This window comes from Parasteatoda tepidariorum, chromosome 7 (genome assembly GCF_982258835.1).
Source record: "Parasteatoda tepidariorum strain Cologne lab strain chromosome 7, Ptep-v5.0, whole genome shotgun sequence".
In the NCBI taxonomy this organism is placed as follows: Eukaryota; Metazoa; Arthropoda; class Arachnida; order Araneae; family Theridiidae; genus Parasteatoda; species Parasteatoda tepidariorum.
Window position 1 is genome coordinate 18660502 of NC_141761.1, and position 140427 is coordinate 18800928.

At 30.1% G+C, this 140427-nt stretch overlaps 3 protein-coding genes across 4 annotated transcripts; 1 reads left to right on the top strand and 2 right to left on the bottom strand.

Annotated features, from left to right (window-relative positions):
• Positions 1–22453: 22453 nt before the first annotated feature.
• LOC107440599 (uncharacterized) lies at positions 22454–41152 on the bottom strand. Its single transcript, XM_087167438.1, has 6 exons — positions 40738–41152; positions 39564–39610; positions 34451–35073; positions 30680–31122; positions 26206–26432; positions 22454–23762 (listed from the first exon to the last, which is right to left on the bottom strand). Exons 1-6 carry the CDS (start codon positions 40760–40762, stop codon positions 23496–23498), a joined length of 1632 nt encoding a protein of 543 aa, XP_087023564.1. The 5' UTR covers positions 40763–41152; the 3' UTR covers positions 22454–23495.
• Positions 41153–53045: 11893 nt separating this feature from the next.
• On the bottom strand, positions 53046–74623 carry LOC107440600 (hypoxanthine-guanine phosphoribosyltransferase). Its single transcript, XM_087167440.1, has 8 exons — positions 74437–74623; positions 74196–74302; positions 73331–73517; positions 69945–70010; positions 65398–65498; positions 64219–64265; positions 58844–58920; positions 53046–54780 (listed from the first exon to the last, which is right to left on the bottom strand). The coding sequence occupies exons 1-8, from the start codon at positions 74458–74460 to the stop codon at positions 54712–54714; spliced, it is 678 nt and encodes a 225-aa protein (XP_087023566.1). The 5' UTR covers positions 74461–74623; the 3' UTR covers positions 53046–54711.
• Positions 74624–82263: 7640 nt separating this feature from the next.
• LOC107440179 (NACHT and WD repeat domain-containing protein 2) lies at positions 82264–119224 on the top strand. 2 transcript variants are annotated; one of them, XM_087167441.1, is made up of 10 exons: positions 82264–82403; positions 94153–94256; positions 98746–98834; positions 101986–102102; positions 103301–103504; positions 105037–105181; positions 110323–110548; positions 112664–115562; positions 116320–116592; positions 118150–119224. In XM_087167441.1, the coding sequence occupies exons 1-10, from the start codon at positions 82369–82371 to the stop codon at positions 119104–119106; spliced, it is 5049 nt and encodes a 1682-aa protein (XP_087023567.1). In that variant the 5' UTR covers positions 82264–82368; the 3' UTR covers positions 119107–119224. The 2 variants fall into 2 exon arrangements, with proteins under 2 accessions (XP_087023567.1, XP_087023568.1); XM_087167442.1 differs by lacking the exon at positions 82264–82403 and adding an exon at positions 86817–87038.
• The last annotated feature ends 21203 nt before the right edge of the window (positions 119225–140427 follow it).

The following is a 140427-nucleotide window of genomic DNA, read 5'->3' on the forward strand; positions in this document are numbered from 1 at the left end:
GTCCAGTAAAATTTTTTTCAGAAATGTCAGTGTTTCCTAGCAACGAATATTTGATGAAACCTATCGCACAGTGAAGTTTTTCCGATTACACGAATGGCTAAGTTGGTATCATAATAGCCACTTGCTTATAGGGTAAACCAACCAGTGAAGGAACACTACCCAGTGAAGGAACATTTCATATATATTGATTACAAAATAAGAATTTGAAAGTTTTTCTTTAGATTGATTGGTAGCAATAGCTTACTGCCGAACAATAGGAAGTCATCTAGCAATGTTTTAGATTACTTGGTCAAATAGACTTCTCTGGGAAAATTTTTGAATTTATTATTATCTCTGCAACACCTTGTTTCTTTGAAAAAATTATAAGGTGATTGTTTGTATTTATATGTTTGAAGTGAAATTAATTGCATGTAATAGTTTTATTTTTCTCACCGTGAAAAAGAGAATTTAAATTATAGTTATTGAAGTTGCGTTTTATTTTCTTTTTTTTTGAAGCATCATAACATAATCAAGTACTGAGATAAGGGGGTGTTTATTCACTGGATCACCAAACGATGAAAAACTAGTGAAGGAATAAGTGTTGCTTTACTGGGTCTTTTTCTAAGTTAATGAAAATAAAAGATAAACTTTAATTTTCTTGTACCTTTAGTCATGTTCCACATCAAAAGTATGTTAAAAATACGAAAAACAACTTCTAACCAGTGAGGGAACGGGCATAGATTACCCAGTGAATGAACAGTATGTGCTAATAAGTTGACACTTTAATTTTCAATTCATGATTACAAAAAAAAGTTAACATTTTCCAAGTATTTATATGTTATAATTTCAAGAATAGGCTTGTTTTTAAATATTTGTATGGCTTATAAATTCATAAATAGCATTAAAAAATAACCAAAATTAAGTGTTCCTTTATTGGGTGTTCATTCACAGGTAAGAGCTGTTACTTCACTTGGTCTTCTTACTATTTGTTATTTGAACCTCCAAAACTTTAAAACAGTATTATGTAAGTTCTCTACAGTTTTTTTACATAATTTGCAATTAATAACAAATATGTTGACACTGTCATTTAACTAAAATTACGAATTTTGAAATTAATGATTTTTTAAAAGGCAAGCGAAGCTTAAGTGTTCCTTCGCTGGTTAGTTTACCCTATTAAAGTAGTACGAGATCTAAATGATGACAAGAAATTTTGGAAGAACTGAATATTTGATTAAAAAATGCTTCAAGGGAGACTTAATTAAATATAAATTAACATTGTCCGTATTATGCAAACAAATATACTAAGTGGTGTTCATTTTGGATTAAATTTTTACTAAAAAAAAAAAAAAAATAGAATTGACCATTGCATGTGTTCGCAATTGCATTTTTTATTATTCTAAGCAATATCATAATAAGGAGTAAATAATAAAGTAAAATAGACAGATACAAAAAAAAAAAACATTCGAAATTTGAAGTAGGATTTATTATGGATCCCGCGTAAAAACAGAGCTCTAAATAATGAAATAATTTTTCGGCTTTTAAGATATTTCTCGGAATAATCATACAAAATATGGTTATCAAAGCAATTTGAAAGGAATAATTATTAAGAAATAGTTTGTAAAGAAATATGAATAGAAAACTGGAGTGGGATCTAGAAATAGACCCATTTTAATAATCGCAATTTCTTAATGGATTAATGGACTTACTTTGCCGACCAAAGATTAAGACCAATTCAACTATACATTCTCTTGGAGTTTGGAATTGATATTTTATAAAGTTTTCCTTAAAAATTTAAATTAAGAAATTATAAAGAACAAGCAAAAATCTATTTAATCTTCTCTTTAAAATTAAGTAAATAGTTAAAAACTATTTTGTCTGTCTTTTGTGTTTGTAAAAAGATAGATAGATTTTAGAGAAGTCAATGGAATTTAACATTGAAACACATCATCTTTTTATTGATTTCAAGGCTGCTTTTGATAGTATCGACAGAAATTATCTTTTTGAAACAATGAATACTTTTAAAATACCTTGAAAACTCATTAAACTGACAAGACTTATACTGAAAGATACGAAATGTAAGAAAGTTTCTAGGGTCACTGTCAGAAAATCTTGACACATTCACAGGCGTTCGGCAGGGAGATTATCTCTCCTGTCTTCTTTTTAATATTGCACTTGAGAGAGTTAGTGGTGATTCAAACATCAATACCAGTGGTCACATTTTTACTAGATCAGTACAACTATACTTGCATATGCTGATGATGTTGATGTAATTGGTCGTTCCTTTCCTGCCCTGAAAGATTCATTTCTTGCCCTTGAGGTGGCTGCACGACAAATAGGCTTAGTCATAAACGTAGAGAAAACAAAATATATGTTATTCTCACGAAACAGAGTCCCATATCCCTATCTTGAAATAGATTCTTATAGATTTCAAACAGTAAAGAGTTTTACTTACTTGGGATCAATTATTACTATTGACGACAAAGTGACTCCTGAAATAAAAAACAGACTCCATCTGGCAAATAATTTTACAACGGTCGTTGAACAGCCGATCCAATTTTGGGTTTACGACTAGTAATGTTCAATTCCGTAGCCTTGTAATTTTTGAACCAATGCAGAAGACAAGGAAACTCCTGGATTAGTACCCCCAGAGGTATTGATTTGTTATGGGAACATGCAACTCGACAGATTTAGCGTGCATCAGTCACCATTTACTACACGGGGAGTCTTCGGTTGGCAGGGATCGAACTCTTGAACATGGGCCCAGTGCCCTACCAACCAGGCTATCCTGGCCCATTATCTGGCAAATAGGGCTGTCTATGGGCTGAGAAAATTTATTAAATCTAGGTTTCTTTCTAGAAAAACAAAGTTCCTAATCTACAAAACTCTTCTCCGGCCAGTCTTGACATACGCTTTTGAAGCTTGAACAATGACAAAACTGGAGGAAAATTGTATCGCACTATTTGAGAAAATGATTTTGCGGAGTATAGTTGGTGGTGTAAATGAAAGCGATAACTGGAGAAGAACATTTAACTTTGAACGGTACAAGTTTTAGAAGCAACCCGATATTATTCAATACATAAAAATAAATAGAATGAATTGGATGACCCACGTGATTCAAATGAGTAGGGACGTTAAAAAAGATACTGCTTTTTAGACCCACTGGAACAAGAAAGCGGAGAATGCCGCGGTTGAGATGGGCTGACTCAGTGGAGTCTGATTTTCTTGCAATTAATAAAATGAATTGGAAATATATTTTATGTATATATATATATAATATGATATTGCACTCCATATTTTCTTGTGATTCGTCGTTTGCACAAGCAATTGCCACAACCTATTTGCTGTCATTTATTTAAAACAATAAGTATTGTGCATCTAAAAAGAAAGTAAAATTCCCGACATCACCTATAAAAATTTTTATTTTTTAGTAATAGTCTGCTAAAATGTCGGAGTCTAACTAAATCCTTACAAATCAAATTTGTTTTTCAAAACCATAATATTGAGCAGCAAATAATTCGAAACCTGGCCTTTAATTAAGTAATGAATACCGTTGTTCGTTGAATCTTGATTTCGTACCCTTTTGCTTGTGTGAAGAGAAAAACCATTCCATAGATTTGCGATCTGTAATAAAATGAATCATTGAATCTTCAAAGCCGATAACAAAAAAGAATCTCGAAAGTTGTTGGATATTTTCATTGAACAGATTATAACACACTTATAATCTTACGAGTTTATGATAATGATTTAAGTATCATAAACATACTGAAATAAATTATTCTAATGGATTATATTAAACACAATATATTAACTAGAATATATTGAAGCACATATTATGTAAAATAAAAGAAAAAAATATGTTTAGATCAATGGACATTATGCTTAAATTAGTGAATAATGTGTTTAACGAAAACGAAAAATTATATTTTGTCCGACACGACTAAATTGTTCTGCCAATTTTCTATTAATTAAATATTTATTGTTAAATTAATACTTACTATATAAATTATGACTATATTAATTATTGTTATATTAATTTATAATCAAATGTTATATTATCAAAACATGATAAGTCAGTTCATAAATAATATATAATATCATTCGCAAATTAAAGTTTAATTAAGTTAGTTATTTACACTTCATAATTACAAATGATAAATAATATCAATAAAAAACTAATATTTGATTAAAAAATAATTTTTTTATGATTCAAATACACAAGATAGTACGAAATCTAACTGAAAGACGATGATTATTCTATTCTAAATAAAAAGTTATATATTAATATGATTATTATTATTAAATAAATATCGTTTGACTTTGAAGGTATGGTTAAAAATATGTTTAAGTAGTATTTAGTATTAATATATTTTTTACTCCAATAAGTAGTAGCATAGATTTCTGTCTCTTAATATGGCCATATTTCTTATAAACTGAGATATTTAAATAGATGCATAACCTTTATTTTGTAAAGACCTATCTACAAAAGTTTTTAAGTTACTACTTACCTACATATTCCAAATTAATAGTGGTATGACTATTTTTTAATAATATCAAGTAGTACGTACCGTTTGAATTTTGAAGATAGATCTCTAATATTAGATATATTTTCCAAATTTCATAGCAAATGTCTACCTTTACTGTAAATAAAAACTTTTTAAATTTGAAGACCTACCTTCATGTGATTGTTAAAGCGATTAAAAATTCATACTATTATAAATTGATCATTGTTCGTGCGAAATTTTAGAGTCGTCATTAATAATGTTAGCATGAGAGGCAAAAAAGTTTTTGTAATTTCAAAATATCCACACACTTTCTTCTTGTTTAAATTTCAGTCAGCTGCAAAAAATATTTTTGGTATTACAGCAGTGAAAGATTTGATTAATTTTGATTAATTCAATTCGCTAAATTATAATGTAAAAATATTTTATTTCGCATAATGAATTAAGTATCCTCTTTGCTATAATTAATAAACATAAAACATTATTATTCATAAAAACTTATTTAAAAAAAATTTGGAAATTAGTTAAAATATTTAAAAGTAATTAATTATTTAAAAACAACTTTCTCTCTAGAATAAAAAAATAATTTCTAGAACATAAAGAAAACTTTTTTCAATTTATGGAAGTAAATAAATAAACTATATTTCCTGTTAATGTATGTTTGCATGAATATATTTGTCTTTTTGATGCAGAGCAATATTTCATGAGTTCGTTTCTGCGTCCTTAATTTTAATAAAATATAACGTATGAAACTTTAAACTATCATCTTTAACAAAAAAAATTAATCCCGCATTAGTTAAATACTGATTTAAAAATGGAAACAACAGCAAAATATATATTACAAGTAAATATATATAATAATATATAATACAAGTAAATGAAATTAATTAATTTAAAGTAAAATTATTTAGTAAACAATATGAATAAACTGTGAAATTACTAAAAACACTACTCAAATGTTAAAAAAGTAGCCATTAAGAAATTTGATGATTACATACTAATTATTTTAACTCACAAGCCAAATATTGCATTAATCGATCATTTTTAACCATTAAATGTTTTTTATTCTTTACGGGGCAGGTACTATCCGCATGGACACAACACTTGTTGCACAAGTTGATAACCTTGATGAAGTACAAATTACGGGAAAATATTCGACGTATTCAACATCACAAAACTAAAAATGCTCTAGTGTTCTGCAGTTTTGTCTTTCTCACCTACTTTAGAAGTGATATAAGTCGATACGTCAAAAAAGTCCTTCTCACAAGATGGGGCTGTCAAACCAGGCCTTATGTCATAAACCTGCTAAAATTCCTGTCAATTTACCTCCACGTGGAGAGAAGTTGATAGTCGGGCCATTTGCCGGACCCAGTTTTTAATATGGTATGAAAAAATTATATTAAAAAACATTACAATACATAATGATTAATGAATAATGTAAATTATGAATAATCATGTATTTTTATACAAATTGTCATAGAACACCATCTTTAAAAAAAAAAAAAGATAAACACGTGTGAAACGCATAAAATACAGGATATTTCATTTCGTATTTATAACGATGGAAAATTGCTTAATTTAATAGGAAACATTTTATGCAAAATTATTTCATTCTAAATTGTAGAACACTTATTTTTTAACGATACCAAGAACATAAAAACTGAGGAAAGTAGGGCAACTTTAAATTGTTTAAAATAAGTGATAAGGATAATCAATTCAGAGTTATTTACTTAAATCAGAGTTACCTAATAAAATTTTAATTTTCTAAATAAAAGTGGATTAAAAAGAGCAGTTTATTTTTAGCGAATATTAATGGATATGACCTATATTATGTCCCGCTATATTAAAAAGAATTAAAAGGCGAGCGATATAAAATAAGTAAAAAAAGTGCAGTTTTTGTTTTTAAATTATTGTATTTTTGCACGCCATTTTGCCTAGACATTTTTTTTCCAATTTACAAACCATTCTTTCGTATATGCATGAATAATTGAAATATCCTATTTTTTTAATGAGCAGATTGATACTTTATGCATATAATTTTTGCTATTAAATACATTATTATTGTAATTTTTGGTAAAAAAAATGTTTATACATTTATCGTAACTAAATAATTGATTAACTCCAATTCAAAAATAGTCAACTGTATGAAAGAAAAATGAATCCAAGGAATACTAATTGCGTAACTCAACAAGAAAAAAATGAAAAGTAAATTTACTCGATAACTAAACTTGAATCACAATAACAGTTCAAATTAAAACTACATTTAGCTCTTTCGAGTATTTTTAAAAGATTTCGATTCAAATGTTGAAATTTATATCTGGCCACACCTCCTACTCTCTTATTTGTTTTTAATAATAATTATTTTTTTTACTCCTGACATCAGGTTAAACGCGAGCTTATAAAATAAAGATCTTTTGAGACACACATTTTTCTACAACAGTGAATAAATAGCCATTATTTAGAGCAGAAAAAAAAGCGCGAAAAAACAGGCACAATTTCAAGAACTTTCTAACAATTTAGATCTCAGAAAAAAAAATTCTGTTTAAATTCGTAAATGAAAATGATCCCTTCAGCCGAAGTCGAATTTCTATTCTGTTGCTGCATTTCTTTCGGCCTATAGGCTCGACTGCAGAGTGACAACCAAAGCAGCAGCAGCAGCTCTTACGATTTTCTAATATATACAGAGAAACGGTATTAACGTTACGTTCCCATATAAATAGGACATTTATTTCGAATGTTTATTTTCTAATTTTTCTATCACTTTAGATTGATAAATTGTTTAAACTGCAACACAACTGAAATTAAAAATAACTGGGAAATATCTTCCATTAAAAAAAGTTTTTTTTAAACATCCCTATTCTCCCACGGAAATTTTTTAACAATTCTAGACAGATATTAAAAGAAATCTTTAGTTATGCAAAATATTACATGAAATATTAAAAGAAAGTGAAGAAATTTTAATTAAATAATTTTAGACAAATATTTAAAAAAAAATCAAATTATATTTTGTTATTTGCGATTTCCGTTCTCTCCGTTCTCTAAATGATTAAAAATTTAAAATTGCTCATTTAAGACCGAATTGGCTATTGTAGAGAAACACTTAAAGATAAGGTAAAAGACAATTACGCAATTTCCAAGTTTGACATTTTTATGTTTCGTCTATTTATTTATTCATGTATGCATAGCTGCTAACTCTATTGGATTTTCTACTAGACAACTAAATCTTTGCAGTCCCTACTAGTTTCCTTGCCTATCCGTTTACATAGCCTTACATTATCATTATTATTATTATTATTATTTTTGGTAATGTTATATTAAAACATTTTCGGATTTAGATCAATTGATAAAAAAGAAATTCAACTAGCTCGTTACATAAAATTAATTTGGTTTTTAAAATTAATTTGGTTGAATTTTCAAAATAGTATCTACTGTATTGAACGATCTACAAACTTAAACTGATGTGCCTATAAGCAAGCGAATTTCTAAATTTTTAGTCTATAAATAGATTGGTTGAGAAATGAACGAATATATGTAACGCGCACTAGAGAAAATAACTCCCTAGTATTGGCCTCTCTTCTTGATCTCACGAAAACCTTTACTGTTATTCATACGTATGTTCACAAAGTCCTTCATCAATTTTTTTCTGTGGTTATCAACAGATGAAATCTTTAGTGGGAAAATAGCTTCCCACCGACATTTAAAAAATAATGAAGTTGGTGAATAGAATCTACCCACGGTCTTATAAAGAATTAATTTTAAAAAAAATTTAAAAAACATAAATTTTTACATTTTGGAAAAATTCCTGAAATAGGAAAAGTTTCTGGCAGAGAATTTTATTGAAATATATTTTTTACTTGCTTTCTTGAGATTTTAAATAAGTATTACAGCTAAATAATGATGTAAGATTTATATATGGCATTCGTCTTGAAGCTTTGCATTTTTTTAAATTTTTACAATTTTCACTTTTCTATTCAGAAATTTCAATTTTTAATTTAATAAAAAAAATGGCTTAACTTTCAATAAATAATTTTATAACTATTACTATTCAAAATTTTGAATTATACATCACATATATATAATAAAAGTATTTTATATTTAAGTTCATTTATTGTTAATTATGGAAAATATCGTATTCAGTTTAAATTCCCAGTTGCTTGTGCAACATAGTTTTTGTAATGTATTGACCATAAATATCACTGAAATTCCTAATGTCTAAATTATATTAGATATTACACTCTAGATTTAAATTATTATAATAATAGTTTTAAATGAAAGGCATGGAGTTGTGTCGCAAAAATGTACTGGATATTTTCCTTTTCATGTTGGCAGGTATGTATGTTATTCCCTGATGTGAAATCGGTCTTGGGTTCCTTGAACTCATTCAAAAAATACTCTTATTGATGATGCTGTTTTTCATCTCGATTTCTTTTGAAAATGTAAGGATATCAATAAATTCTGATTTCGAAATTTAAGCAATTTCTAGAGAGAGAAAAAAAATTCTGTTCTAAAGGGAGTCCCTATGCTCCCTAAATGAACTTTCGAAATAGTTGTTTTCGATCCGGGTAAGTATCTTCTAGGGCCTCTGTGTGAAATTATCGTCGATTGCCGATCAACCGAGTGACCTTATTAGTGAGCAACGACCTCTGTTATACTTTCCGGGATAGATCCCAAAAAGACACTTTCCTTTTCATAGCCCCCCCTTACTTACTTACTATCTGAGTGAAAAATATCTATCAGAATATTGACCCTATCACTTTCGAAAGAATTCTGAGGGAAAAAAAGCACATTTTTTATATTTAGCAACCCCTTCTGCGAAATGTTACGTACTTTTAACCGTTAAAAAAAGTAATGATTTCCGTCTAAACCTTTCACAAGTCCAAGGGCAAGAACTTCTGTCGGAAAAGGTTAACAGTCCGAGAGGCATAAAAAAGTAAGAAATCTTTAATAGATTTATATATTTTTGATACGTAGTTTATAAGGTGGAACAAAATTATTACTTGTAGTGAGCTGAGGGTTTATACGATAAAACTTGAAATGTATACACCATACTAAACGCCATAACACATAGGTTAAACGCATAGTTAACACCATACTAAATGTAAATGACAGAAGATTATTTTATCACCGCCGTTACACAGCTAACCATATCTTTGAGTTTACGACTGCCAATGTTTAACTCCGTAGCCTTGAAATTTGGAGCCTAATCTGGAAGACAAGGGAACTCCTGGATCAAATAATTGGAGAAATTCGTCTTCGTGGAAGACTTTTTGATGGAACTAATTCGCATTTACGTTACATGAAGAGGAAACCCACGAAAACCTCCCACGGTTTGCCTCACAAGACACGACAAGGGGACTCTGACCCATGATACTTCCACCACTGAGGATATATTTTACGGTCGGTGCGAGCTGAATGCGGAACTCGTATTGACCAGCCATCGCTAGGATTCGAACCCGGGTGACATCATTGGAAGGATAACGCTCTATCCCCTGATCCATCTCGTCTCTAGTAATGTTGGTTTTATTTTATTTTATAACCGTCGTTGAACAGCCGACCCAATTTCATGGGTTTACGACTACTAACGTTCAACTCCGTAGCCTTGTAATTTTGAACCCAATCCAGAAGACAAGGAAACTCCTGGATCAGTACCCCCAGAGGTTTTGATTTGTTGTGGGAACATGGAGGACTTTGAGACTCGACAGATTTAACGTGCATCAGTCACCATTTACTACACGGGGAGTCTTCGGCCGGCGAGGATCGAACCCACGACCTCTTGGATATGGACCCAGCGCCCTACCGACCAGGCTATTATATATGAACTTAGTAATATTGGTTGTAAATCAGTAACAAATATGGAAATAGAGTAGAAATAAAATGATGATCATAATTTTTATTGTCTTTGTTTATATACGTTTGTAACGCCCTCTAACGGCATTTTCAAGTTCTTGTTTCTTTGTGGTTTTTGCTACTTTTTGTATTTATTTCCATAATTAATATGCCTTTCATTATATTAAAAGACCCTACATAATGACTGAAGTTTGGGTTCTTTCCGGTCACTTTTAAATATTACATCAATATGGTGGAAAACAAATTTTATATCCGTCTGGATTCGAACTCTCATTTCACAAACGTCAGTCCAGTCAATGCCTTCTATAACTGAAAGCCTCCACACAGTTTTTTATAAGTAGTCCGATCAGACCACTATAAAGATAAACCAGTTTACGAAAGAGCCCTTTAATAGAAAATCTAGTAAAAATAAGAAAGAGGTAGCAAATATATGTCTGAATTTTTTTTTAAATTTCTGAATATGATTGGTTTGTCTTATTTACTTGTCTACCACTACAGTTCAATTCTCAAATATACATGATAAATTTCTCTCAGTCACTTTAAAATAGAATTTGGGTTCATGCGCACAACCGGTTCACTTTTTAAATAGTCTGCGCAGACTACCTATAAAAAACCGTGCGGTGGTTATCTGACGTAGGAGGTGATGATCCAGCGCCCTGCCAATCAGGCTTGCCCGACCAGTGCTTTCTATTACTATATTAATGTAACCGAAGAAAAATATATCAATAGTGAGGAGAAATTTTTTAATCGTAATTTGTTTAAATTATATTAAAGTCTATGTCCTCAGTTTGATATCCCTGACTAATCCATGGATGTGCTTCCTCAGTTCTTTTCAGATCGCTGCTCTTGCTTTTTTCATCTACCCTGCCCGATATGGGAAAAATTATCGATAAAGAGGCAAAAAATTAAATATATTTAGCAGATTGAGATTCGCTGTTTTGTAAACGCTATTTAATAATTTAATTACTCCAAATAAATTAGAAATTTAAACTAAGTAAGACGTATCGTTCGTTGTAATAAGACGTTGTAACTGCAAAAGAATCGTGATTTTTCCATCCAATAGTTTTCACTACGTTAAATTACTCGGTACAATAAAATATCTACAACTTTTACATAAAATACCTCGTGAGCTAATGTTCTCTCTTTCTTTAATTGTAATAAAGGCTACGCCCCCTGCTCACTATCGCTCACCAAACCTCGGAACTGCTTTCTCAGTTGTTTTCAAATCATTTCGCTCACTCATATCACCTATCATAAAATCAAAATAATATATATGAGTTAAAATATTTAAAATAAAATTACTATTACACGTAGGTTTTTAGATGCCAAAAATGGAAAATCAAAATTAAAAAAGTGGTATATCTCTTTCTATTTTCTTTTTTTTTATACTTTTATTTTTTTTTCCGGCATAAAATAAGTTATTAAACGCAATCTAAACGAAAAGAATATCAAACATTAAATAAATTTAAAATGAAATATAAAAATTCAAAAAAAAATGTAAATTAAAAATCATAAAATTAAAAATTAAATTTCCGCCTATAAGTTTCACATGATTAATACGTTTAAATTCTTAAATTTAACATAAAAGAAAATGAAATTTTAAATAACATATATTTGTTTAAAAATTAGAATCATAAAGATTTAAACTTTAATTGTAAACAATTATTCCTTGTAAATGAATAAAAAGTTCAAAAGCAGGAGGAAAAAAGATAGTCTGACATCACAGGCACGTCACAAGCGAAAAAGAAAGCGATGGTATTAGAAAGCAAAGAATTTTAATTCCTCTATGGCACTTAAAGGATCTTGAGGTTGCATCAGTGAACTTATTTATACCCTAAATATATGATCTCCAGTTTTTATACAAACTTTATGAAAATTTAAATAAAATATGAATTTCATTTCGTGCTTCCAAAGCTGCTTTCAACACACAGGCGTCCGTATTTTTTTTTTAACTTTTATATTTTACAACCGTCGTTGAACAGCCGACCCAATTTTTGGATTTACGACTACTAATGTTCAACTCCCGTAATCTTGTAATTTTGAACCCAATCCAGAAGACAAGGAAACTCCTGGATCAAGTGCTGGGAGAAATTTTGCCATCGTGGAAGACTTTTTGCGTAACATGGGGAGGAAGACCACGAAAACCTCTCACGGTTAACCTGATGGCAAAGAGACTCTAACCCATGAGCTGCCTACCACTGAGGAAATTTCACGTCAGCACTGTGGTCGGTGCAAGCCGGATGAGGATTCGCATCAACCAGCCATTGCTGGGAATCGAACCTGGTACACCTCACAGGGAGGCGAACACTCTATCCCCTGAGCCATCACGACTGACATCCGTCCGTATGACGAAAATTCGTCTCTTGTATCGACGAAAAATGACGAAAATATGACGAAAATTCGTCTCTTGTGCACATTATCTAAAAACTTTCTTTCCGAAGTGTATTTACTTAATAGATTAGTTTTAACGTTTTTTAGATAGTTTTACGTTGTGTTTACTTTAACATGCTGCCACTAGCATGCATTTTTGCCATAAAAAATAAAATTAACAATTTTAAACTTGGTTTTTTATTTTAATTACTTTTGCTATTAAAGAAACAATCTGAATAGAACAGTGAGGACTTGAATAAGTTGAAAAGTATACTTTTAGAACTTTAGTAACAATCAGTACATCTTAATAAGGGGATAATTTTCGGTCCATCTCTATTCATTAATTTTTCAATGAAAATATATATTTCCAAATCTTGACAATTCTCCGATCACCTTTTTATGAAATGTTCGCTCCTTCGAACTTTCTAGGTTGTGATGTAAAGTAACCTATTTTTCATTAATCTCTTCTCAACCCTTTCGTCATTGGAAAATAGTAAATATTGAATCATACCGTTAAAGTTACAGCTTTGCTGTTGCATAAGCGCTACTTTTTTTTTCAGGTTGATGGGCATTTATATTCTTACAGAGCTTTCACTTCCTGAATTTGGAACACAATTTACCTTGCAGGCTTTTTCTGCCCTTCGTGCCCAAAAGAATTGAATTATAGAAGTGTAGAGAAAATGTTTTGAAACGCTATTTAGAAAGATGCATAAAAAAAAGTAGGCAACAATTAAAAAGAAGGGGTTTTAGAATTTGCAACTGTCTAATTACACACCTAGTCGCGTAAATGAAAATGTATAACTATTTTATGATTCAATAAACTGGGAGTAATTGCAGTAAAAAGAAAAGAAATATTGATATTAAAGAATGAGGAAATCTTTGATTTTTATAGTAAAACAATAAAAGTGGAAAAAACCTAGCTAGTTATATAGAGTTCAAATAAAACTAATAATTCTGAGTTCTTTTTGCATAATGTATCTTGTTACTGGAAATCCCCATAAAATCCCTTTTTCGAACATACAATATGGCAATTTAAGCATACGTGTAAATTCTATTAGGTGGACCGGAAAGTAATGTTTCGGTGCATTTGATATTTGTTATCAAGATTTTATTTTTAAATAATAATGTATTCACCCTCGTTAGCAACAACTTCTCAATGCCGGATCGGAAATGAAATGAAATGAAATGGATCGAGAAAAAAATTAATTGGTTTTTAAGACTAACGAATATCTAATGCGCCGAAACGACATTACTTTCCGGTCCACCTAATACCTCCAGATGCGTTCTTAAAGTAGTTTAGATGTATATAGATATTTCTTCGCTTTTAGTTGCCTATTTACTGAAACAAATTTTATGTAATTTCATTATTTTAATTGATACGTAAATTTTATGCTACCAATGTTGTCATATCACTGTTTTATGAAATAAGTTATTCGCTCAATTTTTGCTACGTTTGTTTACTTATAAGTTCGGACACATACCGATTGATGAGATTAGAGTGTTCTAATTATTGACAGGGCTAAAATAAATTTCCCATATGTGTAACTGATGACTCTTTTCATACTTTTCTTTTCACCCATATTTATACTACTTGTTCTCTTATAGGTCTTACACTACCTGAACTTCTATGTGTTCTAAACTTACTTACGTGCCTCATAAATACTTCAGCACTTTTATTATCCCTTTTTTAATGCAAAAAAGTAAATAACAAATAAATAAACAAGAGACCAAAGACCAAATTGGAAGTCAACATTTCTTTTATGTGAAAATTTAATCGAATTTTAATAATTTTCAATAAATAACACTTTACACTACAGTTTTTGGACATCAAAGTTATGTATATATGCATATGTATATACTATACAACTTAATGTATAGTGCGGCTTTCAGGAGAACTCCTCCAAACACCCGTCTCGCGTCGTGGCGGTTACTGTGGTTACGAGGAAAGGTCACTTCGAATAGGTGTGTCTAGTGAATAGTTTGGTCTTAATCTTAACATAGGTCATCGTGCGTAAACCAATCGACGGCTTCTTTCCCTCATTTCACCCCCATTAAAAATGCGCTCTCGATTGTTACCATAACAGCAGACAGCCCCAGACTTTCAGTCTGGAGGAGTTCTCCTCAAAGCCGCCCTATTAGACAAAGCTGAAAAGAATGATCGACATTCAATAAGCGCTTTGTTTCGGTGAGTGCGATGTCTCAAAAAAAGTCATTAAACCGAATCAGAAGCTTGGAGAGTTGTTATCCGTTTAGAGGGGGCTAAGCACAAGCCGAAGTAGTAGAAGCCATTGCAGTTTCGCAAAGTGTGATTTCCAGGATTTATAATCGTTTTTTGGAGAGTGGAAATGTTGAAGATCAGGGCATGGGCGTAGATGTGCAACAACGCAAAATTGAAGACCGTTATTTAACGCTAACGGTCCGAAGATACCAAAATATGAATGCCACTCTTCTTCAATAGCACCTTCTCTCGGTTACTTGCACCACAGTTTCGACACAAACTGTCCGAGACCGCCTTCACTCTCTTGGTATGCATGCTCGTCGACCAATGAAGAGTGTCACGTTAACAACAAGGCACCGTCGCGTCCGCAGGGAGTGGACAACAGACCATGTGAAATAGAGGAGAAATGAATTTCGCAATATTCTTTTCTCTAACGAGTTCCGTTTTTCTGTTCATCCTGATAATAGGCATATTTTCATCTAGAGGGAACGTGGCACTGGAAAATATCCTGCGTTCGTGTACGAAAGTGTAAGATTTGGCGGTGGAGGAGTGATGGTCTATGCTGGCATCTCCATTGATGGGAGCACTGATCTCCATATCATTCGAAATGGAGCTCTGACCGGTCACCTATATAGAGACCCTTAGACCTATTGTAGTCCCTTACTCTATGGCAATAAGAGATGACTTCCTGTTAATGGACGACAATTGCAGGCTACACCGTGTTAACTTGGTGAATGATTTCCTTTTGAAGGAAAGATTCATGCTAATGAATTAGCCAGTGTGTTCTCTGGATAATCGAGCGTGTTTAGGACATTCTAGGCAGATGAGTTACTGGACGCCTACTGTCCCCACAAACTCCCCATGAACTGGAAAGAGCTCTTCAGGAGGAGTGAGACAGAATACCCCAGTCCCTTATTAATAATTTTATGCCACAAAGGTGTCCAACATTGATGGCCGTCCGGGGAAATCATACCCCCCACTAAAAACGATTTTCATTTAAAGAAACACCTTTTTCATTAGTTTTTTTTGTATGCACAAATTGTTTTCCTGTGAGTACGCACAAACAGGCATAGGCATTTTTGGGCATGAACTGACCTGAGTAAAAAAGATCTCCCGATTACAACAAACAAAATCTTCTGCACTATCATTCCATTCTTTTAGGCTATAAATCAACAAAATAGATTAAAAATTCACGATAGGATCAGAATTAAAGAAATGGAATGCTGAGGATTCCCAGCAGTTCATGGCGGGAAGCTGTTGCCCCATTCCAGCATCTGATTCCTTAGCAGAACATCACCTCATTGAATTTTTTTTCGAACTCCGGCTGCCCTTTTTATCGCTCCTCTAAAGTTTACAAGATATGCATCTGAGCCACCTGAATACGTTGATTTATTTAACCAGTCCTCAAAATAATTCTGTACAAAAATCTAATACCTATTCATGTTGCAATAGACCATACCTCTCCATGTTGCACAAAAGCAATCTTTGAAAAATTGACCACTTTCTTGACAAAGAACGTAGAAAAGAGAAGTCCAGCTCTTCGAATACGTAACTAACGTGGAGAACTGCTCGATGTGGTACGTTACCATTAAAACAACTTACAAGGTGAGCAAAGCATGTTGTGTTCTTAGATTCAGCGCATGCGCATTTGAAACAAAGTGACAGTCAGGAGGTACGTCACAAGTGAACCGGTTGTTGGACAACTATTTACGATAGCAACGCTCGAATGCAACATCTGGGGAGAGGACGGGTTTCATGTCTTGACCATCCATCTTCTCACTTACATACGAATGTACTACGATATTTTCCACTTTTTTAATATTTTTCTCATTTAATTGTCAAAAATATTTTTTTTAATTCCCACGATGCTTTCTTATACAGGGTTATTCATAATTCCCTCCGGGGTTTCGAAGCATTATAGTAAAAAAAACTAAGACGAATATGGCAAAAAAAAGAAAATATGAAATTATTCCGAAAGTATTCAAGTTTTAATTTAAGCAGTTGCCGGTAGATGGCAATAACATGTACCACTGAAACCAGTTGTAGTAAAGAAAAATGGCGTTTACAGGCTGAGGGAATTGTATCCAACCCTGTAGAACTATGTTTAATGTAGTTTTTATTTCCATATAGTTTTCTAACTTAAAAGTTTCCAATTAATTTGAAAATCAGGATAGAAATTAATGAACTTTCTTCTCCTATTACTCTCTACTCGCTAATGGTGAAAGTATGCAAAGTGTTTCCATATGTAGAGAGTTCTGCTCTACGCCACCTACAGCCCATTTCGATCTCCTATACATGTATGGTTGGGTACGCTTCCTCCCACCAACTGCCACGTTATTCTTTCTTTCCATGTCAAAATGTGTTAGCAGATTTAATAATAGATATGATATAAATGACATAATGTATTGTCAGAGAAATATTTTAATTAATAGTACAGTCCTGTTCGTGAATAGTACAGTACTGTTTATTGATAGTGTAAAAATGCATCAACCAACCCCAACCCCGGTAGTGATTGGAAGGAGAGAAGGGCGAGCTGTTTTTTTTTTTTTTTTTTCCCTTAATTCCGCACCTAACCTTGGTGTTGAGTTCGAGATTAGTTAGATAGTTTTGAGTTTCCTGTTCTGGCAACCTCTTCTTTCCTTTATATATTTTGAGCTTGGCCTTTATATATTTTGGCTTTGGAGGTAAATAAAGTTAAGTTTTCAGTTTGTTCTACGTGAACATTACTGGACTGGTTTACATTATGATTATGGAAGCTAGACTTCTTCCCTTATGTATATTCTTTGTTTCTTACACTCGACTTAGCATCTTGCATAGATTGTAAGTCGAATAATTACCAGATGGGTGGTCAAAATACTTCACTGACTGCTACATGTTTTAGAATATAGTATTTTGATACCTAGCTATTGTTTTGTTTCTCGTTTAAGAAACTGTTATTAAATTTTAATATCTTCATTTCCTTTAAACTTTCAATGTTGTGTTGAATTTTAAAGTAAAAATAAAAAGTTTAGTATAAAAATTGACGTTCCGCATAACGATTTCTGATCAATCAAAAAATAAACATTTTTTTGTTTTCGAACAACCTTGTAAGTATATCTTCTGTAGAATTGCGCAATTATTATTAATGTTATTTTTATCACCCAAAATGATTACCAAAAGTTTCAAATCTTAAGAGTAATATTGATTATATTCGCATTAGGCTGATCGTTCCGATTATGTTCGCGTTAAGCATTTCTGAGTGAATGACTTTTAAAAGTATCCATGCATTAAAGGAAAATAACTTGAAACGGTCTTTAATGCTACGTTTCAAAGTCATTTTTACGTTGTTTTTTTTTTCATCACCTAGTAAGCACTCTTTAGGAGCTTGTTTATATTGAAACTAATTTGTTTACTTAAACCAAGTTTTTCACATCAAGTTACCTCAATTTTTAGAGTGTGTTTTGAAACTATTTATCGATCAGAAATTTGTACGGAGATCAGAAACACGATAATAAACAAAAATCGTACATTGGGTATCCCAAAAAAGTATGTTAGATTTCTAAAATTGATTAAAGAAAAGTCTGATGTGTTGTGCTCGGGTAACCAAAGAATTTATTCTTAACATTTTTCAAAATTAATTACAAAGTTCATCTGCAAAATAGCGCTGCTAAATAGAAAAAATTATATAACAATATTTTCAAAATAACCACCCTAACGTAGAGCCAAAATCAACTCACGTCTCCCTTGATATCTAAAATTATCAATCTCTCCACACAAAAAAAAAATTATTTTTTATGCTGCATGACTGAAAGAAAGAAATTAAGGCAACCGCCGTGCTCCTAACGTTCTAGGGGAGTTAGGTTCCAACTCTATGTCACATTTTAAGGCTACGGTCAGTGTGCGGGTGGGTGACCACTTGGATCAATCTGCGTAGGGACCGAGGGTGTGCGGTATTGGTCCTCGTTAAACTGTTCTACCGTAAAGTATGGACTTCGCGTGCAGGTCGTGGGGCTACCGAAGCGGGGGCATCCCCTCTGCAGAGGATCAAAATTGTGATGGCATGTCTTCGGATCATCCTCAGGGGTGTTTCCCAGACCGTAGCCAAAAGCCCATCGTGCTGCTCTAGTGTGACGTAAATTAACTACAACAATGTCACATTTTAATTTTCATGATCACATTGTCACATTTTAATTTTCATGATTTAAAGTATGCAGGTTTTTAAAACATTTTAAAGAATGTTCTTTTACACGACAAACTACAAAATTTGAGCGAAATCGGTTAAATAGTTCGTTTAAAATCAAATTTTAAATATACGACTTTTTAAAAACTGATTTCTCAGGAAATGATTCATTTCGAACAAATTCTGAATTTTGCCATGTAAAAGTACATTATTTAAAATGATGTTAAGAATTGTATACCTTACAATTCAAAATTTTTTCGACTATTTTTAAATAAAATAATACCATGACCAATATTTGCATGGAATTATCTTTGGATGAATGAATTTTACGATTGTCTTCGAAAAAATTTTCAGTTCGCTTATAACGTTCTCGAGATACAGTAAAATACGCAAAAAGTAAACTCAAAAAGGCGTTAAAGGCAGCGAGCTTTGGACAGTTCCACTGTGGGCCAGAAGACCATGATCTTTGGTCAAAATTACATTTTCAACTAAAATATGTGCAGGCAGATTTAATATAGCCCAAATTAAGTATTCATAATCATTCCAAACATTATAATTTACTTTTTGGACCGACGAGAGTACAATGTAGTGAAAAATATGTTTTAATTTTTTTTTTTAAATGTAACTTTTAAATTTATATTTCAGAAATATATATAGGAATTTCACCTTACTGTTACATTTTTATCAGAGTAATTAGTCTGAAATTATAGTACAATTTTTCAATTTGTTGGATTAGTTAATACTCTTGACAAACTTATAGTTTATATCTTATCATTTGACATTTTACAATGTTTGCATCACGTTCGAAACTTAGTTCCAAAACGTTCCACGAGGTAATCAGCTAAACTTGTTGTCTCCTTTGATGTTTCTTCTCTCGAAAAAACCTGTCCCATTTTGCCCGTATTGCAAAGGTGGACTAAATATACCGAAAAACAAAAATTATGTTTTTCTTCATGTTTTCGCTTTATTTTGTAATATTACTTCGGAAATATAATTTGTTTTTCATTTTTAATATAAAATTACGAAAATTATATTTTCATTGCTATATTTAATTATTTAAACGTATATTTTTATTTTATTTTTGCTCACCATATTTCAGCCGCCATTTTCTTTTCTTTTGTATTTTTAGCGTATTTCAAAATTTCAACTATGAATTCAATTTACCTGCACATAAAAACCCCAAATTTTGAAACAAATTTTATCGAAATACTAATTTTGGCCACGAAACCTTGGATGCTGGTCAACTGTGCGCTCTCTTGACCAAACTATTGGGACATTTCCTAGATAACGGCTACACCATATATTTTGTAGGGTCAAAAGTCCGAATTCGTCAAAAAATGGTATGTTTGTTCAGAGAAAGTACGTTTTTGTGTCTCTTACTTCAAAGATCGCTTTCACTAATTTATTAGCATATTTGTGATCTCCCCATCGAACCATTAAATTGGGTAGTATAAGCTGAAGATCTTATCATTAGATCAAAAATTAAGGGTGGTTCGTTTTTTCTTTTTTGTGCACTAACATTTATTTAACTTACTGGATCCAATTTTCTTTCCTTCATTAAAAGTGCGTTTTTTTGCACCCATAAAAATACCTTTGTTCCAGATAAATGAGCCTTATTTTGTAATTCTAAAGAAATTGGAAGTTTTAACAGAAGCAACAATTGCACATACAATAATTGTTAAAATAAGCTTTTTTTTCATGTTACAATGGGTATATGTATATTTTGACATGTCCTTACAAAAAATAATTTACAAAATAATTAAGAAAAAGAATGATTTTTTGATATTTTAGAAATATTTGTTTTATCTCATTAACATCTTGTAACTATTTAGTTCTCATGATATTTTATTGAGTCGAATACGAAGTAAATTTTTTTAAAGAAAAGAAAAGAAATCTTAGTTACAAGTGTAAGTACTTCTTAAAAACTATTATCAAGAATTAATATAATGCTTTGGAATTTAAAAAAAAAGTAAGAACCTGAATGAAATTTAACAATTATTACAATGTAAGAAGATAAAACTTTTTTGATGAAACAATATTCTATTAAAAAATGTAGTACAATTTAAATATTTTATGTGTTACAGACACGTTCATGCAACAATAAAATATATTTATGATCTCATAATATCTTATTTTACAATAACATGTATAATAAACAGAGACGTATTTCAAATCCGTAAAATTAATTTTCAATAAATTTATTAAAACTTAAATGGTAAACTCTAAATTTATAAACAAACACATTTAATAAAATAACATCTTAATTTAAATGAAATTTTTTTTCATTTCAATATTTTTGAATATTTAGAGAACAACCAACATATTTCCTTAATGTTATATAGTTTTTAAATAATACTTTAAAATAAGATTAAAAGTGAATGCTGAAAATGCTTTTTTATACATATCCTACTACGAGACAGTAGTCGGCTTCATATTTCTCAACTTGTTTTCTAACATTTATTATTATTTAAAAAGTAGTACTATCAGCATACCTGCCAACATTGGAGAAATAAAATAATGGAGATTTTTTAGGGTACAAGTAAAGTTTTGATACATCACATATAATCATGTAAGTTAAAAAGAGACATTCAAAATTGGAAATAGTAATATAAGCACTAACATTTAGTGAAGTAAAAAATATGTAAAGAAATTTTAAGATTTTTTTCAAACAATTATTTATAATCAAACAATTTTACTTTATAACTGTCGTTGAACAGCTGATTCAATTTTGGGTTTACGAGTACTAATGTTCAACTCTGTAGCCTTGTAATTTTGAACGCAATCCAGGCAACTCCTGGATCAAGTATTGGAAGAAATTTGTCATGGAGGACTTTTTGATGGAACTAACCCAGATTTGAGTTACATGGAGAGAAAAACCTCCCACTGTTAGCCTGATGGCAAGGGGACTCTTTAACTGTTGATCCGCCTACCACTGAAGATATTTTACGTCAGCACTGAATTGGTGCAAGCTGGATGCGGAGTTCGTATAGACGAGTCATTGCCGAGATTCGAACCCGGTTCACCTTATAGGAAGACTAACGCTCTATCCCCTGAGCCATCACGACTTGACTTAAATTATTAACACTCAACATATTGCGGAACTGGCAATAGCACCATTTGTTGTGGAATGAGAGAAAGTGTTTTTGCCATAATTTTTTTTTTAAATATTCCTTTTAACAAATAGAGGTAACTTAAGAATATAAAGGTAAACAAGAGACTTGGAAGGTACGTATCAGCAATTTTCTCATTTTGTTTGCTTTTTAAAAAGGAAACTTAGATGAAAAATATTCTGCCATTCTGGAAGATTTCTTCGTCCAGATGTACTAGAAGTCTACGTTAATAAACAATGGAAATACTATGGAATAATGTTCAAGACACATGAAAATGAAAACTCAATTTTTATTATCACACATTATTGACTACAAAGGAACAAACTGTGTTACACAAAATTTGAAAGTAAACAATAACAAACTTCATATTAATGGTTTTTTGAAGATGAACAATACTCACTTTAAATGCTTAGAAAAATACTGTTACAATTTTTTAAAACGATGATCTATATTTTTTCGAACTTGGAATATAAAGCTCTTTACGTGCTTATATGCATACATCATAGGGGGGAAAAAAATAAAACCTGCTTCATAAATTCATGAGCACCATGCAGATAATAATCTCTGTTTTGTGTTTCGTCCAACTTTCAAAATACCAAAGCTAATTTTATTGAAAGTCAATTATCTGGATTACGTTTCTGAGGATTCACAACGGGGAAACTCATATAGAGAACTTAATTTATACTTTAAAAACTGTGGTATTCCTGAAATTAAAATAATTAACTCATAAAAATATCATTATAGATAACTAAACATTTGCGCAACAGATTCCAGGTTTTATCATCAAAGATTGTACAAGTTTATTCTTATTAGCTAGCTATACAATTTTAATTTAGCATCAAAAACTGAATTTTTCGAATACATTTTAGTATGACTTTGAAGTACAAAGTAGTAACACTTGCATCTCTGTATTAAAGATAATTTTTTTAACACTTTATTCAAAAACAATATTTATTTTGAAGAACTATCAATTTAATTAAAAGATTTTTTAACTGAGTGCTGTATTAATAAATAACAGCTGCAATATTTAAATTTACTAACTGATTATTAAATAATTAGTATGCATATAAAAAGGTAGAAATACATTTAGTTTATAGATATTAGTTTTCATTACATATATATATTCACTTACATCAATACTATTTTGACATCAAATGATCTCTTATCAGTAACTTCTACATAGGAATGAATGATAAAACAAGTGCAAAGGGTAGGAGTTTTCTTTTTAAAGTGAGTTCAACAATGTTAATGAGTAATGAACAAAATATACACAAGATGATATCAATGAAACATATGTACAAATCATATCAGATTTACTTTTGGACAGGAGGATATAAAGTAGTAGCAGAATATCCTAGACCGACTCCTCTCTGAGTGTGGGTGGTCACTCTGGCCATTTCATACTGCTGATCCAAATCTCTGAATAAATCAGCTTGCTTTTTCAGAACAGATTCTTTTTCTGATTCATCTACACCTCCCTCACACTTAATACCCATCAGTTTCCTAAATTTTGCAGTCATCCTTCCATCTTGATCCTGATCAAATGTCAGTTTATCCCAGACTGTATTTTTTGGTTGTTCCTAGATGATAGGAATAATAAAAGAAAATTATTACTGAACTGATAAAATTTATTAGTACAAGAACACAATTATTCTAAATTTCTCCTTTTATGTATGTTCTCTGAGTTAATCAAACAGCATTGTCCAGGGGTGATTGTGAGCTAGGTAATTTAAAAATTACATAAAATATATTTAAAATTTTACACAGACTTATACCATTTACACATACCTATGATGACCTGGAGAAGTAATTAAAATGTCAGTCTTTCTTGAGTTCATGATTATAATAACTATTTACTGATAAAAAATGAATATTAATCATGAATATAAGCTTGTTAAGTATCTGGCTCTCACTTACAAACAAATAAAATAAACTGTGTTTTTAAGTTCCACCTTTGAGAATTTGATTTCCAGAAACTTCTGTGATCAATGATTTTTTTAAACGTCTGGACCTTCGATCTCCAGAAACTTCCTGATCACTGTTAGTGAAAAATCCGGAGTACAATCAGCCCTGATTGTCTGCAGTTAAATCTATTATAATGCATGATTTATTAATAATAATATGCAAAATTATAAATTTTCAAGTCAATATTTCTGATTTCTTACCAAAATTACAACATAAACATATGAATTTCTCCATTACCATATGATAATCATTAAGTTCCAAAACTATGTTTGACAAAAGATTTTGTTATTGACTTAGAGTACACTTAGTTATATTAATAAGTTACTTAGTTGAAGTAAAAAAGGACATAGAACTATAAAGTTGAAATTAGATTAAAAACTATATACCTTGTTTGGACAACTTTTTTTTTTTAAAACTAATTGATCCCTAATTTACACAAATTGATAGACAATATTTACAAAAAAGCCTTAAGAAATGTCTAAGCCTTAAGCAACAAGTCAAGATGAACATCAAAATCTTTTATCTTCATAGCAATTTTTTTTTCTTAACTATTTATAAAATTTTTGATGTTTATGTGTTATCACTAAGTGTAAAGTCAGTTTAAAACATGGGGGTACAGTATATAAACATGAAGCTTTACTAGGTGCTCACATAAGTTTCAAATGGTTTCACTTATAAATATAAATAAGTTCTACGCTATTTATTTCAATAAGTTGAGAAAAAAGTTTTTTTTTAAAAAAATGCAAAATAATATTTTAAACCCAAATTGAAATAACTAAACCATTCAAAAGCATCTCAGTATTTCATTTATAATAAACAAATCAAAAATATCCTTTATGGTTCTTTAAATATGCTGACATAATAAATAAAAAAAAGGAACAGAATACTTTATATGATACATTTTATTTTAATTCTGTGAAATACTGATTTTTCCTTAACTTGTCAGTAAGATAAAAATATGTTTCAGCATAATTTAATAACTATCATTGTTTTACTGTATATATTTTATAACATTGTTAATTAAATTTTATATAAACATTTCTCTTTTTATTCCATAAATCATTTGAATCAATATAAATTTTAATGGTAATTACTTAAATCAATATTTTATATTAATAATAATTAAAAAAATAATGGAATGATGAAAAAGAACAAAAATAAGTTTCATATAAAACAAAGGTAAGTTTTAGTACTAACGGTTTAATTAAGTACAAATGACTTTCTTTTTAATTTATTTAAACATAGAGCTTTAACTTTAAAACAGTATCAGAATGCAGTATCAGGAATTAAGTTTAACAATATCAAGAGAGCCCTCAAATTTCTGATTAAAAAAAATATAGTCTTTGTCTTGATTTATCATTTCTTGATTCAAATACTTCCAATTTCTGGGTGCTCAGAATTTAGATTTTAAAATAATCACTTTGAAAAACCAAAAAATTTGGATTTTTGATCCAACATCATTTCATTTTAATTAATAGTGCTAGTAAAATCGACATAATTAAATTGTCCAAACATAGGTTAAAGACTAAGTCTTTTCAAACTAATACTATTTCTATAAATAATAAAAAAATTAAACTTTAAAAAAAAAAACCAGGCTTGGTTATTAAAAACAGTACATTTTGTTAAAATGTTATGTTGCTTAATAATGTAGGGAAACTACCAAAATGAAAGTAAGGCTAAATTATCTGTCCTATTGAGGCAGTATGTAATTACATTCAAAACAAGTAAACACTTTTCGATGAACGAACAAGGCCTGAATCATAACTGGTTGAAAAGTATCACGTGAGAGCTAATTTGATACAAGGGAAGATAGTTATTTTCTAAGTATGTTTGTAACGTTCCAAGTATACAAAATAGTGAAATTGACTCTTATAACTTAAAAAATTTGAGGAAGAAAAGCAAAACATTTTCATAATGTAATTTAAAGATTTTTCAATAGCCTTAAGGTCATTCAGGACAAAATATAATAAATTTAAAATGATTATTAACGAAAACAATACGATTAAAAACTTGAAATCAACTAAGTAAAAGCTAATAAAAAATGCTTAGAAAACGTACCTCTTCTTTCTCTTTAGTTTGCCACAGTAATTTCCTCTTTTGAACTGTTTCAGCATATTTTAAAGGATTAACAGCAGCTGGATTGTAATATTTAGGTAAAGCAATGCCAGTCATTGCTTGAGCTTTAGCACTCATTGCCGCCATGGTTTGCTGCAAGGCCATTTGTGGGGTCATAGCACCTCCAGATGTTGAGAGCGGAAGAGAGCCTGGTTTGCGATTGGATGATCCTAAAAATTAATTACTTTTATTTAATTAAGGTGCAACATAAAAAATTAAGCACTTTAGAACAGGTTTAAAATTCTAACAATTTGTTATGAAATTCTTTTGTTTGATCTACACACTGGTTTTACTACTTGAAAACTCAATTTTTAAAGCTATAAACGACTCAGTTGAAAAATTATTCACAATTTAGTGAAATGAAAGTGCAACTATTATATGATTTGTAAGATTCTTCATTTATATTTTTAAGTGAAAAACTTCTCTGTGTTGTCTGTGATACCCCTAACATCAACACAAGAGAATTTCTTTACATAAACAAGCTTTATGGTATCCAAGATAGGTTATTAGCAAATAGGGAACTAGAACCAGACAAACAACACCGATAAGCACTATATCTCAAGTACAAGGATAGTTCATAGAATGCAGAATTCTATGTAGAACACCGCTACAACAGACTCAATGACAGAAATAGTTCCAATGCACCAACCTCGACTGTACATCACGGCACTTCAGGAAACATATAGTAATCACCAGAGTCACTGTCGGAAGAAACATGGCATTATTGAAATAGTGCAACTGCTGAAAGCTAGGGGGTCATTTATTCTCTCTCACATCCACTCACATTTTTACAGACTTACAAGGGAAATACTCATCTCGAAAATTTCTATTAAAACAAAGTTAAGCTTCAATAGAGAAGCATGTTTGAAAACCTTGGATAAGGTACAAATTAGCTGCCTAATGGGGAAAAATATGTCCCATTAAAGTTTCAGTTCATTTACTTACAAACTAGCAATAACTTTTTGTGTTTATGTGCAATTATGGCGTATGATGTTTGCAGTTCTGAAAAAGGCTGATATCTAATAAGTTTTAAACAATTTATAAATTATTATTTTTTATCAGGGTTGGCAGGTTTTTGACATGTGACAGTTTCTGACAGTTTAAACCATGGTTTAAACCGTCACGTCAAAAACCTCACTGTCAAAAATGTCGAAAATGTCAAAAACCTATATTCATATGTGAAATTTAATTAATACGTAAAATTTATATATTTTTTATAAAGGATACTGTTTCTAAATATGTTCTAGAAAAAATAAATTTAAAATTTTGAAGAAACACTTATATTTTGAATAGTAACCAAAATCTTGTACTTTTGAAAGCTCACATCTTTTGTAATATTATGTATTCATTTTCATGTGTTATTGAAAATCTGCAGTGATATTATTAAGAAATTTATTTATAACCAAATTTAGTGTATAGTATAGATTATACTAAAAATTAGACATTTTTAAAGATAAACATTAGCAGTTTTGTACATTAGACATCTTTTAAAGAAAAATCTTTTTAATATTCTTTTAAATCTTCTTAATAATCTTTTTAACATAAGACAATACAAATTTAAGTGCTTTCTGTTAAATACACAGAGTGTCGATTTACAGTATATTCAGCCTATTCATTTACTATGCTGAAAATTTAGTTTATCCAAATACTTGTGAATTTCATTTTGCTGAATACTATATACATAGTTTTGTTGAATATCTAAATATTCAGCTGTTGAATAATTACTTCTTGCTTTCAAGATATGCATTATTTGTATTCTTAATACAAGTGGGGGGAAAAAATTAAGAGGTAAAAATTGTTTTAAAATGATAAGTGTAATAATTATAAATAAATATAATAAACAATATGAATTATATTTATCATTATTCACAAATATAACTACTTTTAAATTCAAATTAACATGCTGGATAATAAAGATATTCGGTATAACATAAATTTTTTTTTTCATACACTTGTATCAAGTTTGTATTTATACAACATAACTTGTAAGTTCCCTATAAATATTAGTTATATGTTCCTTATATGTCAAAAATGCATAGTAATAAACTTTTGATTTTCTTAAGTATCAAAAAAAAATTTTTTTTTTCAAAATATAAATATTTAAAAAAATTTTATGCAAAATTTTTCTCCACATGCATTTGAATATAAATTTCTGAGATTTTAAATCTGTTATTTTACCTTAATTTTAATTAAAAAATATTTTAAAACCTGCTGATTACCTATAGTATAATTAAATTTCAATATAATGCATGGCAACTGTTGGTAGTTTTGAAGTTTATATATATTTTTGGCAAACTTTAGTTTTTGACATTTTTGACAGTTTAAACCAGTATTATACCCTTGTCATGTCAAAAACCACTTTTTGACGTCAAAAACCCAACCCTGTTTTTTATGTAAATTAATTTACTTTAAAAACAAAAGAACATTTATTTTCTTTATTAAAACATATGGATTTAAAAAAATTACAAAATTTTAATTTAAATTCGAAATTACAACTTTTTTAAATAATCCAAACATTTAAATTAAAATTTAAAATTTTTATTTGCTTGCTATTTTTTAAATTATCCATCTATTTTAATTAAAAATAAAAATAAAATTTTTTTTTCTAGAAAATTAAAATTTTTTTAGAAAAATTAATTTGAATTAAAAAATATTTTATAAATTGAATAAAACATATTAAATAGTTATCAACCTATTTTAGAAAAGAAAAGTAGAGATAAAACTAAAGCTTCCCTCTGATATGCAGATCTCTTTAATTGAAGGCGGACAGACACACCATTAATAAGTATAAATTGGGAAGATTTTGTCAGTTTGAAAGTAAATGAACTGAAATATTATTTCATATGAACTATTTTACCCTAGAGTCAGATTACGGGGCTGATATTTACACAATCCAAGGTTATCAAACATCTTCTTAAATTTAAGCTTAACTTTGTTTTAATAAAAACTTCAGCGATGTTTACTTTCCTTGTTTAACTGGAGTTCCAGGTATTAATAGAGATGAGCGTACCGTTGTACATTTATCTGCATGATACCAGTAGAGGAAATCGAAGCATTCTCCCTGTATTGAACCTTTCAGGATACTACAGAACGGATCCATCTGGTCACTGAACAGAAGGCTACAGTCACTTAAGAGGATAGATGAGAAGGACAAGAGATAGGCACCCAGCTTCTATCTAATTTACATAACCAGAGTCCTCCAAAGGAATAAAAAAAGGCATGATGTTTCGTCACAGTAAAGGGCACTCACTCATCCCATTAAATTTTATCAAAATGTGTAATATATAATAACTGAATTTAACTCTAAATTTTCAAATTACCCTCTTATACTATTTTATGAGTATATTTCATTAATTCTAACTCATTATCAAAATAACTGAAAAATTTAAAGCTTATAGAAAATGATATAAGGCAAGCTAATAGACAATCTGTGTATAATTTTTTTATTTTTAAAAAAAGTAAAATAACAAAGAATAATTAATTGGTAATTATTGGTAAACAATTTATTAACCGTACTTATTTTAAACTGAAAATTACGAGAAATGAACACTTTATAACATAACATTTACATTAAAACATTACATTTTCAATAAAATTACATTTACATCTTTAAATAAAAGGTATTTTTTTTTAAATTTAAAATTACTAAAACATTCATTAATATACCAGAACAGAAAATATGCACTTTTTTTAAGTACTTTTTAAGCACATTAAAAATTTAAGAACTATATACATTAACAAAATAATTTTTAAAGACTTCGTATGACCATGATAAAATAACTAGTTTCTGACAAAGAACTGTTTTCTTGATTATATTAGCCACAATAAAATGATCAAGAGATTTTTCGTTTCGATATCAGAGGGTGGAAAACGAAGCCAGAAATGGATAATATCTTGCAAAATGCAGCAGAGTTGTATATGAGAGTGCAATAATCTCACCGAACCCTGCTCAGTAGACGCACGATTGAACTCGCAAGAATTTCATCCAACATGTAAAATGATTAGCGCTTTCAAACGCTATGGACCAGTGGTACATTGAAATGCTGTGATTGAATGAATTGTGAAAACGTTGAATAAAACATTGTGAAAAGCACGCTTTTGCATAATACATGGCAAAAATCGACATGGTAAAGAAAAAAATCTCATTTTCGAAAATGGAAAATTAAGCACTTTTTAAAAACACCCAATACAATAAGCACTTTTAAGGGCTTTTAAAAACGCCTATAAAAAATAATAATAATGAAATTTAACTAATTGTGCAGTAAGCACTTATTATAAAGATAACTTATACACAACTTGAAAATATAGATTAACAACCCAGCAATACAAATAATTTCTTTTTACTCTCATAAACTTTATAAAGAATAATTAAGCTTAGCAAAATTTTTAAAACATTTCAGCATAAAAGAATATTTACCCCTATCACGTGAACGACTTCTGCTACGAGAATGTCTCCTTCTTCGATATCTATCTCTGCTGGAACTTCGACGGGCCCTGCGGCGTCTCTCATAGCTTCTACTGCGACTACGTCGACGAATGTCTCTACTTCGGCTACGCCTGCGAACATCTCTACTATGACTCCTCCTTCGCGAGTCCCTACTACGACTTCTTCTGCGAGAAACTGGACTGCGAGTTCGTCTACGAGAATCTGGACTGCGGGTTTTCTTTCGAGAATTTGGGCTACGACTTCTTTTTAGGTCTGGACTGCGGCTTTTTCTGCGAGAATCTGGACTACGAGCTCTCATGCGAGAATCTGGACTACGAGTCTTCCTAGGAAAATTAGGACTGCGACTTCGTCTGCGTGAGTCAGGACTGTGACTTCTTTTTCCTGGACTTAGACTTTTTCGTCCCTTGAAATACCTGAAAATTAATTAAGCAAATATAGCTAATCAAGATACAAAAAAATTAATACATAATCAGTATACAAAAAAATGAATACATAATCAGTATAGCAGTTTCTTTCTATTCAAATAACAAAGAACTGTGAAATGTTCTAGTTGTAATAGTAATTAATATTGATTTAAAATACTGCCAAACAATATTTTAAAAAAATTTAAAAGCTATTTCAACTTTAGTGGTGAGTTTTCATTTATTGAAAAACATTTATTACTTTAAATAATTAAAATATAAAAGATTACAGCATAACTGAGATTCATGTGATGAAAACGAGACATTAATTTTTATTAAGCTTTCGGTGATGCCTTACTTTTAAACATAAAATATATTACAAAACATGTATACTAACAGCTAACCATTAGTTAAAAATAAACAGTTTTACAAAAAGATTGCTAGCTTTATAAAAAGATAATTACTAGCAAAAAATTATTACCAGAAAAACATTAAAATTTTTTTGAAATACAAGTTTGACTTTTAGGTACCTCTTACTCAAATTAATTCATTTTCCCCTTACTATTTGGGTACTTTTTTTTTTTTTTTTTGGAGACTCATAAAATTCTCTGTCCTTTTCCTGCTAGTATTTTGTTTAGTTTTATATTACATTTTACACTATCAGTCACCAGCGACCAATGTGACCTAAATGAAAAGTTCAATGTCAGTCACTGATGACTTAAGTGGGGCACTCAACGTGTTAATAAATTTGTTCTAAATATCAAAGGCCCATAAAATTACGTTTGCCCTATAGCTCATTTCATAATTAAGGAAAAAAATTAAAAATGTCTAAAAAAAATCATGGTTATTAATTTAAATAAAGTAGAGCAAATGCAAATTAAAAATGATTCAATAAGACAAATTCTCAAAAACACCAAATAATTAATAACCAAAAGAAATTCAAAGAACTGACAATAATTGGAATAACAATACCTTGGTAGCAAAACCTTCGGTACATTGTATGACTAAGAAAATTACTACAAAAAAAAGCGGTCAAACGAAATTAGAAAATCTGCAGTTGTGAATTGGAAACAGAGCATAGCAGATCTAAATCGATTTAAAAAGTTCTATATCTTGCAGTAAATTGTAAAATGCAGGTCCTGTGCTAAGCATTCGCTACCTTGCCAAATACGATGAAATTGTAAATTCGGCAAACAAAAGTTTGTTTTCGCATAAGTATTGGCTAATGATTTTTTTCAGCAAAAAAAATTATGTTACCTTATTATAAACCTGAAAAAGGTCAAAGGGAATTCTTCAGAATAAATCCTATATTTTTCATTAAATTACAGCAATTTCCGTTCAATACGTCATAGAACATATTAGAATTATATCAAGCCAAGATAATATAAGCAACAAGAGAGATTATGCAAGACTGCAGCATTACTACGTTCAATGCCGGATGTTTTTCTTTTTTTGTTAATTTTTCCTACAGTTTTTGTCAATAAAACAGATCAAGTGGTAGCAAGATGCATATCATCAGGGGTCTGTCTAGGTTTTTCTGAGAGGTACCTATTTTGTGAAAATTTAGACATAATTCGTGAAAATTAAAAATTATGAAAAGTATTTTGTGGAACTACCGTTTTTTCTAAAGTTGAATTTGTGAAGGTACCGCTAGACGGTAGTAAATTTGGCCAGGACAGACTACAGATCATCCAACTATTTTTGCAGACAACAGGTTTTTTAGGGAATAGAATACACAATAAAGTAACAAAATCATGTTGCTTTAGGTTTATATCATTGCTCTAGTCTAAGAAGTTATCAAAAATGAGCCCTAACATATTCCTAATTCTTTTCCTTAAAAACAATAAAACATCTACATTTTTCACCCTCTCCCATCAGGGGTAGTTGTGGCACAAAGTCAAAAGCCCCGAAAATTTTATGTGCAAAAAATAGATATCAATTTATATATCATATATCTTTCATGAACATTACTTTTTGAATTAACATTTATAATTAAATTACCTTCTAATGCAAAATATGTCACACCTTTAGAGTACCTAATTCAAGAAGAAGCTTACTTCTAACAAGAATCGCGATATTAGATTTTTTTAAAAAAAACGTGTGAATATCAATTGCTGTATTGGAATTTAAAAAGCAAAATACAACTTGCAATATTGAATTGTTCAAATGCAAATCACTAGATCGCGTGAATACGAATCGCAATACGTAGTTTTTAAATCAAATATTAAAAGTCAAAAATCGATGCTTGATATTATAAATGTGTGAATACAAATTGCAAAATTGGATTTTAAAAATGCGTGAATACAAATCGCTGCCTTGGATTTTAAACTCTCGTGAGTATGAATCACAATATTGGGATATAAAAACGCGCAAATACAAATCATGATACTGGATTTTTAAATCAAGTGAATACGAATCGCGACGCATAGTTTTTAAGCAAGGTAAATACGAAAATCGATGCTTGATATTAAAATCGAATGAATAAGATTCGAGATATTAGCAGATTACGTCGCTGTACCACATATTCAAAATAGCGAAAATCAAATCAAAACAATCAAATTGGCAAAAGAATCGAGTAGGACGTAATTCTTTACATAATCTGTGAAAGAATGCAGGAAAACGTCTCGTTAGCAGGATTTAGCAAAATCTTCAAAATTTCGTCCGATTATAAGTTTTGATTTGCGGAACCAATGGTCTTGAGCTAAGCGGAAATCAAATCAAAACAATCAAATTGTCTAAAGAATCGAGTAGGACGTAATTCTTTACATAATCTGTGAAAGAATGTAGGTGAAAGAATGAAGTGAAAGAATGTAGGAAAACGTCTCGTTAACAGGATTTAGCAAAATCTAATGGTCTTGAGTTAAGCGGGATTCTATGACATTCACGCCAAACTCGCATGCACTGTTTCTAGTCTTTGAACCCTAAAAAAACTCGGAATTCTGGGGTACCCCCGGAGTACAATCACCCCTGTCCCATTCATTGCTCATTTACTCCTTTCCAACTGCAAAATAACTTTTGAATTGAATTTGCATTTTATAAAATAACTCAATTTAAACCCAATTTTGATTTAAAGTTTTATATGGGAAAAATCTTAAATTTTTTGTCAAGATTTGTCCTTGGCTAAGAATTTTGAAATTTGGCTATTACTTTTGATATTTGGCAAATTCATTGACCAATAGTTTGAAGTCCTTAGCATGGCTCCTGTAACGGTTAAAAATGATGTTGAAAATGATACCTTGTTTGCCTAAAAATATTAGGTTTAAAATTTTAGTCGTCTGGTTGACCTTGTCCTGAAATTGCCCCTATGCTAAATAACTAAACTTCAATATTATATACTCACTTGCCAAAGTTTCTATCTCTACTTCGATTTCGACTGCCATTTCTTTCTTCTTTACTACCGCTCCTTGACTTAGATCCGACAAATCCTCTGCTGCTGCTTCGGCTCCTAGATCTATAGTTTTTATATTTCTCTTTTTTCAGATCTGCACAAGGTGAAAAAGATCTATTGCTATTGTTGCGCTCTTTAGAATGATCATCTTGATTAGTAATTGTGCGAACTGCCTCAAGTTCTGTATGTAGTGAGTTGTTTCCAAAACCTTTACTTTGCAAGTTGTCAAAATCTTTTTTGAATGATGATTGAAAAGCCAAATCTTTTTTCTCAAAAATGCCACTGGGACTTCCACTTCGAGCATCATCATCATAAATGGATAGCAATACTCTCTCATGAGGAACGCTAGCTTGAATAGGTTTCTGAGATGAGGAAGTATCTTCTGCTATGTTCCCATCACTTGCACTGGAAGATCGCTTCCGGAAACTTCTTTTCAAAGAATTGGAATCAACTTTGTAGAATGAATCTTCTTCACTGCTAGGACTATTGCTTGAATCTTTGCCTCTTCCCCCAGCATGGACATTATAATTAGTAACATCATTTGTCACAGGGTTCACTGTTCTACCTAATGGTTGCTAAAAATAAAAAGTAGAATAAATTTATGTAATTAAATAAGATCATTTCTTAAAGCTATCTTGAAAAAAATAAAGCTTCCTCAATAACTGATACAAAAAACTACTAAAACAATGAAGATAAACAGATAAAGTAAACAATTATGAAACAAATTGCACGTACTCACTATTTTAACAGCAGTTTTTGCTGAGATATTTTTTTTCTTAATTTTTTTTGTTGTTATTTTCATTATATTTCATTTATTTATTTATTTTTCAAGCTTGAATAACAGAAGAGATACCTTAATCGAATATTTGAAATTATCTTCAATATTCCTCCAAAATTAAAATCGGACCACATAGTATATTAAAGAATTAAACCTTTCTCCAAGTAAATATGTCCATTGACAGTGTGTATTCTAATTATTTGTAGTATAGTTCTCAAAATAATTTTATTGTAATGGTAATTCAGAATTTACCTTTATAAATTATAGTACAGCAAATGATGCTTAACAAATAATGCATTGCAATTTTAACATTCTATATAAGTTTTATAAAAATCTGAAGAAAATTTTTTTTCTTCTTTTTTTAAATAGTTGAGAAGTTTATTAGAAGTTTATTAAAGTTTGCTATTGAGAAAGCAACATCTCACTGTAAAAAGATCGAAAACACTTTATATTTACAATTGAAAACCAAATATTTTTCTTTTTAAAATTTTTTCATTTTATACTTATCAAAGATGTTGTGGGAACTAAGTCATTAATACCAAGTTCTTCTTAACATAATGAAACATTGTCTTTATCTTCACGTCTGGCATTTTTGCAAACTACATGAAATAAAAGAACTGAACATATTTTGTAACTGTTCTTTTTTAAATCGAAGCAAGTCTTAAAAATTAACGAGAAAAAAACCCACACATACACAGTATGCTGGCATAAACTGATAAGTACTGAATCCTGGACGAAGTTCAACATCAAAAGTCATATGCCACCAAAATGCAAATTACTTTTTGATTAGTACTTAAACATATATTTATTAAATTCTCAATATTTTTAAATAAAATATAAGCTCATTTTGGAACACATAGGTGTGCAGAAAGATTTTTTTTCAAACTAAACAATCCATAACTAAATTTTTGCAGAACTCCTTAGTTTGTATTAAATAATTAATTGACAGTAGGACTAAGAGTTTTTAAAATTTAAAGATTCACTGGAAATCTAAATATTAAAATACGGTAGGTTTATTCAAAAACAATGAAATGTTGATGCAACTACATATAAAGAATAAGCTAAAAAAATTTTTCTTCATTGGTGTTCAAATTATTTAATAGCAAATTAATGAAATAAAACATAAATGTGAAGTTTTGAATAAAGAAGCAAACTAAGGTAGTCCTTTGATTTTTTGCATATAACTTTAAAAAAATGAAATTATTTTTATTTTGAGTTTTTATTTTTTATCTTTTATTAAAAACTACAGGAATTTTAATACTTACTTCAATAAACTTTTAAGTGGTAGCAAAGTCTTGAATGGAAAGATGGGAATGTTCTCAGTTCTGTACATTTACAAATCAAAAATGATCAGATCAAGAAGACTTTTTTGGGTTTTTTTTAATAGAATCATAACATAAAAATATAATTTTAAATTAAAGATATATTTCTTTAAATGAATTCTTCAAGAGATTTATGACTCTAAATTTATATAATTAGAAATTCGATGAAAGCAAAATTTTCACTAAACCTAAATAAAACTAGGATACTTTTTCATACACAAGCTTGGAATACAAAAATATAACTAAATATAACATTAAAAATAAATATATTAATCCTAAAACAACAATTTTTTTAGATAATTTAAAATGACATATAATAGATCATTTTTCATTGTAAATAATACTTAATTGTTACTTTTATTTGCATATTTCCAAGATCGAAATTCAGACAAATGAATCTATATAGGTTTCAAATGTAGGCTATGCATTTTAAAATATATAAAATTTAGAATGCACATGAAACGGATATGAACAATATCAGGTATTTCAGCTCAGAAAACCTCAGGTTTCTATTTTACCTTATTGTCTGTACAAAGTGCAGCAAATTAAGTTACCTTTACTATACTTGTTACTTGACTTATTATTGAATGAACAACTACTTGATTTATTAAAACTAAGGTAAACAACGTTTAAGAACACAAAAAATATATTTGTGCTAAAAATTATTTTAGCTAAAAGGTCGCCCACTTGTGTATTTACTTGATTTATTATTCAATGAAAAAAAACAAGGAATAGAAATAATAACTGATGTCAATTTAATAAAATTTTTCTAATAGGTTGAATGACATTTAAAAAACTAAAGAATGTTAAGTATGATGAAATATATTTTTATTATAATATATTTTCATCATTAAAAATGCGTATTTTTTTCTTTTCTTTCTTTAAGATGTGAAGAATTAGCAGCATAAATAATTAGAGAGAAATAACAGTAAAAACAAAGCCATTCAAAAATTCCAAAAGTAAATTAGATTTAATAAAAAAATATCTAAAACAAAGAAAAGAATCAAGTAGATTTTTTTGATGAAAACATCTATAATTCAAAGTGAAACATTTTACACACACTACTATTATTCATATTCATAGTGCATTCTTCTCGCAAAAGTTTGCTTTTCTATAACATCTTTTCAACAATGCGTTCTTATTGAGACAGAATAAATATTTAGCTATCAGAAAAGCAGCAAGAATCTTTTTTACTAATACTTTTCTCAACAGATCACATGAATAAAAAATTTTTAAAAACTTTCTTTGAAGAAGGAAAAAAAAAAAAAAATTTTTTTTTTGATTACTAAGTGTCTGGAAAACAGAAACTTCTATTAAGAGGAGGTCCAGAAATGAAACTACATACGGTATAACAGTAAAGAATAAAAAACTTATAATAATTTACACTTAAATTTTTTAAAGATAAATAATAAGAAAAAATGAAACCTATTTATGAATGATCCGAAATTTGAGCATGGAAGCACAAATCCAATAGTAAAACACTGCACTAACACAATCGTCTACCAGCCACGCAAAAGTAATGTTTTGGCATCATTATTGCAGAGAATAGCAGAAAAGGAAAACAAAACATTCTCTTGGGGGGAACAAATGCTAACTCTAAGTTAGTCTAAAGAAGGTCAAGAGATTTTTGACTCAAAATTGTAAGTAAACTGTAAAATGCATGAGGGATAGTATGTTTATAATTCATAGAGCTCTAACATTGAGTTTAAAACAACGTTCTTCAAAAGCTAAGAAAGAAATTGTGAGTTTTTCTAAATCACACATATTTAATTGCTATCTCACATTCTTAGAAATGCTAATGCATAAAAAACGGATCTCAATAATCTAACTAGTGATCATTAATTCATCAATTGATTTTACTATTTTTTAATATTACTTTTGTACACCTGCAAACAAAGGAGTGAAATATTTCCTAGCAATTCCAGGTTTTAGAGTAAAGTTTTTCCCTGATTTTTCACTGTATTCTCGATATTCCAGGTGTGCACTATTCTATCTAAATTTACATTCAACACATTCACAGTTATGCTACTAAGCTAAGTGTTTTAAATATTTAAGCTACTCAAACAATTATCATTTAACCAAACTTATACTATTTTAGGGCAATAATGGTTTCCATTTACTTGTTAATTCTGTTAAAATATTTAGATCAGTAATATTAATTTTACTTGATGGCAAAACCTATCTCACGTATACCATGACAAAACCAATCTACAAGTTCACGTCGTGTAAATTACAATATAAAAATTTATTGACATTACTTTAAAACTTATTTTAAATAAAAATATATATTTCAAAATATAGGTACATAATTTATTTTCATAAAACTAATAGAACCTTTTGAGATTTAATTCTGTTCGATATTAAACGTTTGTAAATATATATTCGAATTTATTTGAGAAGATTTGACCATTGACAAAAATAAAAAATATGAGCATTCAAATTTATATTGAACTTTTTGAAAATTCAAACCATTATATATATTACATTATCAAATAAACTCATGTTAATTTTAAAAAAAAATTAGTTTGAATACTTGAAAATCCATCCCAATGAAACATACCTTATATCATCATCTTCTTAAGAGAGTCTTTCCATTAGGCCACCCGTGCAATGGTGCCAGATTCTTGAATCGTATAATATTTATAAAGATGGGTGTTATTATTGAACGAAATTGACATTTAACAGGTTTCAAAGCGCTACCAGGATTTCCACGAATAAAACTTTTAAAAATTTATATCATAAGAAAAAACAATTAGTTAAAAGCAAAAGAGAATGTTTCAATTGTTTTTTTTAAAGCACACATAACTTTTACTAATAAATGCTAATATTTCATAAAAATTTCAGATTAAAATGCACATGTCTAGATAAATAATTATAAAATAGTGAAAGGGAAATCCTGAATAAGCGCAGCAACTCATTAATAAAAAGATAGAAATATTGTAAATAAAAATGCAGATTATCATACCCAAGAAAACTTTTCATTATCTTCAGCAAAAATGTCTTCATGAAACACTGAAAAAAAAAAAAGATATATATTCAAAAAATTGTCAAATGTTTTAAATGAGACAACATAATTTATTGAATAATAAAACTCTATTCTTATTTTAGCAACACCTTGTTACTGAAGGCATTTAAATAAATAATGAGACAGTCTTAAGAAATTACAAGAGCAGGCAATTCTTTACATTCCACAAGAAAAAGTGATACTAAATTTACTTATATTTCAATTTATTCTACCTAGAAATTTTTTATAATAAAAACTAAACATAAGATGTTACAATGAAAAATGTACTTGATTGTTCCATGCATCTATTAACACTCGTTCATTATTGATTACCTACATTTAGCAAGTCAATCTTATCAAATGGTACATAACTTTCTTTCCTCTAGAAAATAAATGATGGGTAATTGATATTGGTACTGGTTATAGAAACTTTTTTAACACAAAAATTTCAACAAAAAAATGTATACTCATTTAATTAAAATTTAATTGTGTTTACATTCTTATGTTTTAGGAATAAAGCAAGACAAAAGAACTTTTAGGGCAATGACTTCAGTCTTGTCTTGCCATCTCAGGTATAACTCATACTTTTATATCTCTTTATTTAATTGATATTTGTAATTTTTGCTTTTTCACTGGAAATAAAAATGTTTTAAGAATAAGTCCATGAGAAAGATTTAAAATCAAAATTCACATTAAAATAATGGCAACAATTTAAATAAAGTTAAATGAAAATCCCCATTATTAGAATAATAACAGAAACCTAATATGAAATCAGAGGTCCCATAATGTGGCCCTACAGTTTACTAGGATGTAACTTTATATTATAGAGTGTTGAATAGCGTTAAAATGAGGAAATTCAAGGTTAATATACTTTATTACAACATGTGTCCATACCTCTCCTTTATATTGACCTATAATATTCGAATTGAGCCACGTATTATCTAATAGAGTAGTGTACCCTACCACAGGAAATATTATATGCTTAAGGAAATAATTAAGCATATGCTTAAAATCTTTCATTAAAACCAGATATTAACAATATAATGGCAATATAATAGCCTACACTTTAATGGGGTAGACCATTTAAATTGTTATTTAGAAAAAAAATTTAAAATATACAAAAAAAGTTACTTACTTCTTCGTCCAGTACTTTCAGCCATTCTAATATTTTTTACAGAACCTAAATAAAATGAATTTATTCGAAATGAATGAACTCGTAGAGCTAATCCAAGACAGATTTGTTCATGTCAATGCGCTTATAATTTGTCCAATATGCTAAGATTAGAAACTAACAATGAATTATCCATAATGAATACAAAATATATTTGGTTATAAATAATTGATAACTTTTTTAATTAATATTTATTCCAGAAAGTAAAAAGATTACACGAATTGATAAAATATCATCGAGCTTTCAACATGGCGACGATATTTGTTTTTTCTTCTAATAATCACTTCATTTCAGTTCTGTTTCTCATTTGTCTTTAGGGATTATAGGCAATATTAAAAATGACTCTTCGCGATCGCAACACTTGAGTACGCTTTCTAGCGGGGAAGATATTTTCAGGCTACTATTTAGTAAGTTTTCATGTGTTAAAATCATTGGTAGAATTCGCGATCGCAACGCTCGAGTACGCCATCTAGCGGGAGACTGAAAATATCGGACATTAGTTCCCACAAAACCATTGGCAACGACGGACGCCATTTCATTAGCAGCAAATAAGAAGCAAAATTTCCCTAAGGAAAAGGTAGAACTTCTTGAAAAAAACTAATCAGAACATGCCAAACATTGAAGCAGAACACGCCAAGCATTTGAAGAACAATTTCTGGATAATTTTTACCTTTCTATTACCAACAACATAACTTCCAATTTCATGATAACTTGCTGTTACAGACTGTGTGCATTACGGTAAAATAATTTTTTCTGTCTTCAATTCATTACAAATTAAAGTGAAATCAGCATTGCTTTCGTCATTCCAATGAATAAATAAGAATTCAGAATATGCACAGAACTGTATAATATGTAGTTATAGAATATTGTTCTTCTTTATAGAACAGTATATATTTCTGTATCTATTATTCGTAAAACAACAATAAAGAATCATCCGAACTACTTGAAATAGATTCATTTGTGCTGATTATTAATAAATTTGAATCGTTTTCTTGGAAATTATTATTTTGTTTTGAAGGAATAATTTCAACTAGAATTCAGCTATTCTGTTTTTAGCTACATATTCAAATTCATATCAATTATAAAATTTTACTGTGTAGTATGTTATCTAAAAGTAATGAAGGGATAAACTATGCATATATTATTTGAGAATAAAGTTTTCAAACAAGGAACTTATCATTTTGGTATTCTCCGGGAATTATAAATCAGGTAAGTGCAATGATTTTTACAATAAAAAATTTGCTTGTAAATATTTTTTTTTTCATTTGATGTTGGTTCTCTACAGAATGGTTTATTACGTCTGATTAAGAACTATAAGAATAATAAAAAAAGAAACAATATGAAAGTTTTTATTTCAATGTAAAGAATTCTTAAAATCGTTTTTTTATCCTAAGAATTCTTTATTTTCCGTTTTTTAGTTTATAATTTTTTGATAAAAATTGTTCTCAAAATACTTTTTCTGAAAAATTAAATGGTATAACATTATGTGTTTATGTATACTTCTTGTATATTCCAATGTTTGAAGTAATATGATTCAGAAAAGTATGGAATAAAAATTCGGTACTTACTTATTAACGCCACCGCCGCTACAGATTTGGCGGTTTTTAAGTGCCGCCAATCTACACTTAAAATTTTTGCGACAATTCATAAAATAAAACACTTTATTTAAAATCAAAATAGTCAATCGGATTTCGGTGGAAAATGAGCCGATATAGAGTTTAGCATAGATTCAAAACAATCATATCGCCATATGAACTCTGATAAATAAGATTCCAAATGAAATAACATTTCCAAAACGTACGTTTACCAAGATAAAGTTTTATGTTGTGGGAATTGGTACATTTTCGTTTTTTCGGTAAAATATTTCCCTCCTGAAAAAATAAAATTGCTTCTTGTTTTGTTTTTGGCAAATCCCAAAGACGAATTTTCGTAGCACTAAAAATGGCAACAAAAAAGAATTGTTTTTTTTTTGTTTTTGTTTCGTCAGCATTCTTTATTTTACGTTTCTTAGTTTCTAAATAATGATTTTTATTGAAACTTGAAATTTTTTGATAAAAATTGTTGTCAAAAAACTTTGCTTACAAAATTAAATTTCATAAAATTATGAGGCTTATGTATACTTTTTGTTCATTTTAATTTTTGAAGTAATATGATTCTTAAAACTATAGAATGTAAAGTTTAAATGGGCCTTTCATGTTATATCATTAAATTTAGTAATACTATTTCTCGGGAAATTAGGTTTTAACTCTTATAAGAAATATACATATTTTTTTCTGTTAATGTACAAATATTTTTCCGATGCGTTTTGGATATTCCTTCTCTAATAAAAAGAGATACCATTTAGTTTTCGTTTGCAGAAGAAAGAATATCAAGCATTTTTCTTTTTTAAATTTAATTAGCCACAATAAAGAAGGAACGTTGCAATGCTACACGCTACGTTAACGACGTCTCCAGAGTAACTGAATGACGGTTCATATAGAAATCGCAGGTAAGCGGCTCACACAACAACGCCCCCTATAGTTCGTTGCGATCGCGAATAGGACGTCAGCAGTAGCGCTTCGCGATGTCGTGCCACAGTTCCCTGGTTCGATCCTCGGGCCGGGAAAGGTTGACTCAGCCTTTCATCCCTTCAGTGGGTCGATAAATGAGTACCAAGCATACTTGGAGACTAAACACTGGGGGTTCCGCGTTCGGCTGACCACCTGACCAGAGCATCTGCTCCTGCATCCCAGAGCTCAAGGTCAAGAAAACTGAGATGGGCACAGTAGGCCTTGGCCCTCTATGGGCTGTCATGCCGCTCAGTTTAATTTTTTAAAATAGGGCGCCTTTTTTAGCAGCAAATAAGAAGCAAAATTTCCCTAAGGTAAAGGCAGAAGAACTTAAAAAAATGACGCAGAACAGTGGTAAATTATTATAAACAGAACGCGCCCAACATTTGAAAACAATTTCTCAATAATTTTTTCCTTTCTATTAACAGTCCCACAGTGGACTGATCGTTAAGACACGGTTCCCAGCAGATCACCGAAGTCAAGCATCACTGGCTGAGGTCAGTGTGCGAGTGGGTGACCCATTTGGATCAGTCTGTGTAAGGACCGAGGTTGTGCGGTATTGGTCCTCGTTAAACTGTGCTACCGTAAAGTGCTCGACTTCACGTGCAGGTAGTTGGGCTACCGAAACGGGGGTGCCATCCCCTCTGCAGAGGATCAAAATTGTGATGGCATGTCTTCGGATCATCCTCAAGGATGCTTCCCAGACCGTCGCCAATAGCCCATTGTGCAGCTCTAGTGCGACGTAAATGAACTATAACAGAACTACAACCTTTCTATTAACAACAATTGCAATAACTTCCGATTTCGTAATCGCATACTGTTACAGATGTGTGTATGACGGTATAAAATACATTTTCTTTTTTTGTCTTCAATTCATTATAAATTAAAATGAAGTCAACATTGCTTACTTCATTCTATTGAATTAACGTGATTTCAGATCACGCAAAACTGTAATGGTTATCGAATATTTTTCTTCTTCATAGAATAGTATATGTTTCTGTTATCTATATAATTCGGAAAACAACAATAAAGAATCATCCGAATTGATTGAAAGTATCATTTGCGTTGAATATTAATAATTTTTTTTTATCGTTTTCTTGGTAAGTATTTTTTAATTTTGAATGAATAATTTTGCTATTCTGTTTTTAAGCTACATATTGAAATTCATATCGAGATCCAACGATTATAAAATTTTATTGTGTGGTACGGCATCTTAAAGTAATGAAGGGATAATTTATGTATATATTATTTGAAAATAAAATTTTAAAAAGAAGAACCTTTTATTTTGGAAGTCTCCGGATTTATAAAGCAGATAAGTGTTATGATTTTTATAATAAAAAATGGGTCTCATTCATTTCATCGATAATCACTTCGTCGACGGGCCACTTCATCGACATCGACTTCTTCACCATTTCGTTGACAGGGTCATTTCGTCGACAAGGTCATTTTGTCTACAAGGGTCATTTTGTCGGCAATATGTAGAAAAGGTTATTTCGTAGGCAAAGTCATGCGTAATTTGGAAACTAATTTTATGATTTTTTCCATTAGACGTTATGCCCCTTGCACTTCTTTGTAATTTAGTATATTTGTGATAAAAAATTTTAAACCTAGCCTGATGCAAAATCTTAATAGTATGTTGAAGTTGCCCAAAAAGAAGCACTTTATTTGAAAATTGCCTATTCGAAATATGTATATTGTAAAAATGAAACATTAATTGTATTTCACACATTTAAGTTGCATATTACACAATTTGTTTCTAGCAATATTTAACACATTTATTTCTAAGATTAATTTTTACTCTACATTATTATAGTATGCAATTGCAATAACCATTGTGAATGATTCTTGATGTAGGGGTGAAATTTAGCAAGGAAAAAAAAGACAGTATATAATGAATCTGTGAGATAATGAAACCACGTGGTCGATAGGTAATTTCAATGACAAGGTCTTTTGTTAACAGGCCATTTCAGCTGCAAAAATTCTCTGTCGGTAAAAAGAAAATTATACTTATACAATATTCCCCCACAACGATGTAATACAGTTTAAAATCTTGTCAAAAAGAAAAAAAAAAAAAAAAAAGAACAAATTTGTTCAATGATAACAATGGTGTGGTGATTACAAAGAATTTAATCCGGAAAACACAAATCCTTCAGATAGTTAGCTAGTAAAATTACTTCCTATTTTATCAAAATTTATACATTAGTTTTTCAAACTCAGTTGATTTTTTTTCATATGCAAGTAATCGTTAATTTTGTTACTATTCACATATTAACAAAATTTTCTTACATAAAATTTCAATATTTATATATTTTCTCTTTAAAGAAATATCGATATAGGAAAAAACAAACTAAGTTGTATGAGTGGCTATTACGAAGGTTTGTGAGCGAATTGAGCAAGGGACGGAACTTCCTAGTATTATAAAAATCTTGGGGGAAAAAATAAAATAAAAATCCAACTTGCAAAACATATTGGGAAATATTGTTGATAAAAAATTTTGTTCTAATCCTCTTCCTTGTGTCTATGCCAGCTATGCTGCTGAAGAGGGAAGTTTCTGACAATTCTAGTGAAATTTAAATAAAATATTATTTGAAACGAAAATCTTGTTCTCGCATTTCCAGTTTATTTTATTTCTTATTTATAACGTTTTAATGTTTAATATGTATTTTATCCTATGCGTTCCCCAAACATTTATAAGTTCTTTTACCTTATAAAATAAACTTCGAAATAAAAAAACTCAAAATGACTCCACATCCTCGGTATGCGATGCAATCGAAATGATAGTGTGCAAAATGGTTCCAAATCAGAGGAGGGGAGGAAACCTGTCTAATTGGTTTTCATGATTTAAAACATTTGGAAAAAATAGACAACTTATTACGATATAACAAATAAATTGACTTTTGAGTTTATAATTGAGGAAAGTTATCCATATGCATCTGATTTAATTCTCATTAATGTTTAATTAAAATAAGCTTAGCAAACTTATTTTTTTACTCAAATATTAAAATGATTTTCTTTTCAATTTGCCAGAGAATAAAAATTTATTTAAATTAATAAAATTTGCAATGAGAGTATATATTTTAAAGGCGAGCTCTAAGAAAAGTCCTTAAAAAAGTGTAATCGGAAAAAGAAATGTTTGAATGTTGATAGAAGTTTATTGTGAAATTTTGCCCTTGTGGTTTTTGCTATGCGTGAAAATTTTTATAATTTTTTTTTCTTCTCATTTTTAGTCAACTGAACAAACTTGATATTTTAAATATATATACCTTTTTTATTTTAATTTTTTCTACATTTTTGTTTTGAGTCTCCTGGCTTGTTCAGGCCGAAAATAATCAAAATTTTGATTGGCGATAAGTTCTGCTCATAGTGATCAGAAAGCGTTTGAAAACTATGTTTTCATCCTGTACAGAAAATCAGTTAAAAACTTGAGCAATTAAACTAGTCAAAAATTGGCAAGATTTTTCTTTTCTGTTTTGGAGAGTAAGAGTTCTCTTACATTTAAATTCCAGGTTTGATTTTTTGTTCATTTTCTTTTAAACAAAATGTGTCTAATTTAAATCCTGCAAATAAATATGAATTAATTCATCATTTATTTACTACTATTATTATTCTTATTAAATTATACTATAATTATTTAATTATAATAATAGTATAATTTAATAAAATTATATTAGAATTTAATAATTAATACTATTATTAAATTCGCTATCCATAGAAAAAAAATGGTAACGAAATAAGACTAAGTTCGATTGTTCGAATAAGCATATTCCTGTCCTTATGTTAAAGATGCTGAATAAAAAGTTTGAAATTGCAATTAAAGCGAACATTAAGAAAATACTTTTCCACCATAAAAAAAAAAAAAACAGAAATTTTTTTTTCTTTACTTATGCAGATATAATTATTAGGTCTATGATCGTTTTCATTTCTGTGAGAATTTGACTAAAGTCTATGTTTTTGTTAAAATGTATGTAAAAATGTTGAAAATTTTTACAGCAATAAATTTAGCTTTTCTGTCTTGAAATAGTGTCTAAATTTTCATTGTAATATATATTTTTATTCTACATCTTTTAATTCTAAGAATATCTTATTTTATTAATTTGATTTTAAAAATAATTTGATTGCTAACGTCACACTATAATAGCTGTTGACCACGGTCCGGATATCATGCTTGGTAATGTTCTGAAGACAATCCTTACTTATCCTAAAAATAAGTATCGAGTTATTACGATTTGTTGTTGGTGTTGTTGTTAATTTACATCGCACTAGAGCTGCACAATGGGCTATTGGCGTCGGTCTGGGAAACATCCCGGAGGATGATCCGAAGACATGCCATCACAATTTTGATCCTCTGCGGAGGGGATGGCACCCCCGCTTCGGTAGCCCGACGACCTGTGCGCGAAGTCGAGCACTTTACGGTAGCACAGTTTAACTAGGACCACACCCTCGGTCCCTACGCAGACTCATCCAAGTGGTCACCCACCCGCAGCCAGTGATGCTTGACTTCGGTGATCTGCTGGGAACCGTGTCTTAACGATCAGTCCACTGCGGGACTTATTACGATTTAGATATAGAAAAGTAGATTTTGATACATCAACCGTTCTCGATTAAACGCTTCTCAACTACCTATAATTTAATTTTAAAAACGAACTTCTTTTAGTGCAATTGGAACAATACACAGCAATAAAGAATTTTACTTTAGTATAAAAAGTAAATAATAGCATTTTTCTAATTAATAATAAAAATATTTAGATTAAATCTCTAAAATAGTTTCAGAATTACGCAAGACACTATCAACGAAATGAACCAGACCCGTGCTTAGAGCCGCCGAGGTTCTTAATCCGGCCCAGGTTCTAGCTGAACTTTCGATGACGTATGCTGTTTAACTCACAAATTAACCAATCAGTCAGGGGTTAGCTCTCGCTTCAAGCTGACGTTTTCAGGGTTCATACAGAGATCAGAAGAAGAAATCCAAGGAGTATCCAAGGAGTCCAAAATTTTAAGGACTTATCATCAAAAATTTAAAAACTTTGTGTAAAAGATAGTTTGTTTTTTTTAATTAAAAAGCAGTTATTATAAGGAACTTGCAAAAATGTATATTCTGCATTTTTTTCAGCCCTTTTGAAATAAATTTAAACTTTGTCAAACTTCGTCAAGAAAAATAAATGAAGTTATCCCTTTTACACATAAATACATTTTCCAGTTTCAAATATTTTAATAAATCTTGTTAAAGTACAGATGTTAAGGATTGACATAAAAACCTACCAATCTTATATTTTTAAATTTGAATACATAAGAAAATCAAAGGCATTTTATACAAAAAAAAAACAAACAAACAAAAAAATCACAGCAAATTATTAATTAGGTATGCTTGTAACATGTAAAATTACTTGCTGTTATTTTTCTTCTTCTAAGTCTTGCAATTCAATTTTTATCCTTTTAAAGTTTTTCTTAAACTATCAGATTTTAACAGCTAAGTCATATCCAGTGGTGCAAGTAGCAAAACATGGTTTTGGGAGAAAAAAAAAAATAAATATTTTTGGAGCAGCGAAACGAAGATTTGGAGCCTATTTAATAAAAAGAATTAAAATAAGAATTTTTAATTTTGTTCATTATTAACATATATTATTTTTTTCAAGGGCCCTGCATTAACGAATTAAATTTCTATTTGGTATTTTCCAATGCTGTTAAATATTCTGATATCCTCGACTTAGCCTCAGATAAGTGGATCTATCCGCTTTGTATAATCGACATGTCTTTATTATTTAACCCATGTGTAATATTTTTTTCAGCTGTGGCTAAGAGATCCTGAGAAGCCTTAAAATTTTTTCGCAAATCAATTTCAGCAGCTTTCAATCTGCTTTCCTCAGTTTCAGTTTTTACAACCTCTAATCAAGCAGAATAATTTTTAAATGCTGCACGAGCCAATTAATCATATCTTTGTCAACTTTAAAGTTATTTAAACCCCCTATTTTGTTGATATGTGACATAACTTGTCTCAAACCATTAATACTATGCAAATTTAAACTTGCCCTATTGTCAAGCCTTAACTCAATTATTTTTATCATCATTAAATTAAATGAATAGAGGGGAGATGGAAATTTTGAGGTTATGAAGCTTTGTGATTCTTGACTGCTCTGAGGGTCAACATGAAAATATGTTCTTAGTGAATGGTCCCCAAGTTAATTCCAAGATCATGGGTTCTAATCTATAAATAGAATAGCGCAAGAAGGCCATTAGCTTGCCATTGACGAAGTCGATAGCACTTCAATAACTATGAAATTAACAAGAGAAATAAAATTTTCTTTTGCTATTAAAATTTGGCAATGTTTAGTTGGTCCCCGAAAATTCAAGAGAAGTTTCGGTTCTATTTCAGAGAGTGGAAAAAGAAGCCTGAAATTGAAAATAACTTGCAAAATGAAGCAGAGTTGCACATGAGAGTGCAAGAATCCTTCCCACTGAATCCAGAGCAACCCACAATGGCAGTAGTTTGGTTGCTGCAAAATTGTGACTTCGTGATACCCAGGGGGAAAATATCCTTTTTGGCGCAATTTAAGCAAACTATTTCAATTTGGAACATGTAGGAGCAGGTTTCCACAATTGGCGCAGCACTTGCACCACTGCATCATTTAGTTTCCTAACTTGGACAGCAAATTCATCAGTAAGTTTATCTATGCAACGCAATAATCTAAGGAGTTTCTAAGGACTAATTTGGAAATCTAAGTAGTTCCAAGTACTCCTTGGAGACTTTTTTTTTATTTCCAAGGAGTCTGTACGCACCCTGCGTTTTGTAACGCCGACCTGTCCTGAGAAACCAGGCTTTTAAGAGCCTTTCACAACTCCGATTGCAGTGTTTCTCCAAAGGTATATGCACCACTTGAAAATCATCCAAATAAAAGCCTCATATGTAATGCTAAAGGATAGTTCTCGCCTGTTGACAATTAAAGCAAAACCCTCGTACCCAGAGATGGTGCACTAACAGTTCTGTCGGTAACTTTTTTGACCTCGTATGTTTTAACTGGATCATTCACTCCCTCCCTAAGTATTTTCAAAAGTTTAGTTTGACTGAGATCAGTTATAATCATCCTATACTTCTGCTACAAACGTATAAATGTGTTTACAAAATCTCGACATCACCGCCGATTGAGAACCTGATGGATGAAAATTGTTTTCCGGGAAAAAGCTCACCAATTAGGTTTTCATTCTCATTCAACGGTGATTAGGTTCCACAGTGGACAGATCACCGAAGTCAAGCATCACTTGCTGCAATCAGTGTGCAGGTGGGTGACTACTTGGATCAGTCTGCGTAGGGACCGAGGGTATGCGGTTTTGGTCCTCGTTAAACTGTTCGACTTCGCGTGCAGGTCGTCGGGCTACCGAAGCGGGAGTGCCATCCCCTCTGCGGAGGATCAAAATTGTGATGGCATGTCTTCGGATCATCCTCAGGGATGTTTCCCAGACCGTCGCCAATAGCCCATTGTGCACCTCTAGTGCGACATAAATGAACAAATCAAATCAACGGTGATCAGAAGTGTGTGTGAATCACGCATTTAATGAGAATCGACCAGGTAGATTGATCATAGTAGTCACTCACTCTCTCCCTAGCCTCTGCCAATGATGCTTTTTTTTTTTTTTTTAATTTAAACGACTTAAAACTCCTCATGCACCACAAAGTATAGCATGAGGCTTACAGTTGTAAGTAAAAAACAAAAGGAGAAAAATTTACAAATTTACATTAAAAAAAAAATTCCGCAAGGCCGCAAGACTTTCAATACTAATGTCTAAGCCAATGATGCTTGACGTCGAAAATCTATTGGAGATCATTATATCATTAAGAGGCTAGAAATTTACTGGATAAAACTGATAAGATATACTTTTCACGTTGAGGATATGATTTTTTAAAATTATTTCGCACAACTATTTTGCGTTACCAGATGTTTCAGAACCCTGTTTATTTGATAGAGTTTTAAAATATATTTTCAAAATATATGTCAAAAAAATGGATACAATTTTTTTACACAATTTAAAATTTAACTGCTTTGTCAAGATCTATCACGAACCCTAAGGAAAATAACATATTAAAGAAAAAAATCTGCTCGAATGGCAGAAGAAACTAACAAGAGGAGAAAAGAAATTCTTGTTTTGCTTTATCCTTAATTTAAAAATATTAATTTGTGATGATCCCTAAAATGAACTTTTTTTTAACAAGGAAGGTAAAAATAATTAATAATGATAATTACGGATAACTACCAGTTTTTAAACAAACCTATATACTATAATCACTATAAAAGCGGCACTTTTCGAATGCACTTGAAACGGATATGCAAAAATTCCTGGCACTTGAACTTAAAAACTCCCTCAGATTTCAATTTTACCTTATGTTCTGCATCAGGTTTCGTACCAAACAAAATCTTGAGAATTGTGCAAAAAGTTTTTCAAAGGAATAGTCATATAAAATTACAACCAAGATTTATCAATTTTTGGAGCACATTATGCTACTGAATTTCAAAATTAAATGTACTATACGTGTAAGCTGAACAAAAATTTCTAATTAAAAACCATGCAATTTAGATCCATTTTGTAAGATTTTAAACTATAAATAACATTTACATTCAAATAATATAGTAAAAATATTCTAACATTGCTTCTATGGGTAATGAAATAGTTCTATTTCATTTAACATCATAAGGCTTATTATTACTATAGGCTGGCCTGCTTGTGGTATGTGAAACTTGAACTTTGATGAATAACTTATTGTCATTTGGAAAAAAAATTTCAAGAATTTTTTGACAAATGCAATTAAACAATTCACAGTAAAGGATTAGAAACAATAGTAAACTTGACCGTTAGCAAATAAAATACATAAATAAAATAAACAAATAAAAGATAAAAATAATATGATTCATAAAATTGAAATGCTTTGCATGGGCGGGCCATACAGAAAAAATGAACGAAAATAAGGGGAGAACATTTTTAAATTGGAAACCTATGACCTAAAGACTCAAAAAGACACGGTTAGATAATGTTATAAAGATCTAACCATAATGAAAATTACACCTAAAAACAGAAACATTTGGAATCACATTGTTTGGCAAGTCATGGCCCACTGTAGATTCTAATGCAGTAAAAGAAGGAAAAGGCTGATTATGCAATTTATACATAAATTGCCCTCTTTTTTTTCTTGAAACAATTTTGATAAATTGTAAGAATTTAACAAATATACATCTGAATTGTGAAGAATTAAAAAATAGAACAAATAAACAAAAGTACAAGCTTTGGTTTTAATGATAATAAACACTTTTAAAGGTGTAGTCACTTAAGTTATATATATAAAATAAAACTTTAATTTTCAATAATTATCAGGCAGTTACAGTTTTTTTTACTTCATATCGTTTATTCATGATCGCAATCCTCGAATACGCCATCTGGGGAGAAGACCAGTTCCATGTCTTCACCCTCCCGTCTTCTAAGAAGTTGTATAGGAATGTACTTCGATATTTTCCCCTTTCTTAAAATATGCACACACAAAAATGGAGCATATAATTCAATTTAGATTTATTATATTTATCAAATAAGAATTACACTCACTTTTCTTACACGATAATAGTAAAGAAATTGAAATAAATAAAAATACTTATACATAAATATATTATATCTTAAGAAATCAGATCATTTACTGTTGCAAAGATAAAATGACATACTGCAGTTAAGGCAAAAAAAAGCAATAAACTTGAAATTTTATTTTAACAATAAGAAAGATTAAGATATATTTTTGACAACACATTAGTTATATACTGCATTAAACTACAATAAGAAGGATAAATATTGAAACTATAACAAAATGAGGAATTATTAAATTATATATAAATATTAAATTAATACATATGTCATGTCTAAACTTAACATAAAATAGTAGTTTTATAAAAGAGAATAAATAAATGAATGGGGAAAAAAACAACAAGAACAGATAAATTATATATGAAACATTTTGAGTTGAGAAAAGAATTGAACGTTTATGAAAAGTGAAATAGACATTTTCAAACTTAATTTAGAGTATTTTCAGTACAAGTGATATCAACAAAATAAATGATAGTTTACACAGATACTGGTAAAATAGCAACAAAATTTGATCAAACGATAACAGCAGCACTAAAATAAATGTGCTAACTTTTAAAATAATAAAGAACCCTTTATTATGAGGTGTTCCTATTTCTCTCTCAGAATTTTTTAAAACTAAACTCAGTGGCACGACAGTCGATAGAGAGCCAAGACCTACTGTGTCCATCTCAGTTTTCTTGACCTTTGGTCTCTGGGGTGCAAGAGCAGACGTTCCGGTTGGGTGGTCAGCCCAATGCGGGACCCCTAGTGTTTAGTTCCCAAGCATACTTGGTATTCATTTTATTGATCCACTGAAGGGATGAGTCAACCTTGCTCTGCCCTAGGATCGAAACAAGGAAATGTGGCATGACAGAGCGAAGCGCTACCACCCAGTCACCTGGCGCCCCCAAATTTTTAAGGAAGAAAAAAAGTAGAATTGTAACAAAAAATAAATACACTAAATGTTTAAAAAAAATTTTATATTCTGTCATAGAATAATTTTGTACATTTCTATAAAAATTTCAGAAGAAAAAAAGAAAAACTAGTAAACTACAAGTTTTTTTAAATAAAAAACAAGAAATGTTTTATGCCAAGAAGTAAATATTATAAGGTTGAGTTTGCTAACTTTTAGAAATTTATTTCAAACATTTAATTATACTTTTATGTAGTTAGTGTATGTAACCTTATGTAATTATATCTCTTATGTATTTACCACTTTCATAAAATTTGGATATAATAATATTGTATGTATGTGTGTGATACAAATGTATTTTAAAAACACATTAATATTTTAAAATAGACAATCTTTACAAAAATATTCAATATTACTAATGCACTAACAAAGAATACTAAAATAGATTTCTGTAAAAAATTCTAAGTACAACTATAATTAACAGTTAAACACTCCATTGTTCCGATAAAATTCTTGTCATTCAACATTAAACTCTTGATAAACTACAGATATTTTAACCAGATAAAAGCAATATGTTATACAAAAATAATTTTCAACAAGCAAAATATAAGAAAAATAATTTATGTAAAAAGTTAATAGCAATGCCTCTTAAGATTTAAAACAATAAAATGTAGAGAAATAAATGCTAATGGAAGGAAAAAATGCAAATATGAGACAAATGTGTCACATGACATATATTTCTTCTTGAATATACGTCTGCTTTTTCATTAAAAACTTTTTGTTACTTAGGAAAACAATCATAACCACATCAATCAATTTTGTAAGTCCCTCCTAAAAAATATCACATAGATGAGATTCTCCTCCTTCTTAGAAAACTAGAAGTCTTTAAGAACAAGCATCAACATTCTTCTTTGCATATTTAGCTTTACCACTTTCACTTATAATGCAAACATGCTGAAACAAATGAATATATATAAATAAATAATGTTTTACGAAATAATAATAACAAAAAAATTTAAATAACTACTTTAGTAAAATTTAAGCAATTAAAAATAACCAATACTTATGTTTAACAATTTTTTTTTTATTTTTAAATAAATTATTTCAAGCTTATGAAAACATAAATAAGACAGACATTCTCTATTAAACACACACAATTCAGTTATGCATTTAAAATTTCTTTTATTACTTCAAACAATTTAGATAAATGGGTATCCAGCTAGAAAAGCCAAAATGTTTTAGTGTAATATAGAATCTAAGTAGTATGGATGTAAAATGAAAACAACACTGTCATGAGTAAATAAATTACATAATACATTGAAAAAAACTGTTAATTATGTTTTTCGTGAAATAATCAGACAAAAATTTCAATGCAAAAACGATTATTTTGCTAAGTTTTATTATTATCATTTTGTAAAAATTGTAGTTTTTGCATTATTTTTGTTAATGTCCAACAAAATTATTTTCCTAATAAAATAAAATACTATTTTTTAGAACAAACATTTTTTTTAAACTAAATTAAATTTATATCTTTTAATTAAGTAGAAGTTTAAAAACCAGGTTATCCATGAAGTTATAAACTGCTTTAGAAATATTTTTCTATATTCTATCTCATGTTCTATACCTAAAATTATCCACTAAAATCTACTAAAATTCTAAAAAAATCCTATTTTTTTAAAAGTTTTATTTCATGCCATTTATAAAGAATACAAAATTTAAACCTGTTTAACCATCAATTTTATTTTCTATGTAATTTAAAATAATTTGTCAAAAAATGAAAAAGATTTAAATAAATAAAATCATTACAAATGAAAGTATAATTTGTTTAAACTCTCAAGTTTAAATATTTAATAGCCTTAGTAATATTAATTTTTTCTCAAGATTTATTTATAGTATAGATTAGGGATGTACAACCTTTTTGAGAGAAAGGTCACACTCACAGCAGATTGATCAACAAAGTGAAACATGCCAAAGTATCTAGACAGACATGTTGACAGTAATTGTAGGTAGTAATTGTTAAATAAACATTATTGTTTCAGGCACTAAATTCTTTTTATCAGTTAACCTTGTAATATCTTTTCATAAAATGAAGTACTTTCAAATGTCTAAACTTAGAAACTGCAAAATTGATTACTTAAAAAAATACAACAGAATCAGTATCAATTTAACAAAAGAAAATTCAGATAAATTGAAATAATTAAAAACTATGGAAAAATTCAAGACTTTTTTATCACATTACATAATACAAAAGTCCATTTAAACATAAATTTTAATATATAGAAATTTGTTCATAGAATTATATTTAAACAAAAAATAAATATTCTAGTTATTAAAATAAATGCAAGTTAAATACTACTTTGATTTAAAGAAAGTTTATAGGGTTAAAAATGATTAAAATTAAAACAAAACCCTTTCAGCTCAAAATACGATTCGATATTTAGTAAGGAATATACTTCAACTTTAAAACATTTATTTAAATAAATTATAATAAAAAACTATTAAGATACTTGTTTACAACTCTTTATGGCCAATACTTCTTTAACATGATACTTACTAATTACAATTAATACACATATATAAACAATTATTTAAAATTTACCTTACTTTATGATATTTATCGTGATAATTTTTTTTTTTTTTACAGTTAAAATTTAATGATATACAAATCATTTCCAAGCATACAATCAAAAATAACATAAAATGGTTCACATAGGTAGAAAATGGTTAAAAAAATGTCTTATGGCTATCCTGCAACTTGCAAAATTTTCGAATATTGTGATAATTTGATTTATTTGATCATGTTGTAGCTTTTTCGAGCCATTGATCTTGTTTAGACTGCTTCTTAATTTTGAACATGCCAAATTCATTTTGGAAAACAATCTTTCGACAGAAGCTGTTGCTGTGAGCAATATTAAAACTTAGGGCAAATAATCAGTTTAGGAATTAGTCTCTGATGGTGCTATCCCTTTCCTGATTTTTAAATCACGTGATTATGAATACTGATGCGTTATTTTTAAATCGGGTGAAAATGAATCCTGATATGTGGTTTTTAAATAATGTGAATATGAATCGCGTCGTATGATTTTTTAAACGCCAAAATATGAATCGTGACACGTGGTTTTAAATCCCGTGAATGTTAAATACGAAATGTGAGGTACGATTTTTAGAGCATGTGAATAAGAATAACGATGTGTGACTTTTAAATTGCGAGAAGAATCAAAACGAATAATTTTTAAAACTCGTAAAACACGAATAAGAATTGGTTGGGTATGTATTGTTAAACTTACACCTGTTCATGGGACTAAAGAAATATGCACGTGTATTGAATTATTTTTCTGCAAAAGGGACCACGCTTAATATAAATTTACACATCTTTATTTTATAAATATATTTAGGTAATTTATTCTCGCAATTCATAATAATATCGTGCAAAAAATCGAAATTTTAAAAACCAAGCGGAAATGCATAGTAATAACTGCCTAAAAAAAGATCAAAAGTAATTTAGATTTGCGATGAAGTTTGCGCAAATAAAGCACTTCATAACTTTCAACATATTAAAAAAATCGTGATTTTAGAAACTACATAAAAATGGGTAGCAATTACTGAAAAGTCATTGGATTTACAACGAAATCAACACACACGAAGAGCATCAAAAGTGATAACTAAAATTCGAAATTCGTGTATCATAATAATGTTGTATTAAAATTATAGGGATTTTCAAAACTATGCATAAACCCTTAGCGTTAACCATCAAAAAACTGAATTGATTGAGATTGGGTACATCAAAAACTTAAATGTACAATTTCAAATTTCCAAGTATTTTTTTTTTCAAAAAAAAGAAAAAAAAAATTTTCCCTTTCTTTTTTACTTTGTTGGGGTTGCTGCCGCGGGTCGCATGTTGTGCACCCCTAGTATATATAAGGTCACATATAATTCAAATAATTCCTGAAATTTTCAAAATTGAATTTCAATTTGTCTTCAAATCTTATAAAAATTCTTTGAATTGAGAAAAAATTGATAAATCACATTAAATTTTAAAAGAAAAGCAAAAGTAGAAGAAATGTATTAACATTTGTACCAAAGGTTCCCAAATATATTCAAAAACCAAAAAAAAAACAAATCTCTCTCATGACTAAGACATCTAGAAACATGATCTTAAATTGAACATGGAAACACATAGAATGGAAGAAAAAATTAATGGTAGCAAAATTTTACAAAACTTTAAAAGAATTTTTATAATTCCAAAGTTCATTAATTTTGTATATGTTAACCCAATATAATGTTGCCTAAAATGAAATGTAAGTTTCATTGGCCTCCTGCTCTTATATTACAAATACTAGCTCTGTTGAAAAAGTAAACTGATTACAATATAAAGCTTGTGATGCAAGCTTTCTGGAGCATACTTTTATAATAAAGTATAGTTTAACGTTCTACTTTTTAATTATGATCATAGCACCTCTGACTCCGCCACACTCTCTAAGAGTAAGAGAGTGCAAATATTTAAAAAAATACTTTGAGACAAAATTATAAAAATGAATCTTACTGCAAATATGTTTATAGTTTAAAGGTCCTCAAATGGAAAAAATTTGAAAAATGATTGTTTAAAATAATCTCAATTGTGTGACTTAAAAGAGTGAATTTATATAGAAAATAACAATGCAGAAAAAGTAACGCTCAAATTATGATGAAATATGCCTTTTTTCATATATTGCTCTGTTACATCCATCGCTGGCCCGTGTGACCAATGATAATTTATGGTGTTTAAGCAGAGTTTAAGCAGAAATAAAATATTTAGCAAAATAATACAAATGTTAACACAAAACATTTAAAAGATACTAAAATTAGTATAGAAACTAAAATAGAATTAAAAACTTAAAATATTTAATAATACAAAAACAGAATATGCTTGCATTTTTTTTTTTTTTTTTTTTTTTTTTTTTTTTTTTTGCTGATAGGGAATGTTTACAATGAAACCAATCAATTTAATTAAAAAAAGTGCAAAAAAGAAAAGACTTACATTTAAATCTCTGAAGAACTCATTGTAGTCAAGTGCATAGCCAACAATAAATTTATTAGGAACTTCAAAACCAATATCTATAAAGGAAAAAAAAAAAAACAGAGCTTTTATTTTAAAGTTTATACAATTTTTGAAATTCTCAGAAAAAGTTGTCATTTAGTCAGTTCCCCCCTTCATCTTTATTTTCAAACTAACATTGACAAAGGTTTGGTTTTTATTAACGAAGATAATATTTATTCAATTTTATTATTTCTGTTTTGAAAGAATTTTAAAATTTGATGAAGTATGTGGGATTTTTTTATCAATCATAAACTGATAAGCTTCTTTAGGCAAATACGATTACTTTTAATACAAATGAAATTTGTTGAGATGAAGTTTAGGTATCTTCGCTAAAGAAGTCACTACCAATAAGTTATAAGCAAAGTAATGGAATAATTTATCAACTTAAAATTTTCATTACATAAATAGTACATATTGGATTCAATGAAAAATTACAAATGAAAGAATCTTTGAAAATAAATATTCAGAGCAACCCATCTAAGCGATAATTAATTGATAACCACCTTTTTAAAGGTGACATTTCTTCGAACTAACTGTTCCTCAGCATTGTTTTTAGATTGATAAGTTTCAAATTTATGAAAATTCTAATAGATAAAAGCATAACCGACACATAATTATTATATTTACTAAGCCATCACACAACACTTAATTCTATTCTCTCCATTCATTAAAAAAAATTCTGATGAATAATTTAGAAGCATGGCTCAATAATACATGGCCGCAAATTCTTTATGTACAATTATAAAACAAAATAAAAATTTTAAGTTAAGATGAAGGTTAATTAAATATGAGAGTTGATACTAACTTAGAATACAAAGTTCAGTTGTACACAATAGTTCTTTTAATTCAATCTCAGTATGGTACAGAGAAATTTATGTAAGTTGACAGTAAGCAGTGCATTGCTTCGGTGGTCAACTTATTGAAGGGGATGAGCTCCTGTTTAAATTTTTTAACATGACTAAAATTTTCCATTTAGAAAATATTTCATATATCCAAGAAATTAGATTAATCTTAGAATAAATTACAACTTATATCTTATAAATGAGATATTTCAAAGTTCCTTTTTTTTAAAACACAAAGCATAGTAATTATGGGACAAAGTACCACATTTTGAGGTAAGGAAGACAGAGTATATTACAGATGTAACTTTTCAGGCATCTCTTTGTATTCAGACAGCTAAACAATAAAGTGGTTTTAAAATATCTAATGCAATGGCAATTTAAATATCATTATTATAAATTTATAAGACCAAAGACAATCGTGTTAAAAAACTTATGGTTTTTAATATATTTTTACAAAAATAACAATTTTTAAAAAATGAATTAAGCAATTTAGGCAAATGGACCACATCATATTACAAATTTATTAGAGTCAATTACTTTATTAAAAAAACTTTAATTTTTATTAGAAAAGTTTGAAAAACAGATTCAAATGCTATGTCTATTTTCTTAAATAGCTATGTTCATTACCTTAAATGTGCATTTTGAGCTGTGTCCATTATCTTACACATTTTCAGCTATGTTCAGAATAAAAAGCTCAGGGACAATATTTATTTTAGCACTTTTTGTCAAATAATTATTTAGATTTATTTATTTGATCCAGTAACAGAATTTATGGGGTGAATCTGCATTACCATCTTTTTAAAACCAACTTTATAAGTGACCTCAACAATGTCAGACCTGAGATTATTACTGTAAAAATTCAGCTTAAAACAAACACGTAGCAAAATTTGCTAAGATAATATCCCAGGGTTGGGTTTTTGCCGTCAAAAACTGGTTTTTGACAGGACAGTGGTAAAAACCGTGTTTTTACCGGTAAAAACTGTCAAAAACCTACTGTTTCCTTTTATTTATGGCATATAGCGGACAATATATTATTTTCACATAATTGCCTTTATAAATTAATGTTGTAAATGATTGCTATTGATTTTGCAACTATATACACGTATTCTTATAGAAGGATATACATTCATACAGAAATATTGTAGTATACTTATTGAAAATAGTGATACTTACTTTTATCATTATAAGCTTGATTTACAAAGGATTCAAAATTTTGCACTTCTTAATTGTTAGAAATAAACAAACAAACAAAAAAGCTTGGATCTATTAATAAATTCAGGAACTAAAATGAAGAATTTAAATTTGGCATTTCTTAAATATTAGAAATAAGCTAAACAAAACTTTCAAAACTTCTAACTACTAACAAACTCTATGTCAAGAAATACTGCTATTTTGTCAAGTTAAAAGCTTTTATTCAGTTGAAAAAGCACATTAAACACTTAATTTCAAACAAAATTATATGTTCAGTAGTCGGGGTCACTGTGCCTAAGCATACGATAGCAAGTGACTAATTTTGCGAATTTTTCATTGCCCAGTCGATTTCTGAATTTAGTATGGATGAGTCCAAAATTCGAGAATAATGACGATTCAAAATCATTGAGGATAATGATAACAAAAGGTTAGTGCAATGCCAGGAAACTCTAAAAGGATTTCCCAGGCTTTTTCATGTTTCATTTCTGTGTAAAATATTGAAAACAAAAATGATAAGAAAAGTTTATTTTATGAGGCTTTCTTTTTATGTGTACATGTGTTTCTCAAAGCAAGATTTTATGAATGAAAGTAATCAATCTTGACATTCTTCAGTAATGTAATATGCCCAACAAAATGCTTGGAAATGTTGAAAATTTTGATTAGTATCCTAATATTTTACTTCAAATAGTATGTTTTGATATAATCATATTGGGAAAATGCAGGAATCTGTTCTTAAATATCTTTTAGCAACTTTGTTTTAAATTTTATTGCCAAAAAAAATGAATTTTAAATTATAAGCAGTTAAACTCAAATAAAAATACAGTTTTATCCAAACTATGGGTTTTTGACAGTTTTTGACAGAGGGGTTTTTGACATGACGGTAAAAACCATGGTAATAACTGGTAAAAACCGTCATGTGTCAAAAACTTGCCAACCCTGTAATATCCCCATACAAAAAACTTTATGTTGTTTAAATTTAAATTGAAATTTAAACAATACTGAAAAAAATTTAAATGAATCCCTAATACAGTTTCCACCTGTAGCAGAGCCTGTATAATTAAGTAAGAGAAAAAAATTCTTCACTTTGTGCTGAAATGCACTTACTGTGTTCAGAAATGTTCCGTTCAACTTAAAAAGGGTTTAGACTAGCATTCAATAACACTCTTAGACAAATTTGACTTATTTTTAAGGACAACATATTATATTATTAATCCTCTTCTTGATAATAGATGACTGATGGTTTACTGAATTAAAAAACCTATTGTTTGGATGCGAGATTTGTAAACCATGAGAATACAAACATAAAAGCAAAGATGAGAGAGCTAATGAAGATAGTTATTATTAAAAGAGATAAAAGAAAACATAAAAACAACCTAGCAAAAATATTTGTAACAGTAAAAAAATATATTATTTATATTAGCAATTTCTCAATGCCATTAAAAAATACCAATAACTCTTAAAATGTAAAACTTGGCCAATGACTTAATATAATACAATTTCAATTGCTTTTTCAATTTCTAAATAAATGTTTGAATTTAAAATGCATATAATGTAATCTTTTTGCTTAATTCAATTGACAACCAATCAAAGCACAGATATTCAAGATGCTTGTGACTAAAGAAAGCAATGAATGAGGCAAATTTTTTTACAACTTGCAAGATTTATTTTGAAACAGGGTGCGTAACCAAATCTTTGAATCAAAAACAAGCACTTTTTAAAAACTTTTCAAGCACTTTACAAAAATTTTCAAGCACTCAAAAAATTCATATTGAATCAATGATATTATTGAAAAACAAAACCTTTTTATGAACAGTTTTAGCATTAAAAAAAACTCAAAAAGAAACGGACGTAAATCAAAACAATCAGTACTTTCCCACATCACCGAGAGAATTCAACTTGACTCTGAACTCAGAACAAATGTACCCTTACCCCCTACATCAAAAAAGTGTTAGAAGTAAAATAAAATAAACAAGAATAAAATTATAAATTAAAAAGAAAAACATTTAATAAGGATCTGACTCTATCCGAATTGGAGCACTCAGGTTTCAGTTTCGAGTGTGCGCGCATGCGCAAGTCATAACTTGGGTATGACATGAAGTCCGCGTGAATGATTACGTAGCAAACATCCCATTTTTCGTGAAATGCAGAGGATCCGCCAGATATCACTGAAGGAAGAAAAAAATTGTTCGTGAAAAAAAAAGCACTTTTTAAAAACGCCAGCTGAAAAAAAGCTTTTAAAAACGAAATCTCCCAAAAAGCACCTTTAAGTACTTTTTACAAACGCTACGCACCCTGTGAAACGTACATTTAGATTTAAAGAAGAAAAAGTTTAAAAAAAAAAAAAAAGATTTTTCCAATTCAAACGCAAAATGAATTGAAAGTTCAATTTGCGACTCACATGACAAGGAAAGAAATATGAGTACCAATAATAAAAACTAATCCTTAGTGTGGAACGTTTTGTCGATCAGCAAGTTCAAAATCAATGATCAACTGACGTTACTCGTCAGACACATAGCAAGGCTGTGTTTACTTTTGAGCTTCTGTTCATACCTAATCCAGTAATTGAACGCTGGCTAGTCATGGGTTGAAGCGGTCACAATGTGCGTAATCAGCAGGAAATTAGCAAACATTTTCCTGCGATATTAGTTACAAGTATGTAATTTACATATATCACACAAGTGATTGCTAGAAGAAATCTGAATATTTTTTTTCAATACGTAGACTTATTGTTAATTTTTTTCTCATCAACATATAAGGGAATATATATATATATATATATATATATATATATATATATATATATATATATATATATATATATATATATATATATATATATATATATATATATAGAAAGAACAATTACATATTCCCCCTTTTTTGCACCTTCTTCATGGCATAAAAAAAAGTAACTGCCAAAAAATTTATTGCAAAAAATGATAGAATATCGTGTCCAATTGTGAATACTCAGGTGTGTGCTTAAATTTGGACAGCAATAACTGAAAAAAAGAAAGGAAAAAAAAACCATAAAGAAGTCTGTATTTAAATGTGTTTTATTTTCCTTTTACTATGTAAATCAAGCATACATTTTTGTTTATAAGTGTTGTACTGAGTTTTCTCTTGTCAATCTTAGTATTAAGATAATTAACTAAAAATGTGGATAGAAAAACTAGATTATAAGAAATATGTACTTAAGTTTTTGTCTGCATAAAAAGATACAAAGGAAGTAAATAAAAAAGAAACATAGATATTTACAGAAAATAAAAATCGATAGAAACTTACAGTCGGGTTTATATCCCTTACTTTTGGGGGTTCGTTTAACAAAGAGACTGAAAAATAAAAAACATATCTATTAGACGCTAACAAAATATATATAAAATATATAAATAGCATTATATTATCAACAATAAAAAGGATATAATAAATAACAGATAATACAATCAAAGGTATTTACAATATCAATAATAAATTGATTGTAATCATTATTTTCAGTGCAAGGGTCTGTCTAGGTTTTTCTGAGAGGTACTTACTTTGTGAAAATGTAGACATAATTTGTGAAAAATTAAAAATTATATTAAAAAACCAACACAAAAATATGGATTTATTGTTTCTTAAGGGATATAAAAATAAAATTTCAAGACAAAGTATTCTGTGAAACTACCGTTTTTCCTAAAATTGAATTTGTGAAACTGCCGTTTTTCCTAAATTTGAATTTGTAAAGGTACTGCCAAATGGTAGTAAATTCTGCCTGGACAGACCCCTGCAGTAGTAATAATTATTATTTATAATTATTTTCAGTAATTAAATTTATTAATTTCAGTAATTATTGCAATAAATAATTTCAGTTACTTTTAAAAAAAACATTTATGTAAAGACATGATGTAAAAGTTAAAAAATTTTAACATTATTGATTACACAAGTATATGAATAAATTCAATCGGCATATTTAGTGCTAGAAAATAATAAACTAATTATGCAACAATTTGATGATCAACTTTTATTGGTTAAAGTGGACACATAAATTGTAAACTGATAAAGGTTACCAATTTTATACTGAGCTTTAAAGCACTGTAAACAATACTTATATTTAATTTAGAATTTTATCAAAAGATTTTCCTAGTTCACTGTTAATTTTGTTTACAGTGAACAATAACGCTAACAAAGTTTCAAATTATCAGGTAATAAAGGACAAATTAAAATAACAATCAAGATAAATAAATGAAATAAAACTCATTATTTAGAAAGAAAAATGAAAAGCGTTATTGAGCAGGACATTTTATATATTTTCACTTCCATAGTTAACTAAATAATATAATTTGTGGTATATAAAAGATTTTGGTTGTTAGAAGGTATATTGCAGAATATTAGTCATTTAAAGCCTAGTAAATTAGTTTAGAACTTTACGAATAAGGAATCGTTTCAATGTAGATGACTAACTAAAGTCTTGCAAAATTTTCTTACCTAACAACTTTGACTGTCCTTGGTTCAAACTGATCTAACAAAGTTAATAGATTTTTCATAGTTGTACCAGTGTCAATAATATCTTCCACAATCAGTAAGTTCTGAAATTAAGGTAAGCATAACTTGTTAAATATTTACATAAATATTATAATATAACAGTGCAAAATTAAAGCAACATATTTATCTTTAAATGTTAAGAATGAAAAGGGAAAAAACAGGTACATCTACACTGAAATGCCAGAGTAAAAATTTCATGAACATAAATTTTTATTATAACCACCATGTTTTTACTTTTTAACAGTTTTAACAGTCATTTCACAAAAGAAAAAAAAAAAAAAAAACATTTTCATTAATTAAAAAAATTATAAAAAATATTGTGAAGAAAAGCTATGATGCTAATTTAGTAGAAGAAATCAAGAATAAGAAATGGAGATACTCAATAAATAAAATTCCAAACTCCCCTAGATCCACTGCAGTGGCGGCGTTCCGTCTAGAGACTGGACATGACTGCCTTGTTAAACATCTATACAGAATTAGTATATTTGGCAGTCCTATGTGCTCTTTGTGCAGTAAGAACTTTGAGATCGACAAAGATCATTTGCTCAGTTGTTCATTAAATGAAGAAGATTTATTCAGTCGATATTGGCGAGCTAGGGAGTTGATGCAATTGGTATCCAGCGACTGATTCTCGTTCATGTTTAAGTGGTTCACGTTTTGCTAGTATTTATTGTTCTTGTTATTATATTGTTCTTGTTTGGTTATTATATTGTTCAATGGTTCAGTTTTTGTTTTATATGCTCCAATCTCATGCATCTTCGATGCATGTGGGCCAATGATGTAAAATCAAGTGCTTTTGCAATTAAAAAAAAAAAAAAAAATTTCAAAAAACGCTATTTAACATAGTTTTTAGTGTAAGGATAATTATTAGCTACAATAAATAGGAATAATTTATAAATAAACTTACATGCAAAATTACAAGCGATAAATCATTTTCTTGAATTATTTTGAAATTAAACTCTTTTTGTTTTGACAATTAAAAGTCTAAATGTAAAAAACGTGAATTTTGGTTCAGAAAATATTAAATAACTTTAAATAAAAATGCGTTGAATTGCGATTTATCCAATCCATTATTTGTTTAATTGAAAATAAAAATACAATAATAATAATAATCAAGCTATAAAATAAAAATGCTGTACAATCCTCTCATTTTATAATATGAATTTTCCCTTAAGCATGCAATTACAAAAAAATAGTGTGGTAGCGCTCTGTATTTCAAGTTCATTTTTCAATTTTGTATAAATAAGACTGAAATTTGAAACTATTCTTTCGATTGATGCTGAGCAGTACAGAGTAGAATGTAAATGTACTAAAACTATTATAGTATCATAAAATAACATTTAATTAGGAAATTTATTCTAATAACTCTACTAAATATCGATAGTAATTAACTTAAACCCCTTGTTTCGATTAATTAAAAAAATTATTAACTCATTTAAACAAACATTTATATTTTTTGTAAGTTATAATACGATCACTAAGCTGGGAATATATTATAGTCATGATTTATTGGAAACACTCATGTACATATTTTGTAAGAAATATTAATTTGTAAGAAGTTACGCAGGACATCACTGAAAAAAAGAGGTAATTAAAACAATATTCTTTTCTTTAGATTGTTGAATTAAAATTTATGAGAATGATAATTTTTTAAATGGTGATATTGTTTAGATTGAAATTTTCCTAGAAATTTTAGCATTTTTTTTAAGTACGGTAACCTTAAAATATTTTTTGAAAATAAAGTTTATATAAGAAAAAAATTCATCTAATTTTACACAATTCTCGAATAAACAGGCATACATGTTATAAAATAATAAAAATACATTGAAATAGTAATAATTTGCTTAATTAAATTTAAGGTCCTGCTTACAAACTTATGCAATTCACATTTATAAATACACAAATTGACATATTTTTTTATTTAACAAGGAAAAATTTTGCAAAATGCCATATTTTCAAAAAAAATTTTGTAGGTACTTTTTTAGACCAAACATTTTACCAGAGCTGCTTGAATTTCCCCCAAAACCTTGTTCACGCTATAAGACATATTCAGCTCCCCGGCATTAGTTAAGGATATAACGAATATCTGGCAACTATTCAGCTCTTTCACCGAATATTTGGTGGGCCAAATGTTTGGCAAAGCATTATTTGGAAAAATATTTTTTGACTCTCCTTTTTCTTGGGGGGGGGGGGGGATTTCATAGATCCAAATAAGAATAATTAAAAAAACATATTTTTACTACACATTATTAGAAATAGTTTTTACACATATTTGTTAAGTTCTAAAACTTGCTAATTTATGTTCTGAGAGATACATGGAAAAGCGAAATTTGACAAATTGAAACTAGTTTACTTTATACTGAAAGCTGTAATGTAAAGTTGCTTTTTTCTTTCTTTTTTTGAATTATATTCAGGCTCATTCATTCAATTTCATTGTTTTTTCAACACTTTTCATTATAAAAATTTGAGAACTTTTTCCCTTCATTTTTGCTTTTCTGTTTTAACTAAAGCGAAGCATGTTTACACAGCATTTCTATTGGGCACTTCATTCTCTTACTGTCACTTCTTTGTACTACAGTAAGACAGATAACTAGTGGCATAAAAAAACTGATTCTTAAAGTCAAAGTTTTATTTCAGAACTAAGAACAAATTTTTTTCTGCTTCTACTTTGATTTTTTTTAATAAAATTTTCTTTTTATCAGCATTTTTATTAAAGATCATTTCTAATGAACATTATTTTTTTATGGTCACTTTTTTCTAAAAATACAGCGATGTGATTTTTAGCGTCAAATCTTTTATTTAAAATTAAAAATGATTTTTGTTTCGATCCAGTTTTTTCTTCTTCAAAAAACATGTTTTTAGACGTTTTTACCATGATGTGGCAATTAAGAGGGTTTCTATTAGAGTTTAATCTTAACTTCTCCTTGAAAATTTGGTAATTGGAAACTACAATCTTTAGCTTTACAATTTTCTTTCAAAAAAAGATTTTTATTTTTTCTATTTTGCTTTTATATATAATCTTAAACAGTTTTATGATAGCACTCCATTTCGAAATATTTTTTTCTAGAAAATATTTTTAGCATTAAAGTTTTGTTTTAAGAACTAAGAGGATTTTTTTTTAACTTAACAAATTCAGTTTTTTTAAATAGCTGTTAGTCACTTTTTTAACCTTAAATAATTCTAATTATTTTAAACATTTCCGTTAATTTTTTCCCCCCTTTTACCAATAATACAGCTAAGTTTTGATTATTTTTCAATAATGAACTAATTTCCATATTCTGCGTTTTTTTTTTTGGCTGAATATCGAATCACTATTCGTTACATCGCTAATATAAGCAATAACAAATATTGAGAATCAATATATATATATAAGTTAAGGCAATTATTGGCAACCACTTTAATTTTACTTAATCTAAAAAATCTACCTAAATTGAGACATAAAAGAATTAAAATCAATATTTAGATTGATAATAAAGATCTTTAAGTATTAAGAGTATCAAGTTTTTAGAAAAACCAAATAATAGTTTCAATGATTTGAGCTATATTCTTTTATGTGTGATATAAAATATAAATAATAATTATAGTATATAAGGCAAACATTGTACATGATTTAATATCTAATAAAATATGCCCAAAGACAAAAAAGAAATTTGCCTCAACTTTCGACATGCCATGTCAAAAACCCAATTGTGCATTCAACCCATTGTTCCTTATTTTATCCATGGCTTTATTGTTTTTTTTTTTTTTTTTAAATTGAACAGAATATTGAATTTAACTATACAACACCTAAAATGAGCTATATTGCCCTCTTTTGTAAACAACATTACGAAATTTAGAGCAATTTACTTATAAGTACATTTTTATTGTAAATTTAGAATCAAATTCGAACCAACATTTAAAGATAAGATTTAATTACGATGGCATTATTACCTGTTTAATTTCTCAAAATACATTATAATAAATTAAAACACAGCCCACAAAGAAAAAATCTGCAAATAAAACTGCTAACAACACAATAATCACTGTGATGAGGCCAAACAAAAGTGTGATTCTTGCACTATTGGTAGGAAAGTGGGAGGCATAAAGCAAAAATATTAAGTTTAGATGAAAAAGTCTATGCTTTCTAAAATTAAAGCTTTAAAATGAGGTAAGGTATTATTTAAGTATTCCATTTAATTATTAAAAAATACATAAAAAACAGAAATAAACTTTAAATAAGAGTAGCAATTATTACTTGTCATTGCACATTTTGGTCCTTTCCTAAGTTAACTGAAATGATATTTTTAATATTTTAAGTTTAATGCAGCATGCTATCTTAAGTTTATTGACATATAAACTATTTATAATTCCTCCCTGTTGTTATAGACAAAAATTAATGAAATTTTTCCTGATAAAAAAAATTTCAAATAGCTCAAGGTACCATATTTGAACAATAATATCTATTATACAGAGAAGTATTTATTTGAAAGTTACAAAAATATAATTCATACCCTTCCTTTGAGTGTGGCAAGGTTATCAATTCCCATTATTTTTAGTTTTCCAGAAGTAGATTCATTCTGAAAAATATAGAACATATTCATGTTTTTTTAAAGTTTACTGATTAAATAACAATACAGATTAATTATATATTAACAGAAAAGTAATTTCATTAAAAATGTATTTTATTACAAATATTTAGTCACATATATCATCACTTTTACTGTTATCAGTTTTTCCTAGCTTATAAAATATATTTAATTTCATACAGTTTACTGATTAAATAACAATTCAGATTAAATATATATTAACAGAAAAGTAGGAAGGAAGTTTGAGAAAACAGGAAGTTTGAGACTATATAAGATGAGTCCTATGCCACCTTCTTTTGCTTGAAAATCTAATTAGAATTTAAAAGATTTTAAATTTTTAGTGATCAGGAATTACCCCTGGTCTTGATCATTTCTGGGGTAATTTCGATCACCAGTTTTTATTGTAAAGGGGCTGCTTAAAAATAATTATATGATGGTAATTAACAAATAAGACATCAAGATCAAACAAATAAAACAAAAAGATATGTTTAAGCAGCTAATAAAATGATTTATTTAAAAGCAAAAAGAAAGATTAACACTTCAAATTTTCCAAAACTCTTTGCATCGTGCCATACATTTTAGGCAATAAGACAACTCATTCTCATGTTCTGCTGAAATATAAGAGTTCTCTTATGGGTTACTTTTGCTGGATTTTTTAACTTCATTAAGGAAAAGTGTAAAGTTATATACTTGTAAAGTTAAGTAATATATGTCAACACCTCTGGCAGCAGCTCTCACACTGAAATTTTCATTTTCAATCATTTAAAGAAATTCACTAATTTTGCTTTCTAGAAGCTTAGTATCCTTTTTAGGCTTATAATTTCTCACCATATTTATACTAGGCTAATTTATAAACTTAAAAATTATTCTAACAATTATACTAGGCTAATTTACAAACTTAAGAATTATTCTAACAATGTACACACATAAAATTAAGATAGAAGCAAGGTAAGACAAACCAGAAATGGACAAATCAGAATAGTCTTGTATACAGTTAAAAACAAATTTTGCGATGATAGCTAAAATATATTTTATAGTTGTTCCACTTAATAAATATGAACTGTTATTTAAGAAAAGACAATTAGCTATTTATTAACTATTTTACATACTATTTATAAGAAGAAATGACAATGATCAGGAATTATCCCAGTGATCAATAATTACCCCATCTGTAGGGGGCAACATTTGATATAGTTTCCTATAATCAATTATAATGTTTACAGTAGATGTGAAACAATTAAAAAAAAGCTTTCACTACTTTTATATCAAAGAAAAAGAAAGTAACTCAAAATATTTATTATTAAGAGAAGGGGGATCTTTGCAGAAATGTTCACATTTTGAAACCTATCTTTGAAATGGAAAATACAGAAAGCAGTTTAAAAGATGCTTATTTTGTTAGATTAAACAAAAAACTATTATTAAGTAAATGTAGTTATACTTTAGTGAAGTGTACAAGCATTCTTGTCCATGTCTCAAATTTAAAACATACAATTTTTTTTTTAAATAAAACTTAGGTGATCATTATTTACCCTAGAAACAGAGTGATTGTGAATTACTCTGGATCACCCTAATTAAATTAATCAGTTATTAGTTTTTATCACTTTTTTTGATTTATTAGTTTTTATCACTAGTTATTAGTTTTTATCACTACATTCATCGACCGGTTAAGAGCTCAATAGTCCGACCATTCATCGTCACGACTAAATCAAATATCAAAATCTATATTTAATTATAAGCTGCTTAATTTCTCTAACCACAAACTTTTTTTGGTTATATTCAATTGTCATGGTCGTTTTTGGCAGGGTTGGGTTTTTGGTCAAAAACTGGTTTTTGACATGACAGTGGTAAAAACCGTGTTTTTACCGGTAAAAACTGTCAAAAACCTACTGTTTTCTTTAATTTATAGTATGTAGCAAACAAATATTATTTTCACATAATTGCCTTTGTAAATGAATGTTGTAAATGATTGCTATTGATTTTGCAGCTATATATTCTATATATACTTATAGAAGGGTATACATTCATATAGAAATATTGTAATATACTTACTGAAAATAGTGACACTTACTTTATCATTATAGCTTGATTTGCAAAGGATTCAAAATTTTACACTTCTTAATTGTTAGAAATAAACAAACAAACAAAAAAGCTTGGAACTATTAATAAATTCAAGAACTAAAAAGAATTTAAAATTTGGCATTTCTTAAATATTAGAAATAAGCTAAACAAAACTTTCAAAACTTGCAACTACTAACAAGCTCTAAGTCAAGAATGACTTGACATTCTTCAGTAATGTAATATGCCAAGCAAAATGATGCTTTTAAATGTTGAAAATTTTGTTTAGTATCCTAATATTTTACTTCAAATAGTATGTTTTGATATAATCATGTTGGGAAAATGCAAAAATCTGTTCTTAAATATCTTTTAACAACTTTTTTTCTAATTTTATTGCCCAAAAATGAATTAATTTTAAATTATAAACAGTTAACTCAAATAAAAATACTGTTTTACCAAAACTATGGTTTTTTGACAGTTTTTGACATGACGGTAAAAACCATGGTATAAACCGGTAAAAACTGTCATGTGTCAAAAACTTGCCAACCCTGGTTTTTGGTGATTAAGCTGCAGCCAGATTATTTAAGATTTGATATTAATAACGCACAGATGGCTTCATATTTTACTATAATATCTATCGATAACTTGCTCCGTTGTTTCCCGTATCGATGTCCGTTAACAACTATTCAGGCAACGGTAATTTAAAATTCTTTGGCATTAAGACTGATATAATTATATAAAAATGGATATCTTAATCCCTATAAAGGGAGATGCTATTTATTATTTTGTTTTGTTGATATGGCCATAATTACTTCACTTTAAAAATACTCAGTAATAAATTAAGTCCTCATTTTAAAATCTCTGGAATAATACATTTTTACTACTAACACAATGTAAAACAGAAAATTCCCCTACTACAATCATGCCTCTCTTAAACTGGACATATAATGCCTCAAACAGAAATTTAAAAAAAAAAAATATCTATTGATCTGGGGACCTATAACTAAAAGATTTGAAACTTCGTAAACTGATAAATTGAAATATTTTTGAAGTTAGTTTAAATATTTTTTAATTAGTATGAGCAGAGTAAAGATATTAAAGTTTAAGAGAACATTACAATTAACTAGTAAGTCCTTACAGAATTATGATTGATACATTCAACTACATATTTAATCTATCTGCATTGTGCAGTTTATTTTCAACTGTATAAATTGAGCAAAAAGTTACAAAGAAGTCATTAAGCTGCAATTACTTACTTCATAGCTTTTTATTCGAATGAAATCTACAGAAATGGGCCCAGTTCGGTCATTGACATTCCTTACATATTGCTTTATTTTGTCCAATAAATCAGCAAAAAATTTATATCCTCCTTTAAGCACACAAAGTGCAGTAAAAGGTTGGTCATCAAAATCTCGAGCTATGTCTCGGGCAAGTCTTTCAATTCTAAAACATCATTGAATGAAAATTTACTTATAAAACAAATTATGAAAATAAATAAGGAATAAAAACATATTTTCAGTTTCATGGAGACATTTTAGTTAGAGCTTAATACAGGATTTCTACAAAGTACCTATTTAATTTTCAATAGACCTACCCATTCCAAATTTTCTAAGTCGGCAATAGTAAACTTCCCAAAATCATAATCAATCATTTGCTCAATAATTCATTTTCATAGATAGAGAATGACATTAGTTAAGGCTCTTTCTCATTTAACATTACTTAGAACTTTAAATCTCAATAAATTCCAGAAAACTAGCAACAAAAAAAAAACTAACAGACCATGCAATGGAAACAGAATCCTGATGAATATTAATATCAAACAGATAAATCTTTTTCTATTGAAGCTAAAATGTTCTATAATTTCAGTTCTTAAACCTGAAAATCAAATGTTTCAAAATCTTTCAATAAGCTATTAGATAGCAATTATGGTAAACGTTTGCTCTATTTTTGACATTTTAATTTGTCCTAATCATTCAGACTAAGAAATATATACTAAAAACAAGACATTTTTCATTTCTTTAATTATCAACTATATCAGAGTAATAATTTTTGTTCTTCCAAATTAAATTGAATCGTTTTACTTCCATTTCAGAAATTAAAAAAAAAAAAAACATATTTTACCTATCTAAAATTAAACCACAAGGAACAAGCACACGATCTAAATCTGAAATATAATGACGAGGAACACAAAAAGAGTCTAAAGGGTATCCATCATCTTCGTCTGTAATCTAGAACAAATTGAAAAGACAAAACATAATATTATAACTAAATTTAATTTGTTATATAAAAATAAGTATCTACACTTAAACTAAAAGAGAAGTACCAGTTAAGAAAACAATTGTTATTAAAAAGAAAGACTTACAATTATATATTTACACGGGAGCATTTTGAAAGTTTAATATTTTTTCTTACAGAACAATTTATATCTTTTTACTCCTAACTAGCAGAATCGAAGAATGAAACCGTTTTACCCGGCCTGCCGTAAATTGTAAACAAATTTTATTTCTGCCACTCAATGCTATATTGCCAATTTCACAATTCTAAATTTCAAGCTGTTACGTAACAAAACCTGGTGGTCACATACGTAAAGCGAACATGCGATAATGAAGGGATACGTTAATTTCTCATTCAATGGAGCATTCTCGCTGGATGAAATTCGCATATGCGATCGCCCGTCTATGCAACGCGCGCAGGCGCGAACAGTTGCATAACAATTCGCGATCGCAACAAACTATAGGGGGCGTTGTTGTATGAGACGCATACCTGCGATTTCTATATGAACCGTCATTCAGTTACTCTGAAGACGTCTTTAATGTAGCGTGTAGCTTTGTAACGTTCCTTCTTTAATGTGGCTTATTAAATTTAAAAAAGAAAAATGTTTGATATCCTTTCTTATACAACCGAAAACAAGATGGTATCTCTTTTTTTTTTTAAAGAAGGAACATCCAAAACACATCTGAAAAATATTTGTAAATAAACAGAAAAAAATATGTATCTTCTTATTAGAGTTAAAACCTAATGCCTGAGAAAAAGTTTTACTAAATTTAATGATATAACCTGAAAGGCCTATATAAACTTTACAGTCCATAGTTTTAAGAATCATATTACTTCAAACATTAAAATAAGCAAAAAGTATACATAAGCTTCATAATTTTATGTAATTTAATTTTGTAAATAAAGTTTTTTGACAAGTAATTTTATCAAAAAATTTTAAGTTTTAATAAAAATCATTATTTAGAAACTGAAAAACGTAAAGTAAAGAATGCTTACGATACAAAACAACAACAAAAAAAAAAAAAAAACAATTCTAAAAATTCCTTATATTAAAATAAATAACTTTCATGTTTTTTCTTTTTTGATTCATAATCGGACGCAGAAAACCATTCTATAGAAAACTATCATCAAGAAAAAAACTACTTAAAAGTAAAATTTTTTATTTTATAAAAATTAGCACTTACCTGCTTTATAAATCAGAAGTCGTCCAAAATGATTTGTTCTTAAATTTTTGTTACCATTTTTTAGTGCTACGAAAATGCGTCTTTGGGATTTGCCAAAAATAGAACAAGATGCAATTTTATTTTTTCTGGAGCGAAATATTTTGCCCATTGTCCACCGAAATCCGATAAACTACTTTGATTTTAAATAAAGTGTTTCGTTTTATGATTTGTCACAAAAATTTTAGGTGTAGATTGGCGGCACTTAAAAACCGCCAAATCTGTAGCTGCTGTGGCGTTAATACATAAGTACCGAATTTTTATTCATACTTTTCTGAATCATATTACTTGAAACATTAGAATATGCAAGAAGTATACATAAACACATAATGTTTTTCCATTTATGTTTTCAAAAAAAGTATTTTGACAACAATTTTTATCAAAAAATTATAAACTATAAAACGAAGAAAAAAGAATTCTTAGGATAAAAAACGATTTTAAGAATTCTTTACATTGAAATTAAAACTTTTATATAGTTTCTTTTCTTATAGTTCTTAATCAGACGTAAGAAACCATTCTGCAGAGAACTATCATCAAATAAGAAAAGAAAAAAAAATTATAATTTTTTATTATAAAAATCATAACACTTACCTTTTTTATAAATCCGTAGAGTTCCAAATGAAATGTTCTTTGTTTGAAAGTTTTATTTTCAAATAATATGTGCATAGATTATCCCTTTATTACTTTTAGATAACATACCACACATCAAAATTTTATAATTGTAAGATCTCGATATGAATTTGAATATGTAGCTTAAAAACAGAACACCTGAATTCTAGTCGAAATTGTCTATTCTTTCAAAACTAAGAAATACTTACCAAGAAAACGATAAAAAATGTATTAATCATCAGCACAAATGACACTATTTCAAGTAATTTGGTTGATTCTTTATTGTTGTTTTCCGAATTATATAGATACAGAAATATATACTGTTCTATAATAAAGAATATTCTATAACTATTGCAGTTCTTGGCGTTCTGAATTCACATTTCTTTATTGGAATGACGAAAGCAATGTTGACTTCATTTTAATTTGTAATGAATTGAAGACAGAAAAAATTATTATACCGTAATATACACATCTGTAACAGCAAGTGATCATGAAATTGTAAGTTATGTTGTTGGTAATAAAAAGGTAAGAATTATTGAGAAATTGTTCTTCAAATGCTTGGCGTGTTCTGCTTCAATGTTTGGCATGTTCTGGTTAGCTTTTTCAAGTTCTTCAGCTGCTCCTTAGGGAAATTTTGATTTTTACTTGCTGCTAAGAAAATGGCGTCCGTCATGGCCGATGATTTTTATGGAACTAAATGAAAACGTGATAAATTAATGTCTGATATTTACAGGCTCCCGATAGAGGGCGTACTCGAGCGTTGCGATCGCGAATTACGTAACATTCTATACGTACGCACGCACGCGCGTCTAGGGTAATCGCATGTAGTGTAAATGTTCCTTAATACAATGGGGGAAACTAATAAGTTATTGTGACCAAACGTTCTCAAACTCTTGAGGACCAGTCCTCGAATTCCATTAATTATTCTCAAAAACTTTCAAATTCTTTAAAAGGCGATCGCAACGCTCGAATACGCCATCTGGGGAGAAGACTGGTTGCATGCATTTGGCCCTTCTCTTCCTCTTTTCAGTTGTATAGGAATGTACTACGCTTTTTTCCTTTTCTTAATATTTTTCGTTCTTAATTAATAAAATATTTTTTTAAAATATCCATGGTGCTTTCTTTTAGAACTTTGTTTAATGCAGTTTTCAGTTCCAAAGAGTATCAAAACTTAAAAGATTTTAAGATATTAAAGACTTTTAAGGTACTAAAGTCAACTCGGAAAGTAACATACTTCCTTCTTTTATGATTCTTCACAAGCTAATGGTGAAAGCACGCGAAGTGTTACATAGGTAGAGAGTTCTGCTCTGCGCCTCCTGTCACCCATTTCGATTGCCAAATGAACATGCCCCGATTTTTAACACGTATCCTCAAAAATCATCCAATTTCTCCGAAAGCACATAACATTATTTTTAATGTAGTGACATATCAAAAAAATCTTAAATGCGCTTACTTTTTTAAAATGATAATTTTGTCTTACAGAAAATACAGACGAAAAGCTGAAAAAAAAGAGCATGGTAGCAGCATGAAAACACCATTCGCGATCACAATGCTCGAATAACGCCTTTTGGAGAGAAGATCGGTACGATGCCTTTGACCCTTCTCTATCCTACGTGCTACGATATTTTTCTTTTTCTTAAAATTACTCGTATTTAATTGTTAAAATATTTTTTAAAATTTCCATGGCGCTTTCTTTTAGAAGTATGTTTAATGTAGTTTTCAGTTCTATATAAGTTTCCTAACTTAAATTTTTCTTAATCTAGTTGAAAATCACAATAGAAACTAACTTACTTTCTCCTTCTATGACTCTCCACACGCTATTGGTGAAAGCATGCGAAATGTTGTCATAGGCAGAGAGTTCTGCTCTACGCCTTTTCGAACACCAATACTCAAATAAAAGAATTTCAGCAATAAAAAAAAAAAGAAATTCAAATACTATTCATTATGAAATGAAGAAAATTGTGATAGCCTCAAGGTGATCACAAGTTACCTAGTGGCAAAATGGCTCTTGTTTAATTTTATTTGGAAAAGAAAATTTATTGTGTTTTCATCTTGGACATCTTTAACTGTTAATCCCTGAACTGCTCGTTACACAATTTCACAGACATATTTAAATGCGGCTCAGACACATTCTGTGTAAATTCTTATGATGAATGAATAGACATTGAACAGCCAATCGAGATCAATATTAAAATTTTCGGATTGATACAATGGTGCTTGATGGAGATTGTGAGCTGCTTCATATACCCGTTTCGGATTCACAAGTTCATACATGAAATATGATTCGAAAGCTAGGCTTTTTTTCAATTTTACATGATTAATGAATGAATCATTTATATTGCGTGGAAAACAGTCTACGGTCTTGTGTGCAAGTTATTGGGTACGTTGACAATAGAACCTTTTATCCCTAACTGGTGATCAACACCCAGTCCGTTTTGCCGTTTGTGTGCAACGCTTAAGGTATTCCCGTCTAAGTTCTTTGGTTTTTCCAGCCTCGGTAAGTTTAGGCCTTGGCATCGTTTTTTTTTTTTTTTTTTTTTTTTTTTTTTTTTTTTTTGCTTCAATTCTAACTTTTGGGTCCGTGTCAATCAGTTTGGACCCTCTTTATTTGCGATATTCACCTGAATTAGTATTGAAAACGATCCAGTATGAACTGTAGGTTAGAATTTCTGATTCTTAATTAATACAATAAAAACAAAAATATCGTTCAAAGGACGAAATTCTCTTTTATTCACTACTCAAGAAGTATTTATGGAATCTCTCTGGTCCCATGTATCAAAAATAAATTCACCAACTTAATGCATAACAAGATTATAAATGAAAAAAAAAAAAAAAAGAATTCTAAAAAAATTATCAAACTGCACCGGTCGCCATAGCAACGCATGCGCACTGTTTACTATTACTCTTCATTATTGCAGTTGAAAAGTGCGCCATGAAATCCAAACCAGGACCCATTTTGCCAATAGGTAAAAAAAAAGAAAGAAAATAGTAATCGTGTACTCATTCATTTTACATGTGTTCAGAGGCAGAATGCTGCATGACATTTCAAAACTGCTTGGTAATGAAATCAAGTTTCATAGAGATGGTGTTGCACATAGTATTAGTTATCAACTTCTTCTTCTTCTTCTCATTGGCACGACAGCCCAGGATGGGCCTTTCCCTTCTCAACAAGTCTATGCCAAGACATTCTTCCCTTAGCCAAGGTTCTCCAGTTAATTATCTTTAAAATTTGTAGGTCCTTTTCAAGGCAGTCTAAAAATCTTAGGTTTGGTCGTCCTCTTTTTCTTGTACCTGTTGGCCTGGCACAGGAAATTTTTTTGGTTGTCCTGCTATCCTCCATTCTTATAATGTGGCCTGCCCATTTAATCCTTTGAATTTTGATAAATTTAATTACATCAGGTTCTTTATATGCTTTGTAGAGTTCCGTGTTTGATCTTCTAAACCAGGTATCGTTTTTACTTATTCCACCAAAAATGCTTCGCAGTATTTTTCTCTCAAAACTAGCTATCATATTTTCATCTCCACGGGTCATTGTCCAGGTCTCACATGCGTATGTAACCACTGATCGTATAAGACATTTATAGAGTAACACTTTTGTTTTTCTTTTTATTAGACTTGACTTAAGATATTTTCTTAGGCCATAAAAATACTTTGCAGCGGCGGCTGCTTTTGAGCCAATTTCATGCTAAACGCCGAAATGTGGCAAACTTACGTCGCCAGTTGGCGATAAGGACAATCACGATTGCAGACCTAACTGCACCTGTTTTTCTTCTCAGTTCGGTCTGTGACGACGCCTGTGTATGTTACTGGGACAACCTGTCCGCCACGATGTTTAATCTAGAACTTAACTAACTTGTAACCTTAATTGTTATCCTTTTATTAAATTTATTATTATTTAATTATGGCTGGCATTCTGTTAACTAATCGTGCTAATTGTTTCTATTCTTTAATCAACTTAATTATTCATTTTAGATCATCTCTTTATTTGAATATTATGTTTTTATTTTAGGAGCTGCGTTAACTTCCACGTGTCTCCTCAACTTATTGGCCATCGTGATTTTCGTGCGTATTTCTTGTGTAGTGTCATTTTTGTTGTTAATCTTAGACCCCAAATAGGTGAAGCTATCAACGGCTTCGAATTTGTATGCTCCGATTTCAAACTGTGTTTCTTTATAGCCAGCTTTTGTGCAGGGCATATATTTAGTTTTATTTTCATTGATTCTTAATCCCATTTTAATGGCTTCCTTCTCCAGACATAAAAAGGATTGTGTTAGTGCTGTCTGCGTTCTAGCGATAATATCTAAATCATCAGCAAAAGCCAATATTTGAACCGATTTGTTGAAGATATTTCCTCGGGTGTTGATGTTTGAGTCCCTTACTATTTTTTCTAATGCTAGATTAAAGAGAAGACATGCCAAGGTATCTCCCTGTCGTACACCATTTCTAATTTCTATTGGATGGGAAAGACTATTCAGTATCTTGACCATGATTTTGGTTTCACTTAGTGTCAAGCTAATCAACTTCACTAGTTTCTCCGGTATATTAAATTCTCTTAGGGCTGATATTAGAGTTTTTCGGCTAACACTATCGTTGGCTGTTTTAAAATCAATAAATAGATGGTGCGTGTCAATACCAAATTCTATTGTCTTCTCCAAAATTTGCCGGATGTTGACAATTTGCTCTGAGGTGGATCGCCCCTTCCTGAATCCGGACTGATAATCTCCAATTATATTCTCGACAAGTGGGGAGAGTCTTTTGAAAAGGATGTTAGAAAATACTTTATAACTTGTACAGAGCAAGCTAATTCCTCTGTAGTTTGAGCAATCCAGTATATCTCCTTTCTTATGTATCACACAGGTCATGCTGGTTTTCCACTCTTCAGGGATTAATTCTTGCTCCCATATAGCTCGTACCAGATCATATATTTTTTTCGTGACACTTGTTCTCCCATTTTTTAGAAATTCTGATGGGATTTCATCGGGGCCTGGTGCTTTATTGTCCTTTAGCTTTTTCATTCCGTCATCGACTTCTTCTAATGTTGGCGGTTCCACAATATGTTGGTTATAAATTTCAATGTCTTCTGTAGGTGGTTCATGTTCATCTCTAACTCCATTCAGTAGTTCATAAAAATGCTCATTCCATCTCTCCAATACTTGCATTTTGTTAGTCAAGATTGCTCCATTCTTGTCACGACATGAGGTAGTTCTGGGTTTAAATTCCTTTCGTCCTAGATTTATTTCCCGAAAGAAAGCTCTGCTTTCATTAGATCCCCTTAAATGTTCAACATTTTTTAAAAGATCCTCGAGAAATGCCTTTGTTTTATGAATTTTCTTCTCCTCCCTTCTTGCCTCTTTGTATTTGATCTCAGCATTTCTCTTATTCAGCATCTTTTTATATGCTTCATTCTTTTTTTTTATCAACTTAAATAAATAAATAAATCGTTGTTGCACACATAAATTAATATTTTCCGCAAATGTATGGATGTCTTCAAATCGTAAACTTTTTCCGATGTCCCCAAATCATGGTTTATAAATCTAAGTACCAGTAAGATACAACGCATTTTTATTTTATTTAAAAATTTTTGTAAATAAGTAAAGAATGTTGAATAAAATAAAATAAAAGAAATCGATCTGTAACATCTGGATATTCAATTTATGTAAAAAATGATATTGATTTGGTAAATAATTAAATATAAAACACACATATACAAAGAAAAAAAATAGTAATAAGTAGCTGTAACATGGATGTCACTTTTTTAAATTGCTTCGACTATAAGAATTCTTCCTCTGAATCATTCCTCAATTTTCCCAGATATTTAGCTCCCTTTCCAAGAATTTTCAATTCCAAATTTTCACTTTGGCTGGAATATTATATAAAATTAATAAATTTTCTTTATTATATCGAAGCAATAATTTTTTTTTGTTGAAACATTTCGCTTTTCTTGAGAATTTGTAGTTCATGATAAATTAGAAATATGGTGAAAGAACTAAAATAATAATATTATAAAAAATAAATAAATTTCGAAATAAACGTTTATCTACGTAATGATAAGGACTCTGTAGAAATATATGTTAAGCAGGTTTTCTAGTCAATGAAAATAGACGTAGTGTCAATATCGTAAAACTGTATCATGAAAAAGTTAGAATTTGACTGTTTTTGAGATATAGAAAGAAAAAAAAATACTGTCTGCGATGGACATAGAAAGAATAATCCAGTTCTTTGCAAAGTAAGTTATTATTATAAGTTATTTCGTTCAACATATTTTTTCCTAAGACAAAGTGAATAATTACTTTTAGAATAATTACTTTTTTTTCATTATGTATTAGCTTGAACTCATATTTAAAACTATGAGGTTGATTTAATTTTAAGTGATATGCGCATTGCATTCTTGTATTTCACAACGAGCTATGCAATTTCTATTGAACTATTCTTTTATTAAGAATCAATGCCCTTAGCAGGCTACTGCTTGCTCCCTCTCCCGAAATTGCTACGAATATGTTCCCGTTGTTGTTACACAAACAATATTGAAATGAGATTAGAGTGTATGTGACATAATCTGTATCATGTCAGCTATCAATGTATGAAATTTTTGTATCATTTGAGATATCACTTTATGATGCTTCATATCCCCCTACTAACAATCTATTAACGTTATGAAAAAGGTACGGCTATTAATTTTTAGGACTGATCCAATTACAACGTAAAATGTTATGTGAGTTATATACCCATTTAATATGTTCAAAAATATACACCATAATTCTTTATTCGTCTGTAAAATTTTCAAAAACTACTTTATAGTCCTCTTTTGAAATGTTTTTCAATTCTGACGTCGTGTTTTTTTTTAACTTTTTAAATTTTGTTGCTTTGTTCCTTCAGCATTTATTACAGGAGAACATGGTTTAATTGAATCATCTACCATGCTATTATGCCGGGATAGCCTGGTCGGTAGGTCGCTGGGCCCATGTCCGAGAATTCGTGGTTTCGAACCCCGCCGATCGAAGACTCCCCGTGTAGGAAAGTGACTGATGCACGTTAAATCTGTCGAGTCGCAAAAGTCCTCCATATTCCCATAACAAATCAATACCTCTGGGGGTACTGGATAGGAGATCGATCGTTCTCTGATTCAGGTCAAAATTACGATCTGTGGATGAATGAAAGGATGTATGAATGGATCCTCCCTATAAACGGGTGTGACGTATGGTGTGGCAGAAGTCGAATTCTTGGCCATAGATGGCGCCACTGGAAAACAAGAACAATTGCATCCCCTTGCCTAAAAAGCAGGCATACGTCAACCATACTCTTATGACTTTGCCTCCACAAACTTTTCCCGTTTCTGAATTTTAAAGATTTTATACTATTTGGACTTCAGAATTGAACATTGCGGTGCAGTAGATCGCGTAACACGATATCATCCGGAGTTCTTAAATAGGTAATAGAAATTAACATCCTCTCTTTGCATAGATAAGTGCCAAAAACGTTACTTCAGCTAAAAAATATAATAGCTGAATATTGAGTATTATTGTCTATGTTAACAATAACTAGAATACTTCTGGTAGTATATTAAAAAAAATACTCTATACATATCAAGTACATAAAAATCAAACCAAAATGTCGAAGAAAACAATATCGAAACTACTACAATATTAAGTTCACGAGAAAATGTTATTCTTGGCATAGCTATGCAAAATTCGTACACATTCTGATATAAGTAAGTTATGTACATATTCATATTTCTATGGATTTATACATACATATAAATATATACATATTCATATTCATGCACATAAACTTCTTAATGTGAGCAATCTTAATGGTATTAACTTTTTCAAAGCTGATAAAATCTCTTTTTATTATCAGGACATGTGTAATATTTAGTTAGAGAATTATAATTACGTTGTTATTTCTTAATGAACTGATGGAAAAAAATTGTAGAATTGTTTCTACAGTGCTATGTAACAACACATTTAATTTCTCCTTTAAAACTAGACAAGGAAACTTGAAATTTTAAAACTCTTTCAGAATGTTTCGAAATATAGTGACATATGTCAATCATCATCTGTTTGATATTTGTATATTTTACGGCTGAATTGTGATTCATGATGAACTACGTCTGTAAAAGTTCAATCATTTTTAGTTAACTAGATTCAAAGGTTATCATCTTACACAAAGAGAGATTAAAGTAACGTAAATACAAAAATCACAAGATCACATTTGAGCATTCATCAAATGGGGTCACGACTAACGATAGCACATGAAGTGGCAAGTTATTTTTTTTCTTCAAAAAGTATCTAAAATTAGGATTATAAGCAAGTTAGTTTATTTACGTTTGTCTAAAGTTCAAGTTATTTTAGGATCTAATTCATTAGTCTGGTATTACGAAAGATTCTTGATTTGATACGGAGGACAAATCGTAGGAAATTAGCGTTTAAATTCATGACAATAAGTATTATCAAATACAATATCACTCGAGGGAAAGATTTGATAGGAATTAAAGACAGTGACGTATTGGGTTTAGAAAACCTTCACTATTTAAATTTTTTTGTTGAGAGATAGCTATTTATAGCTATGCTTGTTGATAGACTCTAACTCAGTGGCTCCCAAAATGTGTTCCGAAAGTGTCCCAAAATGTGTTCTGAAAATGTTCCAAAATGTCGAAACCTAAGATTCCGAGAAATATATAGTCAGAGGAATTCCGAGATCAAGGAATTTTTTTCCTTTTCACCGGCAATGATTTTTTTAAAATTTGCAAATATGTTTTAGATCTAGTCAAAAATCTATAATTGAAATAACATTTCAGTAATTCTTATGAAATTATTTAAGTAAAATGCCACTGGCTCTAGAAAAATAGATACAAAACATTATAAATGTATGTTCTTTAAAATAACAATACGCTGAATAAATTATGAGAAGAACTTTTTAATTCAAAATAAAATAGTTAAATTCGAATATAAAGAAATATGCTTCCATCACATACTCCAAAAACAAATTCAGAATTAGACTAGTTGCCGGCAAATTTAATTTTCCGTCATAAAAATATTGATAAAACTATTAAAAAGCATTGAACATTTGAAAAAAAAATTCGGATTGCGTTTATAAAGTCGGGGTTCCAATAAAAGTAAGTTGATTATTTAGGGTTCCCATAACAGTGAACAATTGTTGCTCGAACTAGTCTCATAATTTTGGAGTATAATGTACAATTTTCAGTAATTGGGGCTATTTGTGTCTGTCTATGCTGCAGTAAGACTATTTATTGTGGACAGGGCTTGATATTAAAAAAAATAACATTCTTCTTAAAGGGTTTGTTGAAACACGCACAAATAACTAAGAGACAGAGCATCATATTTCACCGACGCGACGGGATGGATTTTGTTTTTTGTTTGATTTTAATCAAAACATTTTTATTGCTATCAGGACTGAGGTAGTTGGAATTGATTTCATTTTTCTGAACTTTGGGAAAATGCGGAAATCCTTTGGCGCCATCATAATCAAAAGCAATTTCCAAAATAAAAATTTTAAACGCATTAAATTTATCAAATAATAATAATAATAAAATAATAATAACGAAAAAAATGTTTAAGCGTAAAAATACGTAATAAAAAAGTGTAATAAAAAGAATTAAAAAACCTCTATTTTTTTAATTATTTCGCATTGAATTATTCCTATTATTATAAATCATTTCGGCGGTCAAAAATATTTGATAGCTTTAAAAGCGCCAACAGACAAGTTATTATCCACGTGCAGTCGCCGCCACATAAATTCGTTTAAATACGAATCCAAGTCTTTTCGAGTAGTTGCAGTAGTTAAAAAAATAGTATATTTCAAGACGTTAAAGAAAATTAATTCGCGTAATCAAGGATAAAATTTGCTGTTATTGGCGCAGAAGCTACCTTTTGGCGATAATATCGAGTTGGGCGAAAAATGGTCGTCGGGATAATCCCAAACTATCCATTTTTTTTAAAAGTCACACAGTTTAAAAATCGAACATATGTTTAGTTTTAGAATATAATTATTGCGTACTCTCATTACTTTACACAGTTGTTTATGAAGAATTTAAATCCAAATATGAATCCAAAGAATTCAATGCAAAGGTCTTGCAGATTTACTAAGAAATATTTGGTAATAAGAGATTTGAAAAGGACTGCAATAAGAATATAAAATTAGTTTTCTTTCTTCTCTAAGTTATTGTTTAGAATAGAAAGTATTAAGAAGCTTCACAATATAGTGAGTAAAAGTAAAGGCATAATTAACAATTTTGTGACAGTGGTTCTATATTCAGGACGTTCCTAAATGACAGAGCTTTTTTATAGATTTTTAAAATCCCCGCGAAAATAGTTAATAGTTTTATTTTAATATTTCCTTCTGTTCCCCAGGAGAAGAAATCTATGTCGCCAAATCATTCGAAGAAATGAACATTTCTCATGGAACAATAAAAAACTAGTAAATATTAATACTAAATCAGTATAATGGTAATACTAAATCAGCATAATAGTAATATAAATCAGAATATTTACATTTATCTGCCCCAGAAATGTCGTAAATTGAATCTTAATTCATTCGCACACAATTCAAGTTCTAAACCTCTCTCAATCACTATGGTGACCGCTGGTTCTCGTTCTTGTTTCATATTCTTGAGATAGGTATATTAAAAAAAGAACAAAACAGGAAGAACGTCTCACAGAAAAGGAAATCAAATTGTTCAGAACATGTTCCCTATGCACTTATCGATCGATCGTAAAAAATTGGATTCCAATATATGAGTATTCTGAGTTTGTTGTGATAGTTTGAAACTATGTTTTTTGAAACATGATTTCAGAAGATCATAAAGTTTTTCGACGATATTTGAAAAAGTAGATTGAATCAGGTGAGAACAATTAAAATTTTTCAGATATCATTATTTAATTTATCTTATAAAAGTATTCCGTGTAGATGTGGCGCTCATGAATCTTTTTTACTATCTCAATATTTGGTTACGCTCTATTTATAATTTTTATTTATGAACTATTTTATCCAGTGTATAAATAGTTTCAATTTTTATATTTATTTTTTTTCGACCTATCACATTTATTTATAGTGCAGAAATTTACAGTAAATATCTCCAGTTGAAATAATATTACGATCTTAGAATCAGAACTGATAACTCTTGTGGGTTGCACAGTGTTTTGATTCAAAATGTTCTCTACCGCAATCCTATGGTAATGAACAAAAGTTTAACTTATACGGTGCAAGTTTTACATGTGGTAAATGTAGATTTATTGAATGTAGTGAATGTCACCTCCAACAGACTTAATAGCTAGGTTCTAGGCGTATGTATGAAATAATTGTTAATATTGCCTGTTAACAGGGTTTTAAGAACTCGGGTTTTCACATCAGTAAAACGATCTTTACCCGTTTTTTTAGGAGTTATTGAGGAGTTTTTTTAGGAGTTATTTTCTTTAGTTACTGATTAGTGATTACAGAATTATTATTCCTCCCCTCCAAATTGGAGTATCCCTAGCAGCAAAATAACTTGGGCCCTCCTTAAACCAATATTTACGAATCTCGGCGCAATAACGGTTCAAAGAGCCGTTATTTTCCCAATATTGGCCCTATATAGAATTGTCTGATTCCACCGATATTTTACAGCCACTTTACAACCAATATCGGCCCTATGAAGAGTTGTCACATTCACCTGTTATTTTATATTCACTATTCAGACAATATAGACCCTACATTGGTCTTGTATGCCATTCTAGGGACAGTATTAAAAAATCTAGACATCCCAACATTGGTCTCTTGGTGTATGTTCTTAATGGAACCATATTAAGCCAATTTTGAACCCAGCTGGGGCCAAGGCAAAATCTAGACATCCCAACATTGGTCTCTTGGTGTATGTTCTTAATGGAACCATATTAAACCAATTTTGAACCCAGCTGGGGCCAAGGCAAAATCTAGACATCCCAACATTGGTCTCTTGGTGTATGTTCTTAATGGAACCATATTAAGCCAATTTTGAACCCAGCTGGGGCCAAGGCAAAATCTAGACATCCCAACATTGGTCTCTTGGTGTATGTTCTTAATGGAACCATATTAAACCAATTTTGAACCCAGCTGGGGCCAAGGCAAAATCTAGACATCCCAACATTGGTCTCTTGGTGTATGTTCTTAATGGAACCATATTAAACCAATTTTGAACCCAGCTGGGGCCAAGGCAAAATCTAGACATCCCAACATTGGTCTCTTGGTGTATGTTCTTATAGGAACCATATTAAGCCAATTTTGAACCCAGCTGGGGCCAAGGCAAAATCTAGACATCCCAACATTGGTCTCTTGGTGTATGTTCTTAATGGAACCATATTAAACCAATTTTGAACCCAGCTGGGGCCAAGGCAAAAATCTAGACATTCCAACATTGGTCTCTTGGTGTATGTTCTTATAGGAACCATATTAAGCCAAATTTGAACCCAACTGGGGCCAAGGCAAAATCTAGGCATCCCAACATTGGTCTCTTGGTGTATGTTTTTATAGGAACCATATTAAACCAATTTTGAACCCAACTGGGGCCAAGTTATTCAATTTTACGTGGAATTTTCTAATCTTGAGAAAGGGGAGTGATATCTTTAACGATACCGTTCTTTTAAAATAAACAAATATGGCTTGAAGAATGTTTAAAGTTACGGAGGACATGCGTACTCCGTTGTTTCAAAAACTCGCATCCACTGTTAAAATTCTATTTTATAACAAAATAAATAAATAAACAAGCAAAAAAGACTTCGCTGTAAAACAAATAGTTCCTCGTCTGAAAAAACAAAATCATCCCCAGCGTATCAGACAAGAATATATTCCACTCTTTGTTTCCTTTTTGTTTTAGCAAACACTGAATATATTATAAGTAACTCAACATATAAGCTTGCAATAGCTTATATAAACATTATACTAAATTGTCAGGAAGGAATTGGCACTACAGTAACACTTATATAATTTTTTTAACGTGCTTCAAGAGTTAAATGAGAACTTTTTGGTCACGGTATATATGTTACCGTGAATGATTGAAATCAAGAGAATGTCGACTTTCACCGGTGAATGTCAACAATGGCATAGTAGCTTTGGTGAATGTCCTAAATATTTGTTATACCTGATTTGATATTATATTCGTTGGTATTATTACATTAATTCGATATTTAAATATTTACTGAGGATAGATTAGGAGAAACATCAGTGTTCAGAGTACCTGGCAATTATAATACCGGGCATAGGCACTGTACCTTAAAAAAAAACATCACTGTAGGGTATACCGGTCAAATGTATACTGGATGGTGGCACTTAACTAGACCTAGTATATAGTACAACAAAAAAAGTGTTATTAACATACTTTTGCATGCTTAGCTTAGCTTTAACCATTAAAAACTATGACAAAAAAAACCCAGCAACTTTTGCTGTAAAATCACTTCTCTTAATTTGATGGATGATCTGTGCGCCTCAATTGATCACATGGTCTTCAGACTCACGTTGAGTCACAAGAAAATAATTTATATTTTAGTGTCTAATTATTTTATTTATAGTTGATTCAACTAAAACCATCACTCCATGATTTTTTGAAAGTGTGCCTAATTCCTTTGACCAAGGCTCTTTTAAAGAATAATAATTATATTAAGTTTCTTAAATTCTTAATACATTTAAATTACGATTTCATTCTTTCCTTTCTTTTTGTTAAATTTGTTTTTTAATATGTCAATAGATTTTTGATCTTGATCAAGCGTTAGATTAATAATTTTATATCAGATGAGGTCACGTGTTTTTCAGCCTCATTCGACCTTGCCCACTCCACGATTAGACGGTTCGGGGTTAAACAGATGTCACATCTGCAACGAAATGAGAGGTCTTGCCAGCAGCATTTATGTATATCACACGGTATCATCGTGATGGTTCATCATTTAGTAAGGTCATCAAGTATTTAAAGTAAATAAAAGCAGCTTATAACAATTACAAATAAACGATATCAGTAACACAAGTTGCTACTAGTAGATGCAAGTTGCCAAATACAAGCTACGTTATCGATAACAGCGAATGTTGAGTTCGATAGTAAACTATCTAGAAGAAAAATAATGGCGCATGGTAGGTAATATGTCAATAAACGACGCATTCCTTTGAAGTAAGAGCCAGTGTCAGGAATTAGTTTACTTAAAATCCAATTTTTATTGGACAGCAATTGAAAAGTGAAGAACCGAACTCAACAAGAACAAAAACACAACAACTACTTTATTTTCTGCTCGAAAATCTGTTTTTACATAAAATCATTTTATTTCCCAAACTAGGCATACTATCGCCATCTATTGATTATTTTTACAATTAAAGGGTGGGGTTTTTGACACCAGGGTTCCTAAAAAGAGCAGACGTCGGTAGGAAAGACATAAATGACCCATACAAAAAGACTTAAGAAGGAAATGATGTTCGTTTTTCACTTTTCTGTATTAGTACCGGAAATAAATTAAAATGCCATCAGTTTTTCCCTATATTACTCACTTAAACAGCAGAAAAATGTATTTCCCTTAAAAAAATGTCAAAATATCGGAAAGCTAGAATTTTTTTTTAAAACTCGTTTTAAATACTTAATTTTTGTATTTTTAATGCTACATTTATAGGGCGACTTGAAAATTTGTTGTAATAGCGAACCTATGGCTGTGATAGCCTTATTGGTAGGGCAGTGGGCCGATGTCCAAGAGTTCATGGGCTCAATCCCCTCCGGCAGAAGTGTAGTAAATGGTGACTGATGCACGTTAAATCTGTCGAGTCTCAAAGTCCTCCATGTTCCCATAACAAATCATACCTCTGGGGGTACTGATAAAGGAGTTTCCTTGTCTTCTGGATTGGTTCAAAATTAGAAGGCTACGGAGTTGAACATTAGTAGTCGTAAACCTCAAAATTGGGTTGGCTGTTCAACGACGAATATAAAATAAAATAAAATAAAATAGCGAACTTACAGTAATATGTCTTTCTCGTTAGATCGAGTTTTTACTATATATTTGTATTCTCCGTAGTCGCGGTTTCACTAGATATCAAATAAAGCAAATTTATGTTAAAATAAAGAAATTATATTGAAAATGATGGTTTTTCGATTTAAGATAAGCTGCGTTATTATAAATACAACTGATGTTTTTGAAATAAGTCTTAGCAACAATAGTATTGTTACGTCGTAAATACTTTCAAAAATATTGGAGTCGAGGCAACTATTCTAGTTAAACCCTGTTTAAAACATTCATCAATCTTCATGTATGGTACACATAACGTGTAGTTGTTTTGCAGAAATATTTAATAGCTGGGCCAGTAAGTATTTTGGATTCGGTTGAACATGAGACACATGGTACATTTTCCCGCAATGACGTCATCAAAGATAACGACCACTCTATAACGGAACTTCTCACATCTGTCTTTAAATTGATAGATTTGCATAAAACTTAATTTATTATGCTCTTACTACTTTTAATTTGTCATGAGGGTCGTACGATTCAAGATTCTAGTCTCCATGATGCCTAACGAATTGCTGGTGGCGTCCAATATCCAAGTATTATTAATCTGCTTTTTTTCTTCTTTGAATATTATAGTTTAAAATAAATTAACAAATGATAAAGAATAAAAAAAAAAATTTCAAAAAAAATCTTCAAGGAAATTCTCAATATTTTCTCCCCCCCCTTCTCTCGGATGACGTCATCGTCAGCATTGGATTATGTCTTTCGATATTCAATTACAAATTTAATCAACTACAATACAAAATAAAAAACTACAATATGAAGTAAAAACTACATAAATAAGAAGAATTGAAAACAAACAGTGATTATATTGTAAAACTTTGAGAAAATATAAATGGATTGTTACAGGTTGATTCTAAACCTTTATTAACACACTTGCAAAAGGAGCAACAGATCAATTTTATAAATTCAATAATGGCTCACCCTAAACCAGGGATGGGCAAACTTTTTTGGTCGAGGGCCAAAAATCGAGAAAAAAAAATGTTTGGTGGGCCAAATAAAACTTTCAAAATTTTAAAAAAGAAGCGACATACAAGTTTTAATTTAAATATTTAGTGCGATGAATGAAATTGCAATTTCATTTTTAAAAGTTCCTTAAATTAAGGTTCGAAGTGAGATGTGCTTATTTTAAGGAACAAGGCTAAATGCTTTTTTGTTAGTCCACTTCTAAAATGATTTTTTCTAAGGTTCATAGTTCACATATATAAGATTAAGCAAACATAGCGCTGATTTTCTGGGAATGAAATATTACATTCTGGAAACTAGCTTTTGGTTATGATTTGTAAAACTTTGGCATATTTAGAAACAACTGCTTCAGATGATTGCTAGATTGTCCGCTCGTTGGATCTTAAAATCCAGCTTTCTGCCAAAGGTGAAGTACAATTCACCTATATTAGATTCCTCGAGAAAGACAAACGCTAGTTAGAGCCAATTTAAGGCTATTCTATGAAGAACTTCTGCTTTCAACATTTTACCAATTGAAGCTGTCTGCGCTAACTATTTCCATCAATTTATGTTTTTCAGAACAAAAAGAGAAAGTAAGAAGGTCATCAGTACTTTGTTAAAAAAGGAAAAACAAAAATAATTTTAAATAGTTGACAAGAAAATGGATGTATATTGTTTATATTTGCCACTGATCGGCAAATCAAAGTTCTATTCAAGGGGTCGGATAAAACCTTCCGGAGGGCCACAGTTGGCCCGCGGGCCGTAGTTTGCCCATCCCTGCCCTAAACCATTATCGGTGACATGTTACAGGAGTTTCCCTGATTCCTGGATGGAGTTCAAAACCACAAGGCTCCTGAGTTGAACATTGGTAGTTGTAAACTCAAAATTGGGTCGGCAGTGTAACGACTGTTATAGAATAAAATATCTACTACCTCAACGGAAATATCTATCTTACTTTTTGAAAAGAGTGTTGACGGATCGTATGGTTGACATTCGAGCAGCTACACGTCGAAGCATGTCGTTTCAGCACGATGGAGCGCCGGCACATTTTGGCAACATTGTTTAGGAACTTGCAACGTCGTTCGGGATCAGGGGATCTGCGCAGGATATAAGAAATTAAAGTAATTCTTTTATAGTGTACATGCCCGGAAAAAATAAAATTTTTTTTTTACTTAATTTTGTAGTGAATCGTATTTCGCAAATAATAATAGTAAAAAAAAATCCGATTTGAATATCTTGAACATTTAAAAAGTTTCAAACAATTTTCTAAGTAGTTTTCGTACGTTTTAAAACAAAATTCAAAATAATAAAGGGTTTTCCACAAATTTGATTTTGTACTATTAAACAGTTTTGCTGTAGGGCATCATAACACATAAAAGTATATATTTTCTTTCGTATGTTTTTTTTCTCCATAGAATCATATTTCGGGGAATGAACGTATTATCATTTGTTATTTAATTTGGTCTTATGATACAAAATAATATTTGTAGAAAACCCCGTATCATTCTGAGCTTCCTTTTAAAAAGTACAAGAACTACTTAGAAAATTGCTTGAAACTTAGTAAATTTCTCAGATATTCGAATCGAACTTTTTCATTAGTTTCTCTACAAAATTATAAATAGTCAGGTGTCGAGTAGCTCGGTTGGGGGGAGGAGGAAGTAAGAGTTTGATAATTATGACATATTAATAATTTATTTACAGGAACTATATATACAGTCATCAAGTTGTTGTATCATTCTCCACATCATGTTTACTTGGCGCGCACTCTTACGCTCTCTCTCTTACAAAATCATCTGTATATCTCCACATAATTACTACTGCCATCTAGTGGCCAATCATTTTCTTTTAAATTTAACTAAAATTAAAGTTTAGTGTTAACATATGTTTGATTGCCAGAAGAAATTTAAATGAGATGTTAAATGTTCAATTAATGGAAATATTTTTAATTTTCAAAGCTGATTTTGATGGTGGTGGTTAAGAAGCACATTTTATGGGCATTTAAAATACCATGACGTTATTCTTTTTCAGTATGGACGACAGAGCAATCGATGGAATATTCTTAGGTTGCCTCGACAACCTCCCCCCTGTCAGTTCAAAGATTGTCAGAATATTCACCAGTTCCACCTTCACAGGTACTTTTTTTTAAAAAAAAAAATATTTTTAGTAATGTTGTGAAATTAAAAATCTAATACCTTTCGCTACTGGTTTATGAGTCATTGCTATTTTGATGAATCAATAGAAGCTGATTATTTGAATGTTCAGTGTCTATTTTTGCAATGAATTGCGAAGTGGATTAAAAACAAATTGCAATGGAGACTGTCACTGTTTAAGAGGTTCAGGATTATACCAGCACTAGTTAATAACATATTTTATTAGCGAAACAATATTACCAATATAGGATTAACAAACAGATTAACAAGTATATGATTAACAAGCAGAAAGAAACATCTTACACCCAGATCTCGTACGTAAAGTCCACTAATATAGAAGTATTTACGGGAGGTTATGCAATGGAGGCGCGCATGCGCTAACGCCAAAGTTTCAGTTCGGATTTTAACTTACCACAGAGACAGGAACGGTTTTTCACTCTGTAATAACTCTGGGAGAACCGATTTTAATAGTTATTGATCTCCAAACCTAGTTCAAACGTTCTTCAAAATGCAACAGAGGGTGATCAAATTCTTATTATTGTTAAAAATGCACAAAATACGTTCTTTTCCCTTCATTTTCAAATGTTTCGTTGCACAGGGTGTAATGAAATTACTACCTTTAATATATTTTTTAGACCTTGTCAAAAATGAAACTAAAAAGCATGCACGTAAGAGATTGCAAATTATATAATTTAAACTTGAAAAAAAAAATAGTGTGTGGAGTCCCTCCGAGTGGAAGATGTTAAACTTCGCAACCTGCGACGTTAATTGTAGAAGAATCAGCAGTCGTAGAAGGATCACTAGTTCTATTCAACGACTCTTTTTCCTGCTCCGCTCGCTTCCGTGCTCTGTTATAATCACGGCAATATTGTGCATTTTTCCCTCGTGGACCTCTTGGACCAGTGGAAGTGCTTGTGGTTGCCTCATTGTCTCGCCCTGGAAAATGTATTTGTATTAATAATGTATGCGAATGCGTCATAATGAATCCCCGTGTTGTAAATGGTGACTGATGCACGTTAAATTTGTCGAGTCGCAAAGTCCTCCATGTTCCCATTACGAATCAATACCTCTGGGGGTACTGATTCATGAGTTTCCTTGCCTTCTGAATTGGATCAAAATTTCAAGTCTACGGAGTTGAACATAAGTAGTCGTAAACCCAAAAATGGGGTCGGCAGTTCAAATATGGATGTAAAATAACCGAATGCTATAATTGCTATATATAATTTTTAATCTGCTGTGGCGATAATTCTCGGCCTTTTTTTGGGACGACTGCAATTTTTTCAAATTTTTGTCTATTTTGAGGTTTAGGAATCCAAATATTTAAAAAAAAAAGGTACATGTTTATTCAAAGAAAGCGCATTTTGGTGTCTGATTTCGCAACATAACTAATAGTTAATACAAATATTTGTTTTTGTTCATTTACGTCGCACTAGAGCTACACAATGGGCTATTGGCGACGGTCTGGGAAACATCGCTCAGGATGATCTGAAGACATGCCATCACAAAGAAGACATGCCATGATCATGAAGACATGCCTTCTGCATAGGGGATGGCATCCCTGGTTCAGTAGCCTGACAACCTGCACGCGAAGACGAACACTTTACGGTAGAACAGTTTAACGAGGACTAATACCGCACACTCTCGGTTCCTACGCAGACTGATCCAAGTGGTCACCCGCCCGCACTCTGATTGCAGCCTGTGATGCTTGACATCGGTGATCTGCTGGGAACCGCGTCTTAACGATCTGTCCATTGCGGGACACTAATATTTGAAGTTACTCCCAGAAACCATTAAGATTGATACTTACTTAGATCGTGAAAATCCGATCATTAGATCTAAAGTTATTCAAGCTGATAATTTTTTTGCTCACTGTACTCTTATATATACTTCGCTCACTGTAACTAATTGCATATATACTATATGTACTTTTAAATTTATTGTCACGGATTGCAGGTTACATTAATGTTAAAAGAATATTGTAAGATTGTCTAAATTTTAATTTCATAATATAAATATTAAAGTTAAGCGAGAACTTAATGTTAAGCGAGTAAATAAAGTTAATATAAAAGTAAAGTTAATGCTAAGCGAGAACTGATAGTGGATGTTAAAATAAAAGCTTGCTGTTTGTCGTCAACATTATCTACTTCACCGAGTCCTGCCTGAGTCGAAATTCTTTCTTTACTAACTATTAGTCCGGTTAACGTGAGGGGTTATATTTACCGACTATGTCAACCTGCATTTATCAAAAGGTACCCCTAGATGGAATCAAGTTGACATGACTTATACAGAAATAAATTGGTATTTAATATTTGTAGAGGTAGTTATGCCACATTACCCCCTTTCCAGAATTTTATCTGTGATAAATTTCGATGAACGAATACTACTAGTTGATGAATGCTGTTTATTTATTTATTATTTTTTTCTTAATTGACAGGGAAAATTGTATTTACTTCACCAGATTTTTGTCCAATTTGTGAGCAAATCTACTGTTTAATGTGAAACAATCGTCGATTTAAATAAAAGGTAATAAATGGTAGATGGAGATGGACGATACTTAAATCCCTCCATCTTCCAAATTTTACCTCAAGCTCCATTCAATTTAACATGTGTTATATACTAGTGAATTGGTATTAAATATTTGTAGTGGTAAAGTCACTCTTCTTGTCAACTTTAATTAACTCCAACAGATGGCGCCTATACTCGTATATAACCAATGTGTTTAATATGCCTTTTCTCAGCAAAATTCTTAAAAAGACAAGTCTGTTTGCTAAAGGATTTCATCAACAAAATAGATTTGTCAAACAACAGCACAATCAAAAGTCAAATTCATCAACGAAAAAAAAAAAATATAGAAGAGAAGGGAAAAAAAAGCTAATGAACATTGCAAATCAGAAGCGAAACTATTGCACTCGATCATTGAGAAGGTCATATTGGATCCAATTACTATGTTACCAACCAGCAAAGTTTGAAATCCGGCATTCTATAGAATGCCTAGTCATTGTATACAATGCCTAAAACTAGCCGGTAATGTATGAAACGATTTATATTTCACACATTTCCTAGAATGCCAAATGAGAAACCGGCAAAGTGTAAAATACATCTCCGATTCGTTTCGTAATGTAATGCAATGTTATTCAAGCCTGCCTTGTTGCAACAAGTTGGTTAATTTTTTATTTTTTATATGAACATTTTGTTTCCCTTAATAAGAAAGGCATAAATTATGTTTTGTACAACTTCCATTTTTCTTTATGCACTTTGAATATTTTTTTTTTTTCAATAGCACACTTATTATTTTTTCAGAATAACATTTTTATTTTTGAGAAATGCACATCATTTACGTAATAACCTCATCAGGAAGTGTTTTTTTCATACTTGCCTAAATAGCATTTGTCATTCTATAGAATGCCTAGGTATTATATACAATGCCTAGGGAAAGTATATAATACTTCTCATATTTCATAACTTGCCTAAAAGCATCCGTCACAGAGAAAAACCTAAATGTCGGTGATGTAGTGCTCGTCTAAAGTAAAAGTAAGTCCAAATTATTATGGAACTTGGTTCTTGAAACCTATAAGGGTCGTGACGGATTAGGTCGATCCTGTCTCATAAAAACTAAAACTTGTGTGTATAGAAGACCAGTGCTAAAAACTGAATGATGAACATTCTGAATTATGATATTTTAATAATTTATTATTCCTGCAAATATGATCTTTTTTAATGATCTTTTACTGTTTTATAAATAATTGATTAATGTGTATTTTTATATTTTTCGTTAAAATAGATAATGTTTTGAAATAATATGAAATGTAGAATATGTATTGTTTTGCTATTGTAAAGTTTTGTGATATTTTTTTTTACTTTAAAATTGTCAGGTAGGGTGTGTTGAGAAATGCAGTAGTAAATTATCTTAATTTTAAATCTTCCCACTAGAGGGCTGATATTCTGTGCAGTAGAATCAGTCTGCCATTGAACGACCAAATACTAAGCATCGGCTTGCATTGATTGCATTGTAATGTTTAGCTTTTATATAATCTGAAGGGTTCCACCCTTAAAATATGGAACTTGTTTTGTTTAAATAAAAATTAGTTTTGTTTCCTTCCCCTTTTGTTTACCATCTATGGCTAAGAATCCAACTTCTGCCACACCCATACATCGCGCCCGTTTATAGGGCGGACCCATTCATACATCCAATCATTCATCCACAGATCGTGATTTTAACCTGAACCAGAGAACAATTAGTCTCCAATTCAGTACCTTAGAGGTATAATTTATAATGGGAACATGCAGGACTTTGTGACCCGACAGTTTTAACGTGCACCAGTCACCATTTACTACATAGGAAATCTTGGGCCGTCTGAATTTGAACTTCCGTTCTCACGAACGTGAGTTCAGCGCCCTGCCTACCAGGCCTATCCCAGCCTAAATAAACTTGTAAAGTTTATTCATTAAAACTTTATTTGTTTCTTTAAAGATATGTCAATGGAAAGAAATGCATTGATGGAAGAAGTTTATCCACGAATTAAAGACTTTTGCAGAGAGAAACACGGTCTTGAATTTCAGGTAAAATATATGTCACGACTTTTAAGAACTGTAGAACTGTATATATATTAGATAGGTTGAACTCCGACCCACCCCAGGGGGGTATACGGAGATAAAAGTAAAATTATTACAATAAATTTCTCTAAAAACCAAAATTACAGTAAAATTTTGCTAAATGACAGTGCTGGTGATCAGTTAAAAATGGATTAACAATAACACTTGACAATTAAAAACATGTGTTAAAGGCAATGAAACCCAATAGCTCCGGTGTAAATGTCGAGAATTAAATGGCTATAATAATAAGGAAACAAGAGATAAAAAAAAATCTCAAAACTAAAATCAATGAAAGCTAAAAGTCCAAATAGTAAATATCTAAAAGTAAAAGTCTGACTAGAAGTCTATGAAGTCTAAAATCAAAAGTAGATAAAAATTCAAAGTGTAAGGCTAAAAGTTGATTAGTAAAAATTAACGATGACATGCTCTATTGTTGGTTCATGACTGGGGTCAGTTGATCTGGGACTAGAATGTCCTCAAGGGTTTGTTTAATAATTTGAACTGTATATATATATATATACATACACCGAAGAGCCATTACATTATGACCACACTCCATCTATAACAATGGACTCGTCCAGGTTTTCATGGTTTCTCGCCCAAGAACAATGTTTTCATGGGGCACATTAGGACCCATAATCCTCATAGAACAATCCCTGACGTCTGTAAGCTACTTGAACATAGTTGCAGACCAGGTTCACCCATTCATGGCAACAGTTTTTCCTGCGGGGGATGGTGTTTACCAACAGGATAATGCACCATGTCATAAGGGTCAAATAGTCGAGGAACATTCCAGTGACTTTCAAGTCATGTCTTGCCTCCCAAATTCACCTGACCTTAATCCAATAGAGTATTTGTGGTCCTACTTGGAAAACCAAATTCGTGCTGCCACGCTACCCCCTGGCAATGTGAGGAAATTGCAGGACCAGTTGGTGAGCGCTTGGTACCAGATACATCAGACTACCTATCAGCACCTTGTAAATCAATGCCACGGCGTTTGCTAACAGTTTTGAGGGCTAAAGGTGGTCCTAAGTGTTATTAGCAGGGCTGTCATAATTTAATGGCTCTTCGGTGTATATGGGTCATTCTCACAAAAACAGTCATTTTCATGTCCCCAGTATATTTTATGTTTGTTTTACAACTTACGAAAAAAATTTTTTCAGGGAAAGTGTCCTTCAGAATGCAAGCTAACAAAAGAAAAAAATTAAATTATCAATTTTTATTTTTTATTAATTTTAGGTAATAAAAATATACCAATATGTCATTCCCTCACTTGTCCCCACTGCTGATTTAAAAAAAGAAAAATATTGTTTCTGAAATAAATTTTTTTTTTTACAAATTTGTGTTTTTTATTTGAGAATATTGAAATATAGAATTCAGAAAATAAATTTTAAATTTAATTTCTGATAAAAATATTAAAACAGCACTATTTTAAACTTTGTCCCCAGTGTTTCGCGTCATTCCCTCACAACAATGTTCTTATCACCTGCAATCATCTTAGAATAAAAATATTTTAATAAAAACTTCAGAAGTTAACAACTGGCATCATAGAACAAAATTGCAGTATGTTTCCATCTTCAACTTAAAGAAGCTTTGCTGTGGAATAAATTTGAATGAATCAAACCAGGTAAAATTTTTTACATTTGTCATTCCCTCATGTCGTTTTTTAGAGTAAAATAAAATACAACTTCATCGAGAAAGTGGATAATTATATGTTGCTTTCTTGTATGAATATAATTGTATGTGATTGACTTCAGAAATTAATAAAGCCTAACTGTTATTTTTAAATTTTATTGAATTCGTCATTCCCTCACTAGTGTATAAAGTGAGGGAATGACGCTGAAGTGAGGGAATGATTCAAGATGAGTATATTATAAAATTTTTTTTTGTTCAATCGTGCCAGCCAATTTTATTTCCCAAACCTGTAAAAACTATTAAATATATAAGACTAAATTATAATAAATATTAGATATACTTAGTATGCTATCATTTTCAAACTTTAGGTAGATGTAACTTAGATAAAAACATGTATTAAAATAAAATATCATTCCCTCACTATTAGTGTCAGTCCCTCACTTTTTAAATAGTGAAAATAATTAATTCACTTATTAATTAATTTGAAAAATAAATTAATACATTAATAAATTGATTTATTAAACTAATTAATTTATTTATTAAATTAATTAATTAATTATTAATTATTATAAATTAATAATTATAAATTAATTATTTAAAAAATTAATTAATTTAAATATTAAGTATAATTTATAGGATATATACTTTCTTTATAATGCCATTACATATTTCTATTAATATAGAAAGTTTCAGAGCTTTTTATTCACTTTACTTTTTTGGGATTTTATGAACTGAAAAATGACAGTTTTCGTGAGAATGACCTATATATACTTGTTAAGGTGCCTCAACTAATTTAAATTAATACTTACTACATAGTAAATATATTTTGCAAAATCAAACAAATGCAAACTGAATAATATTTTTTTTAAAAAATTAAATTGAGTCTAAGAATACTGAAATTACTAGGTATTTTTAAATTGCTCCAAAAATGACCAATGATTTGAATAAGCAACCGCAAAGGAAAATAGAAAAAGTTAGAAATGTGCGAGTAAATTGGTTATTCCAATCTAGTTTCAAAATTAATAAAAAAGTTTCTCAATAGATGGCAATACTGACTATCAAATAACTATAAAACAATGTTTTTAGAATAACCATTGTTTGCACAGCATTAACGTGAAGTCTGAAGATAAAATTAACAGAGACTCGCTCAAATATTTCAGCTGCGATGGTCTGACAAGCAGTTAAAAACATTCAAATTAGTTTTCCAAGCCAGTAGCGCTAGCTGTTGAGGATTTTTGCAACTAATTTTGAAAATTCAGCGGAAATAATTCTTTGAATATTTAAAACGAGGCTGAATAACTGTATATTTTTTATCTACTTCCATTTTTCTTTAATTCATTTAATACAGTCATATTGACTACAGTCTCAATGACGATATTTATCACCAGTGTCGAAAATCACAACATAATACCTTCAAACAAATTACTTTTTATTATTAACTATTTTCTCCCTTCGTTATAATTTATCTATTTATTGTGTTTAGGTTGTTGATATGCGTTGGGGTGTGAGAGATGAAGCGACCGACGATCACATGACTACAGATTTATGTATGCGTGAAATCGAAAATTGTCAACGCTTATCCATGGGTCCCAACTTTGTGGTAAGTGATAATCATCATTAACACTTACATAGTTAGTGCAGTGAGTGGACTGAGTCCAAAAACTTTCAAAAGATAAATAAAAGGTGCATGATACACTGGTGGACAAAATTAAGAGATGGAAAGCATTTTCGCACATTCATTCGCACATGCAAGATACCCGCACACCGCTCCATGTGTTTGACAATGGTTCCGTGAATGCCCAGAGGTACAAACAGGAGATCCTAGAGCCCTATGTGCGTCTTTTCAGGGGCGCTGTTGGCCCTGAGTTCATTTTTATGGACGACAATGCGCTACCACATAGGGCTCTCATGGTTGATGAGTATCTGGAAAGCGAGGATATTCAATGAATGGATTGGCCAGCCAAATCCCCTGATCAGAATTCTATTGAACATGCTTGGGATGCTCTTGAGAGAGCTATTACGATGCGCCAACCTCTCCCCAGAACCATTCTGGAGTTAAAAATTGCTCTGGTGGAAGAATGGGAGGGTCTTCCACAAGTCCTCCTTAACTCCCTTATTAACAACATGCATACTCGTTGTGCATGCTGTCTGTCAGGGGTGGCCATGCATCATACTAGAGGCAACACACACTGTACAAGCCTCTCTTTCATTGTCATCTTTTATCCTTAAGTTCTGACTGCATTGGATTTATTGGCAATAGGTCTTGCCAGTAAATGGCACTTTCATTTTTGTTTTGCATACTTTATTTTCATGGAATAAGCTATATCCATACCAAATTTCCTTTATTTATATTCAGTATTTTTTTAGATATTTGCGAAAATGTCTTCCATCCCTTAATTTTGTCCACCAGTGTAGTTACAAGAAGGCCTAAATGTAATAAAATTGCATTTCAGGTCTATTGAAATGCATTCGAAATTTCGAGTCATATTGCTTTGTAGGTCAAGTTGATTAAGTGATCCAAATTTTTTTTTTGATCTTAAAAACTATGTGTTTGTTAAATAGAGTTTATTTTGAGTTTCAGAAAGTTAAAAGTGAGCCATGAAAAGTTGACAGTTTGATAGTTATACTATTTAAAAGCTAGATAGCTTAAACTATAAAAAATTCAACAACAGGAATAGTTTTTTTTTACATATCATTCCTCCTTCAAATTTGGTTTAAATTGTAAGTTTAATTTTTTCACCGTTCTGAAAGTATTTCTTCCATTTTCTTCCAAACATTTTTAATTCTATTTTTCACAGACATTTCTAGGACAAAAATATGGCTATAGGCCGATACCAACAATAATTGATGGCAAAGAGTTCCGCATGATACACGATACACTAGGCCTTATGAACCAGGATGTATCGCTTTTGGACAGGTGGTACAGAGAGGACACGAATGCTGTACCTTCAGTGTTCGTCCTTCAACCAATCAGTTCTGTTTTAGTGAACTTCAACAATAAGGTATTTAAGATTATTTTTAGTTATGCTAACTAATATCGATGGATTGTTATATGTAAATTTACTCTTTTGAGATAACTGAAGAACTTATGTCTAGAATAATGTGTATTTCAGTGATTCCTTTTTTAAAATCACTATTAAACTGGAAAGAAAACTAAATTACTTCTTTCAAACGCTATCGAAATCTTCCTTTCTCTTGGAAGAATAAATAAATTTCTAATTTCAATGTTGTCCATGGAAGTATTTTTGCCGCTATGGTAAATAAACTCGGAAATTAAGGTATTTATCACTGAGAGTGACGAAAACTATATATCACTGAACATATCTTTTTACTTATAGCTCTTCAATTAAAATTTATATTTTACTGTTTGATTGGGAAAACAAAATGACAAGCCATCTTTCCAAATTCTTTAGGAGAACAAATCATTAGATTTAAAAATGTCATGATTGTCACGTAAGCACTAAGCATTAAAGATGCTTCTTTAGGTTATACATTATCTAGTGGAAATCGATAAACTATTTCCTAAATTCAGTTTCAGGTAAAAATTCAGAAAAAAGAAGTTGCATGTAAAAATTTCATATTAAAAAAATTTACTTCAAGCCCTTAATGACACTTAATAAGTGCCAATTAAGAAATACCACTAAGGCAAATGGCACTAATGAAAATAGTGTACATGAGAATGGGATCATTTAACAAATTGCTTAATTACCACCATATGGGATCATTTAACAAATTGCTTGACTTTTTTTATTTATTGAAACCAAGTTTGAGTTAAAAAGAATGAGATTTTAATCAGTTGATACAGAAAAGAAAAGTGGCGGAGTTTGATCAAAGAGATATTTTCCGATGATTTTCGGCACTATTTTCAATAACGGAAAATTAAACTTTACAATTTTATGAGAAACACTAATGATACAGCTTAATAATGAAAGTTATTCTTAATGGTCCTTTTTAAAGCTTCTTAACTCTGAGAAAATTAAAATAAAACCGCAGTTAGATTGCTTTTAGCTTGAAGCAAATATAACATTTTATATCATGTATCAAATATCCTGCGATATATGAAAATCAGAAAAATATTAAAAATATTTTTCAACTTAAAAGAAAAGAACGTTAGTTTGGCGAGATTTTTCTCATTTAGATTAAATCGCTAAAGTCAATTAGTATTTTTCAATATTTGAATATTTCAAAGAGTATTATTTACTGCAGTGTTGCTGTAACTTTTCAAATATTAAAGAAATTATATTATGAACGGCTTTAATTTTCATAAATCTACAGCTCTCCTTTTTTTCACATTTTGCACCATTTTCATGATCAGGAAAGAGGACTATATCCAAAGATGCGCAAAACGTTTTTTAACAGTCATAAATTCATGGTTATAAAAAAATATTAAAACATTATTTCATGTGAAGATAGAATCTTCGAAGATCAGTTTTATGAAAAACGTGCAAACAGCTTTTTTTTTCTAAAATGTTGGGGGTGGGCAATGAATTAAACGTTTATTCTTTATTTTGAAATTTCATGACATTGTGTGCAGAGAGCCCCAAAGCTTCAAGCACAGGATCAAGCTACCTGGTGGGATACGCTGGAAAAATTACAGAAAATGCTGCGAAAGGCTGCAAGTACATTATATATTTCCAAACGCATTGACCATGATGCAATGCACAATTACATGATGTCTGGTAAGTAAAAAAATAATAACATTCTTATTAATGCTCTTTTATATTCTTTCAGTACATTTTATGGGAATGTTAATTTGTTTATTTTTATTAGCTAATTTTCATGTCAATAACGGTGAAATCTTTCAATCGAAATTTCGACTTCTTAATCTCAAGTGCAACTCTTAATCTAAAAACCATTAAAATCTCAATAGTTTTCTGACAGCTAAGACAAGAATTTATTGCACTATTACTGCCAAAACTAATTAATTATCATAAGAATTCCGACTACTTAGAGTGCTCAAATCTCATCGTGAAATCTGTGCCAATTTTGTAATATACTTCAAATTCTAATGAAAATTTCTACAACGTCCTTTGAAAGTGATATGCTCCTGAACTTTACGTTTTAGGTCTGACAAAAATAAAATTATATCTTGTTTTAGCCAAAAAAGCTCGTTATTATTTTTATTGTTATTGTACTTGTTTTCTCGAAGATGAAATAGGATACATCTAATTGAAATTTTTAGCACTTTGCGACTAGTTAGGTCAATAATCTAGTATTAAATCTGTAAGAAATAATCTGTAATATTTTTTAGTCTTTAATTAATCTGTACTGAATCTGTAAGTCTGATCACAGTGAAAGTTTCAATCATTGCCAGAACTTAATTTTGCTTCGAACAGAATTTATCTTCTAATATAATTCAGACCACTTTCAGAATAACGAGAACACTCGAACTCTGACCGGCCTGTCTAGGGCACAGGGAACTGTCCTCGCATCAGAAAGGTCCTGGGTTCGAATCACGGGCAAGGCATGGATGTTTCTTTCTCTCTCTGTATGTTCTATGTCCTTTCTCCTTTGTGTGTGAATGTGACCTGCCCTATAAACGGGTTGTGGTTGTGTGAATGGCATGGCAGAAGTCGAATTCCTGGCCCTAGATGGCGCCACTGAAAAACAGGAACAATCTCACCCCCCCCCCATTACCTAAACAGGCATACGACAAAAAAGAACACTCGAATTTCCTGGGACTCGAGCTGTCACCCTTCGACGCAGGATTTTTATTACAAATATTTCACATTATTTTGCATTTATTTAGGTCGAAATAAGGGGAAATATTTTATATCATTTATTATTATAGCTGTAATATTTTAATAATTTATTGTTATGAAATACAGTATGAAACACCGGTGTCTTTTTTTATGCGTCATAAGGTAAAATCTTCCAAACACAGCTCACTTTCAAACACTAATTTTTCAGATTTACAGTTATTTAGATATAAGAAACAGTTAGTCGTCATTGAAGTTTTGTTAATTGACAATTATTGAATTTGAAAAAAAAAATCTTTTTTTTTCGATTTTACATTTTAGTATAAATATCATTTCAATAATCTAACACATTTTTTTAGTAACTATTAAGCTGTTAATAAAAAAATAGCAAAATATATTTTTGCTTGCAATTAGGGAGCCAGAAAAAATGTATAAAAGGGACACCGGTATGCCGTCTGCGTCAAAGGGTTAAATAATTCAGAAATATGATTTTACTTAGAAATATCTAGCTTACGAGGAGGTTAACTCTTCAATACAGTAAAATATTTTTAAAAAATTAATCAAACTTAATTAGCTTTTTTTTAAAATTATTACATAAAAATAATAAATATTAGTTTTTGACATTTTTTTTTAATTGTGGGATATTTTTGTTGTGCAGTTCTTTTGATTTTCATCACAAAACAAAATCCGATAGACACAAATAATTAGATTTAATTCATCATAAAATAGTCCTTAATATGACAATCCCTAATATAACAGTCAACCATAAAACAGTCCTTAATATAATACCATATAACAGTCCTTCTAACTAACAGGGATAAACCCAAGTTGACAATTGCTTTGTAGAAGCTCATACAAATAGAAAAAGAAATTGAAAATATTATTTTTTCAGTGATAAAATTATGCCAAATGTAGTCAAATTATGCCAAATGTTGTCAAATTATGCCAAAATGTTAGAGTAGAATAATGCTAGGATTAACAAAATAATGCCAGGATAAACCAAAATTATGCCAAGTGATAAAAGTATGCCAAAATGTTAGAGTAAAATAAAAATTTCAATCGTTTTACATCGTCCATTAAAATCCCGACAGCTCACAATTTAACTGGAGCTTCATGCTGAAAAAACAATACAAGTTTATTCTGTTTTCGATAGTTTCAGCAGAATTTATTATGCTATGTTTTCATTTTAAAGAGAATTTATCATCAATCAATTAGACCACATTTCTGCTAGTTAGAGTTCTCAAATTTCAACTGGAGCTTCTTGCCTGCTGACAACATAATGCTGCAAACAAATTTGTCTCCCTCTTATCGATGGTGGAAATTTCGACTACTTTTCAACATCAGACGTAGACAAAACTGAAAAGGAGAAGATAATCAAACAAAAACTAAAATAAATAAGAAATCTTTAAAAACTATGTTTTTGTTATTGATAATGGAGAAGATACAATGTTTTTGTCAGGCCTAAAACGCAAAGCGTAGAACAACACTTTCGTAATCATTTCATATCACTCACCGTCTCTTGTTTACGTTTTTATTTTTTTTCCTTCCCATTTTAATCCATTTGAATGCTTATACGAGAAAAAATGCTTATACGAGATTTGTTTATTTTCGTTGTTGTGTGAGTAAAATAAACTAAGTAAATGACATACTTTTTTTGTTTTGTAACTATTTCCTTTTTTTTAAACTTAAGAGGGTTTCGATTTCTTATTTCATGTGTGTTAATAACCAATAAGTGTAAACTAAAACTATTAGTAAACTTTAATTCAGCAACCTCCTAGATCTTCTACAAACATTTGGAAGATTGGCAATCAATGATGCTTTATTTGATTAATATAGAGCCATTAATATATATTTATATATGTATCTATAACTATTTATTTATGATACCAAGTACGAGGTGATAAATAATAGTTTAGAAGTCAATGATGATTTTATTTAAAAAAAAGTACAATGATGTACACCGAAGAGCCATTACATTATGACCACCCTGCTAATAACATGTAGGATCACCTTTAGTCATCAAAACTGCTAGCACCCGCCGTGGCATTGATTCCACAAGGTGCTGATAGGCAGTCTGAGGTATCTGGTACCAAGCGTTCACCAACTGGTCCTGCAATTCCCTCACATTGCGAGGGGGTAGCGTGGCAGCACGAATTTGGTTTTCCAAGTAGGATCACAAATGCTCTATTGGATTAAGGTCAGGTGAATTTGGGGGCCAAGACATGACTTGAAAGTCACTAGAATGTTCCTCGACGATTCGACCCTTATGACATGGTGCATTATCTTGTTGGTAAACACCATCCCCCGCAGAACAAAATGTTGCCATGAATGGGTGAACCTGGTCTGCAACTATGTTCAGGTAGGATTATGGAGGATTATGGGTCCTAATGTATCCCATGAAAGCATTGTTCATGGGCGAGAAACCATGAAAACCTGGGCGAGCCCATTGTTATAGATGGAGGGTGGTCATAATGTAATGGCTCTTCGGTGTATATATCAACACTAAAAAAAATAATGACAGTTTGTTCATGATGAATGGTAAATAGAACTAAATATATAATGGCCTCATGTAATGGCTCTTCGGTGTATATACGTATTGCTAATTAGATAAGTAAAGTAATTTTTCCTATTTGATTTTTACGCTGAATTAAATAAAGAAAAAGTACGAGCTTCTAGGGTTAATAATTCAAAAGTTCCAAAGATTTTTATATAGTATAATAATTACTATTTTAGATTTGTACTAACTTATTCACTTAGCTATAGTTAGGTAAATAATTTATTTTTCCCAATAAACTTTTCATTTAACTTCTAACGGTATTAAGATTACTAGTTCAGACATTGTAGTAATTTTTTAAAATTTTTTTTTAAATACTATTTTTGAATTGTACTTTGTATGAATAAAACTCTTTATACGAAGTACTCTTTGTCAGAATATTAAACCTCTTTTAACTTCACTATTTTTCCTATCAACTTGAGTTATGTCTGATTCATTTCATCGCAAAAAGTCACGTGGGATATTTTATGTGTATATGTAGACCTGTATATTAGTATAAGTAAACTTTTTACACATAAAATTCCTTTTCAATTTCTGTCCTGGGTTTGGTCTCATTTTATTAAAAAATACATATGAATCATTGTCCCATGTGTCTAGATGAGCGGTTTCCAAATGGAGCTTCGCGGAACTCTAGGGTTCCGTGGTAGAGTTACAAAGGTTCCGAGAATTAGGACATGTTTAATCCCTAATGGTTTTTGAAAGCTGTCATTAAATTTATATTTAGTTAATTAGTCGTTATTTATTAAATATTTCCGTTATTTTAATGAAATTATTTAATTAAAATGCTTGTGAAGAAAGAAAAGTAAAATTAAAAATTGTGTTTTCTAATAATAATATATTGAATGAATAATGAAAAGGATATGCATCTATGAAAAATTGCACCAGTATCAAATAAAAACGAAGTATTTATCTCTGATAACAATTCGGGGCATTTATTGTGTTTATTAAAAAAAATGATTTGAATGATATAAATTTAAATCGAAATTCACATTTAAATAAAAAAATTTAAATTAGGATACTATTGTAAAGCTGAATTTAAAATAAAACTACAAATATATCTTTTGACAGTATTACTATTAAAATAAAGTTTTAAATGTTATGCATTTGTTGTGAAATTAAAAATTTAGGCAGCAGATTCATAGATTGGTAAATCCGAATGAGTTAAAATAAGCTGAAAATTTATACAATTTAATTATTCAAATTTCCTTTTCTTCAGCTATAGAAAGGGGAGCACAAGACGTTAGGTTTTCAAATAATCTGAAATGAAAGCAAACATTTTGCAAGAAAGCAGAAGAATATAATAGAATAAGAAGAATAAGAATTAATAAAATTTGCAGAGCATAAATAAAATCATGATTCAGAGAAGTAAAAAATATCACTTTCTGCCTTACAAAATCTTTTTACTACATATATTTAATTTGTATGCAATTCATTGTTTATTTATATGCGAACTTGAAAACTCACTAAAATATTTCTTTCGATACGTTATATTATATATATATATATATATTTTTTAAAGAAAAGTTTTAAGTTTATTAATTGATATTTCTTTGATGCTGCCATCTAGTGACGGAAAGGGAAGTGATAAATGGCATCTTAAATGTTCCGAACACCAGAAACCATTGTTTGGCTTATATTCGGCAGATAAATGCTGTTGATATGACTAATCTTAAAGAAGTCAGCAAATTTATTGATACTTTGGGAAGAACTGTAGATATTGAGGCTCAAAAGCTATTGACTGACCTGAGAGATGTTAGACTACCAGCTAAAATTGAAGCTTCTAATGCTGTGAAGTAAGAATATTAAGGTATCATGTAGACAATATAAAAAGTAAATCCTGATTAATGTAAAAATAAATAAGTGATTTTGTTTCTTTTTGATTTGAATGATGATAATAATAAAGTAGCAATGTTTGTAGATCTGTGCAAATCCACCAATTTTTAAATCGTTGACAAATTCACTTTCAGAAGGTCCAGCTTCAAATAATCTAATTAGTTAAATAATAATTAATAATTAATCTAATAATAATTAATTTGCGATGATGATATTTAATGTTATGAAATCAGATATAAAAGCGTATTTTCTCTGAATAAACATGCTTTAATTTTGATGGGTTTGTATTTTTTACTTTCAAACTGTTGACGAAATCAACTATTTCTTACATAATTTTAAAGTATGTAATTTTAAATGACTAAATACAAAATTGGTACGAAATCGATCGAGTAGTTTCTGAGTAATTAATTTTCAAAAAAATGCATTTAAAGTTTGATTTTTAAGAATTATTCGATTGATTTCATTCGAATTTTGCATTTTGTCATTTAAAATTACATTCTTTAAAATAATTGTAAAATGTGTACGACATAAAAGTCGAAACTTTTTAACTATTAATAAATAAAATCATAAAAAATAACAAATAATTATTAAAAATTATTTTTGATTAATGAATTTTATAATTATTGATAAATGAATTTTATAACTGGTGCATGATTCTCTTAAAAAATTCCTGTGATAATTCGCAAAATGTACAAATAACACTTAAGTTTTCCTTCTTGAAAATCCTATCATTAATCAAAAGTTCTTTAGGGTGTTCAGTATTTATTTTTTTACTTTGCTTAGAGTGTAAAGAAGTATGCTATTATATATTTTTCTGAATACATACTAACAAGTAGTATAAAATGAAGAAGAAAAAAATCACCACATACGTCAAGTACATTTTGTATTATAATATTTCGTACAACTTTCATGGTCATTAACTCTCTGACACAAATGGGACACTGGTATCTTTTTTCTATTTTTTTCTGACGCCCTAATATATATTTTGATATTAAAAAATATATTAAAAATATATTACTGATATTAAAAATTATTTTTGGTACTTTTTTTTTATAAAAACAGATGAATAAATAATATCAACTAAAAAAATGTGCTTGATTATCGGAATTATATTTGTTCTAAAATATTAAATCCAATAACAAAAATAAAAGAAAAAATGGCTTGAATTTTTTTCCCCATTCATATTCAAAAGTACATCAATAAGTAATTGTGTAAATTAAGGAAATTTCAATGACGAATAACTTTCTTTTAGATTTAAATAACTGCAATTAAGTCCAAAGTTTGAAAATTATTGTTTGGATAAGTGAGCTGTGTTTGGAAGATTTTACCTTTAACGCAGAAAAAGGCAGCGGTGCTTCATGCTGTATTTCATAACCATAAATTATTAAAATGCTAAATATAATATTTTTCACTCAATACGACATAATAAAAAAAGTATGAAAAATATGTTTAGTGAGAATTCTACGTCAGAGGCTCTCGTTTTCGGCATTTCCTAATTTGAAAAAATAATAGTATTGTTTTAAAGAATGTTTCAAAATCATAATAAATTATGCAAATCACGTATCAGCGAAATCAATCTTAGATTTTTAACATCTTCTTAAAATTTGAAGCATTTAATTTCTTAAAGGTTTTTTATTAATACGGCTCTTTTGGTGGGGCCGCCCACATGGGAAACAAGTATAAGGGCATAAGTTTGCATTAGTACGCGTTTTTTGTTTCTTATCTGCAAACTTTGTACGATTTTTAATAAATTTGAATTTTTATTAAAATTTAGCAGTAATTTAAAATTTTTTTCAACTTAAGTAAATCAGGTTTACTCATTACGAATGGCACTTTTTATTTGAGACAGTTTTATTATTAAAACCAGACTATGATTCCGTTTAAATTGAAAACAACTCAGAACAGTAAGAGTGAATAATTTTATTCAATTTTTTTTTATTATTCACAAAATCATAGCGTTCGTTTGAGGGTTTCTTTTTGATCCAAATTAAATAAAAAATGATTATTAAAAATAGATTACTATTTGATGTTTGCATAGTCTTTCCGTGATCGACATATATGTACACATGTTTCAGATACACAATAAACTGGTGTGGAAAAGAAGGCTTAGCTGTCAAGTACCATGAAGATTATCTTCGAGAATTTACAGCTCACTTTTACAAGCACATAACTCGTTTGGTGGATCGAGCAATGAGAAAAGAAGACTTGAGCAGTCAAGGACACATTGTAACCGAAATCTTACAGCATCTTCAAGCAGGTAAGAGTTCTGTCTCAACTTTCCAAGGCAGAGAAGATGAGCTAAATCGAATTCAAAACTACATCCAGGCAAATTCAGTGCAGCCTTTTGTCCTTCATGGCAAAGGAGGATGCGGGAAAACATCTCTTCTGGCCAAGGCAGCAAGCATGATTACATCATGGTGTCCGGAGGGAACGAAGCCAATATTAGTTCTTAGATTTCTCGGTACCACTCCAGACAGTTCTAGTGTAATTCCAATGCTAACAAGTGTCTGCCAACAGATAATGTACAATTATATGATGCCTTGGGAGGGCATACCAGATGATTTAATTCCGTTAATAGCATTTACAAAACGTCTTTTGACTAAAATAACGAAGGAGCAAGCTCTTTATATTTTTTTAGATTCGGTAGATCAATTAACCGGCCAACAAGCTGCCAATAAGCTGACGTGGTTACCAACAAGAATACCAGAAAATGTTAAAATAGTTATTTCTACTGCATCCGAAGGAGAAGCTAAAGAATACAACTTGCTGTGCAAGATGTTGAGCAATGAAAACCAATTCGTTGAAGTCCATCCTCTTGGAGAAGAACTGGCAGAATATACTATTAAATGTTGGCTAGAAACAAATGGAAGAGATTTAAGTAAATACCAATGGAATGTTGTGAGGAAAGCCATATCGAAATGCACCCTTCCAATTTTTATAAAACTAATATTTGCAGATGTCATGCGATGGAGATCGTATTCAAAAGCAAGCGAAACCATCCTAGCTTTCACTGTTATGGACAGTATCATGAAATTATTCGATCGAATTGAAAAGCAACACGGAAGATTGCTAGTGGCTCATGCCCTTTCCTACATAACTGCTTCCAAGAGTGGTTTAAGTGAAACTGAATTAGAAGATTTAATTTCTCTGGATGACATTGTCTTGGATGATGTGTATCAATACCACATGCCACCAGTAAGACGAATTCCACCCCTTCTTTGGACGAGAATTCGAAGAGATTTACCAAATTATCTGTCAGAACGAGAAGCTGATGGCGTTAGCGTTCTAAATTGGTATCATAGACAGTTCAGAGATGCAGCTATAGAACGATACTTTGTGAAACCAGATCAAATAAAATACTTTCATTCCTCGATTGCTGAATATTTCTTAGGCACTTGGGGAGGTGGAACACCAAAGCCCTTCAGGTACACCGAAATTCAACGTTACAGATTTGGTTTGAAAAATCCTGAAGGCACAGCAGATCGCAAAGTGCCTCTGCAGCCACTTGTATTCCATACTAAAGATGGTCGTGTTTCGGGGTACAACAAGAGAAAGTTCGGAGAGCTGCCATTTCATTTGGTGAGATCGGATCGTTTTGAAGATCTATTTGAAAACGTTTTATTCAGCTATTTATGGCTACACTCAAAAGTCAGCTGTTGTCCACTTCAGGCGATTTTGGCAGACTTTGAAGACGCTGTCGAGAATCTTGTTGATAACGAGCTTATCAAGCAATTGAATATAGTTGCTGATGGAATGAGACTTGGCGGAGTAGTATTAAGCCAACATCCAGATATGCTTGCGTCACAAATTGTAGGAAGACTACTTCCAGTGAAGAACATTTATCCAAGGGTAAAAGGTCTTATTGAACAATGTGATCAATTAGGAATTCAGCATTGCGCTTTGGTACCAGCTTTCCATATACTCCACACTCCGGGAGGACCTTTGAAATATTCGTTAGAAGGTCACCCTTTTGCAGTGTTCGGTTTTTGCCTGACCTCAGATCAGCGTTTTGTTCTCACCATATCGAATAAATTTTTAATGTTTGATCTCATGACTGGAGAAATTACTTGCGACGTCAATCCAGAAATACCGGGAATTATGCAAGCGTTAGCTCTGAGTCCCGATGACAAATATGCTGTGGCATTTACCAACCACAATGAATTAGTTCTGTTGAATGCTTTGTCAGGGGATGTTGAAATATTAAAAAACATGCTTGAAACGAAACCTATTGCCGGAGTTGCTATTTTCAAACAAATAGGCATAGCATGGAGTCTTAAGGAGTGGATAACATTCAGTCTCTCCAATGGATTAAAATATTCCTCTCATATAATTGATGAAAATGATTTCTTCATTTCTCATATTAATTACGTTGATGATAAAAACTTTTCAATCGCATTGTCTAGTTTTAAGAAAGGACAAGAAAATCTGAGAGATAAGCACATTCTGAGGACGACTGTCAACGGAGTAAGTATGACTGATTTAAATATTGACAGCGCACTCTTCGTTATACAAGAGGGCGATATTTATGCCACAGAATTCTCTAATAACGAATATCATATATGCCACTTCAAATTGACCACGGATGGTTGGGAGAAGAAAGAAGAGATAGCCCAGTCACCTATGCGCATAATGGCGTTAGAACTATCGCCTGATGGAACATTTTTGATAGGAACTATGCCGACCGGGTTTAGTCTTTGGAAATTTGAGAATGGTGAAGAGACGTGTTTCACCTTGCCCAATAATGTTAAAAACATTTCAACGAAGCCTTTCCACTCTCAGAGCTCTTTAGCGATCACGAAACATAATCAGTATGGTGTTGGAGGAGTGAGAAAATCTCTGTATATTTGGAATGTAAAAGATGGACTTCTCTTGAAGGAAGTCGATGCTCATATTGCCAGGATAATGCGAGTACAATCATTGTATATTGAAGATTTCAATGGCATTGTGTCCTCCTCCATTGATAAGACTATAAAGGTACGAGCAAGCTTATATTAAATTATCTTTATTAATCAATTTCAAGAGATGTATATTATCTATTGTTTGATACAAGTGTCGTTTCTTATTGGTAGTGTTTACAGTGGTTTAAAAAGGTTGAGAAGAACTTATTGACAATACATATAGTTATTAAATATGCAAGTTTTATTAAAATTTAGATTTTAAATCAGATTTTAAACTAAAACTTAGATTAAAATTTGGATTGCAGACTTTAGATAACAACTAGAATTTCCGTAACTGGCAAATATCGACAGTCGATTAGACGAATATTAAATTATCTACTTCAATTGTTCTAGGGGAAAAAGCTAAACTACTGCAAATCGAAAATAAAGGGTGAGAAAAAGTATCTGTTTAAATTTTGTATGATGACTATTAGATAATATTGCAGTTTCAGTTATTACAGTTACAGTTATATTATGTCATTAATTAGGTTTGTTTCGTAGTAATATAATTATAACATAACCATTTACAATATAGTAGTTTAAATAAAATAGCTACTTTAAATAAATAAAATAGTTTAAATAAAATAGCTACTTTAAATAAATAAAATAGTTTAAATAAAATAGCTACTTTAAATAAATAAAATAGTTTAAATAAAATAGTTTAAATAAAATAGCTATATTTAAAAAAAAACATTTATTATAGTATTAAATCTTATTTACAGTAATAGCTTACAAATTTGAGATTTTTTTCCTTAATGTAGCAAATTACTGATCCCGATCTTTAAAATTATCAGGTGTGGAATGTGAAAAACATATTCGAAAAAGTGTACACGATCGACAGGATGGAAATGGCTATTGAATCTGTTTCTCTCTCCGGAGATGATGAACTAGCTGTAACTGTGACCAGAAGCAGCGTCGGAGTTTGGAGTGTATCGACAGGAAAACTTTGGAGCAAACTGGTTGATTCTCCCGTGGGGGCTATTGTGACCCACGCTGTCATCACTGCAGATAGCCGTCATGTCATCAGTTCAGAGTCTGGAAATCTTTTAGTTTGGAATCTGAAAAAGGTGATGTACTATGTTATTTTTCACTGAAAATGATCCCTACATAACCACAGTTTTTTTTGGATTAGCACGGCTTTTATTATTTGAATATAATACGTATAATTGGGACACGATGACTCAATGGTTAAGGTACTGAACTGTCATTGTGAAGTACTGGGGTTTGATTTCCAGTGGTCCCTCAACACCATGAATGAATTATGCAAATTGAACCAAATTTACGGGAAATGTATTGTAATGCAAGACATGCAAATGACTATAATCACAAAGCGACTGCGCATGCGAGGAATGAGAACCGACTCCATCAGCCGTTTTTTCCATGTAATGGATTGTAAAGGTGAGTGGAAATCAGTTCATCTTCATCTATATGCGGTAAATGTTTCAGTAGTGGTGGATATGTCTCATCAAAAGTGAACAGCGCCATATCAACCATTTAACGGAGTTAGTACGAGACTGCATCGTTGATATGGGAAAGGGTGGATTTTTCATATCTAGAAATCGCCACCGGCAAGCAGTGTAATACCACAACAACGATGCATGTCTTAAAGAAATGGACAGGGAAAAAACCTGTGATATGGAAAAGCAATAGCACGGAGTGACAGACAACTCGCCAGCAAGGCTGTGATGAACCGTACAACGTTCTCTCGTGTGTTAGCACAACGTTGGAGCATGACAACAGGCGTTTTGTTGTACATCACTACGGTTCGTCGCTGTCTGTTTCAGCATTAACTGCGTGTAAGGGTTCCTCTACGCATAATTCTTCTGTCGCTGAATCACAGATCACGGAACGCCATGCACTGTGCTCGACACACAACATGGCGTTCCCTGTGACAAAATGTGCTTCCTCCGATGAATCTTTAGTACAAGTGTAAGAATCAGATAGAAGTGTAAGAATCAGACGTTTCAGAGGGAAATGTCTGCTCACACAGTGTATTATCTAGCGTCATACCACACAAACGCCAGGCATCTTCGTGAGGGGAGTTATTGAATATAACTTTTCAATCCCTGGATAAGTTTCACGTGATAAGTTCCAAGCAAAATCAACTTTCAAATCTCTATTTTTAAAAAGGTATTGATTTGTGAACATTTTCCCTCATGAAACTTTTGAACACGGCATTATACCGGAATTTTAAAAAATTTCATCAAAATAAAATTTTTCATAATTTTAATCGGGGTTTTTTAAAACTTTTTTTTAAACATTTTCTTTTATAGTCCAATATTTTTAAATCTAGAATTTATTTGCAAAATGTATGCGTGCATCAAAGTTTACCACTAAAACTAAACTAAATACATGAACACGTTTGTTGCAGTTAAAAAATTAATATTTTTTTGATCGTAGATAATAAAAGTTTATTTACATATTATAAATTTATTCTGCTTTTTGTGAAGTCAGTACTCTTCATGAAATTTTGACAAAATATTATTTAAAAAAAAATAAGTGGTTCTTTTTAGAAGTAATATTCATATATGAAACAGAAGTTCTCTATCTTCTGCATGTAATTCTTTAATTTGCTTTCATTTTAGAAAAGTAACTGTTGCTCAATTCACAATTACCTTTTTTAGGGTTGTGTCGTTTTTCGAGAGAGTCATCCAAACATCCGACAACTTCTTCTTGGCTTAGATGACAAAATTATAGTAGTAATAACATCTGAAGTTGAAAAAGAGACTCGATGCACGGTGAGGAATGTCCCAACTGGCGAAGAAGTTTACTCTTTCAATTTCGAAAGTGATGTCCCAGAACCAGCTGTTATTACAAAAAACGGAGCCTACTTGGCCGTCATTTCTCTCGAAGGCAAACAGAAAGTTATATCTGCCTATCATGCCAAAAAAGGGGCATTCATGTTCAAGATTCCACTGACAAATGTGTCATTGTTGGGTTGTGGAATTTTACCATTTCCCGGAAAAGCCTCAGCTGTGATCATAACTAGTTCAGATTCCTCTTGGATAGTTGATGTAGAAACCAAACGAATCGTTCGTGGCATCAAGCGTTGGAATGGAGCTTGCACGAGTGACGGTAGATACGGTTTAGTTGCACCCAATCAAGGTGGTTTGGAGGTGATAGAACTAAGAAGTGGGAAAACTGTGAAAGTTCTTATTCCACCAATCAGTGAGGGGGTGTTTGCTGTAACAGCTAAATTCAACAATACTGATGATTATGTTCTCTACTACCACAGCGGAAGGCAGACGATTAGATTGTTCAGGATGTCGAACGGAAAAATGATTGGAAACTACAAACTGGCGGCAGAGGTAACTGATTTTCAAACAACCCATGACGGACTCTCTGTTGTAGTTGGAGGAATCGATGGAAGTTTTGTTGTCTTGGCGATAGCAGATCCTGAGAATTTGGAATCGAAAGTTAAGCTGAAACGCCTTCCTAGCAGAGGGGAAGCTAGCATTGGAATGATTAAAAATTCAGTAAGCTTCAAGACAGTGGCAAGAGTTACTGCTACTGCAGCTTACGCAAAACGGCAATCTGCTTGTGAAGAAAGCCAACAATCGGAGGTGTGCATCCTCCAGTAAGCTGGAATAATTATGACTTTAAACAATAGGAGAAATATCATCGTATCTTAATAATTTTAAACTACTGAATAAAAATTATCCAGTCAAGTATTAGTTAAATAAAGTAATTTATGATTTATTTATTAAGAACATATTTTGTAGATAGTCTACACTTAAAAAAAAAATTAATTTTCTAGTGTTATTCATTTCTGAAAGTTGTATTTTACGATGTCATGATGTAGATATGTAATATAATTTTATAAAAATTATTTTAGAAATTAATATATGGGTCAAGACTCCATTTTCTTTTCAAATGTAATAAGAATTTTAAAAAAAATTACTTTTTAGTAAGTTAATCAATCAATATCCAAATAAAGAAATGAAGGAGTTTTAAATAAAACTTTAGGGAAACAGTGCTTTTTCTCTCTAATCCTAAGTAGTCATTCATACACGTACCATTAGTGATGCGTGGAAGGCATGACATTGGAAGATAATTTTAGAATTTTAATTTGCATTGTTTGTTATTCCTTTTATTAAAATTTTCAAAAAAATTAATTGCTTTGTATCGTTAGGAGCAAGAATTAAACTTCAATCATTCACTTACTTAAAATCTTGAAGAAAGTAAAATTACGTGTCCGTATTTTGGTTAAAAGTAAAGTAGCTAGCACAGGCATATAATTTTCTTAATGTTAATGTATTTTTGTGGAATCTATCGCCTTTATTTAAATACTTACTTCTAATTAAAGTAATTATCAATTATTTAAAACTATGTAAGTTGATTTAGAAGAAAACAGAGAGATAAAATATTTTTTTTAAAGAAAGCGGCACCCAAAGCACATGCAGAGGTAGTTTAGGCGGAATAATCTGTATTTAAGCTCTCTACCTCAAAAACTCAGACGTTTCTGTACATCGAAATGCCACAAAAAATCTCATAACTTTTACTTCACCTACATAAAATTCTAATACCGGAATTGAATTAAAATTCAGGTAATTGACAATTACTATTTTAATGCCTAACCAATCAGGCTTTACTGAACTCACTGGCTACGTGGTTCCACGCAATTAAATCGAATTGTGATTTTCTGATTTTGCCAAACCCCTTGTCACGCGATGGAACGAAAAGAAAAGAAAGACGTACATCTTCTGTCAGATAATGCTTCCGCAGGTGATCGATTTTATCCTATGCGATTTCTTAAGCGATGGAATTACTTTCAGTTCATTTTTTCCCCTTTCCCACCCACAAAAACAAAAATAAAATAAAAATCTGGAATGGAAGGCTGAATAACCCAATCTATTCTTCTAAATATTCATATGGGCATTTCTTTGGATGGCCCAATAACAGATTTCCCGTCAACCTTCACTGCTTACGGGGGAGAGGAGGATAGATGATGTATGTCACGTGGTTACATAAATGCCCTGGCAGTGATTAGAGATTTGCGTGCAGTCTAGGGCCTCCGCCAGAAAATCACTCGATGGAGGTGACGCCCCAGACTCCAGAGTCCCTCTACTTCTTCCTGTGTCGTTTTGGATAGGACAGGAAGATTTTCCATCTTTTCCAACACAGATCACAGTAGCCCCCGTGCACGACAGATTGCGATTCTGGGGTGACCTTCAGCGATAAGGCAAGGTAATGGGAGAACTTTAGTTTGCTTTAATCGTCAATTTGAGAATTCATAAAGATTTTGACTTGAATCTTTCATTTCATAGCCAAGGAATTTGATTGGGGAGTTTGTGAAAATGTTTAGTTAAAAATTTGTTCACGGATTTTGACCATCTTATCAAATTAGAAAATCAGTAAAGCTTTATAACTTTGCTTATTTGTTTTGTAATTTTGTTGGCATGAAGTTATTTATAAGTGCAAATTAGAATTGCCATGTTTCCTTTTCTTTTGATGCATTGATAATTTATCCTTGAAAGGTGTAAAAATTACGTTAATTTCGCATAAATTTTAAGCATCATACGTGGAATTCCTTGAAAGTGTTAATCCAGACAGATTATTTTACTAAAACTAAAACAAATTACTATTTTATGTAACATAGTATACATGAAATATTGTAGAGCGCCTATCAGGTTTATTATTTTCACTTTGAGGGAAGTAAAAATGATCTCTTTAGGATTTATTTTTTATCTGTCTTCTAGATATCGTCTAATATCATTTGACCCCTAATAAATTAGCTAAAGTAATTTTTTTTTATTGGATTTAAGTTTCCATCATAAAAATTAATTAAAATTATAAAGGTACAATGCATAGAAAGTATAACATAATAACTAATGTTAAAATTAAATTATTACTTCGAGAATAATTAACTATTAAACTTGTAGTAAAAAATACTACACGGACCTCTCTGAAGACCTCAGATATGAACTACAGAGTTGAAATTCAACTGTTTAAGAGGACCATTTTTATTTGTAAACGTAACTCTTGCTTTTGTTCGGAATTTTAATTTGTTCGAAAGTTATTATGATTTTCAGTGTTATTTGCGACTTTTTCTCCCTTTTTGCTTGAAATAATGACCATATATCCTTTTTGCGAAGAGAAATAGGAAAATTTATTTATCACTTGAGATTTTTATTTTATATAAGCTGCCACTTCGTTTTTAAGCTTGGAAGTGAAAAAAAAAGAATATAAGGAATTTGGTTGCTATAAATTTGCTAGCATTTCCCAAATTGCTATTTTCCAACTTATTTAGCAGAGAAAAAAAAGATTGTTTGAATACTGCTAATTACATTACCTCACGAAAATAGAGGGATTTGTTTCCAAAAATAATGGTCTTCGGAATGAAAGTTCTTGTAATCAATGATTTTTTTTTATATATACAGTTATTGTGCTTTTACAGATCAGAAAATGAATATTATTGACTCTCAAAAAATTTTACTTTTAAGAACCAGCAAACTGAACAATCAACTTCTGTCATTACTTTGATCAACTGAAACGTGTTGAGAGTGTTGCAAAGATTGACTTTTTTTTAAAACGAAATGAAGAAATTACACATAAAAAAGTAAAGTAACAGGATTACGTATTAGAAAATAGCAAATATTGTATTTAAATACGCATCTATACTTTTTTTTCTTTAAAAAAAATTAAATTTGTACTTCTAATAGTTATTTTATTTTATTTAGTAAATCAAACCACTTTGAACACAAAAACTATTCTCATTGGTAGTTACATCGAAGATTAGAGTCCTGTTGCTGTTGGGAAAAAAATGGGCCACTCTTTAAAACTGGAAGAGCTTACTCAACTTCCCAAATGTTGTCACCAACAAGTCGCCGATGTTAAGTTTTTTATTATTCATGTGTTTATGTATGGGATTAAAACTATATAAAATATTTGGGAAATTTGAAATACTTTAAATAAAAGTTGGAATTAAATGTATATTCTAAAATTTTTACGAACGAAATATTCCTTACTTGATAAATATATTTTATTAACAGAAATTTCTTTGCTTTATAAGCAAGCTCAAAAGGCTAAAATTTATTTTTCGTGAAATATATCGCATTGTAGGTGAAGAAATGATGAACTCGAAACAATCATGGAGACTGGTGATGGAACTTTCTAGTAATAAGTACAAAATTGTAAAGCATTGTTAGGAGAGTGGTGATGGAACTTCTTAGTAATAAGTACAAAATTGTAAAGCATTGTTAGGAGATTGGTAATGGAACTTCTTAGTAATATGTACAAAATTGTAAAGCATTGTTAGGAGATTGGTGATGGAACTTCCTAGTAATAAGTATAAAATTGTAAAGCATTGTTAGGAGATTGGTGATGGAACTTTTTAGTAATAAGTACAAAATTGTAAAGCATTGTTAGGAGATTGGTGATTTAACTTCCTAGTAATAAGTATAAAATTGTAAAGCATTGTAAGGAGAGTGGTGATAGAACTACCTAGTAAAAAGTACAAAATTGTAAAGCATTGTTAGGTATTAACTTTTAGTAATAAATTTTTTTGTGGAAAAATGAATTTAACATGTTGTTATAGCAACAGAAAATTAAAGGGGGATATTTTTTAGAAAAAACAAGATGAGATGAAAAAGCGAATAGGATGTTGAAATTACAATGTTAAGCAAGAAAAATGATGAGGTTCAAATTTTATCCTAACTGATTCGGGTACTAAATCTGTGGTATCAAATCTTTGTAATTATAATAAACATTTTTCGGGATCTATTAATTGAATAATTTCTGGTTTCAATATAATACTGTGTTTGTCGTTAAGAAAAAAAGAAAAGGAAGACTGATCAGTTATCAAGGGGGTCGGTGAGCTAAGCGAGCAGGGGTGACCCCTTCTAATTCAATATGTTTTAAATGTTATCTCTAGTTGGAACAAATTGTACGTATAGTACAATAGTACCTGTGTTTCATTAATCTTCTCGAACTACTTAATCACTTTTTTCACAATGTTTTACATATTTGAAGAAGATCATCATTATTTCGTCCCTCCACAGAAAATGATCATTTAAAAATAAAAAGGTTTAAAAATAGAAAATGAAAAATCTTCCAAGATTTCGCTAATTGTTGGCTATCGACGTAAGGGTGCGGCTACCAAAAGTTTACCAACACTTTGTCGCGTGTCAGTACTCTGGGGGCCACACCCGATATCACGTGACCAGATAGTAAATATTCTTTTTCAGTTTCAGAAGAAAGCCCCTGTCAAGAGCAAGTCCAACATCCCCGTATTCCCTTTCACTATTTAAGAATGAAATCAGCGAAGGCATGACCTGAACTTCGGCAGTCTTCCTGCATTAAGTCACACGTGAATCTCAGTAGTAAGATTGCTTACGCGGAATTGATTTCAGTTTACTGCGCTGCTTGCGTGACACGCGACTAGGACACGCTTCACAAACCATCGAGAGAAGGGCTATCAAGGGAATAATACCTATTAAGTAACTATCGCATGAGAAAAAAAGAAAGTTATTATTTTTTTAAATCAGCAATAATAATTATTAAATAAAACTTTACTTATACTATAAAATATTTTGTTTAGAATACCATTACTGAGCTAGTTTGCTTCCATTCTCTGGTCTTTAACGCTTGTCAACAACCAAATATTGTAACGGCATCATAGTTACCTTTGCGAATCAAGCTAGTTTCGCTGGGGAAAAAATTAGTCCCATTTGAGGTGAGTTTTCGAATTCAGCAACATAAATATTTAAAGGGAAATTGTAAGAATTTAACAACAACAGAGAAGTTTCAAGACTTAAAAAAAATTTTTTTTTCAAAAAAATATTCCTAAATATTTGAAATTTATTTGAAAATATTTTTTTTAATTGTATATTAGATATAATCATTGTAAGACTGTCGAATAATCTTTTTCTTCAGATCTAACAAATGTGCTGTTATTTTTTTAAAGTGGATTGGAAAGTGGTATAAGTCCGAGGGTTTTAAGGGTTAGTGCTTGAATGAATTATCAATCAATGAATAAATGTTAATTAATTTAGTTTATGTTTTTCACATAAAAATATAATGAAACAGCAAAATGCAACAATGATTATTAAAATCTTAAAATAAACAAATAAACAAACGACATTTTGGTTTCCAAAACTTATTCAACTTAAAAAAATATCAGTTCATATATTTGTCCACAACTAAAAACTTGTTAAGTCATTTTTTTTTTTATTAGACTGAAATAATGTTTAACTCATGGCAACACATGGCATGCTTCTCAAAAATATTGCTGTCAAATTTAAAAAAAAAAGAAGGATTTTTTATATTGCATGATCTGAAAAACAATATGGTCGCTTAAGAACCTAAAGAACATTTAGAAAAATTACTAAGTTTAAATTCTCAAATGATGCGCATGACAGATAAGCAATTTTAAGATAAATTATTATTCTCGATTCTTATTCTTGGAAATAACATTTAAATGCTTGTTGTTTCTAAAAAATTAGTTTAAAAATATTTTAAATTTCTTTTAATTTAGTGTTCCTATTAAAACTCACATTTGTTGTTTGTTATTCTTAGAAAAACAAATAGAAATTAGACTGACACAGGTGAAAAAATACGTAAAATATAAACAATTAAATAAGTAAATAGAGAAAGAAAATAAGAAAATAAGTAAAGTAAATAAATTAACAACTAAAATTATTAAATCAATAAATTAAGAAAACACATTTATTAACAAATAAAGTTCAAGCTAATTGCCTGGTATTGGCTTGTACTGATATTCGTTGTTTTTAATATATTTATTTTAACTGCTGCTTTATGTATACAGGGAGTTACAGAAAAAATTGGGGTAATCTTAATTCACTGAAAATGTCATAAAAATACTGAAGGATATTATTTTGGAATGGTACCTGATGTCTTTTTGCAAGCAAATTTAGCAGAAAAATGGATGCCAGATTTAAAGCATTATTAGGATTAATAAAATTTTCAAGTATTGTTAATTTAAGTTTTTCAAGTTTCACTTTTTATTAAAACTTCCGTTATTTTTTTAAATTTTTTTTAAAAGTTAATTTTAGTCCTTGGTTATAAACCCCTTTCCTATTAAGAGTCACTCCTTATTTTTCCGACCAAACACTGCTTACGTGATTATCTAGAAAAGACCATTTAAAAACACGACTTTCTTGAACGCTTGTTTCTCAGAAAATATTCAGCCAGTTTTGGCTCAAATTTCGTATTTTGTTGCACAAAACTCACAGTTAAAAATGAAGTTAAAATTTTTTTTACAAATCCAAAACCTATTGTAAAAAGGTATGCTTGTTCAGAGAAGGAACATTCTTGTGTCTGTTTTCGTAACTTAAAAAGCTAATTAATTGCACATTTCAGATTAGATACTGGAACCATTAAGACTGAATTTTAGAGCATGAAAATTTGATCACTAGATTAGATGTTATGAAGGAGTAATGTTTCTTTCTTTACGAACTATGCATTACTCCTTTTAGAAGTGCATGAACCTAATACTTTAAATATCCTGAACGATGGCCTACATTTTCTCGAAAATATTCCGATGACCAAGCAACATTTCACGACTTTTATCAACCGTGGCACATCAGAACTTTCTTATCAATGAATTCAACTGCAAGCACTGTTCCTGGAAAACCAGGAAGAGAGGAACATAATTTAAAAATAACAGCGAACCCTTTTTAAGAACAACATTTGTTCGATGGTGACTTTGTGTGCACATTTCTGTTGAACTGTTTGTGTCTGACAGACAGGATGGGAGGAGACGAAGTTCGGTGGACACACAATTTTTTTTTATCTTCAAGTGAAGAGATTCAAGTTAAGGCAGGACGTTGTTCGCGTCGATAAGGGAGAGTTGGAACAGCAAATAGCCTCCTGATATCTCTTACTAGGGGAAGATGAGCATGGATGAAAGCGTGTGGGTGATTTCCGCTGATTATAATATGTGACCAGTTACTTTGAATCTAAAATTGGTATGGTTGTCCATTTGAATTGACGTTCCTGTTTATTTTTACTATTTAGTTCTGGGGCACCTAATCAGTCTCTGAATTTAGACAAACTGTTCCTCGAGAAAGTTGAAGTATCTCAAATAAAAATACTGCTACTCAAACATCAGTATCAAAATATAATAAAACAAATTGCGGGTGTAACAATATATATATATATATATATATATATATATATATATATATATATATATATATATATATATATATATATATATATATATATATATATATATATATATATATATATATATATATATATATATATATATATATATATATATATATATATATATATGTATATATATATATATATATATATATATATATATATATATATATATATATATATATATATATATATATATATATATATATATATATATATATATATCATAGGTATATCATTATGTATACAGCCCGAATAAGTTTAAATAAATAAAATTAATCATAAACAGCGACATTTTTCCAATTGCCATTAGCGAAATGGCAATTGGAACTCAAAAGTAAGCAAGAATAGTCCTTGCTGTTGCAGAATTTATGCATTTATAAGTATAATTAATTTATTAATATTTCGTGGTGTTCAAAATAATATAAATTGAATTTAAAAATCCAAAAATTATGAACGAAAAACCAATTACTTAAATATAAAACTGTAACACCACTTGAAATATACAACTTAAATCCACCGAGAAATACGGAAGAATTGGCGTAGATTTGAAAGAAATAGATTCTAAAAAGATTTATTTCAAGAAAAGCAATGAAATAAATTCAAGCATCGAACATTGCTAGACAAATGATAATTTTTCTTAATTAAATTGAGCATATTGATATATACTGAAAAGGGTCATTCATATCTTTTTTCATTTATGCTTCGTAAGAAAAATAAAACTTAGAAAATTGTTTCATACGAATTCTTTATGAATAAAACAATAAATGCATGCTCAGTTACGAAATAGTAAATAATTTGTTGATTGCACAGATATATTTTCCGTTAAGGTCACAACTTAAATGAAATAAGGATTCTTTTTAACATCGATTTGTACAGTTCTACTTTATCAAAATAATTCTTTGTGCAAACTTAAAGATGTTTTAATATGTTTTCTGACGTTCTGATATTTTTTAATTAGTCTTTTTATGTTCAAAAATATTTGTAAAAATACTTTACGATTAGAATAATTTATTCTGCATACATTTTAAATAAATAATAAATAAATAATAAATAAATAATAAATAAATAATAAATAAATAAATAAATAATAAATAAATAATAAATAAATAAATAATAAATAAATAAATAATAAATAAATAAATAAATAATAAATAAATAATAAATAAATAAATATTAAAAATTTGTGATTGCCGAAACCATTGGCAAAATGGTTGCTGTCTAATTTTTTTTTTACCCTCTTAATTTGTGTTATTTACCTGAATTAGTATTGAGAACGATCCAGTTTGAATCGTAGGTTGGAATTTCTGATTCTTAATTTAAACAATAGAAGCAAAAGTATCTTTCAAATGATGAAATTCTATTATTATTCACAACTCAAGAAGTATTTATGGGATCTCTCTGGTCCCATGTCTCAAAAATAAACTCATCAAATTAATGCATAAAAAAAATTGAAAGTGAAAAAAAGAAATCTTAAAAAATTATCAAACAGCAGCTGTCGCCATAGCGACGCATGGAATGACGACGCATGCGCACTGTTTACTATTACTCTTGAACACAGTTTAAAAGTGTGATAACGTACAAATAAGGTGCACACGCCATCAACCCCGAAACAACACCCATTTTACCAATGGGTAATAAGTAATAAATAAATAATGCATAAATAACATATGAAATGAAGGTATGTTTTTATTTTTAGAATACTTGTTCGCTTTTAAATGTGTGACTATTGTTTTCAAAATTAGTACTTAGAGGAAATTTGAAATAACGAATTAGTTAAATGCAATTTTGCTTATATTAGGGAGACCGGAAAGTAATGTCGTTTCGGTGCATTTGATATTTGTTATCAAGATTTTATTTTTAATCAATAATGTATTCACCCTCGTCAACAACAATTTTTCAATGCCGGATCGAAAAATCGAAATGGATCGAGAAAAAAAAATGAATTGGTGTTTTAAAGAATATTTAATGCGCCGAAACGACATTACTTTCCGATCCCCCTAATTAATTGCATTACCTTCGTTGCATTGCCTTACCTAAGGCTTTACTAAACTAAAGTTCAAAATGTAGAAAAGGTGCTATGAAGTGATAAGGTAAAAAAGTAGGTGATGTGGAAAAGGTGCTATATTTCAATTATATATATATATATATATATATAATTCTCTTACGTGGCTCCCAGATTTTGGCTGTATTTCTTTTCCGCTGGTGGCAACAGTTTTCATTTTCAAAGAAGTACTTTGTACAACTAAATAAGATTCTTTTCACAACACTTAAATATTTACTTTATTTTCTTCATTTATAGAGAAAACAGTCGGCAAAGAATTCTGTTAGGTTAAAAAACATTTTGCTAAAAAAATTACGAATTCTAAAAGAAATAAAATAAACAACTTAAAAAATAAAAATGCTGTTGCCAGGCATAGAATTTTTTGAAAGTTAACTTAGCAACATAAATCAAAATAACATAGAAGCGCAACTAGATCAAAATTATGATACTTGAGCGCTTGACGTAACAAATCCTTCAATTCTATAAGTGTTGTATCGCCAAATGCCCAGATTAACAATTGTGTTTTAAAAGAAATTCTATAAAAAGTTTTAAATAAAAAGACTTCTATCCAGCTACTTCTACAACTTTGTTTTAATTTTACAGTACTGACTTTACTTCTACTTACATTATTGCTATGACCCTCTTTCATTAAATTTTACAACTTCATGCTAAATTTGAGGACTTTAAGTTGTTTTGTGGTTGAATACTGACATTTAGAAATGTGTACATAAAAAAAATAATATTTAGAGGTTAAGAGTTGCCTCAGAAAAATTTGAATTGTTGACGCTGAATTTAATAATGGAAACAATCGTTTTTGTGAAAAATTGAATTGTATTGCAGACATCAAAACTAAAAATATTGTGTTTCAACTTAACAATACTACCTTAATTTTTACTTATATAATTACTATCCCTTTTATATATATATATGTATATATATATGCATTTTAGAACTTCATATTAAGCTTCTGTTGTGTGTCTGAATACTGACATTTAGAACAAAATTAAGGTTTAGAATTGCCTCGGAGAAATTTGAATTGTTAACAATGAATTAAACAAAAAGTTATATTTTAACTGACAAATACTATATTATAATTTTAACTTTTTCTATGACTATACTCATTTTCTTACTCTTTTCTTTGTTTTTTTTTTATATATTTTATATTTTTGTGATAAAATAAAAAACTTATAGTTGTTCTGCTTCTGAACACTGATGAAAACACAAAGTGATAGGCTTCATCAACAATCAAAAATATATACATTTATTTTAAAAATTTCATATTATTAGGGTGGAGCCCTTCAGAGAATTAAAAATACAAAATTATCTTCATCGAAGCCGATGCTTAAATCCGGCGTTCAGTGGTAGACTACTATTTCATATTGTTTTACAACACATGACTTTAGCCCTCTGGTGGGAAAGACTTTAAAACAAAACTTACAACAGTTACTTTTCTCAACAACTGAAATTTAGAATAGTGTGATTAAGCAAAATATGTGAACTGTTTGCAATTTCAAATTAATATTGAAATGATAATTTTCTGCAGGGAAAAGTTTTCGGAACTTCAGTATTCAAAAAAGTATACAAAAGCTGGACGTTAAGAACGTATCCAATGAGCGAGCAAAGCGAGCATTGGATTGCGAAGCAATCCGAAATGAACTGCGAAAGCAGTTCCGAGGGTTGGCGAGCGCCAGCGAGTAGGGGGCAAAGCCTCCTAGTTTAATATAATAATACAATTTTACAACAATATTTAATATAACAATACACCTTTAATATAATTAATATACAAGCTGCAACGTTTATTTTCATTAATACGAAAGAAAATGTAATTTCTTATGGGGAAAATCAAGCGCTTCCAGTGTCAACAACTATAGAACAAAAAACTAAAAATACTATGGAAGATGATTTGTCGAATTTTACTAAAGATTACTTGGTTTAGTTGAATAGGGAAAGAATGTTTAAATTATGACAGCGTAAGTTTTCCCTGATGTTTGGTTATATTCTTGTATATTCCTCTTATTTCAAATAGAAATATTTTGCAAAACTTCTGGTGGCAAAACTTAAAAACTTAAACACATACATTTATTTAAGCTGCTGCAAATAAGGATTGTAAAAATGAATGATTTCATAGATATTTCATTGTAAGTGTTGTCGGTTCATATCACAATGAATTACGCAAATTAAGTTATTACGCAAATAAAGTTATTAAGCAAATGTAAGTATTGATGCTATCAAAAGCCGCATTTAAAAGCATTTATAAATAATGCACCTTTCTATTGAAACCGTACGTATAAACAACATATTATCATAATTAAATTGATGAATCTGTATTAGTCCATCAATTATGCTTCGCATTTGCCTTTAGGCAACACATTCTTTTAATATTTAAAACCTTATGGACAGAGTCCTTAGGCACATTTTTCTCCGCGGACATTATACGAACACACCTGCGTTTGGTTCGTGATCTCTTAAAGTTATCCGCTGTTCGATTTTTTCGCTTTCAACTAGATATTTTTTTCTTTTTTTTCTTCACTATTGTATAAGCTGACGAAAAAAATTCTGAAGTGAATGAATATGTAACAATGAAAATATCGATTTTCCTGTTCTTTTTGTTCTTTCCGGTAATTTTTCTTACATTCGTGTAAACGTGGTTTTAAATAAAGGAGAATTGAAGTCATTATGTTGAATGCGATGGATTTCTGTGTTAGACAGTATCAGAAAATTGCATACACTTAAAATGCTGGTATATTTAAGACACGATATGATCAAAGCATTTAAAAATGCTTCTATTTTGGTTCATGCTAAATCTTTGAAAGCTACAATAAGATTTGTATGTAAAGTACAAAATATATTTGAAACAGTTCTTTACTTTAAGGTTTTTTAAAGATGAAAACTGCAATTTCTTTCTGAATCAAAGTGAATATTCCAAAAACAGTGGTTCTATTTAACAACGACGAAATCTACTTAACATTTTAGATTAGAAACTAATGAGATTTGCATTGCAACGATTGTTGGTTGTAGAAACTTGGTCTTTGATAGGTGCGTTAGTTTTCCTGGCTTAAGTGAACAACTTCGAAAGGTTTAATTGCTTTATGAGGCATTAAAATATACACATCTCTACAAGAGAACGGATGAAGTAGTTGATTGATATGTTGTGACGATATCGCCGTCAATGAGTTGTTCTGTAATTAACTGGAGAAACTGTTTTTGCGTTAAAAAGTACTGGTTGCTGAAATATGACTTGGTAGGTACTTTATTTACGTTGCACTAGTGTTGCACAATGGACTATGGGCGATGGTTTGGGAAACATCCCCGAGGAATATCCGAAGACATGCTATACCAATTCTGATCCTCTGCAGAGAAGATGGCTCTTCCACTTTGGTAGCCCGATGACCTGCGCACGAAATCGAGCACTTTACGGCGGAACAGTTTAACGAGGACCAATACCGCACACCCTCAGTCCCTACGCAGACTGATCCAAGTGGTCACCCACCCGCACACTGACCGTAGCCAGTGATGCTTGACTTCGGTGATCTGCTGGGAACCGTGTCTTAACGAGTTCACTGCGGGACTAATTTCAGAATAAAATGAGATTTTCTACTTAAAAAATAGCTACAAAGCTTCAACTTAATTAAAAGTTAGTACTAATATTTTTTGTTGTCGTTGTTCATTTACGTCGCTACTAGAGCTACACAATGGGCTATTGGCGACGGTCTGAGAAGCATCGCTGAGTAGGATCCGAAGACAATTTTGATCCTCTGACATCACAATTCTGATCCTCTGCAGGGAGGATGGTTCCTCTGCTTTGGTAGCCCGATGACCTGCACACGAAATCGAGCACTTTACGGTGGAACAGTTTAACGACCGTGCACCCTTGGTCCCTACGTTGACGAATCAAAGTGGGCACCTACCCTCTTAGTGACAGCAGCCAGTGATGCTTTCGACTGGGAACCACGTCTTTATGATCAGTCCTTGCTGGACGAAATATGACTCGGAGTTGTAGTGGAAACTAGAGGGCAGGCTAGAATTTCATCAAGCCAGATGGCAGCATCTTGAGAGTCATAGGCAGTACAATAGAATCTGTCGTCTGTAATAGTGTGGTGCTGGTGTTTTTCTCGGCTAAAGAGCCTACTTAATTGTGAGAGGCTGAGCTACTGCATAAAATTTAACGCTGTTTTACTGATGTACATTAAAAGAAAATTATTATTAGCCATAGAAACAAATATTTTTTATAACTGTTATGAAGGAACAAAACATTTGCTAGAAAATGTACATTTGTATCAAAACATTTGTTAAAATATTACAATTACGGGATAATATGTTATTTTCTTAATTTTTACGTCATAAGCTAATAATTAAGTTTCTTACAATAATACTAAAATATTAAAGGTGTTATTTATTTAAAATATTTTTGCATCAGGTGTATTTAATCGCATTTTGTTTGATTGCATATTGAAAGTATGGAGGACTTTTATTTTATTTCCACTTATTTTTTACGGCCTAAACTATTAACTTAACATTAAAATATTGAAAATGGTATTTCTTAATAATTTTTTATTTTTATTTCAACTGCCTTTGAATCGATTTTTTATAGCATATAACAATTATGTGACACTATTTTCCTATTTATATATTTTTATTTGCACCATAAACTGTTGAATAGCCTTTCACCCCAGAATATTGAACACCAGAATATTTAAAGTGCTATTTCTTTAAAATATTTTTATTTCAAGTGTTATTAATCGTATTATTTTTTATTTCACATCTAAATTGTGTTGCAATATTTTTCCCTTTGTGCTCAATCTTTGTTTCATAAACTGTCAGATTAGTTTTTCCCGAAAATATCAGAATTTTCAAAGCTAAATTTTATTTTAAATACATGCAATTGTATTTCATTCAATGCTTATTGCAAGTATAGGATTGTATTTAAGCATTTCAACTCTAAATATACAAGCGTATTGAAAATATCTTTACTTAGAAAAAATATATTTTTCTATTTAAATTGTCTTGTATATCGTATTTTGTTTCATATCTTTTATTTTAATTTCTGAAATAAAACACTGTAAAAAAAGGTTTCACTGAATTGAGCAAAAATGTGTAAAAATATGCCTTATTATTAGTTTCAGTTTTATTAGGTCCAGTTTTTTTTAAAAAATAAATCAGTTTGCTTGTCTACTAAGCTCTTCAAATGGATCAGCAGATCACGTTAAAACATCTGAAACATCTAATCTTTTTATTACATTGATTTCCATGTTTAGTGATCGTCTTAAGATGTGATCAGATAAACGTATTTAGCGATCGTATTATGTGATACAGGAGGGATATGTTAGGATTTAATCTAGAGATATTCACGCTTTTGGCTCGCTTTAATTTTGATGGTTTAACTCTTATACATGAATTAATTTTGTAGCAAAAGAGTACTATTCATTTTTGCAGTTCATAACTTTAGGATCTCGCTGTAATTTACTTAATGAGATTCGGCATAATATCCTGTTTAAAGTCAGTATCATCTAGTAAGAAACTTAATTTTTAAAGGAAGCGTTTATTTTATCTTGATGTATAAAAATAATTTGTGTGTCCTTTACAGACTCCTAAACTATTAGACCGGGAGCGATGAAATTTGGCATACTGAAAGTTCGAAGCACGGAAAAGGTGACTGTCGACATTTGAACACTCTACTACGAACCATTAGAGCGGGATGGGTGTAAAACGAAACGGAATTTTCTGATTGCTTAAGCGTTAGTCATTGTTTTAAGGTTAAATATAGGCGGTTCCAATTGTCCAAATATCGTATCGGTGATAATTACTAGCCTATAGCTCTATTTGATCAAGAAAAGAGTTTATTGCATGTTATTTAAACATTAAATTTTTCCCCACTATGTCAGATAAATTCAATAAAAAACGTTAACGTGATGGCATGGTGGCACTGCGTCACTAAATTTCTAAGGTTATTTGAGCCCATGTGTTTATTTTGTTTAAGGAATTCTTTTAAAACGTGATACTATGAAACTAAAGAATTTAAAATCAATGGTAATTGAAGTAACAAAAAATTAGTTTTGAACTGAAGAACAAAATTAATGGATGGTACTAATTGAAGAGATCATCAATATAATTATATGAAAAACGTCAGTATTATTATCGACGAAGATGATAGTTTTTGCTAAAAGTTGCTAGCTAAAGTAAAATAATAAGCTATGTACTAAAAAGCAAAAGTAGGACTACGTCACCAAATTAGTATTCCTAAGTTTAGCTAAAACCACTTGTTTATTTTGTTTATAAAAATCCGTTAAAACGTGTTTTTACAAAAGTAAATAATTTAAAATCAACAGTTATTGAAATGAAATAAAATTAATAATGTTTTTAACGGCAGAATTAATGGGAAAGTAGTACTAATTTATTTAGGAAAAACGTATAAAATCGATCCTCAAGGATGCTTAATTATTTAAGTGATAGATACATAGTAAAATAAAAAAAGCTATATACTAAAAAACAAAATTTATTGAGTAAAAGTTACTTATTCGCTTAGGAAATTTGTAAAAAAGAGCCTTACTATTATCGACCCTAATGATGTTTAATTAGTGTTGGTAATATGTATTAATTCAAATAAAAAATAATATATGTACAAAAAGTAAAGTTAATGGCGAAAAGTTACTTTTTCGTTTAAACGGTAAATTAAAAGTTAGATAGAGAAATGAACATGCTCTAAATTCTTTATCAAGCTCTTATGAGAATTTTATATGATTTTTCAAATATAGGTTTCATTTTCATACCACTGATAAATGTATTTCACACAATACTCAAATGTTGCAGGGTTATGTAATAGCTACTAAACGTAATAATGTAGGTACTAATTATTACATTGATGTTTTCGTTAATTATTAAAACTGCATCAATACTGAACAGTTTTAATACCGATACTGTGAAAATAGCTGTCGTACGGTCACTTGAAAGGGATTAGTGCTGCAACAAATTATTAAATAATAAAATAAATTTCGACCATTATTATTTGGCAGTGAGTAGCAGTATCATTCTAAGTAATGGTTTTTCTAAATCTAATAACGCAAAGCCACCAGAAAGGGTAATATTGTTGCTTTATTTATTATGTCATACTATGCCCTTCAGCTTTGTGCATGACTTCGCAGTGTTGTTCAGCACTGATTTATTGATTCTTTTCATTTTTTATTCAATCAGTACGAATAACGGGTATTATGTTAGTGCTTTATAAATTATAAAATTTAAAAAATTTAATGCACGTCTGACATTTCAAAATTGCGATTATTAAATATTTCAGCAACGATCGCAAATCTCATTCACAAAAAGCACAAACTGCAAACGGCATTTTCCAATTCAAGAAAATGATCATTTTAAAATTTTCAGTATTAATAAGTTCTAAAAATTTTAACTCTTTTTAAAAGTTCCTCAAGAGTAAAAACTATGCCCTATACATTGTCGTATGTGAAAGAAAATGGCGAATGTGGAAGAAAATAAAATTTACGAAATTAAAAATCTATTTTCATGTTTTTTCTGGTATAGCAAATGTAGATATTATTAAAAAAATAGTGGTATAGGGCTTTTTGAAGCTAAACACATCAGACAGAAATATGATTCATGCTATTTTTGTTACAGTTATTTAGTATTTAAGTGAAAAAAAATACAGTTTAATTTTAAAATAAGGCATGTGTTTTTCAAAGAAACATTTGCTTTTTGATTTTCTCTGTTTACTTCAAATCATCCTTAAGAACTGCGATGGCTCAGGGAGTAAAGCGTTCGCCTTCCAATGAGGCGAACCGGGTTCGAATCCCAGTCGATACGAATTCCGCATCCGGCTTGCAACGACCACAGTGCTGACGTGAAGTATCCTCAATGGTAGACGGATCCTGGGTTAGAGTCCCCTTGCCGTCAGGGTAACCGTGGGAGGTTCTCGCGGTCTTCCTATCCATGTAACGCAAATGTGGGTTAGCTCCATCAAAAAGTCCTCCACGAAGGCAAATTTCTCCCAATACTCGATCCAGGAGTTCCCTTGTCTTCTGGATTGGGTTCAAAATTACAAAGGCTACGGAGTTGAGCATAAGAGAGTCGTAAACCAATAAAATTTAGTCGACTGTTCAACGACGGCTATAAAATCATCCTTAAGTTTATTTTAGAGGATAATAACTATCTTAATTAAATAAATTTATCAATCCATAATTATTGAACGGAAATCAAAACAAAAATATTAATGCAAGTCCAAATTCCTGGCACAGAGGATTCTAATAAAATTTAGTAAACAGATTGTGTTTGAAAGTATGCGCCTTTATTTCAGAGTAAATGAAAGTGATTAATGACATTTTGTTGTAATTATTCCGGGCATAAGAACGTAAATGATTTGATATACTGTAATTACGGCACTTACATTTGTTCATTTATCAGCCAAGTCTTGAAATACATTTTTTTTTGCAGTGAAGTGATGGAAATAGTAATTAAGTAAAGTTATTAAGCATTTTTCTAATCATTTTTTCACTTTTACTCTCTTAAATAGATTAAATCTCTAATAGATATATCTATCTCTTAAATAGATATACTTTTGCCGTTTATCTACTCAGTCAGGACCCAAGGATGTAAATTGAAGAACGTATGCTTTGTCTCTATTATACAAATACTTGATCTTCAAAACCGAATTCAAAGGTGGGAATTTCAAATCTGAAATAAGTTTTGCACCTAAAGCTACAGATTTTTTTCAAAATGACATTTCAGTATATTTTTTTTGACGAAATTTATAAATTTAAAAACGTTATGTATAATAGGGTGTCGCTGAAATGCTGCGATAAACTTCTAGTGCAGTTAGGGCACATCATCAGGACTAAAATTGCATCGGAACCCATGATCAGAAAAGTCGTCTTACGCTGCAAAGGGCGCCTCTTTATTATGACCTGTTCAGAAGCACACGAAGAAATATTAGGAAAGCGTCCCCAGCGGCGTATTATGACATTTTCGGGCATGAGTTTCCATGCAATTTTGATCCTGATGATGTGTCCTAAATCCACAAGAAGTTTATCTTAACATTTAAGTGACAGCCAGTTATATATAAATTATATACATTTAAAAAGTTATATACATTTAAACTTTTACATTTTGACAAAAAATAAACAAAGAATGTCATTTAAAATACGTAGCTTGGAGATAGAAACAGACTGCAGATTTGAATTCAGCGACTTTAAAGTATCCAAGATCCGTTAAAAAAAATTCTTTTGCAACAGAAAAAAATGTTCCTTATTGTTATTATCGGATCCCTTAGTTCCTTTAAGAAATTCTACTCAAATGTATGATTATATGAAATGACTGAAGTTTCTATTATTGAACAAGTTTTTGAAGGGTCAAAGAAAAATTTTAAAAACTTCGATTGGATGATTACTTTTTTTCATATTATTTCATTTAACTATTTATTTTTATACTATTTTCACTAAAATAATTACCGAAAAGTATAATTTTATAAGGAATACATAATGAAATAAACATTTAAAAAGAATACATTCGGAAAATGTGTATATTTTTCGATAATACTTAATGGTATAAATTTATTACCATCGATAGATATTTAAGCTGAAGTTCTTAAAACTGAAATATCAGCATATAGTTCTTTTTCCTTGAATTCGATGGTCAAAGCTAAGAATGATAGTTGGACAAAAAGTAAGAGATGAAAATTGGAAGTTTACATTGTGGTAAAAAAAAGAGACCTATAAGTTGTTAAAAATTTCTGTTTACACAAGCAGAAAAACATTCCAGGAAAATTACAGCACTGAAAGTTAATGGCATTTCTGGTAAAAAAAAACAACAACGTAATTCTGATTAATTAAACCAAAGTATTTAAACCATTCGTATGGTAATTTTTCCGTTCATATGTTAATGATTAACCGGAAATTCTGGAATTTCAAAATTATAGTTCCTCTTACCATACAGTTTGTAAAAAATACAAACTGAAGTGTAAATTTTATAAATGGTTTTTATGCCATGCTCTAAGGTATCGTGAAAAAATGTCAAAATTTTACTCCGATTACCAAAATTTTATCACATATTATAAAAATTTGTTTTTGTTAATTTTATCAAAACCATTACCAAAGCGCTTCGGCAAAAATTACCGAGCTTTTTGGTATTAGCTATAGCCCTAGTGCTAGAAATATAGTAAATCGTACTATATTATCTATTGTATTATGGCAGTTTTGACCATACTTTTTTCTCGGAGCAATTCATCTCTTTTTTTTTCACAAGCGGGATTTATAAAAATTTCAAAATTAAAATTTTATTCACATTAAAAAATTTACATATTCCCAGCTTCTAATTATATAAATGGTGAAACACTTAGTTTTCTTAATTATGTATTTACGTCTTTCGGAATCACATGGGTCTTTTCACCCGCATTTAGATCTGAACTTATTCCGAAGAATGCTGATATATTTTTTAATCTGGCGAAACGTAATTGCTTATTTACAGATCCAACACAGCCGATTCTTAGGTTACATATCTTTTGGAGTGTTCGATTTTTTCAAGAAAACACGCGTAATTTCGGAAGACGTGTCTTCGAAACGGCTATAATCATTCGTTCCATATTCAAAATCCAGGTTCATACTATGAATTATTTATCAATGTATCGAGGTTTTTAATGAATAAACACAGGAAAGTAAATGTGTATTTGCGTGTGATGTATGATCAGGTTCACCTGACGCATCGCGCAAATACTACTTTTTAGTGTAGACGGCGATGGCCGCAATACATACTCTAATTACGGATTCGACTTCCACGTTTACACAGATGTTGGAGAAGCTGAATTTTTATGCAGAACAGCAGTTTTATGTTGCTTTCCTGATGAACTGTTCTTGCATCACGCGGTGCAGTAAAAAAATTGTCCTTAGATACAGTGCTAGTTCCAACAACGAAGAAAAAAAAAATATAGCCTTAAAATTTTTTTATACCTCTTGTACAGGTGGAAAACCGTTGGCTTCGTAGGTTATGTACCTTTGGCTCGTTTTTTTTTAAGGAACCATGTTTGCCACCAATTAGTTACGTTCCTGTTAAAGGCAATAACCTTTTTATGAATTTTGTTAACAAGTGGACGTACTGTTACTACAATATATAATGAGTTATAAACAGGTGAATAACTTAATTCTATAAATGTGATGGAAATCTTTTGACAAAATTTGTTTCTAATTGCATTAGGCATACGTACCAGAACATGCGGAAGAATAATAGAAATGCATGTAGAGAGGTATATGTACTTCTCTACATGTATTTTTAATTCAGCCGTTCCCAAATAATGTTCCGCGGAACCCTAGAGTTTTGTGAAAGAGATAAGAGGATTCAGAGAGTTAGGACTTTTTTTTAAAAAACATTTTTGAAACGTGTAATTATATTTAGATCCAATCCATAATCCATTATTAACTTAATATTTTGGTTGCCTTTACGAATTTATTTAAAGTAAAATGCCTATGAAATATATAATTATATACTTCAGTTATAAAGTCGGGGTTCCGTCGGAAGAATGCTGATAACTTAGGGTTCCCTATCCAAAGAACTGCTGCTCTAAAGAAAATTCGTGCATTCGTGATAACAACAGATTCTTTAACGCAGAAGTTAGAGGCGCTAAAGACGAGTTCAGAAGTTAGTTAGAAGTCTCAATATTGTTTTGAAATTAAAAATTTCAGTTTCCTCGGCCTTCCTTACTATTTTACGTAAGGTATCTAATTTGCACTATAGCGTT

Bases quoted from the DNA above. Each gene is read 5' to 3' on its own strand.
- LOC107440179 (XM_087167441.1), top strand. From the start codon at position 82,369: ATGGACATAGAAAGAATAATCCAGTTCTTTGCAAA. The intron at 82,404-94,152 runs GTAAGTTATTAT...ATTCTTTTTCAG, and splicing joins ATAATCCAGTTCTTTGCAAA to TATGGACGACAGAGCAATCG. The intron at 102,103-103,300 runs GTAAGTGATAAT...TATTTTTCACAG, and splicing joins CCATGGGTCCCAACTTTGTG to ACATTTCTAGGACAAAAATA.
- LOC107440599 (XM_087167438.1), bottom strand. From the start codon at position 40,762: ATGGCTGAAAGTACTGGACGAAGAA. The intron at 35,074-39,563 runs GTATGATAATCT...TTTTATTTTTAG, and splicing joins ATAATGAAAAGTTTTCTTGG to CAACCATTAGGTAGAACAGT. The intron at 23,763-26,205 runs GTACGTTTTCTA...CCTATCATCTAG, and splicing joins AAACTAAAGAGAAAGAAGAG to GAACAACCAAAAAATACAGT.
- LOC107440600 (XM_087167440.1), bottom strand. From the start codon at position 74,460: ATGCTCCCGTGTAAATATATAATT. The intron at 73,518-74,195 runs GTAAAATATGTT...ATGATGTTTTAG, and splicing joins TGTGGTTTAATTTTAGATAG to AATTGAAAGACTTGCCCGAG. The intron at 70,011-73,330 runs GTAAGTAATTGC...TATATTTTTCAG, and splicing joins TTCGAATAAAAAGCTATGAA to AATGAATCTACTTCTGGAAA.